Source organism: Manis pentadactyla, chromosome 4 (assembly GCF_030020395.1).
Source record: "Manis pentadactyla isolate mManPen7 chromosome 4, mManPen7.hap1, whole genome shotgun sequence".
NCBI classification, from domain to species: domain Eukaryota; kingdom Metazoa; phylum Chordata; class Mammalia; order Pholidota; family Manidae; genus Manis; species Manis pentadactyla.
The window spans coordinates 117982975-118117845 of NC_080022.1; the positions used below are offsets into that span (position 1 = coordinate 117982975).

Here is a 134871-nt window from a genome sequence, read left to right on the forward strand (position 1 = left end):
GTTCCACTGGGTCCATTGGAGAGGGTCTGGCTCTCCCTCTAAAAATTTGAAGTACAAGCTTCTAGCCTCTCTTCTAACATTTTTTGAGATTCTCTCAGTAATTCTTCTCTAGGTTTTTCATTCCATCCATCTAAATTCTGTAATTTCTTACATATATCTGGCCAATTTTTCGTTAAAAAATTGACTTTTAAAAGATCCTGTCCTACCTGAGCTTCTGGGTCAAGTTCTGAATATTTTCTCACTTGGTCCCTGAGTCTCTATGAAAATGCAGTTGGGGTCTCTTCCTTTTCCCATTGGACTTCAATCACCTTAGAAACATTTTGAGATCTAGGGGCCAATTTCCTAATTCCCTTTATAATTAGCCCTCGATCCTGCATTTTAATTCTGTCCCCTAAATTATTATTATCCCATCCAGGATCTACATTCGGAAACTTCTGTTCCGCTGACTGGACACCCTGGTCCAGTGGGTGTTTTTGTTCCCAAATGGACACAGCAGCTCTCCTGATCACCCCCCTCTCACCACCAGGGAATGGGATATTCATGATGGACATCAGTTCAACTGAAGTATATATATTAGGTCCCAGGAATTGACCTAGTGGGGCCACTTGGCCGAAGGGATCTTCTAGCAATGCTTAAAGTTTCTCACCTCAGTACCCATGAGGGGAGCATTAACAAATTTCCTGTTGTCCTAGTGGGACCTCTCTCCATGGAAGCATCTTGGGATTCCTGGTGGACTCCCCAAAAGGCAAGGGAAACTCTTAAGTCCTTCTTACATTGTTAAGTTCATGGAGAGGAAATCTTGGGGCAAAATACCTCTAAAAACTGAAATCAGTCAAAGGGAGAAATAAAGTTTAAAATCTATTTATTGCTCACAAGCTGTGGTCTGGGGCCGTTTCTCTCTTTCAGGCTCTAGCATCAGCCAAAAACCAGCCCTCCCCCTCACTTCTCAGGTACAGATAAGCCCTCTGTTGCCCAGGTAATTACCCATTGATATGGAGATGATTTCTCTCTCCTTGAGGAAGTTGCAAATGCACTAAAGCCATACTTCTTTCCACCTCTGAACACCTGTTGATATGAGATATGAGTGGGGTGGAAAGAGAAAAAGGCCAGGAAAGTCTACTAAAAAGATCCACAGTTAATAAATTAAAGCTCAAAAAGACAGGAGCAACTTGGCCTGGAATGTTTGATAAAGGAGAGGGTACCTCAGCATAGCCTGTCTTTATTATGTTAATCATACAGGCCCAGCCTCTTCTTTTCTTTTTTTATAACTTTACCTATATGCTATTTTTTTTTCTGACCCCAAATAGTCTGCAACCCAAGAAATCGACTTAGCATGCAGGTGCAGCTGTAAACAACATAGCAAAAGGCAGAAGGATTTCATACCAAAGATTGCATTTTAATACCCAGGAGGTCAAGAAGCAAGATTCTCAACTTACTCATTAGCAAGCAGACAATAACTCTGCCCCCACTTGGATGAAGGGCAGCCAGTCCTGATATGCTCCCAAAGCAGGAAGCTGCCATCCTGCGAGGGGACTAAAAGCAGTAAATTTCTTGTGTTAAGCTAATTTTGTAGAATTACTCAGAGGACTGATAAGAAATATAATGTCTCATTAAAGATACCTGAGACCACCCAACAAGTCTACACCTCCAGGTGCCGGCCACACTCCTAAAGAATCCTTAAAGAGAGAGCACCCAACCCCTGGGATGCTCCCTCTGAGGCCACCAACACCCTGAAAGTGTACAACCTTTTAACATAAAACTTTCTCTCTCCAACCTCCCAGGGCGCACCTCCCTGCCAAGGCCGCCTGCACTTTCTGTCCCCCAGTAACTCCAAACAAAACTCTCACTCCGCCACACCACTGTGTCCCCGCCTCTCAACTCTCCGCTGCGGCTGCGACGGGGAAAGGGACCAAGGATAACACACAACACTCTCCCAACACCAGGAATTGTCCTGGGAGGTCTCTTGTAGTTCCTCCTCCCTAGCTTTCCCTTCCCTGGTGTTGAGGGGTTATAGGGGAAGCGCCCTTGGTAACCAACAGATTCCTCAGGTGAACTGGAGGCTTTATTACCATCAAAAAATAACTCAAACCAGGCAAAGCCAGTTTTCATCTGATCTAACTTTAATCCAGACAAAACAGCAAAATTTGATCATCTTCTGTTTGTCCTTAACCCGGTACAGGAGGCATCCCCCCAGTACCGTAACCTTCACCCCAGCAGGCTATCTGGGGGGAATGCCAAGGGAGCTCATCTGGTTCCCTTTCTCTGCTTCCCTAGGCATGAATTTGTATTTCCCATCCTTCAAGAGGTCCCTTTGAGTTCCTGTGTACTCAACCCCCCATAATGGAAGTTTCTTCCACACACCCCGAGATTACATGTCTCAGCCACACATACTCGACCTCTAAAAAATGCCCAACCACCAAGGCAGTACTTATAGCCCAATTTTCCCACCTTGGCTCATGCATGAGGTTGCCTGGTTGCCGCAGTGCCTGTGTTTTCTCCCCTGCATTGGTCACGCTGTCTCCGCACAACAGTCTCGGGTCTCCCCTCGGCTTCTGTGCGAAGGTGAGATGCCCAGACACAGCGGGCCACCCAAAGCCAAGCAGGACTCATCTTCTCACTCCGCTTGGGCCCCCACCTCGCACAGGCAAGAGGATCCTGGACGTACCCCCAAATTGTGAGAAACACACTCACTGGTCCAAATTCAGTAAGTGGACACGGAGACAGAGAGAACAGCGGAGCGAGTCTTTAGCGACGGTCTAGCAAGATCGGGTGTCTGGTGGGCAGGCACACCTGGAGAGTTTGATGCTAATAATTTATCTCCTAGTACACGAGTCCCTCCCCTGCTTCCTCATTGGCTGAGTACTACAGGGTTCACATTCTTTCCGGGACGTCGCCTAAGCCAGTTATACCTTTCCTTTATATTTGTCTTAATATTATTGGTAGGTTTAAAAAACTCAAACAGGTATAGCCAGGCCCTTATCAATTCCACCACCCCCACTCTCAGCCTGAGCAGCTTCCAGCATGTGGCCCTTTGTTAATTAATACCTTACTGCTAAAATGTTTAAACATCCTAGTGGGAATAAATCACATTTAGGTTTTATACTCTTTCCTAACAAGCTTAAAACTGACACTAGCTGAGTAAAAGAGTTATTAAATAGGCTTGTAAATTTGCTAGCAACCTTCACTAGTCTGACAGTTTCTCATTAAACTGCTGTTCTCTCAGTAGGTCCTAACTGAAATTATAATAACAAAGATGCTCCGTGGGAAACTCTTCCTCCTGTGCATAAAGAATACTCCCATAACAGTTTACAACAGCTTATTATTGTGCTTAATGTCTTAGTAGTATATTTGCATACTCAAAAAGACAAAAATAATACTAAAGAGCTAAGTTTTCCCAACAATGTGACCTTCTATCTCTGCCTTTAAAATCTCTTATTGTCATTTTGGTTAAACAAATAACTAAATATTGTTTATTGGTTACTTACAATCTTATTTAAGCAAATGCCTTAAAAACTTTCTTTTGACAACTTCCCAAAACCAAATTCAAAAAGCCGCGTTTACCTCTGGTTAACTCTGATATTTTCCAGACGGCCCCTGGAACATGGCAGAGGAATTTTTCTCCTCATTGGGGAAAAATATTTGGCTAATTCAGCTTATTTATTTGATATATAATTACTTGGGAACTACTGTCGAATGATGCTAAACTTTAGATTATTAAACTGTTACACGTTACAGAAATAACCAAATTTTCTTGTCAATTGTGTTAATGATAAACTCTTATCACATCTTTAACCATTGCCATTTTTAAGGGGTTTTTTTTGTCATTTGTAGCTGTTTTATTAGAAAACTAGTGAAAAACCTAGATTCAAGCAAAGCAAGAATTAATTACCCAAGACTGAGTAAACTAAAGAACATGATTCTAATATTTATGACATTTTGTTTCAAATGTTGCTAATCTCTTAAACAGAAAAAGTGTCTTGTAACTCAGGGGAAAGGAAATTCTGAGCAAAATACCTCTAAAAACTAAAATCAGTCAAAGCGAGAAATAAAGTTTAAAACCCGTTTATTTCTCACAAACTACAGTCCCAGTCCATCTTTCTTCTCTGCTCCAGCAGCAACCACACCGCCCTCCCCAACCTCTCAGGTACAGATAAGCCCTCTGTTACCCGGGTAATGACCCATTGATATGGAGATGACCTCCACCCCTGAGGAAAGATGCAAATGAACAAAAGCCATACTTCTTTCCACCTCTGAACGCCTATTGATATGCAGATGTACTAAAGCCAGGAAAGATATTCTGGAAATGTTTCAATTTTACCCACATGTCTGTTTAAAAGTCTTTCTCTTAAGCTAGATTACAACAGTTCAGTAAACTGTACCTTAATAAGCAGAATTGAAACATTTACCTTTCTCTCTTTACCTGACCCCTCCAGAATTTAGAAACTGTCAGTGACTATTTTCATATTTTATGGCAGTAATTTTTTGGTATCGTTAATCTACAATTACATGAGGAACATTGAAGGGCCCCCACCCATAAGATGGCAAACCTCCTGCTTCTATTCCGAGTCCTCGGTTCCCGCCGGCGACACCTGAAGCCCAATCACCTCTCTTCCCCATCCCCATTCCCAGCACCTGGCCAATAGCCACCAGCCCCGTAGACGTGACACCTCAATCAGCTCATGCCCCTTCCTATATAACCCAACACCTTTCCCTAATAAAGCGGAATTCTCCGGTGAATTGCTGCTGTGTGTCGCTCCTTTCCTTTCATTGGTGCCAAAACCTGGGAGATGGGACACCCCAACTGGGCCCCGTCTTCCCCCCCGACACCAGCAGGAGCTTGACCTCGTCCTCTTTTTCCAGCGCTGGCTCCTCACACTCACCACTCCTCTTTGGCCTTTGGGTAAGTTTTCCCCCGGAGAGGGCCACTCTTCCCGAGCTATCGCAGCACTATTGACCATGATCGTCGGACCTTAAATGAGGTGACTCCTTTGCTCTCCCCGCCTCAGGCCTTCACAGCTGCAGCAGACCCTCAGGCCCCTCCTCCAACAGCCATAAACGAGGTGACTCCTTTGCGGATGAGAACACTCCCTTTTTCTCCCCCCCTCCTCCTTCCGTTCCTTCTGACGAAAATTCCTACTACTAGGTTCCTCATGACTCCGGCACTCTGCCTTCTTAGAGAAGTCTGGGTGACAACCCACACTTCCTAAGAAATTCCGACTCATATACGAGTTTCCGCAGACCACCAAGGATCATCGGGGACGCCCTTTGTCTCCTTGCGGTCTGCTCCCAGTCCGAGGGTCTCCGTTCGTCTTCCCCTGTTTGTCTCCTTCTCTGTCCTTTAGCCATGGGAGCCTCCTCATCCCTCCCTGAAAGTTCACCTCTTGAATGCCTGCTCAAGCATCTAACTACCCTCTCCCTGACACCTGATATAAAACCAAAACTTCTCCGCAAATACTGCTCCCAAGATTGGCCGACATACCCCCTAAACAATAACAACCAATGGCCCGCAGGGGGAACTCTTGATCCTAACATCACTCGCGATCTCTTTAACTACTGCCAGCGCCTGAAAAACGAAGGAGATTCCCTATACCGAAGCTTTCTGCCTCCTCCTCCCACCTCCCTCGCCGCCGCCGCCACCTCCTCCCCCTGCCTCCCCCCAAGTTCTCCTAGCCTGCAAGCCATCTCCCTCCCCTCCACACTCCCAGTTCCTCCTTGATTACCTTTGACCCAGCCGACAAACCTCCACCATACAGCTTTCCCCCTTCACCCCTCCCCCTCCTACAACCCCTCCGCCCTCTTGCCGCCACCTCCCCCTCCTCTCCTACAACAACCCTTCCCCCTTCCTCTACCACCATCTCCTCCCCCACCTCACCCCCCTTGCAGTTCAAGCCTGAGCCTTTCAGCCCCCAACTAAGTTCCAAGAGCCTCCTCTGTCTTTGCCCCCATCACCTGTTTGTCCCACACAGACTGAGCCAGAACCCTTCAGTCCTCCTCAGACTCGGTCCCAAGGGCCTCCCAAAATGATCGCCCCCCTCCGGGAGGTAGCAAGATCCAAACCATCGTGCACGTTCACGTCCCTTTCTCCTTAGGAGATTTAGCCCAACTTGAGAAACGCCTAGGTTCCTTTTCCACTGATCCCACGACATATATCAAGGAGTTTCAATGGACCCTCCAGTCATACAGCCTCACACATCATGACATTTTCATGCTCCTGGCCAATACCCTCCTTCCTGAAGAGCACAGCCAACGAAACCCACAGGACTAACCCCACCTATCCCCCTGGTCCCACCACTGTCCCCGAACAAGACCCACACTGGGATTATAACACCGCCGTGGGTCTATTTTTGCCTCCTGCTTAATAGCAGGTCTGAAAAAGGCAGCTCGTGAAGTAGTCAATTTTCAAAAGCTCCAAGACATAATTCAAAGGAGGGAGGAGACACCCTCTGAGTTCTTAGACAGACTCACTCAAGCCCTATTACAGGTATACCAGCCTAGACCCAGAAACGCCTGATGGGAGACATGTCCTTATGACATACTTCCTAGCTCAAAGCTACCCCGACATTAAAGCTAAACTCAAAAAGTTAGAACAGGGCCCTGCTACCCCACAGACTGAGATTCTAACAGTGGCCTTAAAAGTCTTCCATAACCGGGAGGAGGAGAAAGAATGCCGTAAACAAAAGGCTGATCAGGCCAATTTCCAAATGTTGGCCCAGCTGATAAAACCACAACCTGGGCACTCTTCTACAAACAAGCCCCCCAGAGGAGCTTGTTTCAAGTGAAGACAATTAGGACATTGGTCAAGGGCTACCATCCCATGCCCCAGATGCCACAAAAAGGGCCACTGGGGGTCTGATTGCCCAGCCACCAAAAGGGGAGGCTGGACCAACAACCCCCATCCTAAGCCCTCCGTAGTGGGGCTGGCAGAAGAAGATTGATGGGGCCCGGGGGTTTCTCGCCCGACCATTTCCATCACCAAACAGGAGCCCAGGGTTACTTTAATAGTAGATGGTCGCCCCATCTCCTTCCTCCTAGATACAGGAGCCACCTTCTCAGTCTTGCGGGAATACCGGGGCCCTACCATGCCTGCCATTACTCCAATAGTTGGGGTAGGAGGTAAACAGATTTTCCCATTAAAAACCCCCCCTTTTATGCACAATCCAGGACAATCCCATACCTTTCTCCCACTCCTTCCTGGTTATGCCCCAGTTTCCCATCCCCTTACTAGGACGGGACATCCTTTCTCTCCTCCATGTTTCCATAACTATATCCACTCCCACAGCCCCCAGTACTCCCTTTCTGATGGCCCTCATAGCTGACAACCCCCCTCTACCCAATGAAAGTTCCAGTTCCGCCCTCATACACTCTGTAAATCCCAAAGTTTGGGACATTATAAACCCCTCCATGGCTCTCTGCCCTCCTGCCTCTATCAAATTACATAACCCCTCTCAGTATATCTCTCAGGCCCAATACCCCCTAAACAATTCAGCCCTCATAGGCCTCCAACCCATCATTCAAAATCTTTTAAACAAAAATTACCTCAGACCCACTCACTCCCCATTTAATAACCCCATATTAGCTGTTAAAAAAAACCAACAGATCTTTCCACCTTGTCCAAGACCTTCGCCTCCTTAACATGGCCATAGTCCCTATCCATCCCTTACTCCCAAATCCATACACCCTTTTATCGCAGATCCCTGCCTCGGCCTCCCACTTCTCAGTCCTAGATCTCAAGGACGCATTTTTTTCTATCCCTCTGGACCCCTCCTCCCAAGATTTTTTCTCCTTCACCTGGACGGACCCATACACAAGACATTCTGAACAACTCACTTGGACAGTTCTGCCACAAGGCTTCCGAGTCCACCTTATTACAATACGTGGACGATCTTCTACTCTGCAGTCCTTCTCAACTTGACACTGCCTCCCTACTTAACCTTCTAGCTTCCAGAGGTTACTGGGTATCCCCTGTCAAAGCTCAAATCTCTTCCCCTTCTGTCACTTACCTCGGATTTCTTCTATCTCAACAAAGAAAGTCCATTACCTTAGACAGAAAATGGCTCCTCTCTGACCTGCCCATTCCCAAAACCAAGACAGAAATCCTTTCCTTTCTAAGCCTGGCTGGGTATTTTAGAGCGTGGATCCCTAACTTCTCCCTGTTGGCAAGACCCCTATACGACCTCAGCAAGGGCCCCCCTGAAGAACCATTATCCTCCTCACTCTGACACTCCTTCATTAAACTACATTGAGCCCTTGTGGAAGCCCCAGCTCTCCATCTTCCTGTTTTGTCAAAGCCCTTCTCATTATACATTCATGAGAGGTCCAGTCAAGCTCTAGGAGTCCTAAGTCAATATTATGGCCCATCCTTTGCCCCAGTAGCTTATCTTTCCAAGCAATTAGACCCCACAGTTCGGGGATGGGCCCCCTGCCTATGGGCATTAGCTGCTGGACAGCTCTTGCAGAAGGAAGTTCATAAACTGACATTCGGGGCACCCCTTACCATTCTGTCCCCACATCACCTAAAAGACCTCTTAACTTACAAAAGTTTACAGACTCTCCATCCCTTCAGACTCCTGACCTTACTGTCCTCTTTCCTCCAAAATCCAGACATTTCTTTCCTCTCCTGCCCACCCCTGAATCTGGCCACTCTTCTTCCTCTACCCTCCTCTCCTCATACTCCCTCACATGATTGCCTGGAAGCCCTTCACAACTTCCTTCTGTGCCACTCCACGATCTCTGAAGGAGCCCTCTCACACTCCGACCTCATCTGGTTTACTGATGGGTCCTCCTTTAAACATGAGGGCACCCATTACGCAGGATACACAGTAGTCTAACTCGAAGACATCATCAAGGCACGAGCCCTACCCCCCGGTACAACCAATCAACAGGCCGAACTCATTGCAGCCACCAGAGCTTGTACTCTGGCCCAGGACACGTCTCTCACACTGTACACTGACTCCAAATACGTATTCCACATTCTCTTGTCTCACGGGACAGTATGGAAAGAACGAGGCCTCCTCACCACAAAAGGAAATTCCATCACTAATTCAGCCTTAATCACTAAACTTCTAGAGGCTTCACAACTCCCACACCAACTGGGCATAGTCCACTGCAAATCACATCAAAAGGACGACTCCCCCATTACAAGAAGTTGAAACCAAACACTCAGGACCCACCTTCTCTGGACACACAAGACCCATCGGTCACAATCCAGAGTCCTTTGGATACAGCCCAAGATGCTATCTACTCTACCATGCCTCATCCCTCTGATCCCTTGAAACTCCGCATCTCCCGTTCACCCCCTTTGCCATCCATACCCGAATCATGACTTTTTCCTCCTTTACTGCCCTCTCGCTTTTTTTCCTCATTCCTATTGTCTTCCCTGCCATCCCAGCCTCCTTTGTACGGTGACTCAAAGTCAGACAGACTTACACACAAAAATTACTGCCCTCATTGCCACATCAGACTGCCCTCTGAAAGGCTGCTCCGAGCCTTTATACCTCCACTTTCCTCCCTCCACCGAAGTCTTCACTAGCAGCTACCTTTATTCTCCCTACCTCTGCTTCCTCTATAACCAAAAACAAGCCTGTTGCAGGCGATTACCAGACACCTACGAAGAATGTCCCTACAAGTCTTGCATCATTCACTACATGGGTAACTCCCGGTACCCACAGTATTACTCCTCCAACCCATTCTCTTCAATACTAACAAACCTCTTCCTTACCAGGCTTTAGCCCATTGCAGGCCATATAATAATCATTCTTCTCGCCTGTCTCTTCTTACCTTGTAAAGTAAAGTCTATCAAATCCCAAGTCGGTAAAATCTCTAATCAAACTTTCAACCAGCTTTTACTCAGGAACTACCAGCTTTTAGCCACAGAAGATCCCTCACCCTCGTGTAACCTCCTCACCACATGCTGAGATGGACCCGTCTCTCCGCTGGAAACTGTTCCTGGAAACAATGGCCACAGACGCCTGGCTTCTGGCACCCGTATCCTCTTGGCACCATTAGAATCAACAAGTCCTCAACCTATGGTTACAGGGAACCTTCATTGATTTCCAACCTGAAGAAGTCCACATCTACTCATCCTTACTGTGGGGAGTCCTATCAACCCTCTCCTCCCAGTCCTCAAGCCCTCACTCCCTTCTCCGCCCCCATTCAGCAGGAAGCAGTCAGAGAAAAAGCAACGTCCACAACTTCATAGAGGAGAAAGGGGGGGGATGAAGGGCCCCCACCCATAAGATGGCGAACCTCCTGCTTCTATTCCGAGTCCTCAGTTCCCACTGGTGCCACCTGAAACCCAATCACCTCTCTCCCCCCTCCCAATCCCAGCATCTGGCCAATAGCCACCAGCACCATAGAAGTGACACCTCAATCAGCTCATACCCCTTCCTATATAACACAACATCTTTCCCTAATAAAGCGGAATTCTCCGGTGAATTGCTGCTGTGTGTCGCTCCTTTCCTTTGAAACATTATGGTTACTAGACACCCCCCTTCACCAACTCCCCCCCCTCCTACCCCATTAGTCACTGTCCATCATCATAGTAAGATCCTGTAAAATCACTACTCGTCTTCTCTGTGTTGCACAGCCCTCCCTGTGCCCCTCCCCCCACATTATACATGTTAACTGTAATGCTCCCTTTCTTTTTCCCCACCCTTACCCCTCCCTTCCCACCCATCCTCCCTAGTCCCTTTCCCTTTGGTAACTGTTAGTCCATTCTTGGGTTCTGTGTTTCTGCTGCTTTTGTTCCTTCAGTTTTTCCTTTGTTCTTATACTCCGCATAGGAGTGAAATCATTTGGTACTTGTCTTTCTCTGCCTTGCTTATTTCACTGACCGTAATACCCTCTAGCTCCCTCCATGTTGTTGCAAATGGTAGGATTTGTTTTCTTCTTATGGCTGAATAATATTCCATTGTGTATATGTGATAGGGAAAATTTACAAGGACAGCAACCTAGCAGGTGGCTCCACTCTGTCTTGCACCCCTCCCTCCTCAACATAAATAACATGACTGTAAGATAAATTCTAGCTGAAATAAGCAGGCAAAGAGAGGCAACAAAGGGTCAGGTAATTTATTTAAATACCCCCGGGTGATGTTCTCGCTGCCTGGGTACTACAAGCAGGAGAAGTCACACCCGGTTTGGGAGGTGGGGGTGGGGCGCTTATAAGGGATTAGGAGGGGGAGGAGTGGGCAAGCTATCCTAAGGGGTGTTGAGAGGTATGATTGGCTAAAGATGACATAATAGTCAACTAGAAACTTTTTTCCTTCCAAGAGGGAGGAGGCTGACATCTGGGTCTTAGTTGGCATATCAGGATGGAATTCAGGGAGAGCTGTCCCCTTTCCATATACAGCACGGACTTTGGGGTCTGGTCTGTTCTCCCCCTATGGAATCTCTCTGTTCTGCTTGCATGTCCTTGTTTTTCCTTTCTCCAGCCTAAAAATGACAAGGACAGTAATTTATGAGGTGGCTCCCCTCTGCCTCACCCCCCTCCTCAACCCAAACAAAAAAAACACTCCCTTGGTTTCCCCATGCTGCCGAGCACCAGGTCCCAAGGTTCGCTCCCTAAACTCCCTCCCCCTTGCCTGCTCACTTGCTGTGCAAATAGGAATGTTACAGATAAGGAAGCAGAAAGATATAAATTGCTCCCTTTTTCTTTGTTCGGGGTTCAGACTTTTTGGGAAATCACTCCCCTCTGAGCCCGCCGATGTAAAATAAAGCCTCAACACTCCAAGACCTCCAAGTGCCGCTTGGTTTTATTCCATTGGTTATCCAGTCCAGGCTTTTTTTCCAGTATTTTCCATAACATTTGTTTCCCTGACAGGGAAACCCAACTGTGCTGGCCCTTTGTTGCCACCGGTTTGGGGCAATGGCGGGGCAGTGATGGAACAGGAGACTGCAACGGAGAAGGCACACCCTGCCTGACCTTTAGGCAGTCTCCCACCCGATCGCCCTGGGCCAGCCCCACTCCACTGTTCCCACTGGACTGGAGGCTTGGCATGTGAAGACCTGGTTCTGACGTCGAATCTGTTAAGGCCCCAGGGCACCTGACCTAGCCAGTCCCACCCATTGGGGTGGAAGGGAAGCCTGATCACCTCCCAGGAGGCTTATTCCCGGGGGGGGAATGTTTAAACTCTGGTCTGCCTGCGTGCGTGTGCGTGTGAGTGAGTGTTCAGGGCAGCTGAAGTCATTCAGTCTGCACTGAATCTATGTTCCACAGCCTGTGCTACGGAATCTGCATGGCCCTCATCCGCTTTTGCACTCAGCCATCGGGGAATATCAGTGATTCAGCTTTGGCTGACCTGGCCTGGGACTTATACAGGTGCACCTTAGCCAAGGCTGGCCAAAGGCCCCACGAGGAGCGCAAACGGACAGGCATCTGACTGGTCTCCTTGCTAGAGGAGGCACCGCTCCCTTGTCTGTTGTTGCAGCACCGTCCATAGATACATCATGGAGTCAGGGCATAGTAAACCCACAGTTCTCGACACTATGATCAAGAATTTCAGAAAACAACAGTGTAAAATTAACTCCTGGCAGGTTTAAAACCCTGTGTGAATCTGCATCACCAACCTTTAGTGTAGGGTGGACTCCAGACGGAACCCTAGATGTCCCAACAATCCACTGAGCCTGGTGGGTCATCCCTAGAGATACATAATAAATATGGGAACATCCAGCCCAGCCAGTCCATGTTTTACTATCAACCCTTCTCCACAACTGAAACCCTGTCAGAAAAGCCATAAGCCCTGGTTGATCTTATGTAACCCCTCTTCCAAATCAATCAGCCAACTTAAAACTGTCAACAGCTTCTCAGTATCCTGTTCACAATAGAAGAGAAGAGGCAGCTGGGGTCCTTGGTCAGGGTGCATAGGCTGAAATTCCTGTCCCCGAGAAGCACCCCAAGAGGGACTTCACCACCCCTGAGGGACAGTACCAGATCCACCGATATCAGGACGCCCTCCTCCAGGAGATCAAAGCTGGGTCCAAAAAGCCTATGAACATGACTAAAGTTTTTTCAGTCACTCAACAACCAGAAGAGTGTTCCAGAGACTATTATGAGAGACTGTGTGAAATTTATCACATCCACACCCCTTTCAACTCTGAGTCACCAAGGAGCCAGCAGATAGTAAACACCACATTCGTAGCCCAAGCTGTCCCAGACATCAGATGAAAGCTCCAAAAGCTTGAGTGCTTCACTGAGATGACTGAAATTGCCACACACAAAAAAAAACTAAACAGAGAAGTTCAGGCTGACAGAGAGGCAAAAAGAAAAAAAAAAGACAAGTCTCCTGGCAGCTGCCCTGAAAGAGACCGATGGGCAGAAGACAGAGAGAAGCCAGCCACCTAGAGGGGGGAAACCCAGGAACCCCCTAGCCAGACACCAGTGTGCTTACTGTAAAATAACGGGGGTGGTGGAGGCATTAGAAGGATGAATGCCCCAAACAAGGCAAAGCCCCAAAGCCCAGTTGCTGCTGGGAAGAACCCCGTGAAAGGCTCACTGGCCTGGCAGGAGCAGACTCAGACTAACAAGGACCAGGCTCTCTTGCACTCGGCCCCCGTGAGCCCACGGTCAGAATGAAAGTGGGGGGCCAAAACAAGACTTTTATAGTTAACACAGGGGCATAACACTCTGTGGTCACCCCCCCTGTAGCCCTCTTCAGTGAAAAAGACTGCAACTATTCTCAGTGAAAGAGTATCTCGCCGCGACCCTCCTTACCCAGGATGACTCAGGAGACACGGGCCCATGCAAGAGATTTTTGTACCTGAAAGAGAAAGTGGCTGCCCCAAAGAGAGAGAGAGCAGTGGATCAGAGAGACAGAATGTAGCAGCACAGTGCAGTGAGTTGTGCCTTTTATTGTGGTAGATTCCCTTGGCCTGTTGCCTTGGGGATGGTCGGGATGTTTAGAGGTAAGTTGGGGCAGGCCCAGGCATGATTCTCACCGGCTTATGTGCTTGCGACCATGGAGTAAATGGAAGGTAAATTACTATATTCTTACACTTGGAGCCACAAAGACAGCGGCAGTATCCCCTCTCACAAGAGGTGAGAGCAGGCATCCAGGAACGCCTGATCAAAATCAAGAGAGGCAGGCGCCAGTGCCCAAAGCGAAATCAAGGCAGAAAATTAATCTTTAATATTCAAGGAACCCTTGCCATCCTACTCCTGTTACTAACCCTCGGGCCCTGTATTATCAACAGGCTGGTCCAGTTTGTCAGAGACTGCGGGAGGCTGTCCAAATGATAGTCCTCCATGCTCAATACAAGCCTTTAGTAATACTGTTACTCCTGCTTACTTTTGGACCAGGTATCCTCAATAGACTGATGACTTTTGTCAAAGATAGAATTAATACAGTCCAGCTAATGGTGCTAAGACAACAGTATCAGCCTTTACCTCCTGACAACTGCGAGAGGTCCCAGGATCTCAGAGATCCCCTGGACCCCCAACCCAGAGGGCCCTGTGCTGGCTGGTGAGTGCACTCAGTTATCTGTCTTTCCCTGTCTGTGTCTCACCGTTTTTGTTCACGAACAAGCCTGAAGCCTGTATAAGCCTGTAGGAGCTCCAATCTGTATCAGGGTCAGCATTGACTTAGGTGGACACGCTGGTGGGTCATTGACTGGGGGACTTGGGAGACGCCCCTTGCCCTGGTCTGGAGGACAAAGTCCTCATCTGTGAGGAAAGTCGACTGCTACTGCAGTCTGACAGGCCCTCAACTTATTTGCCTCTGCGGCCATGGCAGATTCTTCTCTGTAGGTGCGTTTTTGTTGTTTGTCGTGTTTGTCTTAGTCTTGTTGACAGAAGAAATGAGACAGACACAGATGACCCCCTTGTCTCTCATGACAGACCATTTTCCAGATGTTAGGGAGAGAGCTCACAATCTGAGCACGGACATCAGGAAGAGAAAATTTCGTGTTTTCTGCACCTCCAAGTGGCCGTCCTTTAACGTTGGCTGGCCGCTGGAGGGAACATTTGATCTAACCACTCTTTTACAGGTTAAAGATATCAGGAGAAGAGCTAACAACCTCAGTGTGGAAGTCCAGAAGGGTCAGTAGCAGACTTTTTGTTCTAGCGAGTAGCCAGCTTTCAATGTTGAATGGCTGCCAGAGGGAACCTTATTATGTCTCGGTCTGTATGTTTGTGTGTCTAAGTGTGTAAATGAAAATATATTTCTACCTCCAGATGGTATTAATGAAATTTAAAGACAAGCACTTGTTAAAATTGGGCATTCTAAAACTCCCATAAAATTCTAATAGAAAATATTAAGCATTAATGCTAATTTAAGTTAAACTGAAACAGACATGTCCTTATAGTTATCAGCCACCTAAGTTTACCTAAAGTCATTTAAGTTGATGTTATCTGCTAAATCTTTCAAGAATAAAATGCTTAGAGGCTTGACTTTGTCTAATATTCAGTAAAGGTTTTTTAAGTAACCTATCATAGTTGTTAGGAATGAGTGAACTAAATAAGTGTGGCAAATGAACACTTTAATGATTGTGTTACAGCGTGTATACCTACCTACAGCCTGAGAATCTTTGTACCTACAGTCTGAGAATTTTAGTAACCTAAAACCTTAAAGTTTTGCTAAGTTATAAAGACATACTTTGTGCTTAGTGAGAAGTTGTGCTGTAAAGCTCATGGTTACAGAAATTATAAAATGTGTTCATAAATTTGTCAATGTAAAACATGTTGGCTTAACAGGTTACAATAGCCTACTTTTCAGTGTTCACTGAAATTTAAGTTTCCTAATGGTTTAAGTGCTAATTAAAACTACTTAAAGTAATAAGGAAAGCATTTCTCTATGCTAAAAAATGTATGTTTTAATGAGAAGGTATAAAGAATGGAAATTAGTTCTGCATGCTAAATAATGTGTCTTTTGATAAAAGTAACTTTGTTCTAAAGTACAGCTGTTTATTTAGAGGGAGAAATCTAAATGTAAAAAGAAAGTTGTAGAAAGTTTGAGAAGAATTTAATATAGTCATGCTATATAAAATTAAAGCAAATAAGTCTCAGTATCAAGTACACAGCAAAATTAAAATTTTCTTTTCAGTTAAAAAGACAATCTTCTTTACTGTTAGTCTGCTCTTAATATTAAAAGATTACAAAGAGTTCTCTAATTGTTTTATTAAAGCAGTTACTCATGCTTAAAGTCTCAGTGAGTTATCAGAGTATTTTTAAAAATGAGATCTTAATATTAAAAAGACTAAAAGTTAAAGTTTGCTAACAACTGTGTAACCACTAGTTACATAAGATTATGTAAACTAAAGATGATTTTGTGTCTGTCTCAAATGTTGATAGTGTTTTAAGCTTTTTCTCTTAAGCTGACACTTTAGTAAATGACGATCTTAATAAGCAGAATTGAAACATTTATCTTTCTCTCTACCTGATCCATCCAGAATTTAAAAACTTTCAGTGACTATTTTTATATTTCATGGCAGTATGTTGATTTGCACAAGTTCAGTAAGAATCTCCTTTCCTAGTAAGACCAATTAAAAACACTGGTTATACTACCAAGGCTTTGACTAGAATGTCATACCTGAGAAGCACATGCATAAACTCATATATGAACAGCTTTAAGTAACTAAGGTTGACTTTATGAAGTCAACAAAGTCCCTTAGAAGTACTGTCCTGGTACCTAGCTTACGGGGTTCCCAGCAGCCTTACCAGGTTAGTAAAGAAGGTCACTTCCTGGCAAGTGCAGGAAACTCAGGATGTCTTGGGGACCTCAAGAAGAGAAAAATTCACCCAAACCTACAGCTACTGCAGACACAACCTGATGGCAAGTCTGGCTTGGCTTTCTGGCCTCAGGAAGCCTTTAAAAGTTCAATCTGAAATTCCTTATAAAAAGTTACAGCAAAGCATATTTAAAAGAGCCTATGTAATCAATTGCTCTTCTTGCTTCATTTATGCAAATAATTAAGCCAAGTGTTATTTCCTTAACCTGGTTACTTCTAAAAAAATGAGGGTGATTTTAGAGAAAAATGTTGTTTCAATAATGTAGTCTTATCTATACTAAATCCTAATACTAGTCATTGAGATGTAAACTTGATCCAGAATTCTAGTTTCCCCATGATACCTGGCTATGATTCTCAATTAGACTCTTCATATTTCTAGTTCTCATATTCAGCCATGCATTCTTAATCTTATCAAGTTTGTCCTTCCAGAATAGAAAATCCAACTCCAGATGTTGCTACTTAACTTAGTAATATGATTTGTTCTATCTCGCCTATAAGTCACAAAACTGCAAATAGTAATAGAAATGAAACCCAGAATAGAAGCGCCAACCTTCTGAGGCCCTGTGAACTGACCAGTGATGAAGACCTAACTGCACCCTGTACTGTGCCCCTCTCAGCATGAAGCAGCCAGAGCGGTCATCACCCCCTTTCCCTAGCAGCAGCTAAGGTCTCTTAACTGTAGAGGGGAGAATGAGACAAGTACCATAAGCTTATAAAGAAGCACATCAGCAGGAGGCCCAGCCAAACCTCCAGATCCTCTCTGCCTCCAAGTCCAACGATTGCCGACTAAGACACCTGCTCGCCATACATCATGGCTCTCGTTGGAGTAGTGTCTTTTATCCTGGGCATTGGACCCTGTGCTGTTGCACCCCTGGACTGGACTATTCCTCAAAAAAAGTTGCCCTTTCTATTGTCTATTGAGTAATCATTAAATTGTTTTACTGTGCTTACCTGTCTCTCCTAGCTGGACCCAAGTCTCAGCCTGCATTTCCAAAGTACCTCTCTGTAATATTTAATTGTATAAAAGTTATAAAGTGCATAGTAGGCTAAAGGGAGCTACCTCCTTTTCCCCAGTGAGATTTCCTAGGCAGAACAAGCTGCCCCTTTACTGATCCCTGCTCTAGTTGGGCTCAGTAGAGCTAGATCAGCTGCAGTAGACACAGCAGCTCTAATAAAGAGACTTAGGGCTTGATGCCCTAATAGAGAAAGCTGATGAAGATTTAGAGCAGCTTGAAACCACCATGATTCAGCTGCAAGATCAGATTGATTCCCTGCCTGAAGCGGTGTTGCAAAATTGTAGAAGACTGGACCTCCTGTTCATGTCCCAGGGAGGCTTATGTGTAGCCCTTAAAGATTATTTTTATGAAAATAAGTCTGGCATAGTTAGGAGTAACCTAGCCAAAGTAAAAGAAAACATCCAGCATAGGAATAAAATGTTAGAAAATAAAAGGTCTTACTTCCAGAGATAGTTTGAATAGAATCCATGGCTAACAACTCTTCTAACTGGCCTTGCTGGGCCAGCAATTCTGCTGTTCCTTAAACTATTAGTGGAACCCTGCATATTTAACTGGTTCATTAACTTTATTGAGGAATGTGTTTCCTCCATACAGCTCATGTATATGCGGGGCCACTATGACCGTCATAAGCCAAGGAGATGCCTCCTAAAATGAAGTGTTTGAAGGGGCATGAGAGCAGGGAATGATAGGGAAAACTTACAAGGACAGCAACCTAGCGGGTGGCTCTACTCTTATTTCACACTCCTCCCTCCTCAACATAAACATGACAAGGACTGTAATTTATGAGGTGCCTCCCCTCTGCCTCGTTCCCCTCCTCAACCCAAACAAAAAACACTCCCTTGGTTTCCCGGAGCACCAGGTCCCAAGGTTCGCTCCCTAAACTCGCTCCCGTTTGCCCGCTCACTTGCTGTGCACGTAGAACTGTTACAGATAAGGAAGAATAAAGATATAAATTGCTCCCTTTTCCGTTGTTCGGGGCTCAGACGTTTTGGGAAATTACTCCCCTCTGAGCCCGCCAGTGTGAATAAAAGCCTCAACAATCCAACACCTCCAAGTGCTGCTTGGTTTTTTCTGTCACTGATCCAGTCCAGGCTTTTTTTTTTCAGTATTTTCTGTAACATATGTACCACATCTTCATTATCCATTCATCTACTGATGGACACTTAGGTTGCTTCCATTTCTTGGCTATTATAAATAGTGGTGTGATAAACATAGGGGTGCATCTCTCCTTTTCAAACTAGGCAGCTGCATTCTAAGGGTAAATTCGTACACGTGGGATTACTGGGTCAAATGGTATTTTGAGATTTTGAGGAACCTCCATACTGCTTTCCACAATGGATGAACTAATTTATATTCCCACCAGCAGTGCAGGAGGGTTCCCCTTTCTCCACAACCTCACCAACATTTGTTTTTGTTGTCTTTTGGATGGTGGCTATACTTCCTGCTGTGACGTGACAACTCATTTTGGTTCTAATTTACATTTCCATGATGACTAGCGATGTGGAACGTCTTTTGATGTGTCTGTTGGCCATCTGAATTTCTTCTTTGGAGAACTGTTCAGCTCCTCTGACCATTTTTGATTGGAATGTTTGCTTTTTGTTTGTTGAGGTGCATGAGCTCTTTATACATTTCATTTGTCAATCCTTTATCGGATCAGTCATTTATGAATATATTCTCCTATACTGTAGGATGCCTTTTTGTTCTATTGATGGTGTCCTTCGCGGAACAGAAGCTTTCAGCTTGATATAGTCCCACTTAATCATTTTTGCGTTTGTTTCCCTTGCCCGGGGAGATATGTTCATGAAGTCGCTCATGCTTATGTCCAAGAGATTTTTGCCTATGTTTTCTAAGAGTTTTTTGGTTTCATGACTTACATGCAGGTCTTTGATCCATTTCAAATTTACTTTTGTGTATGGAGTTAGGCAATGATCCAGTTTCATTTGCTTACATGTAGCTGTGCTGTTTTGCCAACAGCAGCTGTTGAAGAGGCTATTTCCCCAATGTATGTCCATGACTCCTTTATCATATATTAATTGACCATTAATGTTTGGGTTCGTGTTTGGAGACTCTATTCTGTTCCACTGGTCTGTGGCTCTGTTCTTGTGCCAGTACCAAATTGTCTTGATTACTGTGGCTTTGTACTAGAGCTTGAAGTTGGGGAGTGAGATCTCTCCCACTTTATTCTTCCTTCTCAGCATTGCTTTGGCTACTCAGGGTCTTTTGTGTTTTCATATGAATTTTACAACTCTCTTTTCCAGTTGGTTGAAGAATGCTGTTGGTAATTTGATGGGGACTGCATTGAATCTGTAGATTGCTTTGGGCAGGATGGCCATTTTGACAGTATTAATTCTTCCTAGCCAAGAGCATGGGATGAGTTTCCATTTTTTAGTGTCCTCTTAATTTCTCTTAATATCTTGTACTTTTCAGGGTATAGGTCTTTCACTTCCTTGGTTAGGTTTATTCCAAGGTATTTTATTATTTTTGATGGAATTCTGAATGAATTGTTTTCCTGACTTATCTGTTAGTTCATTGTTAGTGTATATGAAAGCCTCAGATTACTATTAATTTGTATCCTGCAACTTTGCTGTATTCTAATATTAGTTCTAGTAGTTTTGGAGTGGAGTTGTTAGGGTTTTTTATGTGCAATATCATGCCATCTGCAAATAGTAACCGTTTGACTTCTTTACTGATCAGGATTGTATTTCTTTGTCTAATTGCTGTGGCTAGGACCTCCAGTACTATGTTGAATAACTGGGGAGAGTGGGCATCCGTGTCTTCTATCCGATCTCAGAGAAAAAGCTTTCACCTTCTTGCTGTTCCATATGATGTAGACTGTGGGTTTTTCATATATGGCATTTATAATATTGAGGTACTTGCCCTCTATACCCATTTTGTTAAGAGTTTTTGTCATGAATGGATGTTGAATTTTGTCACATGCTTTTTCAGCATCTATGGATATGATCATGTGATTTTTGTCCTTTTTGTTGATGTGGTAGATGATGTTGATGGATTTTCAAATGTTGTACCATCCTTGCATCCCTGAGATGAATCCCACTTGGTCATGGTGTATGATCCTCTTGATGTATTTTTCAATATGGTTTGCTAATATTTTGTTGAGTATTTTTGCATCTATGTTCATTAGGGATAATGGCCTGTAATTTTCTTTTTTTGGTGGGGTCTTTGCCTGATTTTGGTATTAGAGTGATGCTGGCTTCATAGAATAAGTCAGGAAGTATTCCCTCCTCTTCAACATTTTGGAAAACTTTAAGGAGGATGGGCATTACATCTTCTCTGTATGTCTGATAAATCTCTGCATTACATCCATCTGGCCCAGGAGTTTTGCTCTTGGGTAGTTTTTGATTACCGCTTCAATTTCATTGCTGGTAATTGGTCTATTTAGATTTTCTTCTTCCTTGGTCAGTCTTGGAAGGTTGTATTTTTCTAGGAAGTTGTCCATTTCTTCTAGGTTTTCTAGCTTGTTAGCATATAGTTTTTGTAGTATTCGCTAATAATTCTTTGTATTTCTGTGGGGTCTGTCGTGATTTTTCCTTTCTTATTTCTGATTCAGTTGATGTGTGTAGATTCTCTTTTTCTCTTAAGTCTGATTAGAGACTTATCTATTTTGTTTATTTTCTCAAAGAACCAGCTCTTGGTTTCATTGAGTTTTTCTATTGTTTTATTCTCAATTTTATTTCTTCTGTGATCTTTATTATATCCCTCCTGCTGATGTTATGCATCATTTGTTCTTTTTCCAATTTCGATAATTGTGTCTTTAGACTTTTCATTTCGGATTGTTCTTCCTTCTTTAAATATGCCTGGATTGCTTTATACTTTCCTCTTAAAACTGCTTTCACTGCATCCCACAGAGGTTTGTGCTTTGTGTTGCTGTCATTTGTTTCCATATATTGCTTGACCTGTTTTGATTTGGTTGTTGATCCATTGATTATTTAGGATCATGTTTTTAAGCCTCCATGTGTTTGTGAACCTTTCTGCTTTCTTTGTAAAATTTTTTTCTAGATTTATACCTTTGTGGTCTGAGAAGGTGGTTATTAGAATTTCAATCTTTTTTAATTTACTGAGGCTCTTTTTGTGGCCTAGTATGTGGTCTATTCTGGAGAATGTTCCATGTGCACCTGAGAAGAATGTGTATCCTGTTGTTTCGGATGTAGAGTTCTATGGATGTCTATTATGTCCATCTGTTCTATTGTGTTCTTCAGTGCCTCTGTGCCTTACTTAATTTCTGTCTGGTGGATCTGTCCTTTGGAGTGAGTGGTGTGTTGAAGTGTCCTAGAATGAGTGCATTGCATTCTATTTCCTCCTTTAGTTCTGTATTTGTTTCACATATGCTGGTGCTCCTGTGTTGGGTGCATGTATGTTTATAATGGTTATATCCTCTTGGTCTGACCCCCTTATCATTATGTAATGTCCTTCTTTATCTCTTGTGAGTTTCTTTGTTTTGAAGTCTATTTTGTCTGATACTAGTACAACACCTGATTTTTTCTCCCTGTTTGCATGACATATCTTTTCCATACCTTGACTTCTAATCTGTGCATGTCTTTGGGTTTGAGGTGAGTCTCTTGTAAGCAGTATATGGATGGGTCTTGCTTTTTTATCCATTCTATTACTCTGTGTCTTTTGATTGGTCTGTTCAGTCCATTTACATTTAGGGTGATTATTGAAAGATATGTACTTATAGGCATTGCAGGCTTTAGGTTCGTGGTTACCAAAGGTTCAAGGTTAGCTTCTTTAGTATCTTACTAACCTAACTCACTTAATTGAGCTATTATAAACACAGTCTGATGATTATTTCTCTCCCTTCTTATTCCTCCTCCTCCATTCTTTATAATTGGGTGTTTTATTCTGTGCTATTTTGTGTTTCCTTTAACTGCTTCTGTGGGTAGTTGATTTTACTTTTTGCCTTTAGTTAGTATTTGATTGTTCTGCTTTCTTTGGTGTGATTTTATTTTCTCTGGTTACATATATTTGGCCTTAGGAATGCTTCCATCTAGAGCAGTCCCTCTAAAATACCCTGTAGAGGTGGTTTGTGTGAGGCAAATTCCCTCACCTTTTGCTTCTCTGGGAATTGTTTAATCCCTCTTTCATATTTAAATGATAATTGTGCTGGATACAGTATCCTTGGTTCAAGGTCCTTCTGTTTCATTGCATTAAATATGTCATGCCATTCTCTTCTGGCCTGTACGGTTTCTGTTGAGAAGTCTGATGATATCCTGATGGGTTTCCTTTCTAGGTGACCGTTTTTTCTCTCTGGCTGCCTTTACTACTATGTCCTTGTCCTTGATCTTTGCCATTTTAATTATTATGTGTCTTGGTGCTGTCCTCCTTGGGTCCATTGTGTTGGGAGTTCTGTGTGCTTCCGTGGTTTAAGCAACTATTTCCTCCCCCAGTTTGGGGACGTTTTCAGCAATTATTTCAAGTACACTTTATATCCCCTTTTCTCTCTCTTCTTCTTCTGGTACTCCAATAATTTGGATATTGTTCTGTTTGTATTGGTCACAGAATTCTCTTAATATTCTTTCATTCCTGGAGATCCTTGTATCTCTCTCTGCATCAGCTTCTCTGCATCTCCTGTTCTGATTTCCATGTCATTAATGGCCTCTTTCACCTCATTGATTCTGCTTTTAAGTCCTTCCAGAGATTGTTTTCTGTATTCTCCCTTCTTAGCTCCTGCATATTTCTCTGCAAGTCCATCAGCATGGTTATACCTTTATTTTTGAATTTTTTCAGGAAGACTGGTTAAGTCTATCTTCCCAGGTTTCTTCTCACAGGAGTATGTGTGTGATTCTGGTCTGGATCAAATTCTCCTGCCTTTTCATGGTGATAGAGGTAGTCGTGGACAGTTGAAGCATGTGGCAGCTGGGAGAACGAAGTCACTTCCCACTTCTTCACCTTCCTCCTGGGAGAATGGTGACTCCTAGTGGCTTGTGTTGGGCAGCTGCATGCAGATTCTTGCCCATGCTGCTATGGAGGCTCTGCACAGCTGCTGTGGGTGTGTCTGGTGTCATGTTGCTGCTCTGCTATGGCAGGGCTGTGCCAGAGGGGGAATGGGCTGGAGGCCTGTTTATCACCATGACAGGCCTCAAAGCTACACTGCCACCCAGGGGGTTAGGGCATGTGGAGTTTCCCGGGATTCCCGCTGCTGCATTGTGTGTGTTGGGATGTTTCCATCCAGTTGTGAGGATCCTGTCCCCTTAAGGCTTTCAAAAAAGCACTTGCTTTTCTTTTGTCCCAGGGGTGCCAGCTGTGGGGACCCACTCCCATGTTCTACTTTTCCATTTCCCTAGTATCCAGCACCCCACACACTGTGTGTCTGTGCTCTGGTGCAGATGGCTAGGACTGGGTATTTAGCAGTCTTGGGCTCCCTCTCCCTTCCCACTCTTGACTTCTCTCCTCCCACCAGGAAGTTAGGGTAGGGGTGGCGCTCAGGTTCTGCTGGGCCATGGCTTGTATCTTATCCCCTTCGTGAGGCACTGGGTTCTCACAGATGTAGATGTAGCCTGGCTGTTGTCCCAAATCTTCTGGTCTCTCTTTTAAGAATAGTTGTATTTGCTGTATTTTCAAAACTATATATGGTTTTGGGAGATTTCTGCTGCCCTACTCATGCTGCCATCTTGACTCTACCCTCATGGCAGTATTTTGATTTGCATAAGTTCAATAAGAATCTGCTCTTCTTGTAACAGGACACAATTGAAAGTACTGGTTATTTCCAAGGCTTTTACTGGATGTCATACCTGAGAGACATGTGTTTCAACTCAGATATGACCAGACAGCTTTAAGGAACTAAGGGTGACTTTATAAAGCCAACAAGGCCCAGGAAGAACTGGCCTGGTACCTTGCTTACAGGGTTCCCAGCAGCCTTATCCGGTGAGTAAGGAAGGTCACTTCCTGGCAGGGGCAGGAACCTCAGGGTGTCTTGGGGACCTCGAGAAGAGAGGAATTCACTCAAATCTACAGGTACTGCAGGCAAAACCTTATGGCAAGTCTGACTTGGCTTTCCTGGCTTCAAAAGGTCATTAAAAATTCAATCTGAAATTCCTTATGAAAAGTTCCAGCAAAGCACATTTAAAAGAGTCTATGTGATCAATTCTTCTTCTTTCTGTACTTATGTAAATAATCAAGCCAAATGTTGTAAAGCTAAACTTGTTTTCTTACTATGGTTACCTCTAAAAAAACTTAGGGTGACTTTAGAGGGAAAAGTGTTGTTTCAATAATAGAGCCTTATCTATACTAGATTCAAATACTAGTCATTGAGTCATAAACTAAACCCTAAATTCTAGGTTCCTCAAATACCTGACTCTCCAAATGTTTCCAATTTTCTCCCATCTCAATTAAAAATCTTACTCTTCCTAATCCTCATATTTAGCCATGCATTTTTAACCTCCTTGTCATGTTTATTCTTCCAGAATGGAAAATCATTAACTCCAGATATTGCTCAGACAAGGATTTCAACATCTGTCTCAGACAAGCAGTGAAGAAACTAGCTGATCAAATCTCCCATCATCAGAGGCTCTCAGAATCATAAGGAGTTCAATTCCACCTTCAGAACTGGGCATCCTGGCTACTACCTTTTGCTAAACGTCTACTAATGCTTTTGCTAGCCTCACTGTGTGACTAAATCTCTTAACTAAACTTATTTCTTCCAGACTATAGTCCCACAAGATTACAGTCCTGTTATCATGAAGGTTCAAGTGCTTACCAACTGATATGTCAGCCAACTTCCTGAGGCCAGTGCCTTATCAGAATATGCCACATCTATACATCAGTCCCAATTGGTTTTAAGAGAATTTGGGCTCATGCAGGCCACAGTCTCTGACCCATCAGAGAAGCAGCCTCTCTACAGCCCAGGGACCCAAGTCCTCATTGAAGTCTGGAAAGATGGGTCACCCCAATCTCAATTTCAGCCTATTTGGGAAGGACCCCACCCTGTCCTTATGTCTACCCCCTCAGCTGTCAAGGTCCCTGGAGTTGCCAGCTGGATCCACCATTCTTGTATAAAGCGTTGGAAAGACCCAGCAGTGCAGAGTCATGAGACCCAAGAGCCCAGCTACACCTCTGAGCCTGCAGAAGATCTAAAATTAACTCCAAGCAATAGCCACCTAAGATAAGTTTCCCATAACTCCAGTTCCCTAACTCTGGGCATTCTTGTAAGATTGGGACTTGATTTTCATTTCCTGTGCTATTGTGAAACCCCTTTCCTTTAGCCAGCAGTATTTCTGCTCCTGTTGTGTTTAAACACTAAAAAGAAATGGCCTTAAACATGCCATCATTACTATTACTAACCCTCACCTTATTAGTTCCTCTCCTGGCAGCCAAACACCCTCTAATGCTAATAATTAACAAAATTGCTAAAGTAACTAACTGAACCAGTTTCTGGATCTGCCCCCACTGAGATCACCTTGAAAATTATATAAATCTTCTTAGCGTCCCAATGTCACTAGAAGCTATTGCTAATACTACAGCACAATATTGGAGTTTTTCTTACACAAATCATGCTACCCTCAAAAACTATGGAGTTGGTGAAAGCTCCCAACCTCTCAATCCACAATGGGTCACTCCCACACCAGCTGAACAAGCAGGTAAAAGCCCTTTGTTTAGCTACAAAAGCCAGTCTTATGCTTTTCGAATTCCTGGTCACTGGAACCCTCTTGGGAATCCTCAACTACTCCTACTGTAATGCAACCTTTATGTATGATCACACCTTTCTCGAATGGAAATCATGAATCCAAAATGATTCCCCTAATAATGGAGAACAATTCAATACCTGTAGCCTTAACCACACAGGCACCAGAGAGCCATACTCCCAAGGTAACACTTCTGGCCTCTGGTTATGGTGGGGCAATAGTAAGGACAATGCCACCAAGTGTTATGTAGGTGAGTCCTGGGCCATAATCAGCAATTCACTGGGACAAGAAACTCTTGGCATTGGGATTGGTACAGGGACAGCCCTTAATATCTCCAATGTCACCAGTCCCCAGGCTTATCCTCCCTTTAAGCTCATTCAACTTATTTTCAGAAGCCTTCGCTGCCAGTCTCCTTATGCCCACATTGACTCACTCCTTTGAGGACTCCTCCCCCTTATGTGCAGATTATTGTTTCACAGGCATATAAAACTCTCCTTTTAACCCTTGGGGACCATGGGATCCCTCTACCTTAGCCAAAGAGCATAGCCTCCTAACTTCCCATGAAAATGCTAGGCAATGAGGTTGGTCCACTGTAGCCAGGCTGGCAGAAACAGGTCTATTCTTCCTTTGGGGAAAAAATGTGTGCTTAATTCTGCCTGCGGGATGGAAAGGGAGGTGCACAATCAGTGCAGCCATCCCTGATGTGTTAGTTTTTAACAGTACCTCCTCCCACTAGTTGGGAAGCCACCTACGTTAGGCTCCATCCTGGATGAGTCAATGCAGCATTGGCCCAAAAGAAGCCTAGTGCCCCAGCCTCCTAATTTCAATTGGTTGGGGTGGCTTTCATCCCTGCCCCCCCACATGGAGTAAAAGCCCTCGGATTTGGACTGTGCTTACTTAACATTCTAATCCAATTTGTGTCCCCTCACCTAGAAGCAATCAAACTGCAGACGGTAGTAAAACAAGGATTCCAACCCACACCCTCCGATGACCACACCTCCATCTTCATGGGACCACCTGATGGACACCCCTACAGTCTGGAGTCCTCCTTGTTTCCACAGACAACAAGCAACTAAAAGTCCTAGATGGACACCCTTATTGTCCTGATCCCCACCATCCAGACGAGCAAAAGTACCCAAATAACCATGTGGTTCTTCACAAGCAGGAAGCAGCCAGAGCCATCATCGCCCCTCACCCCAGTGATTGGGGTCCCAACTGCTGGAGGGGGAATGTTAGGCAGGAAAATATAGATGAGCTGGGTGGAAAGAGAATAAGGCCAGTAAGCCGACTAGAAGGGACTCAAAGAGTTAACCAGTCAAAAATAAAAAGCTTGAAGGAAAGGAGCAACTTGGCCTAGAAGTTTGAATACTCCCCAGATAAGGGAAAGTATCTCCGCATAGCCTATGATTCCATTGTGTCAATTAGCACAGACGATTCTAAGATTTACCTTAGCACCTGCTCAAAGGCCCAGCTTATTTGGGAAGAATTCTATCTTAAAGCTAAGATTGCACTTTAATCAAAGGGACAATGGCTCAGCCCACATTGGAGGCAAGGCAGACGGTCTTGATTGGTATGCTTCCAAACAGAAGCTGATATCCTGGAAAGGAATCAAGCAGTATATTTGTGTTAAAAATAAAAGAAACATAATGTCTTATCAAAGATGAATACTATGGGACAATTTGGGCACCTGGCCCTTTTGTCACTCTCTCGAAACTCCTCAACTGCCTATAAAACCCGACTCTAAACCTTTCAGGGTGCTCCTTTCTCTGAGATCACCCACGCTTTTTAAGTGCTTAACTTTAAAAATTTATCTCAGCCTCTCAGCATGCTTCTTCTCTGAGGCAGCTTAGCCCCCACTTCTCTCCAAGTGTGCACCTGCTCTTTTAAAAACCTTGAACCTGGAGATTTAAAATGTTGGTGTGAGAGGAGAGACAGAGGCTTCTTCTTAAAACTGTATACAATAACAAAATATAGTTGGTGCAACTAATCCTGAGAGAGCAACAGGAAAGAGGATGGCGCCACACTGCATACACCTGGACAAAAGAGCAGACCTCATGGAACAGGGTAACATACCAAAGCTGTGGCCAGGTGGGAACCAAGCCCTTCCTACACCCCAGCTCACCAGTGGGGGGAAGAGAAATGGAGCAGGGAGGGAGTGGAAGGCCTGGGACTGCTGAACTCTGGAGATCTGCTCTGGGCACACAAACCTACATTTCTTGGTACTTTCATGATACTCGCATGATTACCAGGATGGAAAGCCAATACAGACAGAATTCCTAGAGAGACTGATATTCCAGCTGCTTGTGGAAAGCAGGGATCCATATCCAGCTGTTCTGGGACAAATGCTTATACCTGTGTGCTCAGCCCACTGGTTCAGGCAGTGGAGACAGGCACAGCAGCCGGGAAGCAGGGAACAGCTCTTTCCTCCCCCCAGGGACCAATACCGCTCCCCTGTGACTCCGGACATTGCTTCAGGGGGTGAGCAGCTCCAGAAAGACCTTCTGGACACTAGAGGGCACCATATACAAATACAAAATGCCAAAGGAACCTGGTCCAGAGTAAAATTAATATAACTGGAGAAAGATTTAAATGATATGGACCTTATGACTCTTCCTGGAAGTAGTTCAAAATAAAAATCATCAACTTGCTAATGGAGGTACAGAAAGATATCTAAGAATTCAGGAATGAATTCAGGTCAGACATCCAATCACTGAAGAGCACAATGGAGGGTATTAAAAGCAGGTTGGATACAGTGGAGGACATGACAAATGAAACAGAAACTAGAAAAGAGGAATACAAAGAAACTGAGGCACAGAGAGAAAAAAGGATCTCTAAGAATGAAAGAATATTGAGAGAACTGTGTGACCAATCCAAGAGGAACAATATTCGCATTATAGGGATACCAGAAGAGGAAGAGAGAGAGAAAGGGATAGAAAGAGTCTTTGAGAAGGTAGTTGATGAAAACTTCCCCAGTCTGAGGAAGGAGATAGTCTCTCGGGCCATGGAGATCCACAGATCTCCCAACAAAAGGGACCCAAGGAAGACAACACCAAGACATATAGTAATAAAATTGGCAAAGATCAAGGATAAGGACAAACTACTAAAAGCAGCCAGAGAGACAAATAAGATCACATACAAAGGAAAGCCCATCAGGCTATCATCAGACTTCTAGCAGAAACTTTACAGGCCAGAAGGGAGTGGCATGTTGTGTTTAATGCAATGAAGCAGAAGGGCCTGGAACCAAGATTACTTTATCCAGCAAGATTATCATTTAAATTTGAAAGAGGGATTAAACAATTTCCAGAGAAGCAAAAGGTGAGAGAATTTACCTCCCACAAACTATCTCTACAGTCTATTTTGGAGGGACTACTATAGATGGAAGTGTTCCTAAGATTTAATAGCTGTCAACAGAGGAAATAAAACCACAGTAAGGAAAGTAGAAGAGCTAATTAATAAGCAAATGCAAAATTAAATTAACTATCCCCAAAGTCAATCAAGGGATAGACAAAGAATACAGAATGATACCTAATATACAAAGAATGGAGGAGGAAGAAAAAGGAGAAGAAAAACAAAAGAACCTTTAGATTGTGTTGTAACAGCATCTTAAGTGAGTTAAGTTAGACTCTTAGATAGTAAGAAAATTAACCTTGAACCTTTGGTAACTACAAATCTAAAACCTGCAATGGCAATAAGTACATACCTATTGATAATCACCCTAAATGTAAATGTACTGAATGCACCGATCAAAAGATATAGTCACTGAATGGATAAAAAAACAAGACACATCTATATGCTGCCTGCAAGAGACTCACTTTAAACCGAAAGACATACACAGACTAAAAGTGAAGGGATGGAAAAAGATATTTCATGCAACTAACAGAGAGAAAAAAGCAAGAGCTGCAGCACTTATATCAGACAAAATAGACTTCAAAACACAGAAAGTAACAAGAGACAAAGAAGGACATTACATAATGATAAAGGGGTCAATCCAACAAGAAGATATAACCATTATAAGTATCTATTCTCCCAACACAGGAGCACCCACATATGTGAAACAAATGCTAACAGAATTAAAAGGGGGAATAGAATGCAATGCATTCATTCTAGGAGACTTCAACACTCCACTCACTCCAAAGGACAGATCAACCAGACAGAAGATAAGTAAGGAGACAGAGGCACTGAACAACACAATAGAACCCATGGACCTAACAGACATCTAAGGAACTCTACATCCAAAAGCAGCAGAATACACATTCTTCTCAAGTGCACATGGAACATTTTCAAGAATACATCATATACTAGGCCACAAAAAGAGTTTCATAAATTCAAAAATATTGAAATTATACCAACCAATTTCTCAGATCACAAAGCTGTGAAACTAGAAATAAATTACAAAAAGAAAATGAAAAATCCAACAAACACATGGAGGCTTCACAACATGCTACTAAATAACCAATGGATCAATGACCAAATAAAAACAGTGATCAAGCAATATATGGAGACAAATAACAATAATTCAGCACTGCAAAATATGTGAGACACAGCCAAGGCCGTGCTAAGAGGAGAGTATATTGCAATACAGACCTACCTCAGGAAAGAACAATCCCATATAAGTAGTCTAAACTCACAATTAATGAAACTAGAAAAAGAAGAAAAATTGAGGTACAAGTCAGTAGAAGGCAGGACATAATATAAGATTAGAGCAGAAAGAAATAAAATTGAGAAGAATAAACCAAGAGAAAGAATCAATGAAAGCAAGAGCTGGTTCTTCAAGGAAGTAAACAAAATAGATAAACCCCTAGCCAGACTTATCAAGAAAAAAAGAAAGTCTACCCTGTAGGATAAATTCTAGCTGAAATAAGCAGGCAACAAGAGGTAACAAAGGGCAGTTTGAGCACATTCCGAGGCAAGGTTTGCCAGTCTGCCGGGATGCACGCTGGGAAAGTCATACCCAGGAGGGGAGGTGGGGAGTTTTTAAGAGAACAGGGGAGGGAGGGGGAAGTGGGCTGCACTAGGGGTATGTGGGGAATTTTTATTGGCTCAGGGTCAGGCGATGGACAGCCAGAGGTCTCCTTCTTCCGGATGGAGAGGGTCTGCATCCGGGGTTTGTCAACACGTCACGGGACTGGAATACAGGAAGAGCTGTTCGTTCCTTCCCCATATGGCACACAGCTACTTGGAGCTGTCTCTGCTCAGCTTGCATTGTCCTCACCCTTCTTCCTCTGGTACCTTCAGCCTTACATTCCAGCCTTTTCATCATAATGGGTGATGACTCAATCTGGCTACTTCTGGCTGACAAAGGGCATTGTGGAGGGGGGAGGTATTGAGGCTGGTATTAGGCCAAAGGAGAGGGTTTAGTGGGGAGTGGCGCATAACAATGGAGCAAAATCTGAGTAGTGGCAACCCGGGTCATCTCAGTTAGCTTCTGTTGGTGGAACTTGAAGACACAAGGAGCAATTAACAGTAAACCACAAACCATTATTACGGGGCCCAGAAGAGGCATTAGTCAGGCTATCATGGGGGACTGAAACCACCCACAAGGGCTGCCTTCAGGTATTCGTGTTTTGTGGAGGTCTTTTTGTAGTTCTTGTAATTTTCTAACACTTTGTTCTATGGTCCTGGATTCACTGATATAGTAACAGCATTCTTCTTGTAGGAAAATACAGGTTCCACCCTTTTCTGCGGTAAGCAGTTCTAAAGCCGCCTATTTTGAAAGGTGACTTGGGCAAGGGAAGTAAGCTGCCTCTGGAGGGAAATAAGAGACGTTGAGGTTCCTCCCAAGGGTCAGGCTCACTCTATCATCTAATGCTGCCAGTTGACTTGTGATACCTTGAGAGCTGAATAGGCTATGGCCTAACGCCCCTGCTCCTGTGCTGGCCGCAGCTACTGTGGTAACCAGACTTACTCCTACTAGTACGGGTAGGAAGACAGCCCTCTTTTGCCTAGCTCTCGGGTACATAGATGATCCATCTAGCACCTGTTTTACCTCAGGTTTGTTGTATAATGTCAATTGGGGAACTAGCATCACTGAAAAGCAGGGTCCTACCGTGGTGCGGCTGATGCACTGGGTAAGTGTGTTGTTGCACAAGAAAAACCCGCCCCCTTGAAGGGAAATTAGAGTGTCTATGGTCACCTGTCATCAGCATTGGCTTCTCATTGACAGTCCCGAGATGGTGGAATGCTGGGTCAGGTAGCAGGTCAGCAGAGACGATGATTCTTCAAGCCATTTTTTGGTGGCCCCAGGCTTATGTTGATCCCCAGGCTCAAGGCTCATGTTCCACATTGGTATCTCACTCAAAAGGAGGCCACAGTCCTTTTCAGAGGAGTTTACTGGTTGAGCCTGGAAGAAACTAATGGGAACCGCCACCACCGGGGGGCATTGGAGGGCGGCACAGAGGAAACAATCAGACACATTGCTGAGGATATGTGAAGCATTAAGAAACTGCACTGTTTCTCCAATGACTCTGGCCCAGGAAAGTTGTGCTCCTGCTGGTCATGGGGAGCAGAGGTAGGGGTCCAACTGAATCTTCTGTTTTACTGCCTGTTCTGTCTGTAGAATAGTACTTGATACCTGTACCTAGGTGGTTAGAACCTCCATAAGAGTGGGATTCACAGTGGTCCATTCCCTCTTGATGTATACTGTGCCCTGTGGCTGGGATTGGTAACTATCATATAGCTTGCCCTGTACTCCTTTCTCCCATCATTGATCCCATGGGTCACTAACGGTAATGTATAGCCTATCCTATATTCTGGCAAACATGTCAGAGACTCCTCTTGTTGTATCTCCTACTGCATGAACCCTACATGTGTCTAATTCAGGATGACATCCCCCATACATGTTGGACTGGAAAGTACATGTATGAGAGCTTTGGTCATATGGAAAGCACAGCATTGGGTTTCAGAAGGTGTTTAAGATGTCTGTGTGTACTGGTATTTGAACTGGTGTCCGACAACCTGCATGTGGGCAGTTTTGGGTGCCTACTTCTTGGGCTTCAGTTCAGTGAGGAAGAGCTAGTTAGAGCTTAAACTGCCATGCAGAGTAGTTCTGCCTGGAGACCACCGGGCTATTCATCTGGCTGGTTGCACTTGACATGACTAACCCGGAGCTTAAGAGGACCCACTTCACGAGACACCCAATCATCATGTCTGGGCGCCCATTTGAGCCTAGAAAGGTGATACCAGGAAGAATTCCCATGTAGTTTGACAGCTGAGAGCGTAGTGAGGATTACTGTATAAGGTCCTGTCCAGCAGGGTTGGAGGGATTTTGGCTGGAGTTATCTTAGAAGTACCTCATCCTCTGGCTGAAGGATTGCTGCATCTCCTGGGTTGTTGGATGACGTAGGTTGGGGTAGGAACTGGTCTGCATGTTCCCTGAGAAGATGTCTCAACGGTGAAAAGTAAGGAAGGTAGGAGGCCAAAGGAGGAGGGGTAGTTGGCAGGCCTGTGCTCAGTAAGAAGGGCCTGCCATTCATCAGCTCAAATGTGCTTAGTACAGCTGGTCCCCAGGGGGCAGCACAATGCTGAGTGAGAGTGATGGGGAGAAGATCAGGCCACGAGAGCTTTATCTCTAGAGACAGCTTAGTTAGTTGGTACTTTAGGAGACCGTTAGCCCTTTCGACCTTACCCGACGATTGGGAGTGATAGGGTATATGGAGGTTCCAGGTGATATTGAGAGCCTTGGCTGTTAGCTGAGTGACCCGGGACATGAAGGCAGGTCCATTATCAGATTGGAGTGAAGTGGCGAGCCCGAAATGAGGAACAATGTGTTCCACCAGCACCTGCGCCAGCACTGATGCAGTCTCTTGGTAGGTGGGGAAGGCCTTGATCCACCCTGAAAAGGTATCAACCAGAACTAGTAAATACCGGAGCTTTTTATGCTTAGGCATATGGGTGAAATTGACCTGCCAGTCCTGTCCAGGGATTGTTCCATTCATCTGGTGGAGGGCCATCCGGGTCGTCAGAGCACCTTGAGACAAGACACAATGACAAGTAGTGCAGGTCTGGTGCACTTTGCGGAGACCATAGGGGCAAATACGGGAGAGAGAAACCAGTGCGTGGCCTCTGGCCAATGTGTAGAAACTGATGAATTCTGGATATGGTATCTCTGCCTTGGGCTTGGGGGAGAGCAATTCGGCCACCGAGGTATATCCATCCCTGAACTCCCAATGTCCCCCCTTGATGTAGAAGCAGTCGCCATTTGTCATCAGGGTATTGGGGCAATAGAGAGGGGGAAAGAAACAGCACAGAGGGTTGCCTAGACCTGGATGTTAAGTGTCAGGCCATGGCATCTGCCAACACGTTACCCCTGGTTACTGGATCGTTTGCAGTCTGATGTCCCTTACAATGCATGATGGCCACCTCCTTGGGGTCCCGTAGGGCCTGTGACAGGTGGCTAATAGCCCTGCCATTGATGATCGGGGTTGCCTTCGTGGTAAGGAAGCCCCTTTCCTTCCAAATCGAAGCATGAGTGTGTGTAATTATGAAGGCATATTTAGAGTCAGTATAAATTGTGGCCCTCTTCCTCGCTGCCCGCTGTAATGCCCAGGTAAGAGCCACTAATTCAGCTTTCTAGGAAGTGGTCCCAGATGGGAGTAGGTTTGCTTCTATCACCTGCAATAGAGTCACTACTGCATAGGCTGCCCTTTGCACCCCATCACTCTTTCACCGAGCTTCCATCCACGAAAAAAAGTCAAGTCAGGGCCCTCAAGGGGCACATCTTGTAGGCCTTCTCTAGGTTTTCTAAGAGCTTCTACTATCTCTACTCGGGAATGAGTGGGCTTATCCACCTGATCACTGGCGGGAAGCAAGGAGGCTAGGTTAAGGGGTGGAGAGACTTGTAGGGTTACCTATGGATGTTTAATGAACAGAAGATGGAATTCCTGTACCCTTGAAGGACTCAAGGAGGCCAGGGATTTATGACTCAAAAGATCTTGCAACCAGTGTGGGGAATACACAGTAATGGGCTATTGGAAAGTTAATTTCAGGGCTTCTTGGGCCAGACTTCCCACAGCTGCCAGGGCCCCAAGGCAAGGCTGCCACCCCTGGCAGTGGTATCCGACTGTTTGGAGAGAAAGGCAATAGGATGGATGGTACCCCGGCCCCACTGGCTGTACCAGCACTCCAGTTACCACCCCTGCCTTCTCTGCCATATATAGTGTAAAGGGCTTAGTTAAGTTAGGGAGCAGCAATGGGGGGATGAGAGCAATGCATCCCACAACTGATTGAAAGCAGAAGCCACCTCAGTGGGTGACATTAGCGGCCCAGTAGGAGTCTCTTTGCCAGCCACATAAAGTGGTCTGGCCAGAAGGGCAAAGTTAGGCACCCAGTGTCTGAAAAACCCTACCAATCCTAGAAAGGATAGTATTTCAGCTCCTGAAGTAGGTGGCAAGAGAGCTTTAATCGCAGTCACTCAGTCCACTGTTAGGGCTTTAGTGGCAGCAGTTGGAGTTAGCCTGAGGTATGTAACTTGGGGTAGAGACAGCTATGCTTTGGCAGGGGATATCCTGTATCCCATGTCTGCTAGGAAATTAGGAAGGGATGTGGTGTCCAGAACCGAGGCCTCCTTTGAGGGGCTGGAAAGTAAAAGATCATCTATGTATTGGAGGAGGGTACTCTCGCCCATTGAATGTCACAAGAGGTCCTCCACCAGGGCCTGTCCAAAAAGATGGGGGCTATCTCTAAAACCCTGAGGTAGAACTGTCCAGGTCAATTGTCTAGATTGACAGGTGTCAGGGTCCTCATATGTGAAGGCAAATAGCGCCTGTGAGTCTAAGTGGAGAGGTATAGTGAAAAATGCATCTTTAAGGTCCAGTACAGTAAACTGAGAGGTACTGGAAGGGACCTGAGAAAGAAGAGTATATGGGTTAGGCAATACTGGGTGTAAGGTAATAACACCCTCATTAATTACTAGGAGGTCCTGAATGAGGCGATACGCTCCAGAAGACTTTTTTTTTTTTTTTGAGAGGGCATCTCTCATATTTATTGATCAAATGGTTGGTAACAACAATAAAACTCTGTATAGGGGAGTCAATGCTCAATGCACAATCATTAATCCACCCCAAGCCTAATTTTCGTCAGTCTCCAATCTTCCAGAAGACTTTTTTACCAGCAAGATGGGAGTATTGTATGGAGAGTTAACCGGCACTAAAAGCCTTTGGGAGAGCAGACAATTAACAAAAGGCTGTAGTTCCCTTCAGTGAGCCTTTGAAATAGAAAATTGAGGCCAAGAAGGGAAGCAAGATGGGTCTTTAAGGCCTACTAAAACCAGGGTGTGGATTGCCACCACAGGGGTGGAAATGTCCCACACGACCAGATTGACAGGAGTCCAGGGAGTTGGGACACTCAGGTCTTTGTCGCCCAACCCTCCTTCCCTGACTAAGGCAATGAGGGAACCTAAGTGTTCAAAAGGTGGGAAGGAAATAGAGGCTCCTAACTTATAGAGCAGATCCCGTCCTAACAGAGGGGTAGGGGGCAGGAAGGCATGACTAGAAAGGAATGGGTAAATGGGATGCCTTGAAAAGTGCAGGCCACCGGGCCCATCTCTAAAGGCTTTGAGAGGTTCCCATGACCCCAACTACAGAGACCCTGGCAGGGTATAAAAGCCCTTCAAAGGAGGGGAGAACAGAATAGGTAGCCCCTGTGTCCACCAAGAAGAAGATGGGCTTACCCGCTACCCACAGCTTGGCCCTGGGCTCGGCAAGGGTGATCAGGGTGATCAGGGTGTCCGAGTCCAGGCGTCTTCAATCTTCAAGGATGCCCAGCAAGTCTGAAGGGTAGTCTTTTTAGGGTGTCCGCCCCCTGCAGGGCTCTGCCGCCAGAGGATGACCACCATCTAATGGACAGTCTACTTTCCAATGACCTCACTTACCGCAGCTGGGGCACGGTCTGGTCGGTCTGTGTGGTTGGTTGGGTCACGCCTGTGCCCAGTGCCCTTCTTTGCCGCACCAAAAGCAAGGGCCCAGAGGCTCGAGTTGATCATCAGGGACACCCCAACGATCCCTACGAGCCGATCGCAGAGCACCTGTTATGGCGTGAATCTGCTCCGCCATTTGGGCAGCTGACCTCGCCTCGCTCTCATCCTCTTGGGCATGAAAACTTTAAATACCATATCTACCAGGTCTCCTAGAGGGGTCTGGGGACCATCTTTAGCCTTTTTATGCTTGCACCTGATGCCGGGAGCTGACTGAGTTATAAAATGTATGGCCAGGAGAGAGGAGCTCAATGCTGAGGTCAGGTCAACCTTAGTAAAAGCTCCTAAGGTTTCCTTGAGGTGCTTGAGGAATTCTGATGAGTTTTCATCAGGCCTCTGGGTAATTTCTCTAAGTTTATCATAATTGATGGCCTTTTGGGAGGTTGAGTTCATACCTACTTACAAGTAGCAAACCATGCGATCCCGGCACGCCTCACCCTCAGGAGAATTATAATCCCACAGGGGTTCCTGTAGAGGAACAGCCTCCCTGCCCATAGGTTCCCATTCATCTGTGGTGTGGGCCTCATTGGCACAATGCTGTGTCACTGCCATGACACGATCATATTCTTCCGGGGTTAGAGTGGATTGGAGGACTACATGCACATCATGCCAGATGAGCTTGTAAGCTCAAGTGAGATATTTAAACTGTTTAGCGAACATTACAAGGTTGAAGGAAAAGGACCCCAATCGCTGTTCCACTTGGGACAAGTCTGCCAGGGAAAAGGGAACATGAACATGCACTACCCTTCAGCCCCTGCCACCTCCCTCAGAGGAGCCATCTCATAAGCCTGAGACCACTGTGACTTAGAGCGGGTTATGGGAGGGCTAGACCATTTGGATGCTAGTCACTGTGAGTAGGATGGCAGTGGGTTTGAAGGAGGGACAGAGGAGGTGACACTGGCAATGGGGGATACAACCTGGGAGTTGATGCAGAACTTGAAGGCAGGAGACCAGAATATGGGGGAGTATTATCCATTTTTCCCAAAGTGGAGTTGGCACCTGTGGAGTAAGATGGCAGCACGACTGGAAGAGAAGGGGAACAAGTTGGTGGAGACAGAGAGAGAGAGGAGGGTGGGTGAGGACATGAACATTGAGGAAGGGAGCTGGCCCCCACAGTTGGCCTGGAGAAGCGGGAAGGGGTGTAGCCGAGATCCTCCACCAAGACCGTCATAGAAGAGCCTCCCAGTAATAGGAGTGGTAGAGATCGGCGGTCCTTGGTGGAGTCCTGGGCTAACAAAACTTTGGAAGAAGTACACTTAACACATAGATCTGGGCAGGCGCGCAAAGTCTAAAAAGCTTGTACATATGGGATTTCACCTCACTTTCTGCTCTGGTGGCAATAATTAGTCAAGTCAGTGAGGAGGCCAAAATCGAAAGTTCCCTCAGGGGGCCAGCGAGATTGGTTGTCCAAGGGATACTGAGGCCAGGCTTGAGAACAAAGGAAGACCAGCTTCCATTTATGAACTTACTAGGACAAATAGAGTAGCCAATTTAGAAATGAGACACCGCAACAGGGTCTGAGCCTCTGCTTTTGAGGGCTGGTTCTCCATGTCTGCGTCACCTCCCCAACTAATCCCACTGAGAGGAGCACCCAGTGTCCCCAGCATGCCAAGTCATGGGAAACATCCTAGGGCCTGGGTTAGGGACATCTCCCCCACCACAGGGCCAGAGGCAGGCCAGATGCCTTCAGAGGGTGGATCGGATGCCCAAGGGGCCAAATGCCCCAACCTGGAGATAGCTACGATTTTGAATGGACCAGGTGAAAATGGGTTAGGAAGGGAAACAGAACAGGGGAAACTGAGGGACTAACTGGAAAATAGTCCCCGCAGCAGAGAGCAGGCTGAGGTTCCAGATCAGGGAAAAAGGAGGCGGGTACATCGGTGGCCAGTTGGGGCCCCACGCTCATGCTCCTTCCCGAGTTTTTTCAGCACCAAATGTAAGATAAATTCTAACCAAAATAAGCAGGCAACAAAGGGCCAGGAGATTTATTTGAGTGCAATTCCCGGGCGAGGTTCACCAGTCTGCAGGGACACAGGCTGGGGAAGTCATGCCCAGGAGGGGAGGCAGGGAGTTTTTAAGAGAACAGGGAAGGGAGGGGGAAGTGAGCTGCACTAGGAGTATGTGGGGAATTTTTATTGGCTCAGGGTCGGGTGATGGACAGCCAGAGGTCTCCTCCTTCTGGATGGAGGGGGTCTGCATCTGGGGTTTGTCAGCACATTACGGGACTAGAATCCAGGAAGAGCTGTTCATGTCTTTCCCATACAGCACAGAGCTACTTGGTGCTGTCTCTGCTCTGCCTGCATTGTCCTCGCCCTTCTCCCTCTGGTACTTCCAGCCTTACATACACACATAAACAGAATCAAAAATGAGAAAGGAAAAATCATTATGGACACCACAGAAATACAAAGAATTATTAGAGAATACTATGAAAAATTATATGCTAACAAACTGGATAACCTAGAAGAAATGGACAACTTTCTAGAAAAATACAACCTTCCAAGGCTGACCAAGGAAGAAACAGAAAATCTGAGCAGACCATTTACCAGGAGTGAAATTGAACTGGCAATCAAAAACCTACTTAACAACAAAACTCCTAGACCAGATGGCTTCACTGCTGAATTTTGTCAAACATTTAGTGAAGACCTAATACCCATTCTCCCTAAAGTTTAAAAAAAAAATAGAAGAGGAGCAAATAAGTCCAAACTCATTCTATGAGACCAGCATCACTCAAATATCAAAACCAGACAAAGACACCATAAAGAAAGAAAATTACAGACCAATATCGCTGATGAACACAGATGCAAAAATACTCAACAAAGTATTAGCAAACTGAATTCAAAAATACATCAAAAAGATCATGCACCATGGTCAAGTAGGATTTATTCCAGGGATGCAAGGATGGTACAACATTTGAAAATCCATCAACATCATCCACCACAACAAAAAGGACAAAAACCACATGATCATCTCCATAGACGCTGAAAAAGCATTCAACAAAATTCAACATCCATTCATGATAAAAACTCTCAACAAAATGGGTATAGAGAGCAAGTACCTCAACATTATAAAGGCCATGTATGACAAACCCACAGCCAACATTATACTTAACAGTGAGAAGCTGAAAGCTTTTCCTTTAAGATCAGGAACAAGACAGAGATGCCCACTCTCCCCACTTCTATTCAACATAGTACTGGAGGTCCTAGCCACGGCAATCGGACAACACAAAGAAATAAAAAGCATCCAAATTGGCAATGAAGAAGTTAAACTGCCCCTGTTTGCAGATGACATGATATTGTACATAAAAAACCCTAAAGAATCCACTCCAAAACTACTAGATCTACTATCTGAATTCAGCAAAGTTGCAGGACACAAAATTAATACACAGAAATCTGTGGCATTCCTATACACTAACAATGAACTAGCAGTAAGTAAAATCAGGAAAACAATTGCATTCACAATTGCATCAAAAAGAATAAAATACCTAGGAATAAACCTAACCAAGGACGTGAAAGACCTATACTCTGAAAACTACAAGACACTCATGAGAGAAATTAAACATGATACCAATGAATGGAAACACATCCCATGCTCATGGATAGGAAGAATTAATATTGTCAAAATGGCCATCCTGCCTAAAGCAATCTATAGATTCAATGCAATTCCTATCAAAATCCAAACAGCATTCTTCAATGAACTAGAGAAAATCGTCCTAAAATTCATATGGAACCACAAAAGACCTCAAATAGCCAAAGCAATCCTGAGGAGGAAGAATAATGCAGGGGCAATTATGCTCCCCAACTTCAAGCTCTACTACAAAGCCGCAGTAATCAAGAAAATTTGGTACTGGCACAAGAACAGACCCATAGACCAATGGAACAGACTAGAGAGCCCTGATATAAACCCAACCATATATGGTCAATTAATATATGATAAAGGAGCCATGGACATACAATGGGGAAATGACATCCTCTTCAACAGCTGGTGTTGGCAAAACTGGACAGCTACATGTAAGAGAATGAAACTGGATCATTGTCTAAACCCATACACAAAAGTAAACTCGAAATAGATTAAAGACTTGAATGTAAGTCATGAAACCATATAACTCTTATGCAAGTAAGAGAATGTGCATATGAAGACAACATATGCAAACATCTCCTGAATATAAGCATGAGCAATTTTTTCCTGAACCCTTCTACTCGAGAAGGGGAAACAAAAGCAAAAGTGAACTCATGGGACTACATCAAACTAAAAAGCTTTTGTACGGCAAAGGACATCATCAACAAAACAAAAAGGCATCCTACAGTATGGGAGAATATATTGGTAAATGACATATCCGACAAGGAGTTAACATCCAAAATATATAAAGAACTTACACACCTCAGCACCCAAAAAACAAATAACCCAATTAACAAATGGGCAGAGGATATGAAGAGACGGTTCTCCAAAGAAGAAATTCAGATGGCCAACAGGCACATGAAAAGATGCTCTACATCACTAATCATCAGAGAAGTGCAAATTAAAACCACAATGAGATATCACCTCCCACCAGTAAGGATGGCCAGCATCAAAAAGCCTAAAAACAACAAATGTTGGCAGGGATGCAGAGAAAGGGGAACCTTCCTACACTGCTGCTGGGAATTTAAGCTAGTTCAACCATTGTGGAAAGCAATATGGGGGTTCCTCAAAAAACTAAAAATAGAAATATTTTACCCCAGAATCCCACTCCTTGGAATATACCCAAAGAATACAACTTCTCAGATTCAAAAAGACATATGCACCCCTATGTTCATCGCAGCACTTTTTACAATAGCCAAGATACAGAAGCAACCTAAGTGTCCATCTGTAGATGAATGGATAAGGAAGATGTGGTACATATATACAATGGAATACTATTCAGCCATAAGAAAGAAACAAATCCTACCATTGGCAACAACATGGATGGAGCTGGAGGATATTATGCTCAGTGAAATAAGCCAGGCAGAGAAAGACAAATGCCAAATGATTTCCCCCATTTGTGGAGTCTAATAATGAGGCAAAGCTGAAGGAACAAAATGGCAATATACTCAGAGACTCCAAGAATGAACTAGTGGTTACCAGAGGGGAGAGGTGTGGGAGGGTGGGTGGGGAGGGAGGGAGAAGGGGATTGAGGGGTATTGTGTTTAGTACACATGGTGTGGGGGGGTCACGGGGAGAACAGTGTATCACAGAGAAGGGACATAGTGAATCTCTGGCAACTTGCTGCACTAATGGACACTGACTGCATTGGGGGATGGGTGGGGACTTGATAATAAGGGTAAATGTAGTGACCACATTGTTTTTTCATGTGAAACCTTCATAAGAGTGTATATCAATCATACCTTAATAATAAGAAAAAGAGAGAGAAAAAAAGAGATATAGAAGAAAAGAAAGAAAGAAAGAAGAGAGAAAGAAAGAAAAGAGAGAGAGAAGAAAAGAAAGAAAGGAGAGAAAGAAAAAGAAAGAGAGAAAGAGACAGAGAGGGAGGGAGGAAGGGAGGAAGAAAGGAGAAAGAAAGAAAAGGAAGGAAGGAAGGAAGAGAAAGAAAAGAAAGAAAGAAAGAGAGAGAGAAAGAAAGAAGGAAGGAAAGAAGAGAGAAAGAAAGAAAGAAGGAAGGAAGGAAAGAAGAGAGAAGGAAAAGAGAGAAAGAAAGAAAAAGAAAGAAAGAAAGAAGAGAGAAAGAAAGAAAGGAGAGAAAGAAAAAGAAAGAGAGAGAGACAGAGAGGGAGGGAGGGAGGAAGAAAGGAGAAAGAGAAAGAGAAAGGAGAAAGAGAAAGAGAAAGAGAAAGAAAGGCTTTCAGGGCACCTCTCCTCCCTGAGGTCATCCACACTTTTTCTCTCTTTAGGTAACTTTAAATAAAACTTTTACTCTGCTTCGTTACTGTGTCTCTGCCCTTTGATTCTTTGTTGCAGCGGGGACAAGAACTGGGGAGAATACACAACGCTCCCCCAACAGCAGCTGCTAAAGAGAAAAAAAATTCAAGTACTTTGAAACACTGTTTTCTCTATGTATAAAGCAAACAAATTTTTGGAACAAGGAATTATATTGGCTTTCTTCAGTGGCAGATTAGAACTACAGCCCAGTTCCTGTTGTATACCCTTTGATTATTTTATGTTTAGTTTACTTGTAATTACTAAGGCAGGTTATAAATATTGTGTAAAATGCTGTACAACTGAGATACTAAAATAACTTACCAACTACATGAAATTTAGGAGTCATATTTTATCTTACTTTCATTGCCAAAAAAAATTTAATTATTTGTATATTTCTTTATAATACATATACATATACGTATATTCCTTTCTTTCTAGTGTCCTAATTATTTTAGCTTTTACTACTATGGCTCTTGTACCTTACTACATAAAACATTTTTGTTTTAGCTAGTTAGTTTTCATATTATACGTTGAAATCTTAAATTTTATACACATTTTCTTCACAAAATTATAGGTGAGATTTACATTCATGAAACTGTCATTTTACTCTTCCTGCCTGCTTGGAATTTAGGCCTATTTTTCTTATCAGTAAATTAGGGTTACAAATTCTGCTGCTCTTTCATGTTCCTATCCCTTAGTTTGTTTGTTTTAGTAAAAGAGCAACCTCCTAGGTTGTTAGATCTTCCTGTGGCTAAATTAGGACTTATGGCATTTTTGAAGTTAATAATGTGGAATTGTGAATATTGAGAACTTTTAGAAATGAATAGTGTTACAGGGATGTGATGTAGTGACATATACTTTGTTATACAGAGAGTAGAAAAGGTTTCCGTACTTTTTTTTAACTGAAGCAGATATTTTTTTTTAAGTTTCACATGAGCAACATTGTGGTTACTACATTCACCCACCTTATCAAGTAGCCCACACACACCCCACCACAGTCACTCTCCATCAGTGTAGTAAGATTCCATAGTCACTACTTGTCTTCTCTGTGCTACACTGTCTTCCCCGTGACCCACACACACACACCATGTGTACCAATCATAATACCCCTAAATCCCCTTCTCCCTCCCTCCCTACCCACCCTCCCCAACCCCTTCCCTTTGGTAAATGCTAGTCCCTTCTTGGAGTCTGTGAGTCTGCTGCTGTTTTGTTCCTTCAGTTATGCTTTGCAGTTATACTCCACAAATGAGGGAAATCATTTGACACTTGTCTTTCTCTGCCTGGTTTATTTCACTGAGCATAATGTCCTCCAGCTCCACCCATCTTGCTGCAAATGGTAGGATTTCTTTCTTTCTTATGGCTGAATAGTATTCCATTGTGCATATGCACCACAACTTCTTTATCCATTCATCTACTGATGGACACTTAGGTTGCTTCCATGTCTTGGCTATTGTAAATAATGCTGCGATAAACATAGGGGTATATATATCTTTTTAAATCTGGGATCTTGTTTTCTTTAGGTAAATTCCTAGGGGTGGGATTCTTGGGTCAAATGGTATGTCTATTCTTAGATTTTTTAGAAACCTCCATATTGTTTTCCACAATGGTTGAACTAATGTACATTCCCACCAGCAGTGTAGGAGAGTTCCCCTTTCTCCACATCCTCACCAGCATTTATTGTTTGTCTTTTGGATGTTGGCCATCCTAACTGGTGTGAAATGATATCTTATTGTAATTTTAATTTGCATTTCCCTGATAATTAGTGGTGTGGAGCATCTTTTCATGTGCCTGTTGACCACTGAATTTCTTGTTTGAAGAAGTGTCTGTTCAGATCCTCCACCCATTTTTAATCAGGTTATTTGCTTTTTGGGTGTTGAGGCATATGAGTTCTTTGTATATTTTGAATGTTAACCCCTTATAAGATATGTCATTTACAAATATATTCTCCCATACTGTAGGATGCCTTTTTGTTTTGCTGATGATGTCCTTTGCCATACAAAAGCTTTTTAGTTTGATGTAGTCCCATTTGTCCATTTTTGCTTTTGTTTCCCTTTCCTAAGATGTGTTCAGAAAATGTTCCTCATGTTTATATTCAAGAGATTTTTGCCTATGGCTTCGTCTAAGAGTTTTATGGTTTTATGAGTTACATTCAGGTCTTTGATTCATTTTGAGTTTAATTTTGTGCATGGAGTCAGACAGTAATACAGTTTCATTGTCTTACATGTAGGTGTCTGGTTTTGCCAACACCAGCTGTTGAAGAGGCTGTCATTTCCCCATTGTATATCCATGGCTCCTTTATCGTATATTAATTGATCATATATGCTTAAGTTTATATCTGGGCTCTCTATACTGCTCCACTGGTCTGTGGGTCTGTTCTTGTGCCAGTACCAAATTGTCTTGATTACTGTGGCTTTGTAGTAGAGCTTGAAGTCAGGGAGTATAATTCCCCCTGCTTTACTCTTCCTTCTCAGGATTGCTTTGGCTATTCGGGGTCTTTTGTGGTTCCATATGAATTTTAGAACTATTTGTTCCAGTTCGTTGAAGAATGCTCTTGGTATTTTGATAGAGACTGCATTGAATCTGGAGATTTCTTTAGGCAGGAGGATGGCCATTTTGACAGTATTAACTCTTCCTCTCCACAAGCACAGGATGTATTTCCATTTATTGGTATCTTCTTTAATTTCTCTCATGAGTTTCTCATCATTTTCAGGGTATAGGTCTTTCACCTCCTTGGTTAGTTTTATTCCAAGGCATTTTATTCTTTTTGATGCGATTCTGAATGGAATTGTTTTCCTGATTTCCCTTTCTGCTAGTTTATCATTAGTGTATAGGAATGCAACAGATTTCTGTGTTTTAAAATTTTGTATCCTGAAACTTTGCTGAATTCAGTTATTAGTTCTCGTTGTTTTGGGGTGGATTCTTTAGGGTTTTTATGTACAATATCATGTCATCTCAAAGGTCTTATTTTAAGAAATGAAACAATTTGCCCTGGAAGACACATCATTCTCTTCTTCCCACTACATGCTTTGGGAATGCACAAAATAAAGATTCTGGTAAAAAGAAATGATAGGCCTAAAGTGGAGTCACTTGTCCAAATCCACCAATCCTTAACATTTAACATAATTTCAGTTTCAACCTTCTCCAGGAATGTAATCTTAGCTGATAAGTCTGAGATTTTCTGGTAAGTACCAATGAGGTAATCTGCCATATAGGATCTTTCCATCCCCCAAATGAAAATGAGATAATCCCCCTAATAGACCCCTTTGTCCCCCAAAGGAAGGTGACCTCACCTGAAGCATCCTTTTTCATTTATGGCTTCCTTGTCTTGCTTTTAGAAGCTTTTCCCTTTCTGTAGCCCTTCAGAGGTAGAAGCAAGGCTGCCTGACTCATGAATTGTTCAATAAAGCCACTTAGATCTTTAAAATTGACTTGGTTGACTGTTGATTCTGTAGCAGTTTTAATACCTCTCATTAAACCACAATACATGAGGGAAGTTCTGCTACCTCCCTACATTTTCCCATTTTAAATGGACCCAGCCTATTTACCTTTGTATTAAGAAAATTAAAAGAGTCAAAGATGGTTTTCTGAAATATAAGCATCTTGCTTTCTTCTCTCATTTGTTCCAAGGAAATTTAAAGATAAATCTTATCATCAAATAAGAGATTTCAGAAATTTATTTTCTGAGGTGTCTATGATTTAAAAACCACATGAAAAATTAAAAACCTATGCATAGCGGTGCTGAAGAGGTGGCAGTTGTGGCAGACGCAGCTGAGTGCCTCTTGATACCTGGATGTGAGTCAATCTGCGGGCTCATGGTGGACTCTTGATGAGGAGTGAGGAAGATTCACTTTTTTGGTAACAGCTTTATGGTGATATAATCTACCCTTAAAAAATACAACGCATTGCATGGAACCAAGATGGCGGTGTCGGTAGAGCAGCAGAAATCTCCTCCCTAAAGCATATATATTTTTGAAAATACAACAAATACAACTATTCTGTAAAAAGAGACCAGAAGATACAGGACAACAGCCAGACTACATCTACACCTGTGAGAACCCAGCGCCTCACAAAGGGGGTAAGATACAAGCTGCAGCCCAGCAGGACCTGAGCACCACTCACCCCAGCTTCTGGCGGGAGGAGAGGAGTCAGAGCGGGGAGGGAGAGGGAGGCCAGGACTGCTAAATACCCAGCCCTAGCCATCCGCACTGGACTACAGACACACAGTGCATGGGGTGCTGGATACCAGGGGAAAGGGGCAGTAAAATCCGTGAGCAGGTCCCCGCGGCCAGCACCCCAGGGACAAAGAAAAGCAAGTGCCCTCTGAAAGTATTAAAGGGACAGGGAACGCACAGCTGGATGGGGGCATCCTGGCACAATCAGCTCAGCAGCTGGGAACCCGAGAAACTCTAAGCGCCCTAAACCCCTATGTGGCAGCACAGCTCTGAGGCCCCTCACAGTGATAAACAGCCTCCCACCCGTTCCCACTCTGGCATGACCTCACCATAGAGAAGCAGCAGTCTAAGGCTGGCCACACCCACGGCAACCACCTGCTGAGCTTCCTTCACAGCAGCTGGGCAAGAATTAGAGAACCCATCTGCATGGTGCTGCCCAGCACAAGCCGCTAGAGGTAGCCATTCTCCCAGAAGAGCACAAACTAGCAAGAAGGGATGTTCTCCAGGCTGACAGGTGCCAACTACCCACAACTATCTCTATCACCATGAAAAGGCAGAAGAATTTGATAGAGACCAGATTAACCCAGACAGGCTCCCCTGAAAAGGAATCTGGGGAGATAGACCTAACCAATCGTCCTGAAAAAGAATTTAAAAGTAAGGTCATAACCATGCTGATAGACTTGCAGAGAAATATGCAAGAGCTAAGGAGGGAGAATATAGAAATAAAACAATCTCTGGAAGGATTTAAAAGCAGAATGGATGAGATGCAAGAGGCCATTGATAGATTAGAAACCAGAGAACAGGAACGCATAGAAGCTGCCACAGAGAGAGATAAAAGGATCTCCAGGCTTGAAACAACATTAAGAGAACTGTGTGACCAATCCAAAAGGAACAATATCCACATTATATGAGTACCAGAAGAAGAAGAGAGAAAAAAAGGATAGAAAGTGTATTTGAAGAAATAATTGCTGAAAACTTCCCCAAACTGGGGGAGGAAATAGTCACTTAGACCATAGAAATACACAGAACCCCCAACAGAATGGATCCAAAGAGGACAACACCAAGACACATAATAATGAAAATGGCAAAGCTCAAGGACAAGGGCAAAGTATTAAAGGCAGCCAGAGAGAATAAAAAGTCACATATGAAGGAAAACCCATCAGGCTATCATCAGACTCCTCAACAGAAACATTACAGGCCAGAAGAGAATGGCATGATATATTTGATGCAATGAAACAGAAGGGCCTTGAACCAGGAACACTGTATCCAGCACGATTATCATTTAAATATGAAAGAGGGATTAAACAATTCCCAGAGAACCAAAAGGTGAGGGAATTTGCCTCCACAAACCACCTCTACAGGGTATGTTAGAGGGACTGCTCTAGATGGGACTACTCCTAAGGCTAAATAGATGTAACCAGAGAAAATAAAATCACAGCAAAGAAAGCAGACCAACCAAAAACTAAGTAAAAGCAAAAAATAAAATCAACTACCCACAAAAGCAGTCAAAGAAAACACAAAAGAGCACAGAATAAAACACCCAACATATAAAGAATGGAGGAGGAGGCATAAGAAGGGAGAGAAATAAAGAATCATCAGACAGTGTTTATAAACGCTCAATAAGTGAGATAAATTAGACAAGAAGATAGTAAAGAAGCTAACCTTGAACCTTTGGTAACCACGAATCTAAAGCCTGCAATGGCAATAAGTACTTATCTTTCAATAATCACCCTAAATGTAAATGGACTAAATGCACCAATCAAAAGACACAGAATAATAGAATGGATAAAAAAGCAAGACCCATCCATATGCTGCTTACAAGAGACTCACCTCAAACCCAAAGACATGCACAGACTAAAAATAAAGGGATGGAAAAGATATTTCATGCAAACAACAGGGAGAAAAAAGCAGGTGTTGCAGTACTAGTATCAGACAAAATGGACTTCAAAACAAAGAAAGTCACAAGAGATAAAGAAGGACATTACATAATGATAAGGGGGTCAGACCAACAAGAGGATATAACCATTATAAATATATATGCACCCAACAAAGGAACCCCAGCATATGTGAAACAAATAGTAACAGAACTAAAGGAGGAAATCGAATGCAATGCACTCATTTTAGGAGACTGCAACACACCAATCACTCCAAAGGACAGATCCACCAGATAGAAAATAAGTAAGGACACAGAGGCACTGAACAGCACACTAGAACAGATGGACCTAATAGAAATCTACAGAACTCTACATCCAAAAGCAACAGGATACACATTCTTCTCAAGTGCACATTGAACATTCTCCAGAATAGACCACATACTGGGCCACAAAAAGAGCCTCAGGAAATTCAAAGACTGAAATTCTACCAACCAACTTACCAGACCACAAAGGTATAAAACTAGAAATAAATTGTACAAAGAAAGCAAAAAGGCTCACAAACACATGGAGGCTTAACAACATGGTCCTAAATAATCAATGGATCAATGACCAAATTAGGATAGAGATCAAGCAATATATGGAAACAAATAACAACAACAACACAAAGCCCCAACTTCTGTGGGATGCAGCAAAAGCAGTCTTAAGAGGAAAGTATATAGCAATCCAGGCATATTTAAAGAAGGGAGAACAATCCCAAATGAAAAGTCTAATGTCACAATTATCGAAATTGGAAAAAGAAGAACAAGTGAGGCCTAAAGTCAGCAGAAGGAGAGACATAATAAAGATCAGTGAAGAAATAAATAAAATTGAGAAGAATAAAACATTAGAAAAAAATTAATGAATCCAAGAGCTGGTTCTTTGAGAAAATAAACAAAGATAAGCCTCTTGAAAGACTTATTAAGAGAATCAACACACACCAACAGAATCAGAAACGAGAAAGGAAAAATCACGACAGACCCCACAGAAATACAAATAATTATTAGAGAATACTATGAAAACCTATATGCTAACAAGCTGGAAAAACTGAAAGAAATGGACAACTTCCTAGAAAAATACAACCTTCCAAAACTGACCAAGGAAGAAACAGAAAATCTAAACAAACCAATTACCAGCAAAGAAATTGACTCGGTAATCAAAAAACTACCCAAGAACAAAACCCCTGGACCAGATGGATTTACCTCAGAATTTTATCAGACATACAGAGAAGATATAATACCTATTCTTCTTGAAGTTTTCCAAAAAATAGAACAGGAGGGAATACTCCCAAACTCATTCTATGAAGCCAACATCACCCTAATACCAAAACCAGGTTAAAGAACCCACCAAAAAAGAAAATTACAGACCAATATCCCTGATGAACATAGATGTAAAAATACTCAACAAAATATTAACAAACCAAATTCAAAAATACATCATAAGGATCATATAATATGACCAAGTGGGATTCATCCCAGAGATGCAAGGATGGTACAACATTTGAAAATCCATCAACATCATCCACCACTTAAACAAAAAGAAAGACAAAAACCACATGATCATCTCCATAGATGCTGAAAAAGCATTTGACAAAATTCAACATCCATTCATGATAAAAGCTCTCAACAAAATGAGCACAGAGTGCAAGTACCTCAACATAATAAAGGCCATATATGACAAACCCACAGCCAACATCATACTGAATAGCAAGAAGCTGAAAGCTTTTCCTCTGAGATCGGATACAAGACAGGGATGCCCACTCTCCCCACTGTTATTCACCATAGTACTGGAGGTCCTGGCCATGGCAATTAGACAAAACAAAGGAATACAAGGAATCCAGATTGGTAAAGAAGAAGTTAAACTGTCATTATTTGCAGCTAACATGATATTGTACATAAAAAACCCTAAAGACTCCACTCCAAAACTACTAGAACTAATATTGGAATTCAACAAAATTGCAGGATACAAAATTAACACACAGAAATCTGTGGCTTTTCTATACACTAACAATAAACCAATAGAAAGAGAAATCAGGAAAACAATTCCATTCACAATTGCATCAAAAGAATAAAATACCTAGGAATAAACCTAACCAAGGAAGTGAAAGACCTATACCCTGAAAACTGTAAGACACTGAAGAGAAATTAAAGAGGACACTAACAAATGGAAACTCATCCCATACTCCTGGCTAGGAAGAATTAATATCGGCAAAATCACCATGCTGCCCAAAGCAATATACAGATTCGATGCAATCCCTATCAAATTACCAACAGCATTCTTCAACTAACTGGAATAAATAGTTCAAAAATTCATATGGAAACACAAAAGACCCCAAATATAGCCAAAGCAATCCTGAGAAGGAAGAATAAAGTGGGAGGGATGTTGCTCCCCAACTTCAAGCTCTACTACAAAGCCACAGTAATCAAGACAATTTGGTACTGGCACAAGAACAGTCACAGACCAGTGGAACAGAATAGAGACTCCAGACATTAACCCAAACATATATGGTCAATTAATATTCGATAAAGGAGCCATGGACATACAATGGGGAAATGACAGTCTCTTCAACAGATGGTGCTGGCAAAACTGGAAAGCTACATGTAAGAGAATGAAACTGGATCACTGTCTAACCCCATACACAAAAATTAGAAATGGATCAAACACCTGAATGTAAGTCATGAAACCATAAAACTCTTAGAATAAAACATAGGCAAAAATCTCTTAGACATAAACATGAGCAACTTCTTCATGAACATATCTCCCTGGGCAAGGGAAACAAAAGCAAAAATGAACAAGTGGGACTATATCAAGCTGAAAAACTTCTGTAGAGCAAAGGACACCACCAATAGAACAAAAAGCTATCCTACAGTATGGGAGAATATATTCATAAATGACAGATACGATGAAGGGCTGTCACCCAAAATATATAAAGAACTCATGCACCTCAACAAACAAAAAGCAAATAATCCAATTTTTAAAATGGGCAGAGGAGCTGAATACAAAGTTCTCTAAAGAAGAAATTCAGATGGCCAACGGAGACATGAAAAGATGCTCCATGTCACTAATCATTAGAGAAATGCAAATTAAAACCACAATGAGATATCACCTCACACCAGTAAGGATCACCACCATCCAAAAGACAAACAACAACAAATGTTGGTGAGGTTGTGGAGAAAAGGGAATCTCCTACACTGCTGGTGGGAATGTAAATTAGTTCAACCATTATGGAAAGCAGTATGGAGATTCCTCAAAATGCTCAAAATAGAAATACCATTTGACCCAGGAATCCCACTTCTAGGAATTTACCCTAAGAATGCCCAGTTTGAAAAAGACACATGCACCCCTATGTTTATAGCAGCACTATTTACAATAGCCAAGAAATGGAAGCAACCTAAGTGTCCATCAGTAGTTAAATGGATAAAGAAGATGTGGTACATAAACACAATGAAATATTACTCAGCCATAAGAAGAAAACAAATCCTACCACTTGCAACAACATGGATGGAGCTAGAGGGTATTATGCTCAGTGAAATAAGCCAGGCAGAGACAGACAAGTCCCAAATGATTTCACTCATATGTGGAGTATAGGAGCAAAGAAAAACTGAAGGGAGAAAACAGCAGCACAATCACAGAACCCAAGAATGGACTAACAGTTACCAAAGGGAAAGGGACTGGGGATGATGTGTGGGATGGTAGGGATAAGGGTGGGGAAAAGAAAAGGGGCATTATGATTAGCATGTGTAATGTCGGGGGGGGGGAGCACGAGGAGGGTTGTGCAACACAGAGAAGACGAGTAGGGTTTCTGTAGCATCTTACTACACTGATAGACAGTAACTAATGGGGTTTGTGGGGGAGACTTGGTGAAGGGGGGAGCCTAGTAAATATAATGTTCTTCATGTAATTGTAGATTAATGATACCAAAAGAAAAAAAGAAAAGAAAGAAAACCTATGCATAACTGGGGCTAAAATGACAATATTTCCAGAATCTCTCACCTGGCTTTAGTACATCTCCATATCAGTAGGTGTTTCCATGGGGTGGAGAGAAGTAGTTCATCTCCTTATCAATAGGCAAGGTGAGTGAGAGCTTATCTGGACCAGAGCGGTGGGTGGGGCCTCTTCTTCTGCAGCTGTGTTGAGATGCAGGCCTACTTGAAAGAAATAAATGGGTTTCTCCCACTTTATTTCTCCCTTTGACTTATTTCAGTTTCAAATGTATTTTGCCTTGGGATTTTTCCCCCCAAACTTACAGTAATCTAATTTTTCATAAAAAGAAAGTACTAAAAAGGGTATCAGAGATATCTTTTAAAAGTTTTAAGAAATTTTAAATCAGGAAGTTTCATAGGATAAGATTTTTCTATTTAATATTATACAACTTCTCTAGTATCCTCTTCCCTACAAAATTTCAATATTTGGGGAGAATTCATTGCTTTTTTTACTTAGCTGTTCAATTGTTAAATTTCCTAAGCAACATATGCAATAGGAAATTTTCATGGAGTAAAACACCCAGACAGTGAAGACAATATTTAAACTACTATTGTCTGCACATCTGTTTTTTTATTTTTTTTAGTAAATGATCACCAGGAATCATCAATATTGATATTGTACTTATGTTACAGTATGTTTTAAACATGTTATGAAAAAATTGAAAACTTAGGAAAAATATAATTGAATTTACCTATTGATCTTGTCTTCCACATTCTTTAGGTTATTTTTCTCTGTTTCTGTGATATTATTGTTGCAGAAAACCGGAAAACCCGGACTGGATCGCTGATGAAAGAACCAAGTGACACTCAGAGGTCTTGTAGGGTGGAGGTTTATTTCACACTGGCCAGCCCAGAGGAGAGTGATCTCCAAATGTCTGAGCCCCAAGTACAGCAGGGCCATGCCTTTTATATATTTCCTACAAAGCTAAGGGGGCATCAGCAGCCTGGAACCATTGCAGTGGGAGCTAATAGGTCACTATAGGTGTATTCAGGATGCTAGTTATAGAAATCCTGTTTCCTTGGCTTTCTTGGCTTTTCACCACACCTGCCAGGAGGGGGAGGGATTTGAGAACTTTCTGAGTATTTCCTCATCATTATGATTTATGAGAACTATTGTAACTCTGGGGGGAAATCCCAGGGCAAAATACCGTTAAAACCGAAATTAGTTAAGGGAGAAATAAAGTTAAGAAACCAGTTTCTTACAAGCCTTCATCCTGTCTCTCTCTTGACCGGGCTGCAGAAGAGGAGAGCTCCACCCAACCTCTCTGGTCTAGATAAACCCTCACTTGCCCTTGTAATTACTTATTGATATGGAGATGATACTTTTCTGGACCCCTTGGAAACACCTATTGATATGCAGATTCACTAAGGCCAGGCGAGAGATTCTGGAAATACTGCAATTTTACCCACAAGTACATATTTGGTCATCATCCCTGTTTCTGGCACAGAGCTCCAAAAACGTAGACAGTGGTGAGAGTGATAAAGGTGTCTTGTTATATCACTGGGGTGTTTTGGACGCCCAAGAATAGCGCCGATTGGCCATGCAAATTACCTTGTGATCAGAGGTGGGACCTTGCAGTCCTCCCAACCTGGCCTCCAGGAGGAAGGCTGGAGAGTGAGTTCAATCACCGATTTTCTCATAAAATTGTAGATTTCTAAACCACACTTTGATTTTAGAGACTCTGTTTTATTCAAACTAGTAAAAAGTATGGGTATTTTGTTTTTTATTTTTCAGATTTTCATGTTTTGGAATTACAAGGGTTCTGCCCCCCAAATCCCCCACACCACCAATTCTCTGATACCAGCTGGGTGTCTTACAATTTAACTCAATTATAACACTATCTATCTGGAAACCTCCTGAGAGGGCTCTGTCCCACAAGACCACACCCCTGACCCCATACCCACCCACCCCAACACATTTCAGCCACCAGTCACAAATCCAGGTTATTACCTATGCTTCTGACTGACAAGGCTACCAGATCATAGGTTCCAACCCCTCCTTGTTGCATTAACTTGCTAGAACAGTTCGCATAACTCTGAGAAATATTTACTCACTAGATTACTGGTTTATTACAAAGGATATAACTCAGGACTGGGTGGGTGGGAGGGACACATGGGGCAAGGGATGGGGAAGGGGCAGGACTCCTATGCCCTCTGCAGGGGCTGCTCTCCCCACACCTCCACGTGTTTGCAATGGAGCCGCTCTCCAAACCCCATCCCTCCTCCAAGAGCCAGAACAAGGATATGTCCCTGAGGACAGGTGTGGACAGTAATCCTTAGTAACACAAAAATACTAAGGTGAATGAGTCCCTTAATTTAAAAAACATACAAAACAATTGTCAGTTTCCATTAAGCAACTTCGAGTGTTCTCTTCAGTTTGCCCCCATGAACTGAAATTATTAAAAACCAAAGGTAAAAATGTGAATATATAACAGTATCTTCAATAAGTTGAATATTGACTCCTGTGTGCTACAGTCAGAGGACAAAATAGAGCCTGACAACCAGGAACGCAATGAGAAAGCAAAAGCGAGAGAATGTGATTTGACTGCAGCACGACAGGTTCAAAGCGACCGCTCAGAGGCCTGGCTGGTTCTCACGCCAGGACAACACAGCTGTGGAAAGAGCCCCAGGCACGAGCCCCAGAGGCCTCAGGGTGTGAGAAACACACTCACTGGTCCAAATTCAGTAAGTGGACACGGAGACAAAGAGAACAGTGGAGTGAGGCTTTAATGACAGTCTTGCAAGATCGGGTGTCTGATGAGCAGGCACACCTGGAGAGTTTGGTGCCAATAATTTATCTCCTAGTGCGTGAGTCCCTCCCCTGGTTCCTCATTGGCTGAGTACTACAGGGTTCACGTTCTTTCCAGGACGTCGCCGAAGCCAGTTATATCTTTCCTTTACATTTGTCTTATTATTGGTAGGTTTAAAAAACTCAAACAGGTATAGCCAGGCCCTTATCAATTCCCCCACCCCCACTCTCAGCCCGAGTAGCTTCCACCACGTGGCCCTTTGTTAATACCTTACTGCTAAAATGTTTAAGCATCCTAGTGGGAATAAATCACATTTAGGTTTTATACTCTTTCCTAACAGTTCCCCCTCTTTTTATTTAAGAATTTCTGATTTTATTCCCAGTAATGTATTTTAATTTATGCTTGGTCCTTTCTCAAATTTCTCTAAATAGCTTTTTACTCTCTTCCTTGTAGTTAAAATTTTCTTCTAATAAGATTATTTTGGGTGTAGGTCATAGGTATTTGCTTGTTTATGGCTGCCTTTATAAGCTTTTGAGTCAAGCCTCTCACACAAGGGATGATACAGAAGTTAAAAGTCTCGCAAATATAACAAAGGATGTTAAAAACAGAGGCAACTATACCTTTCTATTTTCCAAACCATCTTTCCAACCAGTCTTTCAGTTAATAATGCCAGTTTTCAGCTAATTCATTAGCTAAAGTTCTGCCTTGTAATGATCTACAACTTCTATGAAAAAAAAATTTTCATTGTGTGTGGAGAAAAATGCCAGGGTAAATGGAATGGCCAATTGGACTAAAGCACAAGTCCTAGTCCAGGTGGGTGTCAACAAGTAGCGCAGGTTCCCCTTTCCACAATCCCACTTGGGGGATGGGTAATTTCGAGAAGTTGCCCTCTTTAGAGACATTTAGGACATGGGTACAAGTCAGTAAGTTCCCCACAGGAGTTCTGAAACCTGCCCCTTGCCTAGAGAGGCATGAAGTTATTCATCTTCTCTATGGAAAAAGAGGGGATTGCCCTTGGGTCTGACTTCTTTAGTGCATGAAAGAGTAAAGACATCCCTTGCAAGTCTCATTTCCCCAAGTGTCCTTGTCCTGGTACAGGGCCAACATGCAGTTCATCCCAGTGGGGTCTGTGTCCCAGCAGAGAGGGAACAGGACCACCTGTGCCTGTGACCGTCTAGCAGCACATACGTAACAATCACTTTTATTCAAAGGGAGTACTGAAAATTTAACCCACTCTACCCAGGCATTGGTGTCTCCATAACCTATCTCTATTTCAAGAGTCTGTTTTAGATATTTTATCGCTCTTACAGTAACTAGTCTAGGGTCATTATGGGGAAGCTCTGGCTTGTTATTTCTCTCAGGATTGGGGGTGGCCACTATGGGTAAAGTCTTGCCTTCAATTAAATTAAGACTAAACCTTCCCATGGGATCTACTCCAATGACATCTGCACCGAGTCCGTAAACATGAGGGGCAATTACAGGGTCTGAGTCTAAGTCTTCAGATTTATGTATACTTAATAAAAGGGGGTTACACTGTCCTGGCAATTGTCAGGAGGAATTCCTTTAGCTAAGTGGAGCTTTCTTTTTAAAGATTTTTCTGCTGCATGAGGAACCGTCTGCCCTTGAAACTGGGTAGTCCACCAAACACTGCTCCACCTGGGAAATGGGGGCCTACTTGCCTTTTTATTCTATTAAGATTTGTCCATTCAGGACAAAGATACTTATTATCATCAGAAAGCTGCTTTTGGTCATTTAGGTCACCACAAGAGAGAACCTGACAAGCATCAAACCTAATGGTTTGGGGGCTTGATGTTTTAGTAATATTGGTTACCAGTTTGACAGGATAACCAGGAGTTCCTTCCCATCTTAGGGCTCTCTGCAACTTGCCAATTCTGTTTTGTTCCAGATCCCCCAGTCAGTTCCTTTACTCTGGTGTAATGAGTCCAACCCTTTTCAGCCATCCTCACTGCAGTCTCCATGATCAGGAGCACTTGGTAGGGGCCTTCCCAGCTGGCTGGAGTCCATCTTTCTAGGATTTTACTAACACCAGGTCTCTAGGCTGGAAGGAGTGAGTGAAGAACTCAAGTGGGGGAGTCTGGGTGAGGAGTCCTTTCAGCTTGAGAGAAGATAAGTTAGAAGACACGGCCAGTATATATTCTCTTAAAAATTGATCTTTTGTTTCCATAGTGGGCAAGTCTGTTGCCCTTCCCAGATATGGTAGCTCATATAATAATCATTATTCCCTGTAGTACTTTTGAAGTAAAATGACTCCTGTTATCTGAATCAACATTTTCTATTAACTCAAACCTAGGAATAACTTGCTCTAAAAGTACCTTTATCTCTGATCCTGCCATTGCAGTTGTTAATGAGTGAGCCTCAACCAATCCAGTGAGATAGTCAACAATCACTACTAAATACTTAAGCTTTCCCACTTTCAGCATCTCAGTAAAGTCAATCTGAATACTTTGGAATGGTCTTATTCCTGGGAGTCTCTCTCCAGATACTGGCTTTCTCATACACTTCTTAGTAATTCTTTGGTACATTATGCAGCTCTCACAAACCTGTTTAGCAATGGTGTAAATGCTAATACACCCATAAACCTTTAGCAAAGCATCACACATCGCCCAAGGACCCCAATGGCTCCCTCTATGTAACATGCTCATCAACTCTCTCATAATAGGCTGGCCGATCATTTCTCTCCCATCTGGTAAAGTCCACCGCCCTTTCTCATCTCGAGATGCCCCCACCTCCTGTAGCTTCTTAATCTCCTTCTTGGAAAACTTTGGGATCAATGAGATTTTAGGGATATTTGGGGTGAGGTTCAAAAATCTAATTTCATCCTCAGGTGCAGCCTCTTTAGCAGCTACAGACCTTCAGCCTCCCCTGCCCATAGGAAGCTGGTCGAATTGAGACTGTGGTTAAGATCAGGTCATATTTTTTCAAGTAAACTTGCTTCATATTTTAAAATTTGAGAATCTATTAGCCAGTGCCCAGCCCACTGATTAAGTAAGCATGACCGGAACCTGGTGAGGAGTACTGACCATGAGGATTCCTCCGAGTTTATTTCCTGTTTAGACATAAAGGCTACTGGTTGTTTCTTTCCTTCCCAGCCTTGGGTCAAAACCCCTACAGGGAACCTTGTTCAACAGTAACAAACCAGTGAAATGGCTTCTCTAAAGATGGGAGTGCCAGGACTGGAGTGGTGAATAAAGATTGCTTTCAATTCCCCTAGAATTTGCAGTTCTCCTGGGGTCCATTGGAGAGGGTCTGGCTCTCCCTCGAACAATTTGAAATACAAGCTTCTAGCCTCTCTTCTAACACTTTTTGAGATTCTCTCAGTAATTCTTCTCTAGGTTTTTCATTCCATCCATCTAAATTCTGTAATTTCTTAAGATATATCTGGCCAATTTTTTGTTACAAAATTGACTTTTAAAAGATCCTGTCCTACCTGAGCTTCTGGGTCAAATCCTGAATACTTTCTCATCTGGTCCCTGAGTCTCCATGAAAATGCAGTTGGGGTCTCTTCCTTTTCCCATTGGACTTCAATCACCTTAGAAACATTTTAAGATCTTGGGGCCAATTCCCTAATTCCCTTTATAATTAGCCCTCGAAGACCTCACATTTTAATTCTATCCCCTAGATTATTATTATCCCATCTAGGATCTACATTTGGGAACTTTTGTTCCACTGACTGGACACCCTGGCCCAGTGGGTGTTTTTGTTCCCAAATGGACACAGCAGCTCTCCTGATCACCCCCCTCTCACCACCAGGGAATGGGATATTCATGATGGACATCAGTTCAACCCAAATATGTATATTAGGTCCCAGGAATTGATCTAGTGGGGCCACTTGGCCAAAGGGATCTTCTAGCAATGCTTAAAGTTTCTCACCTCAGTACCCATGAGCGGAGCATTAACAAATTTCCCCTTGTCCTAGTGGGACCTCTCTCCATGGAAACATCTTGGAATTCCTGGTGGACTCCCCAGAAGGAAGGGGGAAACTCTAAGTCCTTCTTACATTGTTAAGTCTAGGGAGAGGAAATCCTGGGGCAAAATACCTCTAAAAACTGAAATCAAAGAGAGAAATAAAGTTTAAAATCTATTTACTACTCACAACCTGCAGCCTGGGGCCATTTCTCTTTCAGGCTCTAGCATCAGCCAAAAACCAGCCCTCTCCCTCACCTCTCAGGTACAGATAAGCCCTCTGTTGCCCAGGTAATTACCTATTGATATGGAGATGAATTTCTCTCCACCACTGAGGAAAGATGCAAATGCACTAAAGCCATACTTCTTTACACGTCTGAACATCTGTTGATAAGAGATATGAGTGGGGGTGGAAAGAGAAAAAGGCCAGGAAAGTCTACTAAAAAGACCCAGAGTTAATTAATTAAAGCTCAAAAAGACAGGAGCAACTTGGCCTGGAATGTTTGAATATTCCTCAGATAAAGGAAAGGGTACCTCAGCATAGCCTGTCTTTATTATGTTAATCAAACAGGCCCAGCCTCTTCTTTTCTTTTTTCTTTTTTAACTTTACCTATATGCTATTTTTTTTCCTTTCTGACCCCAAATAGTCTGCAACCCAGGCAATCAATTCAGCATGCAGGCGCAGCCATAAACATAGGAAAAGGCAGAAAGGATTCCACCCCAAAGATTACATTTTAATACCCAGGAGGTCAAGAAGCAAGACACTCAACTTACTCATTAGCAAACAGACAATAACTCTGCCTCCCTTGGATGAAGGGCAGCCAGTCCTGATATGCTCCCAAACCAGGAAGCTGCCATCCTGCGAGGGGACTAAAAGCAGTAAATTTCTTGTGTTAAGCTAATTTTGCAGAATTACCCAGAGGACTGATAAGAAATATAATGTCTCATCAAAGATACCTGAGACCACCTGACAAGTCTACACCTCCAGGTGCCGGCCACACTCCTAAAGAATCCTTAAAGAGGGAACCCCCAAACCCTGGGGCACTCCTCTCTCTGAGGCCACCAGCACCCTGAAAGTGCACAACCTTTTAACTTAAAACTTTCTCCAACCTCCCAGGGTGCACCTCCCTGCCAAGGCCACCTGCACTTTCTGTCCCCAAGTAACTCCAAACAAAACTCTCACTCCGCCTCACTGCCATGTCCCCGCCCCTCAACTCTCCACTGTGGCTGCAGCGGGGAAAGGGACCGAGGAAAACACACAACGCTCTCCCAACACCAGGTTTGTCCTGGAAAGTCTCTTGTTATTTCCTCCTCCCTAGCTTTCCCTTCCCTGGTGTTGAGGGGAAATAGGGGAAGCTCCCTTGGTAACCAACAGATTCCTCAGGTGAGCTGGAGACTTTATTACCATCAAAATATAACTCAAACCTGGCAAAGCCAGTTTTTTCTGATCTAACTTTAACCCAGACAAAACAGCAAAATTTGATCATCTTCTGTTTGTCCTTAACCCGGTACAGGAGGCGTCCCCCCAGTACCATAACCTTCACCCCAGCAGGTTATCTGGGGGGGGGTTCCAAGGGAGCTCATTTGGTTCCCTTTCTCTGCTTCCCTAGGCCTAGAATTTGTATTTCCCATCCTTCAAGAGGTCCCTGTGTCTGAGATCCCTGTGTACTCAACCCCCCATAATGGAAGTTTCTTCCACACACCCCAAGATTACACATCTCAGCCACACACACTCAACCTCTGAAAAATGCCCAACCACCAAGGCAGTACTTATAGCCCAATTTTCCCACCTTGGCTCATGCACGAGGTTGCCTGGTTGCCGTGGTGTCTGCGTTTTCTCCCCTGCATTGGTCACGCTGTCTCCGCACAACAGTCTCGGGTCTCCCCTTGGCTTCCGTGCGAAGGTGAGATGCCCAGACTGAGCGGGTCATCCAAAGCCGGGTGGGACACGTCTTCCCACTCCGCTTGGGCTCCCACCTCGCACAGGCAAGAGGATCCCGAACGAGCCCCCAAATTGTGAGAAACACACTCACTGGTCCAAATTCAGTAAGTGGACATGGAGACAGAACAGTGGAGTGAGGCTTTAATGACGGTCTTGCAAGATCAGGTGTCTGGTGGGCAGGCACACCTGGGGAGTTTGGCACCAATAATTTATCTCCTAGTGTGCGAGTCCCTCCCCTGGTTCCTCATTGGCTGAGTACTACAGGGTTCACAGTCTTACCCGGAGGTCGCCTAAGCCCATTACATCTTTCCTTTACATTTGTTTTATTCTTACTGGTAGGTTTAAAAAACTCAAACAGGTATAGCCAGGCCCTTATCAATTCCCCCACCCCCACTCTCAGCCCGAGCAGCTTCCACCACGTGGCCCTTTGTTAATACCTTACTGTTAAAATGTTTAAACATCCTAGTGGGAATAAATCACATTTAGGTTTTATACTCTTTCCTAACAAGGTTTTCTTGGAGAGCATGGAGTCTGTTGGTACAAACTGTCCCCTATCTCTTGGATCGGTCTCTTAGGCGGCGTGAGATGGGCAGGGCGTCCCAGCCACGCACGGAGCCACCTTGCTGATGGGGCTGCAGTCCAGGGTCTCCTCTCCTGCAGGAGCCCTTGGCGTGGCGCTGGCCTCTCTGGCAGGCGGCGGCAGACTGGGCAGGCAGGGGATGGGCTTCCAGGGCTTCACTTACTTCATGGGTCTCCCTTGAGCCTGCTCTAGATGGCACTGCTGGGGGTGGTGTCTTCCCAGGATCATGGGGAGCCCAGAAACTTCACATTAGCCCAGGGCATGTGTATTGCAACCACTTTTCTCGCTTAGAGCCGTGCTTGGTACACAAATACAACAGATACAGAGTTGAACTTACCTGATTGAAAAAAGGTGGGGCTTAGACCCTAGCCTACTGACTTTTGAGACTACTCCAAGGCCCCCAAATTGAATTTCTGACAATATATAGAGCTCAGTTTGAAAACATCTGATTGTAGCCAATCACGTATCTCTTCTCTCCATTTTCTTGATGTGATTACTTGTATCACTAAATTTTTTATTTTTTTAACTTTGTACTGGATCATTCATTGGTAAATCCTGTATCCAGTTAGGGTCTAATAAAATTCTCACTGTTGTAGAAAACCGTGAAGAAAGTGCATAGAATCTTTGCAAACTCGTAAACTTGACGGAAAAGGCCAGGAATAAAAAAGCACCTAAGGTATGTTTGCATCTATTGAAGGTTCAGAAACCAGGAAAAAAAAAAAAACGGTGGTGTTAGAAAATACAAGTCACTAGCTTCAGGACAGGGTGCTCATTAAGAGAGCACAGGGGAGCCTTCCTTTTCCCCAAGGTCCTATTTTCTGCACATTGTTCCAGCTTTGATCCCTCCTGTTTGTTCTGTAACTCTTGGCATTCATTAGTAATCCAACACAATAGCAAATAAGTAGGTGGAAACAGACATGATTGCCTCTTAGCTAATTTTAAAGGGAATCCCTCTGTTTTGTAACTTCCCTGTTTAACGAGAACCATGCTTAATTTTATTCCTATGGATCAGTCAATTCCTTATTCTGGAGTCTTAAAAATTTTAAGATGCATTTATAATTATCTCAAATTATATTTGAGATGCCATCTTAATTTTTTCATGTTAAACACTGGTGGACAGATGTCAGATTGCTGTCGGCAGATAAGTGAGGCACTGTTACTGGCGGCACACAGTCAACTGTTGTTTAGGCTCAGTTGGATCATTCACCTCATATATGTCATTCTCTGAACAGCCAATGTATTTCTGTATATGCAGAATTTAGTAAATGGTGCAATTTAAAGGAAAAAGAATAAACTCTCCATTGGTGATCTTAGTAACATATTCATTCTGTGTTGCTATTTCTACTATTCAATCGACTCCATTGGACAGCCTATAAAATTAATTTTGCATGGATTTTTGTTTTTCACCTGGTTTGAGTAACTTAGCTATGTTCTCTGATAGCTCATTGCTGAGAAATATCAGAAAGTCTGAGTGCTGGTGAAAACAGAAGGCTTGGAGTGTTCATTAAGAATGTATGGACCTGCTACAGGTCCCGCAGTTACATTAATTATCCAAATGTGTAAGAACCTGGACTTTGCCTCCTTACTGACCCCAGACCAAGAGTATCCAGGGACTAATGTTTTTCTGCCCCCTGCTAGTTCCAGTTGGAATCTCTTGTTTAGACATAGTCCAAGACAAAGGCATCGGGGTAGAATTGTTATGGAAGGTCCCCTTAAATACAAAACAAGCAAAAATAAATAAAAACATGAAACACTTGATATGTACACATAGTCAAATAGTCAAAAAGCAGAAAGTGTTCTGACCCTGTATAAGATTTCAGATCTACATTGTTTTGCCCATTATGTCATTTGAACATCATGAAAACTCAGCAGTATTTCACCCAGAATGTAAGATCCTCAAATGTTAAAGTCCAATCCTGACCCTTGTGTGGGAGTGGCCACCCCCGTGGCTGGTCACTGAGCAGCCACAGCCGCAGGTCCTAACAGAGTACCGCTCAAAAGGCAGAAAAATCCAACACACAGCCCAACCAAACGGAAGCAAGCTGACAAAGGTTTAATATTCCATGGTCTTTTCATATAATCTTGTCCATGTAGGCACTGGGATTTTCCCTGCTGGCACCAAGGAACTCTCACCTGGTTCAGGCAAAAACACACACATACAGGGGAACTCACGCAAGAACATACACACACACACACACACACACACAGGCTTGCACAGAAGGCTTCTGGACCAGGGAGCCCAGACACACCTGGGATTCAGTGCAGGGCCTAAACAGAGTCACTCTTTTCCACATGAACAAAATGGCACGGACTCTGAGCTCCCCTCTCTCCAGCCCCTTCTTGCCTACGCTGGGCATCTCTCGCAGGTTGGGGCAGCCATAAGCAGACATGCTAGTCATGGGGCCTCAGATCCACCGCTCGCCTTCATCTTCCAGGCACAGCCAAGGCAGTGTGTGCAGATAACAGGCCCTTGCAGGGCGAGGGGCGAGGTGGAGACAGAGGTGAAGAGAGCTGCCACCGCCCATGACTCATGCTGTGATTTTGTTTAAATGCACATCCCTGCTTCTCTTCTGTAAGAGGGCACCCAGCTCTTTACTGGGCCATCTGGCCTAAGCCCTTGAGCATCAACACGGGGGTTTGTCACTCTGGGTTGGTCAGTCTGGGGCCTGTCACTCAGTTCCGGGAACTGGGCAGGCAGCGGCTGGCAGGAGAGGAGTTACTACTACTGACAAGTCCACTTTATCTAACCTAGGGGTAAAGTTGAATACTCAGAAATCAAAATGTTTCTGAAGTCAGAAGTTACTGTCAGTTAAAATGTTCTTCAATAATTAATTGTGCATTTTAATGAAAATATAGCCAATATGAGCCCTTAATTCATAAACTACACACATTTTTCCCCTCCTCCCAGGCTTGAAATTCACTCTACTTTTCTGTGATCTCCCACTCCACTTCCACATATTCACAGCTACTCCAGAGAAAAATTGCAAACGGGACTGGAAAATCTCCTCTATCAAATATTACCATTTGCACAACATGGATGAACCTAGAAGGTATTATGTGCAGTGAAATAAGCCAGGCAGAGAGAGACAAATGCCATATGATTTCACTAATATGTGGAACCTAAAAAGCAAAACAAAACAAAACACATGAACAAAACAGAAATAGACCCATAGACTCTGAGAAGTGACTGGTGGTCACCACGGGGGAGGGGCTGGGGCTGGTGGTGAAACAGGTGAGGGGGATAAAGAGGTACAACATCTCAGTCATAATATAAATCAGTCACAAGGATGAAGGTACAGCTTAGAGAAGAGAGTCAGCAGTTCTGTGACTTCTATGTTGACAGTTGGTAACTGCACTAATTGGGGTGAGCATTTAATGTAGATAACTGTTGAACTATGTTGCATACTTGAGACCAATATAATATTGTATACCAACTATACTTCAGTTTTTAAAAATCTCTGTATTCACATGCACCCACCCCCTGGGGAGGGCCCTTTCTCCAGCTCGGGGAGAGCAAGCTACAGGCCCTCTGGTTGGGACCCCTCCAAGGCAGTAGGTGCACTGGCCACCCTGTTCACTGGATCCATCGAACAGAGTCGGCCGCTGCTGGCATGGCTGAAGGTCAGTGTGGAGCAGGGTATTGAATTAGAGTGTCCTCATACCAAGAGGGGTAGGAACCCAGACAGGCTGGATTAGAGTAGATCTTACTCTCTATGTACCTCTACCTGTCTGTCTACAGAGCTCTATGACTCCCCATCTGTCTTGTCATCTGTCTATCTCTCTGGTTTTCTGTCTGTGGATCTATTTGTCTTTCTGTCAGTCTGCCTTTCTGTCTGTAGGGCTATATGCCTGGCTCTCTCCCTCTGTCTCAATAGAGACATAGGCAGGCATCTGTCTCTGTCCACATGGCTGTGCGTGTGTCTCTCTATTCTTTGCCTGTCTGTATGATTCTATGTATACGTGTTTGCATCCTACCTATCTGCTTTACTATGTCTGTGTGTCTGTCTCCATAGTTGTCTGTTAATCTACATGTATCTCTTTATTCTTTTTCTTGCCTGTCTTTCTATGTATTGTCCATCTGTCTTTCTGTCTATCTGTTAATGTGTCTGTATTCTATGTGTCTCTGTTGTACAGTTGGGCCACCAAGGCTGGGCCAGAGCCCCAAACTGAGGAGATAAGACCCTCCTCTCCCTGTGTGCTCATGTCCAGTCCCCTGGGGGTGGCCCATGCCCCCTGCAGGGATGTGTGCAGGAGGAGGGGTGAGGCTAAGGAGACCCACCCTGCCTGGGCAGCCTTTGCATGGAATCCTACCCTGCATGGGATCTAGCTGTCTGCCCAGGACTGTCCTTTTTTCACTCCTATGTTCCCATGTAGTTGTTACTGATCGTGCCTCCCCCTTCCATTTGCAAAAGGGTCCTGGCTTGGAGAATAACTTATAGGACACCCTTGGCTTTTAGATGCTTTGAAGTATCCTGGGGTGCTCTGGGGGTGTCTGAAGGGTCCTGGCCCCAGCTGAGGTTACTGGGACCCATTTGCCCCTGAAGTACACTCTCAAGAGTCATGGGAAGAGACTGGTCTCCTCACTTTGGGGTGCCACAGAGAGAGCTTTGTTCTTGTTCCTGCTCTGCAGGAGCCCCAGCCATTGTCTGCCCTCCCACCCTCCCACTCCATCTGCTGCACCATCAGGGCCACTAACACATCGAGGCCACTCAACGTCACTGGCACCTGGAGGCTTCCCAGTCCCCACCCAGTGACCAGACACGCGGATGCCTCTCTGTGTGAGTTTTGTCAGCAGCTGCTTCCTCTTTCCCTTTATGTTTTTTAAATAAGGTATAAGCCTGCATTCATCCTTTGTTGTGGGTCTCCACGAAATGCAAGCTGTCATTATGACCTGGATCTAGAATGTCTCAGCGCCCCTCTGAAGTCGCCCCCCCCAGCCCCCAGCCACCACTGACGGGCCCTCTATCCCTGTAGTTCGGGCTTTTCCCAACGCATAAGTGGCGCCCTTCTGAGTCTGGCTTCTTCCCCTTGGGGTCACACCTTTGGGAGGTCTTGTGTTGTGGCACACTGATCAATACCTATTGCTTCTTGTTCAGGAGGATTCCTCTGTGGGGACAGGCCACAAGGTGGTCACCCACTTACATGTGAGGGACACTTGGGTCTCTTCCTGGTTTGGGCAATTACAAATAAAGCTTTTATTAATATCCACTTACAGATTTTGTATGAAAATGAGTTTTCATTTCTCCTGATCAGTATGTAGGAGTAGAATGAATGGCTGGATCTTACAGCAAGAGTATGTTTCATTATAAGAAACTGCCAAACTGGCTTCCAAAGTGGCTACAATGTTTATTAGCACCTTCATGTCCAGAGGTGCCATCCCTCTCACCCAAGCCTGCTCCTCTCCATCCACCCAGCGACCCACGCCAAAACGAGCAGAGTCAGCTGAGATGCCTCAGTGGCCCCAGGGAAGCCCTGGGGCCGGCTGCACATGCAGCCTCCTAAACCTGGCCCACTGAAACCTCCCCCACACACACCCTCCTCCCAGCCACTGCACTTTGGTCAGAAGTCCCTGGGCTTTAGCCTTGTGGCTACTTGGAGCACTTGTCTTAGGGCTGGGACCCAGGGGCCCCTTCCCAGGAGGAGCTGGGCTCGCTGATGGTCCCCGAACAAAACAGGGCTGTTCAGCTGTGTTCAAGAACGAGCCTTCAGGTGGCCTCTTGTTTGGACCCCGCAGCTGAGCCCAGCTGCTCTTCTGCAGGGACAGGGCAGGTGGGGCCTGTTCTGAGGGGCTGGGGTTGGGTGGGGGCACCTGTTTGTGCTGAGGGGCTCCTGGGAGCGGCAAACAGCATCGGCAGTGTTCCGGAACAGCAAGGGTCTTCAATGTGACATGCCCCTTGCCTGCCACTTGCCTCGGTGAGGGCCCCAGCACATACCACGTCACCCCGACTCACCCCCCTGATCACCAGCTTTCCTCCCTCCTCCCCAGTCAGCCCAACCCACCCTGTACACCAGCCTCTCTCCTCTCTGCCTGCCTCTCAGAGGCTCCATCCCTAGGGTGACTGCCAAGTAAATCCCTCACCTGCAAACTTCAGCTGGGAAACCCACTCTCTGCTGGGCAGGACCAGTGAACCTGGGCCTCCCCCTGTCAGGCCCTCCCTCGGGATCCAGCCACTGCCTGTTCTTGGAGTCCAGGCCCAGCTCCCTACTCTGACAGGGAAGCTCTGTCCACCAAGCTTCGGTCACTGGCCCAGCTGCCCCACCATAGATTGCTGTCTGTTCTACAACCTCATATGGGATTAAGTGACATGCACCCTTTCGTGTCTGATTTGTCAACACTGTGGCCTACAGTGGGAGGGCTTCTTGTTCACAGCTGTCATGTTCCACACTGTGTGTGTGTGTTTGTGTGCATTTTAGGCATGTGTACTTGGGTTTTTGTATGTGTTGGTAGGAGGTTGCGCTACTTTCAAACACTGTCTAGCTAGTCAATGGGTTCACAAAGAAGTTGGTGTCTGTAGAGGCAGCCTACATCTGGGCCCCACCCCTGCCACCCTGTGCTTCGTGTCCCACACATGCCCATGGGCAGCTCCTCTCTGGAGGCCACAGGCAGGGAAGAGAGACAAGGGGCATCCGAGGTTGCCACTGCTGTGTGTGGCTGTATAAGTTGTAAATGGCATCTTTGGGGTTGTGCAGTGCTGTACTGCTCCACAGTCTGGCCTGGGGCCCTGCCTTGCCCAAAGCTGTGGTAGGTTCCAGAGACCCAGCTCAGCCTCTGTGCTATACCTCAGTAGGGAGTAAGAACAATCCCAGGATCCAGCACTGATCAGGAAGGGAAAGGGAAAGATTTCTAACAGCTGGGCCTGCAGAGCCTGGCCCAGCTCAGGGCACTCAGAGAGCACCATTCCCCAGGTGTCAGAGTGTGTACAGGGAGAGTGAGGCCCAGGGAGAGGCTTCAGCTGACAGTCAGGGAAGATGGAACCAGGCGCCAGGTCACTGTTCACTCCTTTCTGTCCAAGGCCTCTGCCTGCAGGAGCAGCCTCTGTGCGGTGCCTCAGCCAACCCACCGGGGCCAGGGAGCCAGGGCTCCCCAAGGCCCATAGTCTGGAGACTCTGAACATCAGGGTGGGCTCTGAAATCACTTTCAGGTGAAGGGACAATGGGCCTGGGGGCCAGACAAGAGGTACCTGCAGTCGTCCAAGTGAGCAGTGCCAGTGGCCTGGGCTGGGCAGTGGTGACGGGACAGAGAAATAAAGTCAGGCTCCAAACAGATTCTGGGGACTACAAAGGGCAGGGTGCTGCCCCAGAGTGGGGAGTGAGGGAGAAGGAAAGGGCATCAAAAACAAGGCAGAGAGCTCTGGCTTAACCAGCAGGGCAAGATGCCGGCCCTTCCCTCTGCTGCATGAGCCTCAGCTTCCTCCCCTGCACAGTGCTGTCGCAATGCCCTGCAAGCACCCTCCTGAGGCCACGGCACTGGCCCTCCTGCATGTGCTCCGTGCATGGGTCAGTGAGCTCCTGGCTGCCTTCCTCTGCTTAATCTGTCTCTTGTCAGCCTAATTTGCAGGCACCAGGTAGAGAACCTAAGAGGACAGGGGAAGGAGAATTTTTCCTCTCCTCCCTCACAGAGGGGCTACTGCAGCTTGGCACCTCTGAGGGGATGCCAGGCCACCTAACCTTCCACGTGAGGGAGAAGTGAGAGCCAAGACTGGGGTCTTCACCCCCAAACTCAGGAGCTCCGTCCTCCTCCACGTTACACTCTCCCTAGACAAAAAGCAGCAGCTCTCAAAGGGGACCCCCACCACAGAGCAGCATTCCCTGGGGACTTGTTAGATGAGTTTCGGGCCTGCTCTGGGCCTGCTGAGTTAGAGAGGCCCAGCAATGGGGGTCTGAAGGAGGCCTCTGCGTGTCTCTAATGCAGCCCACAGCCCACTGACTGTGTTTGGCCCTCCAGGTAAGACTGTTTTTTGCATTTGTAATGATAAGGGTGGAAATTAAAACAAGAGTAATATTTCATGCCATGTGAAAGTTATATGAAATTCAAATTTCAGGACCCATAAATGAGGTTTTATCTGAACTCAATACCTGATAGCTAACGGGTTTTACTGGAAGCCATCAGCATATGTCCTGCCTACATCTGCTTTCACACTTCAAGGACATTGTCAGCAGCTTCCACAGAGACCTCACAGCATGCAGAGACTGAAATATTTGCTATGGGCCCTTTGCAGACAAAGATCACCTGCCTGCCTCACAGCAGCCAGCCAGTCTTCCTGTGACTAGACCTGCAGGATCCCAAGCCCAGCCACACCTCTCAAGGGCCCAGAGATGAAGTGTGGGGCCTCTGCACTTGGATGAGAAGCCTTTACATCTCTGTGTTGCCTCACCTCAAACAGAAGCTCAGCCTTCCCTGCCTTCACTGACGGAGGCCCTGTGCCCGTGACTCTGCCACCCGCAGGATGGGAGGCATTTCCCCCACTCAACTCTGCGGGATCCCCTCGGCTGGCAGCAAGGTGAAGCTCTTCACTGGGAGACAGCAGCCGCAAGCCACCGCAGGGGTCTTGCTTGCCAGTGGTTAGTAAAGAAACGCAGTAAATAAACAAATTTATTTGTTCATATTTTGATAACTGCATTTCAGTAAAATGGGTTTCCTTTGCGACCCTATGTAGTTTATGTTGTGCATTTCAAAATGTTCTGAGAAGGGAACCACAGTGCAGAACACATTAAGAGCCCCTGGGTAGCAGCTCCCTGATGCGATGCTGGGGCTGGCTGTGCAGCCCTCTCCCCAGAACCCCTGCACTGGCTCCCTGGACAGAGGCTCCCTGGCCCCCGCCACGAGGTTCACTCTCACCCCGTGCCCACGGGTCCTACTGGAGGCCCCAGGCCCTCCCAGGACAGGCCCATAACTCTCCTGACCTCTTACTTCCACAGTTCCTTTATATCCCGGAGGAGCAACTGAAGACTGAGCACCTGCCAGGTGCCAACCGCTTGCAGTTCTGGTTGCTGGGACACAGCCACAAACGAGAGAAAATAAATATCCCCCTTCTGGAGAGGCCAATGTTCTGGGTGGGTGACGAAGCAAGGCCAAGAGGCCTGGGAGAGCCTGAGTGCTGGGTGGGGGCCAGGCCCTGCGTGGGGCCCAGTGTGGTCTCTCCTGCCCCGACCAGACAGCTCCCTTTTGCTTCCTGCTGTGCTCTTGCCTGCTTGGGGCCTTTGCTTGTGCCCACCCCTCTCCCTGAGAAGCTCCTCCCCACGTACCCGGCCAACACTTGCCCATCTCTCAGGAAATGTCACTTCCTTGAGGGACACACCTTGGTGCCTCCGAACAGTCCTCCCTTTGTCAACCCCCCCACCATGGCACCCTGCGTGTGTCCCACTATCAGGGATCCAGCTGGATCCGTGGGATGAGGAAGTGGGGGCTGTGGGTTGGTGAGGCTTGCAGACCCCTTTCTGGTTGGAAGCCCCAGGACCCACCCTCTGCCTGCCCCTCCATCCACATGAAGCACATACTGCCCCCTGCACCAGGCATCCAGCAGTGAAGGGGAGGTGACAGTGTCTCCCCACATGGAGCTCTCTTTCACTGGGTCACGGAAGGCCTAGACTGGAAAGATGAGGAGGCACATCTGAGGGGAAAGTGCTCCAGGCAGAGGGAACAGTTCGTGCAAAGCTCCTGGGGTGGGTAAGGGACTGGGTACTCTCAAGGCCCTCAGAGGCAGGGTGCCTGCAGCAGAGGGGCAGGAGGTGGGGAGGGCGAGCATGAGTGGCTGGCGAGGAGGGTGGGGGGCGACTGAGGGCCAGAGGAGCGGCTGGGATTTCACTTGAGTGTGTCAGGAGCCTGGGGGTTTGGAGCCTGGAGAGGCAAGGCCTGATTCTGACATCAAGACCACTCTGCTGCGGAGTGGGTGGCAGCCAGTAGCAGGACAAGGGGTGGCCTTTAAGGCCCCTCCCACCTCTGGGGAGCAAACAGGTGGCTCTGATCTCAGTCCAGCCACTGCGCACTGACAAGGCCCATTTGTGATTCTCTCCCAGGTCACTGGGGCCCTCCACTGAAGGAGATGGAGTTTTGGGAGAATAAACTGGGGGTGAGTCCAGGGCAGGCCCCCAAGGCCAAGAATCTAGCCCCAGCCCTGGCCATTGACATGCAGAGCAGAGGCCCTGAGCCATCTGCAGCCTGGGGGTCAGTGGTGGTGTCTGGGTGTTAGGATCCCAGCTCAGATAACCAACTCCCTGTGCCCTTGCAAGCCCTTGAATGTCCCTGAGCAGACTCCACTAAAACGGGTAAACCCAGTGCCTCACAGACCTCGCAGGCTGTGAGCAGGTGCTAAACAAGTTCTCATACTGAATCCTCCACCCCACCTAGCTTCTGCCTGTTTTAAAGCACATGCAGACTTGGATGCGCCCCATCCTTGGGGAGGCAGGAAAGTGCAGGGAAAGGCAGGGAGCTGTCCTGGCCACCTTGGGCCAGTCCTGTCCTCCTCCACGTGCCCTGCCTGGCCTCCTGGCCTTGTGGAGAGAACACAAAGCATTTGCTAGGTAAAGATTCTCTCTCTCCTGCTCCTTTAAACAAGTCTGCAAGTGGCCATTATTAGGAACACCCCCTTTTCATGGCCAGGGAGGCAGAGACCAGAGGGGAAAAGGAATTCAATATAGGTCACCGAGCAAGGGAGTGGCCCAGGGTCTGACCCAGGGTCACAGCCAAGACAGGGAGGATCTGTCTTGGTCAAGAGCCCTGAGCTCTGTGCTGCAAGGTTTGAGTGACATGTATTCATCAAGCACCAGTGGGGCCCCAAACCTGCCTGTGGGACTGGCTCTTGGGGCCCTGGGTTAGGCCTCAGCGCTCTGGCCCTGTCTGGCTTAGATTCTGGTACAGGGGTCCCAGGGAGGGCTCCAGGACCAGGGGAGGGTCCTCCCTCCAGAGTCCTTCCTCTCTCCAGGTACAGCTCCGGGGAACATCCTCCAAGAAGCCTTTAAGACCTGCCGCCAGCTCCTCCCGGCCTCCTGCACTTCCATTCATCACTGGTCGCCACTGTGCAGGTGTCTGGAGTCACCATCTGATCCCATAGGAATGTGCATCCCTGGGTGCTTTCCGGATGCAGAATTCTCCACTCACAAGTAGTAGTTTAGGCAAAGGAAAGAATTCTCTACCTGTGGGCCTTTGTTCAGGGGCCACTGAAATCCCAGAGCTCTGGGTACAGGTGAAACCCTTTTCCCCAGAATGGCCCATGCCTGGTTTCCTCCCTACACATGCCACCCCCCTGCCACAGCCTTCCTGAGCCTGCATGGGGAGGTAAAGATTCTCTCTCTCCTGTTTCTTTAAACAAGTCCGCAAGCGGCCATTCCTTCCCCTAGGCCCCTGCCTCATGGGGAGGGCACCCCACCAGTGCTTCCCTGTCCCAGGCCAGGCTGCAGTAGGGGTCCTGGCTCCTACCCCATTCCCGCGTCCTCTCCCATCAGGGCATATGAGAGCCAGGTTCGGCTGTGGGAGGTCAGGAGGGGGCCTTTCCCATCTGAGTCTCATGTGCTCAGCACATGCCTCTACCTGAATGTGCTCATGAGATCTTAGCAGAAAGTTGGAGGGTTGGGAAGGTGTGGGTCCAGGGAGCTCAAGCAGTGGCCCGAGGTCACATGGCTGGGAGTTGTGACATCTGGTCTGGGTGGGTGGTCTGGCACACTCAGAGGCCATGTGCAGAGGTGTACAGTCCCAGGGAAATGAGGGCATGTGTGCCGGCTGCCAGGAGGCTGTTCTGTTCCCTCTCCCAGAGCTGCTGCCCTTCCCCCAAACCCCCCAAGACCCCAGGGAGCCCATCACCCCAGAACGAAGAGGGCTGAGGGAGCACATAAGCACCAGTGTGCACTGGGCCAGACAGGGCTTTCAAACACACACCTCCAAACGCAGCCTTCAAAGAGATCAAATGCATTTAATGTGGTCTAGTCTCTTGGCCTATGTCTTCAGATATCACTATGTATTGAAAATAACATGAAAATTCTCCAGTTTCACCATTTAAAATAGATTTGACATTCTATGACGTCACGCAGGGCAGACACCCCTGTGTACGGCCTTCATCCCAGCAGGCCCCCCACTCCCTGCAGCCCTGCTCGGACCCTCGGCAGGGAGAGGCTGGGCCGCACAGCACCAGTGGGGCACGGGAGTCAGGGGCTGCCACCATGTTCTAAGTGGCACACACAGGCAGGCACTGCTCACAGCACCTGGCACAGCTGCTGCTCAAACGCTCATGCATGCTCATGCTCATGGGGACAAACACACACAATCCATGCGCACACACTTACGTTGGATCGGTGAACTCACTCACACATGAAGACATCACCTCCAGCTCAGATAGTGCCCATCCACAGATGGTCCCACCCACAGAATGCCCACAAGGCCATGGAGCAGAGGCCAGTGGGCTCAGCTGTCCCTGTGTCCACAGCCAGTGCCCACCTGAGTGGTGTATGCCCAGGCTTACAATCTGGTAAACATTTAAACCAATGCCCACATATAAAACACACACACACAGATATACCCAGGGTAAATGTACACACAACTATGTGTGTGTGTATGTACACATGTACATATCATGTGTAGGTGTTCTCAGCCCAGAGTCACACACATACAGAGGTCATCGTGTGCACACATCTGTACAACACCCCCATATGCAATGAATCCATGTACTCATGCACTTACAAAGACATTGCATACGTTTGACTCACACCGGATGAGACGATTCCACTTGTGAACACACACACTTGGTGCGCACATGCTTACACTCACACACACACTTCTGCCAGCACAGCCCCTTTCCCATGTAAGCACCTCAGTGTCTCAGGGTGGAGGGCACCAGAGGCCATGTCCTTGGCCAACTCCAACCTCCACACCTGTTCAGGCTGTGGAGACACTTCTTGGAAACCCCACTGCCTGGGGAGGCCAGGGTGGGAGCAGGTTGGCACGCACCTGCACAGCACATACACAACATGCCATGTACACACAAATGCACAAGTGCTCCCCACTCACCTGTGCTCAGCGCATGCACTGCACATGGCACATAGCACACTCCATGGCTTCACATGCTCTCCACGCACATGCACACACAGGCATACATAGCCCTTCCCAGCACGCACACCTAGGGGCCATGCAACCTTGCTCCACACACACACTTCTCCTCCACACACATCCACCCTCCTGTTTCAAGTGCACTAAAAAGGGAGACTATTTTGGTCTTTAGCACAAGCAATAAATAAATAAATAAATAAAGGGGAGGAAAAAAGAGGGCAGAGAGATTGAAATCACAGCATCCACCTTTGGCAAGAGATGAAAGGGAGCTCGGCTGCTCTCCCGCAGGGCCTGTGGGCTGAACCATCCCGTGTGGGCCTGGCGGAGGTGCGCCAGGGTCCCAGGCTCTGCTCTGGATAGGGTGAGTGCAGTGCTGGCCCACAGAACCCTAGAAGGACCTCTGGCTGTTGGGCAGAGTGAAGCATGGGCCCCTATGCCAGCCCCAGTGACCAGGGCAACCTCATCCTTCCCTGGCTCAGCTTGACAATGTGGGTGAGGATGAGTGGGTAAGTGTCCCCCTATCGACTAAGGCTGAGGAAGCCCTGGCCATGAAGGACCTGAGGTCCTGAGAGGGAAGAGTCCCCTCCACTGCTTTGGGCTGAGTCTTGTTGGCCAGAAATTAGGAGGGGGGTCTGAGGTTAGGGTAAGGGGCCAGGAGTCAGGCCACCTCGGGGCACAGCCCAGGGGTCTCTGGGGGAAACTGAGAGCTCATGCCCAGAACCTCCATGGCCCCAAACCTCCAGTCGGGTCTCAGCTGAGGGGCTGAGGAGGAGGGAAGATGCAAGAGCCCCTGCCTCGGGCCCCAGCCCCTCCCTGCCTCCCAAGTCCCACTCTCTCACAGGCCAGCTTTGTGCTCTGCTTGTTTCCCAACTTGGGCCAGAGTCCCTAGTGCCTTCAGGCTGTGAGCTGTTTTGCAGGGCACAGGTTGGGGTGGCCTGTGCAGGCAGGCTAAGGACACAGAGACTTTCTGATTACAGATCTCCCTATGGGCCTGGTCATTTGGAGGACGACATTCTTAGCAGTCCTCGGAAGGACTGTAGCTCCATCCAAGGGTCCAGCCCATCTCTTCTGCCAAGAACAAGCCCAAGTTGGGCAGCTTCTGGTGCACAGGGCTGCTTCTGGGTCAGCAGAGCAAAGCCTCAAGCCTCTCCCTGACTAGGGTGCCTGGATATGTGTAATACTCCCAGTCATCTCAGATGGCAATTCCATGCCTTTCCAAGATCATTCCTCTGTCATTCAGCAGCAGGGCACAGCCTGACTGTGACCCACCTGGACTCACCTGGGCTGCCCCAGGTGCAGGGGTACCCTAGGGTCAGCCCAGCCCCTGCAGACAGAGGGACCGGCAGGGGGAGTCGGAGACATCAGGACAGGCAAGACCCACAGAAACATCTGGAGCCAGACTACCCGGGGTCTCTAAGGCACAACTCATGCTGGGGTTCCCCAGGGATGGCTGATCCTCTTCTTCACAGTCTGGGAACCTGGCCTACTTTCCCATGGAGCCATCACTCCTACATTTGCTAACTTTCCCTCACTGTGGAAGGCCTGGAGGCCACTGGGCGGAAAAGAGAGAGAAGGAAAACAGAATCTGGTGGGTGAGGGAGCAGACCCCGGGCAGGCAGGTCCTACATCCGGCCCTGAGACGCACCTCTAAGGTACAAAGTCAAACTCAAGAAGCTCAAACTCGTTTTTTCCCTGGCCCCTACCCTACCTCTGTGACACTGGAAAGCTTTCAGTATGATCATTGACATGGTCTTGGTTTTTCTATCACAAATGTAATCTGCTCTAGCCATGAGCCAGCACACACTGAGCCTTCCTGGAGGAGAGGCCCATCCACCTCAGGGAACCTTCTGGGGCCTCCATCCAGCTGCCTGCATCTCAGCAGACCAATGGAATTCTAATTGTCCTTTTTTTAACCCCATGAATTAAAAAACATTTTTTTCAATCACTTAAATCTTGTTTTTTGTGTTATTTTGGTAAACAGTCTTACTCAAGCTAAGATTGAGAAAGCCAAACCCAGTGTTTCTCCCCAAGTTAAAAACCAGCGAGGTACACTGTGACCTGCCAGCCTTTGCCCACAAGGCTGGGTGGCTGCCGTGCTGTTCCCACGCAGACTGCAGCTCTATCCTGGCCCCCAGAAGGCCACCTCTGTGCACCTGCTCCAGCCTCGGAGGCTGGGGGCGGCCCACTCCAGCCCCCAGTCTCTGGCCAACTTTCTGACACCATTCTGAAGAAACACAAAACATCTAAAATGCTACTGAGTCTGTGACCCGGGCGCCTGGCCCGCTCTGCTGAATTGGGGCCCCTTCAGGACACCGGGCCTCGCCCTGGCAGGGTGGATGCTGCACCTTGGCTGACGGTGGCTCAGATCTCTGACTCCCGTCTATAGGGCCGCTGCTCCAGGCCTCCACTGCTGCTGGCCTGGGGCCTGTCAAAGTCATGCCTGGCCTGGGGGCTGCAGCTATCCTGGTCTCCGTCCACCTCGTCCTCCTCGTCGCGGCTCAGAAAGGCCAGCTCATTCTCATAGCAGAAGGAGTTGGCGCTGGGCAGCAGGAACTTGTTCTCCACCAGTTCCTTGGCGCTGCAGCGGGGCGTGGACGGTACCTCGTAGGTCTTGTGGAAGTGCGAGTAGTCAATTTTGTACTGGTTCTTCTCCTCAAAGAGGACAGGCTCGAAGCGGTGGCCCCACAGAATCTCGTTGGCCAGGTAGGAGCTGCGGGCCTGGGTGGTCATGGCTGTGGCCTCCACCATGCCCTCCAGGATGACCACGATCTCAAAGTCGTCTGTCTCCAGGTCCTGCCGGCTGATGCCGAAGAGCGGGCTGGCCTCATCGATCTCGTGCAGGATGGTGATGGGCGACACCAGGAAGATGCGGTCGAGACCCTTGTCAAAGCCGACGTCGATGTCGATCTGGTCCAGCGGGATGTACTCACCCTCCTCTGTGACCCTCGGCTTGATGAGCTGAGCCCGCACGTGGGCTTCCACGATGTGGCTCTTGCGCAGGTTGCCCACGCGCCACATGAGGCAGAGCTTGCCATCGCGCAGAGCCACCACAGCATTATGGCTGAACAGCAGTGTCTGCGCCCGCTTCTTGGGCCGGGCCATCTTGGCCATGATGGCACCGATCATGAAGGAGTCGATGATGCAGCCCACGATGGACTGTGCCACCACCATGAACACGGCCACAGGGCACTCCTCCGTCACACAGCGCAGCCCGTAGCCAATGGTGGTCTGCGTCTCGATGGAGAAGAGGAAGGCAGCCATGAAGCCGTGCACCTGCATGACACAGGGCGTGCGGCCCCGGCCCTCGGCTGGCTCCAGGTCTCCATGGGCCACGGCGATGACCCAGAAGATGACACCGAACAGTAGCCAGGAGGCCAGGAAGGCCAGTGAAAAGAGCAGCAGCATGTAGCGCCAGCGGATGTCCACGCAGGTGGTGAACATGTCAGCCAGGTAGCGCTGCGACTTCTCGTCCATGTTGGCAAACTCGATGTTACACTGGCCGTTCTTCTTCACAAAGCGGTTCCGACACCTGCGCCGTGTGTGCACCTTCCCGTTACCAAAGCCGTTGGCACCCGACATGGTGACCAGATGCAGCCCGTCCTCTTCCGACGACACGATGCTGTAGGGGTTGGCCCGGCTGGCTGTGGTCATCCCGGGGACAGGGGGGCCCTGGCTCGTCCCCAGGCCAGCTCCGGAAGGGGCAGCCCCTGGAACAGAGCACAGACGGGCTGGGGGATGGTCTGCAGGGCCCCGCCTCTGCCCCGTCCACGGCCGGTGGACAGGCAGGGACCTGCCTTACCCACAGGCCCCTGAGCTTCCTTCCCACTGAAGGCTTCCCACCCTCCCTCTCAGCCTGGAACACTGACACTCCATCCTACCAGCAGCTATGGCCGAAAACCTTGGATTCTTCCTCAACTCCTAATACTCTCACACCAAGAGCTCTGCTTTCAAAACATATTTAGGACGCAAGCCCTTCTCCCACCCTCACAGCCTGAGTGCCTGTCATCACCCACCTGGACCGGCATGGCAGCCATCTCGCCAGCCTGCCCGCTCCCACCCCAGCCCGGGTCCAGCAGCAGCCAGGGGAAGCCATCTGGCCACCCTCAATGCCAGAGTCCCTACTGCACTGGCAGGGCCCATGTGGGCAGAGCCCAGGCCCAAATACCCCAGCAGGTCCCCACTGCACCCCCACAGCACCAACCTCTGACCTAGTAGTGGGAGAAGTGACAGCAGTGATGCCACGCTCTGGGCTGCCCTTGCCCCCTGTCCCTAACTCAAGACCAGGGCCTGAGCACAGGGAGTTTGCTGTTTTGCCCACCACTGTCTTACAAGCAGTGCCTGGCCTTGCAGAGCAGCCAGCTGGCCCCACCACTGTCCTGACGCTCACACATTCTGCCCCAAGCCGCCCACACTCAGCACCGGTCACCCTGTCCTTTGCCTCGCCAGCAGTAGCTAGGAGGAAGTCCCTGAATTGGCACACAGAGGGGTCATTGGCTGGCTGGCCTCCTCCCAGAGGCCTCCCCTGCCCCTGCCTCCTCAACTCTAAACAAGAGCACATGGGCAGCACCCAGAAGGGTCACAGTCTTCTGCCCACCAGGGGAGCACCTGGCCAGCCTGCTATCTGTCTGTCTACACACCGATGCACTGGTGCGCTATGGCAAGGCCAAACGGCTTTCAGAGTCAGCAGACAACACCCAGGACCCAGACATGCAGGCCGGCAGCTGTGCCTCCCATGCCCTGAGGGCTCTGGACCAGCCTGCTAGTGCCAGGCTGAGGAATCTGTAAGCTGGGGGTCATGGCACCGCCTGGCACCAGGGGCACTGAGGCCATCTGGCCATTAGCATGTGGGTGCTCAGGACCTCAGCCTGGCTCAGCAGGGCTGGACAGGAAGGAGGGGAGATCCCTCAGCCAGCTGGCCTTGCCAGGGCGTTGAGGAGTTGGGCCTGTTCCTCCCCACCATTGGAGACCTCACGCACCCCCAACCCCCACCTGACCATACAAGGTCAGAGCTAGACAAGGCAGAGAGCCCTCAAGTGCCTGGATGACAAGGAGGCCTCAGGTGAGCAGATCCCAGGGTGGCTAGGCCAGGAGCAGAGAAGCAGGTGGTTGGGTACCCACTGGAGGCTCAAAAACCAGAAACAACATAGGCAGGAGGGGGCAACTATGGGATTCGGTCTTGATTTATATGACCAGGTGCATCCAGAGCGTTGGAGGGGCATGATCCCTGACCTCTGCTCCAAATACCTAGGAGACAGGTCAGGGTAAAGCCCCATGACCAGCCAGGCTGCAAACCCCTCCTGGGTTCTCCCTCAGTCATGCGTGAGTTAGATCCCCAGAGCTGACACACAGTGGCTCTTACTGCCCAAGAGAACCAGCTCCTCAAACAGCAGCAGGCCAGGCCAGATGCATCAGCAAATGCCCTTAGTGTGTCCTCGCCACAGCCCAAGGAGGGGCCAACAGAGGTTCAGCGTGGGGAAGTGACATCCCCAAGGCCACCAAGCCAACAAGCAGAGAGCTGAGATCCAGACTCCTTTTGCCTGATGTGAGGTCTCTGGGCATAGGGACCCTAGGCCCTGCAGGGCCACCCTCCCTGTACAGCTGCTCTAGCTGACCACCTCACTATGGGTCTGAGATGCTGGGGCCGGAGGCCATAGTGGCAGGTGCTGCTTCTGCCTGGGCCAGGAGTCAGGGAGCCGGCGGTGGAGGGGACCTCAGGCACTGTGCCAGGAAGATGGCACAGTCCCAGATTCCTGGGCCGTCCATGGGGAGGTGGCCAGGGTTAGGGTATTAAGATGCTGGCAGGAGGCCACCAGATTGCAGGGGGCAGGTTTGTGTGGCCCGGAGGCCTTGAGGGATGTCCAGTGGGTCATGGCTGCTCCAGCTGGGCTCCAAGCAGCTCGAGGCCTGCAGGGACAGAATTGCAAGAATCAAAGTCCAGAGAGCCCAGCCTGGCATGCTGCTTCCGGCAGCTGGACAGCCTCACACCCAGCCAGCTCCCAGGCAGGTAGGGGTGCTGTGGTGACTCCTGGCATCTCTGCCAGGCTGGGCACGTGGGACCCACCCAGACTGTGTCACACAGTCCTGGGAACACCCTCTTCTGTTGATGCTCCTTCTAAACCACACAGAGAAAATCAACAAGATCACGTTCACACCCTCCTTCCCCATTTCTCAGAGCTGAAACTGAGACTTAGAGCAAAGTTGCTTGTCCAGAGTCACCCAGGAACTAGGAAACAGAGGTACAGACGGAGCCCTGGATATCGTACCCTACTCTGCTGTGCGTGCGTGCATGTGTGTGTGTGTGCACTTGTGCATGTGGCACTAGGGTCACAGGGCCCTGATAGGCTCTCGGTGAACACAGCACCACAACGGAAGACCCAGGAAGGGACCCAGGAGTAGAAACCCCAGCACCACAAGCTTGCCAAACATCCCGAGGTTACCCCATGCACACAAACACAGGCGTGGCAAGGTTACCAGCTCTGGGGTCTTTAAAAACTATGGACAGTATCTTCAGTCGGGGACAGGCAGGCCTGTCTCTAGACTCTTGCTCAGTGGGCACATATGGTCAGTCATGTAAGAGATGGATTAGATTTGCTTGCTGGAAGAAGCCTTAGCAAGCGAGGAGTCTGGCTCCCTGTTTCATAGATGGGGAACTGGGCTGAGGCTTGTCCCAGGTCATGAAGGAACTGGTGGGCTGGGATGAGATGGAAAGATAACAGTTAGGATCATTGTTGGAGTTGCCCAGGTTGGCCAAGGGGGCTCCCAGGCACTGCTGGCCGGGGAACGGGAGAGGGGCGCTGGAGCACATACTACCTGAGCCACACAGGCGACTACAGCGGTGGAGATGGAGCAAGGCAAGCCCAGCAGGCAGAGAGCAGGCAGTGAAGAGTGCAGACCAGGGGCCCCTGAGATATGGAGAAGCTGCCCCAAGCCCTGCCGGCCACAGACTCCTGGCATCCAGCATGCTCGGAGCGCTGGCAGGGCCTGGGCTGGGAGCTTTTAGACAGGCAGCCACCACATGACCTGAGGGTGGGGTGTCAGCATGAGGTGCCTCCAGATGGGGTAAGACATCCCATGCCCAGTCCCCTGAGGCTCTGGGCACCTCAGGTTTCAGTGACATCCGAGGGAAACCAGGGCAGGGCCTGGGCCAACATTCTCAGATGTCAAGGAAGCACTGAGTGGAAGGGCCGACAGGGGGCTTGTTGGGGGGGGACTCAAGGTCCCCTGCACTCAGGGGCCTTTCAACTGGCAGGGACCCCTTCACAGGTATACGCATAGTAATCAATATTTATCGGGAGCTTATCACCTGCCAGGCACTGTTTTAGTAGCTCTAATTATCTCACTTAATCCCACAACAGCATTATGGCTATTAGCCCCATTTTCCAGATGAGTAAACTGAAGCTCAGAAAGATTGAGTCACTTGTATAGCGTCACACAGCCTTTAAGGAGTGACTTCCCAAGAAATAACAAGTGTTGGTGAGGATGTGGAGAAAAGAGAGCCCTTGTATATTGCTGGTGGGACTGTGAACTGGCATAGCCACTGTGGAAAGCAGTATGGAAGTTTCTCAAAGAACTAAAATTAGAAATACCATACAACCCAGCAATTCCACTTCTGGGAATTCACCCAAAGAAACCTAAATCACTAATTCAAAAAAATATATGCACCCTTATGTTTATTGCCTCATTATTTACAATAGCTAAGATACGGAAGCAGCCCAAGTGTCCCTCAATAGATGAATGGATAAAGAAGAGGTGGTACATTTACACAATGGAATATTATTCAGCCATGAAAAAGAAAGAAATCCTGCCATTTGTGACAGCATGGAGGGACCTAGAGGGTATTATGCTCAGTGAAATAAACCAGGCAGAAAAAGACAAATACTGTATGGTTTCACTTACATGTGGAATCAAAAAAACAAAACAAATGAAAAAACAAACAAAACTGAAATTGACTGAGACACAGAGAACAGACTAGCAGTTGCCATAGTGGGGGTACTGGGGGATGGTGAAATAGATGAAGGGGGAGAATCGTGAGGTGATATCTCAATCTGGGTGATGGCTACATGAGTGTATACACACGTCAGAATCCATTAGGCTGAACACTAGGATATGTTCATTCAATTGTATGTACCTCACTTTTTTTTAATTTAAAAATAAATAAATTTGACAGGCACACTAAAAAAATTTCATTGTAATTTTCAAAGCTTATGGGGCATAATAAACATAATCCCAACTCATATTTTTTAAGGACTAGTTCCAGCCACACTTGTGCTGATGAACAAGGAGTTCCCAGTCTAGAAGGTAGGAGAAATCAACCCCCAGTGCCCCGAGGCCCCAAGGACAGAGGGCAGGCATGACACTGCATTCTGCCATCAGTCCTTAATGTCCTGGCAACCCACACAGTGGAAAGGCATACCAATACCCCTGAATCTCAGCCCTCAAAAGCAGAGGAAAATGCACACCAGCATCCCAACCCATGGCCAGCCAGCCCCTGGTTGGACTGTCCAGGGACAGGGCACTCAGTGTACCTCATGGTCAAGCCACACAATTGGAAGGATTCTTAGGAACCACTTGGTTCAGGGAAAGCCCATGTGCAGCCTATATGCACCTTCTCCCCAGGGTGTGCCTGCGGCAGACATCATTAATCTATCCTAAAATTTTTATTCACTGCATCCTGGGACAGCCTCAGAATCTTTCCTGTCCAGTCCCTGTCCATCAGACTTTGCACAAGAGCTTGAAGACTCCAATCCTTAATTTGCAGCCAGGGAGACTGAGGCTCCGAGACAGTCTCCCTTGCTCAGTCACACAGGGGGTGAGAGCAGGATAACTGGCTTCGGGACAGCCAAGAGTTGGCATGGAAAGGAGACAGAAGGCTGGGAGGGGGGACCATTTCCTATCTCACAGTGGTGGAAAAGACCTCACGTGCAGAAGTTTCCAGGCCAACCCCCTCCCCCAGTGCACAGACAGCAGCTGACCTCAGTGCACACCCATGGTCTGCAAACATCTGGGATCGACACAGCGCCGGCTTTCTGTGCCAGCCTGTGGCAGACCCGAGAAGAGAGAACACAACCACATGCTAGAATGTGCCAGGGAGGGGTGTTGGCACTCCTCCTGCCCCCCATATTTCAGGGCCCACCTGCCCAATTTCCAATCACCCACCCCAGTCTTTCTGCCTGAAAGCTTCTTGGCCCCTGGGGCCCAGGTAGCAGGCAGGCAGGGGAATTAATGCTCCAGGAGCAGCATAGGTCAGCAGGAGCTCTGGATGGTCTGGGGTCACCATGCTGCCTCCCACAATTCTCAGCTACAGGTGTCCTGCCAGCAGTGACTTTGAACAACACACCCAGAAGGGCTGGTCCCCTTCCTGGTTTCACTACCTCACTCTCCTCTAGTTATTCCCAGGATGACTCCCCACTAATACCTGCATAGGAACTGTGTCTCCTGGGCCCTTCTCTCCACCTCCTCTCCTCCTCCCTCCCCTCCCTGGGCTCCTCCTCACTTCTCTCTGCGCCCTTCCTCCTTGCCCTCCTCATGGAGTCAGTTCACAGCCTGACTGCTTCCCCCACTCACCTGAGCCAGAAGCCTGGCCTCTCCCTCACCCTCGGCCCCACACCCCATCCCTTACCAGTCCTGTGTATTTTACCTTCTGAATTCTCAAAACCACCCACTTCCTCACCCACAGTCAACCCTCCCGTCCTGTCAGGCACAGCAACAGGCCCTGGTTGGCTTCACTGTGGTGACCCTCCACCCCGTGTGGTATAAACCCCGAATCACAGCACAGGGAATGTGCACAGTCCTCCTGCCTGTCAGCCATCAGCTGGTAGTCGCCACCTCCACGAAGCCCTTTTGGACTGTCTGGCCCTGGGCTTCTCTTGTTAAGGCCAGAAGCTACCTTCTACCTTGTGTGAGAGCCGGCTTTGCCCAGGACCCACCTCTGGGGCCCCGGGAGGCTGGTGAAGGCCTGGCACAGGGGGCACCTGGGAAGTTCCCGCTGACCAGACAGAAGTATGAGGAACAAAGCAGCTGAAAAGATGGTGGGTCGGTGAGTGAGGACTTGGATGTACATACCAGCGGGTAGTTGAGCATATAGATGAGTAAACAAGACTGAAAGATGGGTAGGGGGATGGATGGGTTAGGTGGGGAGGAAATGATCAGATGACCTACATGGGTAGATTACAGAGTGGATGGATAGATGGATGGGTGAGTGGGTGGGCAGATGGACAGAGAGATGAGGAGGTTGGTGGGTACATACACAAGTGTTCAGTTTGGTGAATAACTAGATGAACAGGAGCATATCAGTGGCCTTGATCTCACCTCTTGAATCCTGTCTTCTAAGTAACGGTGCTGGGCGGGCACGTGGTCCTCAAGGCTGCATTAGCAGCAGCTGCCATTTCTCACGCACCAGCTGAAGAGGGACCAGTCACCAGAAGGCCCTAAAGTTAACAAAACAAAGTGAAATTGCTGTAGATGCTGCTGCTCTCCCCAGAGGGGCACTCAGAGGTCAGAAATTTCCACATGAACCCACATCTGCTTGCCTCCCCAAGCTCTGCTCCATGGGAGGCAGAGGGGACCTCAAGCCCACACCTCTGGTGTCTCACATCTTCTCAGCACACAGGCCCGTCTGTAAGCACCTCTCGGAACTAGGGAGGGGCAGAGCAAGATGAGGCCCCAGAGAAAATAGCAGCTGGTAAGTATTACGTGCCCACAGCACACCAGACACCATGGTAGGTGTCAGCTCATGCAGTCCTCACGAAAACGCCACAAGGTTGGAATTGTAACTGTTCCCGTTCTGGAGAAGAAGGTAATGTGGGAATTTCTAAAGGTCACAGAGGAACTCAAGCCCCTAGCCTGTGTTCTTAGCCACCACCTGCAGAGCCTTCCCAGTGCCAACCACAGGGCCCAGCTGTGGACAGATGGATGGATTATGGATGGGTAGGTGGGGATGTGGATGGATGGATGATGGATGATCGATGGACAACGGATGGATAGGTGGGTGAATGGATGATGGATGGGTGGGTAGGTAGATGGATGAGTGGGTGGGTAGATGCATAGGTGAATGGATGGATGAATGAGGTAGGTGGGTGGGTAGTATAGACTAACAGATAGATGAGTGGGTGGGGGTATAGGTGACTATATGGGTAGATGCACATCAGTAACCTGTCAGAGTATACTTTGGGCATACACACATCCTAAGTGGTCCCTGCAATTCCTAAGCCTTAGTTTCCCCATCTGTCAAAGGGGTTCCTGCTTTCTTCTCCAGTATCCTGTGAGGATAGGGGGAGTGTGGTGGGAAGAGGCTTCTTTCTCTGGCAAGCTGACTCGCTGCCCTACCCACCTTCCCCCACCTCCCAGTTGTGGAGCCCAAGGAACCCCACCTTTTCACAGACAAGCTGGCTGTGAGCCACTGTCATACTGGCTTTTCTGGCTTGGATTAAGGGAACTGTGGGTGAGTCACCCCCACATCATGGGCAAACTACAGCCATAGGTTTAGGGGCACACAGACCTGGATTCAAGTCCCAGTTCTGTCCCTCACTGTGTGACCTTGGGTGAGTCACTTCCCCTCTCTGGACTTCCTCTCTAAAGGACTAGTCTGGCTAGTACCCTCACCCTCCAGGCTCAGCCCCCTGCTTCCCCATCTTCACCATTCCTGAGCAACTGCCATGGGCCCTGCCCTTCACCTCTCTCAGCCCTTTCACTCTCAAGGCTGGTAGAGGCCTCACTCTGACCACTGCGGACCACACCTGGGGGTCTGCAAGGCAAGGATGTATGCCGGGTCTCACTGCATGCGCCTCCCCTTGAGTGGGCCTGCACTGCGCCAGCCCTGTGTGCTCAGATACCGCTTCAGTTGAGGGGGACATGATCCTCCCACTGGACAGATGGGGGAATGAGGCTAAGAGACGCTAAGTCACCTGCCCCTGTCCCCTTGAGCTGGAGTGCTGAGCAGGGGGGAATGTTCAAGGGCAACAGGGAGCCAGAGAAGGTTCAGGAGAAGGGGAGAGGGGGAGAGGTGTGGCCAGCCCGCCCCTCCCCACTTCCTGTTGGCCACTTGGCCAGCTCCAGGGCCTCTCCATCTCAGTCCTGACTCCCTACCTCCTGGAAGGGGCTTTCTTCAGGCCCACAAATCTAGTGAAATGTGTTCTCACCTGTGAGAAAGAAAAGATTAGCTCCATTCTACAGGGAAGCCAAGGCTCAGAGCAGGAAAGTGACTTGCCCAAGGTCACAGAGCCACTGAGTGCAGCCTGGGGACGAGAACCCAGGTCTGGATGGCCTGTCCAGTGCTCCCCTGCCACCCCACAGGGGCTGCAGCAGACATCAGCTCAACCATCTTAAGTTCAACCAGATGCTTTCCTGGGTCATGGTCACAGTCCTTGATGGGGTAGGCTGGGTAGGAAGGGTCGGACTGGCCCTCAGTCTCCCAGCAACCGAGGGCACAGCCTGGACCCGACACTGGAGCGTCCCTCCTCCCCCCACCCCACCCCTTGCCAACCTGTCAGCCAAGGCTAGGCTGAAACTGCCCTGGAGACAAGGCACGGCCCCTTCCTGAGGCCCAGCTTCCTCCTCTGCAAAATGAGCTGATGGTGCCTGCCTGACCTCCAGTGCGTGTGCCAGGAAATGCAATGTGCCGGAGGGGTTTCACTCTAGACACAGGGCCTGGAGCTGCGAGGCTCCGGAAGGGGGTAGTCAGCCCTCCCTGGAGGCAAGGGCCCCTCAGGGCCTGGCCACCTCCCAGCTGAGGGCCCTTCCCTGGGGCTCAGCCTCCTCATCTGCAAAATGGGTAGGCTCCACCCACCCCAGGACACTAAGGGAGTAAATGAGACCTGTCTCAATGAGTGGCCCTTTCTCCCTGGAGATTCTCCTGCTCTGAACACCCACAGGGGCAGCTGAGAGCAGAAATGGGAATTCCTGACCCTCCCACACCGCCCCCTGCGATGCAGAGCACGCCCCAGGCAGTGAGGCGGGTGAGCTCTGGGCTAGGCCTGGCTGCCCTGCTGCTCTGTGCGTGGGCTGGAACCGGCAGCAGATGGCGCTCGTGAGTGCTGGCTGCGGCAGCCATGCATGACTATGGCCCTCGGGCCCCCACATCCTGTGGGGGCCTGGACACACTGACCCCAGGGGTAGGCTGCACCAAGGGGCTAGGGGCCATTTCAGCCTCAAGGTGAAGCCAGGGCAGGAGGTTCTGGCCCCCAGGATGGTCAATGGGTCATGCCAGAACCAAGGAATGTGTCCGGGGGTATTTTTATCTTGAGAACATCCTTTTACAGGGGGCAGGGCAGGAGGGAGACAGGGTGTTCTTGGCCCCAGGCCCCTGGAAGCAGCAGAAGACAGCAGCTCCCGGGCTCTTTCTACCACAGCAGCCATCACAGACACTGCCCCATCCCTGGGCTCCATGGAGTCCCAGGAGGGGGTTTCGTGGGGCTCCTAGCTCTGTTCCAACCCACTCTGTGACCGGGACAGGTCTCTGTCCCTCTCTGGGCCTCCCTCTTGCACTCAGCTTCTCCTGAGGGCCTGCTCACACTGGGACTCAGCTGAGGACTAGGGACCTGGAGACGGACCAGCAAGTGCCCGCCTGAGTGGGGGTCCCCGCCGAGCACAGGGGAGGCGGCAGTAAAGTAGCCATCACAGCCAGGCTGGATCAGAGTCCCGGTCAAAGCCCTCAGGGCTCAGGGGAGGCGTCTAACCCAGTCCGGGGCAGAGGGATTCTGGAGGGAGCAGACAGAGCGAGAGCCCAGGCCAGCGCACGCAAGGGCACTCCCAGTCCCCTGGGTCGGGGCGCATGCCCAGCCCCACTCCCTACGCTAGGCCTTGGGCTGGGCTCTCCCCACCCCTGAGCTTCCCTGTTCCTATCTGCAAGTGAGGAGCTGGCCCTGTCAAACCCGAAACTCCAGGATCCTAAAGGATTTGGGGCTGAGGAGGTTGCAGAGAGACAGGAGGGGCACACCTTGTCACCCTAATAACAGGAAAGAACATGCATTGAGTGCCTATTTGCATAGGTGCTGGATCTGAAGAAACTGAGGCTCTGAGAGGCCCTGAATGTCCTATTAATGAGCTTGGATATGATCCCGAGGGCAATGGGGTACCAGAGGAGAATCTGGTATGAGCTCTGGGCAGTGTGGCTCAGGTTCAAATCCTGCCTCTGTCCCTTCCTGTGTGATTTTGGGCAAGTCATATAACCTTTAAGACCCAGTTTTCTCAGCTGCAAAATGGGATTAATAATGATATCTATCTCATGTAGTGATGACAGAGTTTCAGCAAGCAAGTTAATATATGGAGGTCACCCAGCTGGAGACTTCCTGCCCTGACCTGCTCCCATCACCACACCTCTGACTGAGTCCCTGACTCACTCCAGGAAGGGGTCACAGGCCCCTAGGGGGCCTCAGTGGACCTCACTCCAGCAGGAAGGGATGTGCATGTGGCCTGGGTGAGAAGGAAGCCCAGGTGGAGGGGCCAGTGAGCAACAGCACCTTGGCTTTGCTTTTTTTACAGTTGTAATTGTTCAAGCTTAAACTTAATTCAAGTCTCAGCCATCTCCTGAGCACTCAGCATGTGTACAGGAAAGCAAAGACCTGAGATAAAGTGATAAGAAACAGCCTGGGACAGGAAAGACCATGAAAGAAAAGGCTGAAAAATTTGCCAACATAAAAATATTTATGATGTTGTTCATCAAAACACATCATAAGCAAAATAAAAGGTTAATGATAACTGTTTGTTATAAAAAGATGTATTTAATATATAAAGAGCTCCTATAAATCAACGAGAAAAGGATACAGTAAGAATGGGCAGAGGTCTAGGGTTGGGATCCCCACTAAGGACCATGTTATCCTCAGTGTGTAATGTCCTGGTAATGTCAGCGCCTCGGAGCCTCAGTGTGAGCTGACCCCTCACTGTGGGATGCCTTTGCTCTGCCTTCAGACTCAAAGGATGCCTCCGCTATAAAGCCTTCCAAGTTTCCCCCTGGGTCCCCTGCTGTTCCTCGATGAGTATCCACATGTTTCCTGGGCCCCTGGAACCAAGTCCTGACTTCATTTGGGTGCTGGGCATCTCATCAGTGTTCCAGGTGAGATGGCCCAAGCATCTATGATAGAGGAGGAAATAAGGTGCAGACAGGAACACTGCCTTGTGCAAGGCTTCCAGTCTGTGGGCCACAGGGCTGAGCTAGCACCCAGGCACCCTGCCTCTGGTCTCTCTAGGTGCTCTAGCCACCTCCTGTCTAATGAGCCCTCCAGGCCACCTTGCACCCTGCAGGGATAAGGCCCCATCTTAGGGCTGCATTTTTTCCTTACGTGCAAGCCCGTGAGGTCTGTCTAGGTGAAGGCCGACCAGGATCAGGGCTTGAGTCCCGGCCACAGTCCCCCGGTGACCCAGACTCCCTGTTGGAGGAAACATGGGGACAGTTGTTTCCTCAGCTTCCCTTTTTCTCTCCTCATTTTGTAAATGTGGCATTATTTGGGGAGCAGAAAGTTCACTAGAAGGTCCCAGCAGACTTCTGAGGGCCCTGGGGTTCCCCTTGGCATGGGCAGGAGGTGGAGCTCTGACATCAGGAGTCTAGGAAAATAGGGCGGTCTTTCCAGAGGGCCCATCACTCTACCCTAGGCCCCCCAACACAGCCCAGGTCCAGAAGCGCTGCCAAGGCCTGGACTCTGCCTGCTCATCAGAATCACACTCAGCTTCTGCTCACTCACTCAGCAGATGTCTACTGAGCCTCTATCATGTGTGGACATGGTGCTTGCCAACACATAAGTGGGTCAAGACACACAAATATCTGTTGGGGAGGAAAGAACCCAGGTAATTCTGGAGTCAGAGTGGGCACTATTCTAGAGGTCAGGGAGGATCTTTCTGAGGAGGTGACATTTGACTGAGACCTGAACAAAGCGAGAATGTGAGAACAGTGCTCCTTCTGGTAGGAATAGCAGGGACAAAGGCCCTGAGGCTGGAATGTTGCCTCAGGTATAGGGGGAACTGGAAGGAGGGCAATGGGCCTCAGCCAAATGTGCCAGGGGCAGCACAGAGAGATGATATGGCTGGGGACCCATAGCCAGAAGGGCAGACAGGGACACCTGGGTCTCCCCTTCCTCATTTGCCGTGGCAGTAATGAGCCATGTCCTGGAAATGAGCTCAGAGGAAGTGCTGCCCACCTCCTTGCCTTGCCATGTGCCAGACCCTCTGCCCAATGCCCTTTCTTCCTCATTCTCTCTCTTCAAACTACTACACATCCTTCGACACTCACTTCCAAGCCCCCAGCCCTGTGCTTCCCTCTGTCTGTGACCAGACCATGCTGGGTGGCAATTACCTATCCCTCTCAGCCTGGAGGGATTCTGGAGTGCCCTGTGAGGCCAGGGTGTGGGTCTGACCGCCCTGAGTGTGGGCCAGTTTCCAGGAGGAGGCTAAGGAGGCCCCTCATGACTCTGCCCCGTGGCCCACGGGCGCTCAGCTTGTCACCTCAGCCTGCCCGGGGCCTTCACTTCCATCTGTCAAATGAGAGGCTCCTCTTGGTCCTGTTCATTTTGTTGCAGGGAAAGGCTGTGGCCTAGGGGACATGGACTCTCTACCTCCTTCCCTTACTAACTGCCCACAGCAGGGCAGGCCTGCAGGGAGCGGACTTGGCTGTCATCCCCAGAGCCCCCTCTGAGCTCTGGGTAAGCCCACAGGGCAAAAAATGTCAGCTTTCTGCCAGTCCACCAGGGAGGCTCCAGGCCAAGCCTTGGGGTGCTGTGGGTGGGGTGGGGGCGGGGATCCTCCCATCCCTAATAGGACCCTGCTGGGAAACATCACAATGCCTTCCTACGGCATTTCACAGGGAACAGCCAGGTGGGTGGGCCTGGGGGAACAACTAACTGACCAGTTTTCCCTGCCAAGGCCAGGAAATGAACCACAGCTCGGGATGCCTGTTCTGGGCCCCAGGCCCCTGTGAGGGCTACCCAAGGACATGGGCAGAGTGCAGAAGCCCCGGCGAGAGCGTTGGAGGGCTCTGGTGGGCTGCGCAGGCAGGGCTAGGGCTGTGCGGTCCCTGCTGCAACTCAGCACTCTCCCGGAGGAGCCACCACCCCCAGGGCCCGAGGGAACCCAGGAATCCGCTAACCTGGTGAGAGGCACTCTGCAAAGCGGGCTCCCTCTGCGGGGGGCCGAGGCAGCGCGGCCGCAGCGGGGCTCCGCCCACGTCGATGCGGAAGGCGTTATTTAGGCAATAGCATGCCGATCGCTGTATCACACGCTCTAAAGTAATGATTTGATAAGTGTTTCATGGTTCTGGTTTCCTCTGTGATCCTATGTGGGATCTCTCAGGCATTCAACTGGTACCGTGAGCAAAAGGACAGCAGAGGCAGCCAGCCAGCCGAGCCGGGGCCTCAGGGCAGGGGCGGCGGGAACGGGCGCGGAGCCCCGCCCGCCGGGGTTCCTGCGCGGCAGCAGGGGAGACGGCGTTTCGGGAGGAAATGAATATATGAAGAAGGTTTGGGCCGCAGGAGGTGCAGTATAAGGTGTGTCTGGCCAGCGGGGAGGAAGCCCGGCTGGGCACAGGGAACTGGCTCTGCGGGAGGACCACAAATGCAAAGGCCGCCCTCCAGGCAAGGCGCAGTCGGCAGAACTAGGGCCAGCAAGTGGGGAGGGCGGGAGATGAGGGCTGAGAGGGCATGGTCGGGGCCTCGGCCTGGGACGCGCCAGCGAGGTCCCCCGTCAACCCCGAAGTCACCTGGGTGTCCAGGCCATAAACCTGAGGAATTTTTTGGAACACAGGAAAGGGGCTGACAAGCATCACTGTTGCTTGTACTACCTTGACTAGTCCTGGTGAGGTGCGCGTGCGCTCTTGTGGGCTCAGTTTCACGAGGAAGAGACTGAAGCTCCGTGTGGGAAGGCACTCACAGCTAGAAGCGACTGACCGTCTGACCCCACAGCCACCTCACCCCACCACGCACGCTCTTCCAGCCCCAACAAACGAGAGCTGTGCACCCCATGCATCAGGCGCGCCAGAACCTGTGACCCATGCTACTGCAGTTCATGCCATCGGTCCTTTTGACGGACGCAGGAGCTTGAAGCTCACAGAGCCTTGCCAGGTCAACAGCCGGTCCTCAGCAGAGCTGGGATGGGAATCCAGGACTTCCGGGGCATGGGAACAGAGACCCTGGACTTGACCACACATGCCTGGCCCTAATATCTCTCCAGGTGTCTGAGTTCTGTGCATATATACACATGTGCACACGGCGTGGCACACACATGCATGAATGCCAGGCAAGGTGCATGCACCCCACCACAGTTCCTCGCCCAACCCTGGCAGTGGCCATGGAGGAGCAGATGATCATCTTGGCAGTGGGGCAGGAGCTGGCTAAGCTGGGACAGCCTTGGCTGAAAAGCAAAAAACGAAACCCAAACCACTGAACACACAGCCTAGGGCAGGGGAGAGCTGGAGGGCTGGAGGCGGTGAGGCTCGCTCACAGTGCCCCACCCTGACTGGGGCCAGCCCCACCCCTGCCCCAGCTGACAAACACAGGCCCAAGGCCCCCCTGTAACAGGCTCAGCTGGCTGACAACCCTGTGCAGGATCTCTTCAGGATCCTGGGGAGCCGCCTCAGAGGACAGCAAACAGGGACAAGGTGGGCCACCCAGCCCCCAAACGCAAGCTCAGGAAAGGTCCACTCCAGATTCACCGAACCCCAGAAGAGGGCGCCCCAGACACCATGCACTTTGCAACCCAGAGACACTGGCCAGCCCACACAGTCACCCTCTCTGGACAATTAGTGCATTAACTGCACACTGCCCCATGGCCAGTCCATTAGGCCAGATCATGCTATGATTTATTCACGAGCTCCTCTCTCCTCATCCCCACTGCCAGCTCATCAGCCTTGCTGCCTCTGCTGGGAGGGCCGACCCATAGACGCTTCCCTACTCTCGCTCAAAAACACTGCACGCTATTTATATCTCATCAGACAGAGTGCACAGGAATGAAACTGCTGGTGACCCACTCAGCACCGGCAGCCGGGAGCTGAGCCCCACATGGCTGGCGTCTGGGAAGCAGACTTCAGCTTTCAGGCAAAAGCAGCCTGGGGCTTCTGGCACCCTCTCAGCATGGCCCTTGTCTGAGCCTGTGGTAGAACCTCTGCTCACATTTTCAGGGACTTTACCTTGACAACAGGAAATAGGCTGCTGTTATCCTCATTTGACAGGTGAGGAAACAGGTTCAGAAAGGTGCAGTGACTTACCCAAGGCCACACAGCCTGGAAGAGGCAGAACTGGGGGCTAGACCCAGAGCTGGTGCCCTTACTGCACGGCATTTGGCCTCCCTGAGTCCCAGAGCAGCCCTGTGAGGTGAGCACTGCTATGACCCCTGTTTTATGAATAAGGAAACCAAGGCTCAGCGAAGTAAAATGATTTGCCCAAGGTCACACAGCCAAGAATGGGAATGCGCTCCTATCTGTACCGAAGATGACTCTGATGTGTCCAGGGAGCAACCCCAGGAGAATGAGAATGGCTCAGTGCTGTCAGCCCCCACTGCTACCTAAAGCTGCAGCCACTTGGGGTCCCCTCACCTGACAAGGGGTGGCCCTGCCTCAATGCCCAGCCCCACCTCCAGATGCCAAGTGGAGGCCCAGGTTGGCCAGCTCTGGTAGCTCCAAGGACCCAGCTGTCAGCACAGTGACAAGTATGAAGGGCCCTCAGTCACAGAGCAGTCCTCTCATTGTCACCCTCACAGAGAAGAGGCCCCTTGCCCAGCCAGCAGGCCAGGCCTCATTAATACTGGGCTGGGGAGTTCTAGGAACCCCCTGCCCACCCCCAGGGCATCCCATAATCCCTGGCTTCTTCTGAGACCCCTGGGAAAGAGCTGGCTAGAATCCCAAATCCTGCCAGACAGGTGGGCCCCCTCCTGCGGCCTCAGTAAGAGGGTGCTGTAAGATGAGTGCTGACAGCCCCTCCGGGGACATGGTGGCCAACACGGGGTGGTCCTGGCGAGTGGCCCCTGTGGCAGCACGCACACTGTCTGCAGAGCCTGGGGCTGTGCAACTGCTTGAACCCAGGCTGCTGTGCTCTGCAGTTAGCGGGTTCTGGGTTCAAATTCTGCCTCTGTGACTGTGTGTGTGTCCTGGGCACCCAGGTGCCCCTCTCTGAGCCTCAGTTTCCCTGCCTGTCAGCTGAGGACATCGTTCCTACCCCACAGGGCTGTGGGAACAAAGCAAGTCCAGGTGTATGCAGCACCCACCTACCTCCCAGGAAGCACCTGAGAGCTGACCAGCCCCTCACCCCAACTCTGCCTCCATGGCCAGGGTCGCTAGCACCTCTGAGTGACCCCCAGGCCAGTCTCTGTCTGCCAGGAACCCTGAGTGGCCACTGGGCCAGGACTGGCAGAAACCCAGGGACAGCAGGACTGCAGCCCAGCAGCCCAGAGAGGACCAGCTGTGCTTGAGTCCGGCAGGGCAGCGTGGGCCCCCCCAGAACAGAGCTGTCCACTCACCCTGCCTCAGCTGAAGCCAGAGCAGCCCGCCCCCTCCCCAGGCCAGACTATTGCCCTGCCTGAGTGCCAACCATGTCCAAAGTATGGTTCTGCCACTCAGATGTGCTGAGACCTTGGGCAGGTCCCCTCACCACCCTGGGCCTCAGTCTCCCCATCTGTAATATGGGGGTAATAAGATATGATTGTTGAGAGGACTCATGAGCTCAGACCTGTGCCCAGCGCAGAGAAATGTTACTATTGCCACCACCATGATCAGCAGCAGCATTTCTGGGCCAGACACTGGGGTTTGGCAGGAAGTGACCCAGGGGCCCAGCACTGACCACACTGTGCATTGGTGGTCTGTGATGAGGCCTGCCAGCCTCAAGGGTCCTCAAGCACTTCCAGCCACCCCGTTTCTGTGGCCCCAGCAGGGCCTGGAAAGAGCTTCTGGGAGGAAAATGAGGTGATATTTGCTGACGGTTTACCTCTGCAGCACTGACTCCCAGCCATTCCCACCTCTGTGCCTTTACCAGGCTGCACCCCCCATCTTCCCAGCATGCCCAGCTCCTGACTAACCTCTGCTTGTCCTTCAGGCCCCAGGCTAGGTTTGGGGCCTCCCCCAACCCTCTGAAGCCCCTGGGTTTCTCTCTGTCACAGTTCTGACCACACTAGGCATGCCCCCACTCCAAGCCTCAAGTTGAGTTTCTTGTCCTGATCTGTTTCTGAAATCACCCAGCACAGGGTCAGGCAGAGAACAAGGGCTCCATGTCTCTGTTCAGAACAACAACAGTCTATGAGAACTTATGGTCACTGAGCATGTACTGTATGCCAGCCTTTGTTCCCAAGTACTTTGTCTGGATTCTCTCATTTAAGCCTCACAAGAGTCCTTTGAGAAAGAAGTTATAATTTTACAGAGGAGGAAACTGAGGCACAGGGAGATGAACTGAGGGCACCAGAGACTCAGAGACTTCATGTGGGCTGAAGCTCAGTCCCAGATGCCCCTGAGCTTTCAGAACAGCCCAAATAAAGGACCCTCTGTGCTCAGTGTGGGGGCGGGACAGAGGATGAATGGGAGCACGTGGTCTGCTTCACACATGTGGGCCACTATGGCCTTGTCTGTAAAGGGGTCACTGAGACATGCCTGGTGCCCAGCTCAGGGTGGGTGCCCAGCGATCAGTGTGGAAGGAAGGGTGGAAGGGCCTTCACAGACCATGGCCACTGGCCTCCCTCTGCTCAGGCCTCAACCCATGGTGGCAGGTTGGCCCAGACAGGTGTCCAAGGTCCCTAAAGGGGCATTAAAGGCCCTGGTACCAGATCCAAGGCCCACAGAAAACTTGGCCCTGTGAGCAAGAAAGAAAAGGCATCTGAGGCTCTGAGCAAAGGGCAGGAGCTGCTCAGGCTCCAGGCACACAGGGAAGGGCAGTGTGGGGCAGGGTGAGTGGGGCCAGCTAGGTGCAACCAGTGACACAAGGACACACTGGGCCCTGAAGCTGGACTTCTGAGGACTGCCTGGTCAGCCAGAACCCGACCCTAGACTGGGGCTCAGAGGAGCACCCCAGGCCCCAGCCAATCCCAAGAATATCTCTGGGCCTCACATCCTCATCTGTAAATGGGGATAATGAGAGCAAAGTTCCTTCCAGCATTATCATGAGAAGGCAGCTGTCAAGACCCGTAACACTCTGAAGCAGCAGGAGCTTCCAGGACATGTCCTTTCCCAAAGTCAGAAACTGCACTCTCCCTTGGGCTGAGGGCAACCTGGGAGCTGGGGTGGGGTGCAGGCAGCCTGGTAGAGCAGGGAGCGGTGGCAGAGTGATGGCACAGGAGACAGAGAAAGACACCAAGACTTAAAACTCCAGCCCAGGCCTGCAAGCGCCTCAACCCCTCCCCAGGAGTGGTGAACTGGGCAGGAGGCACCAGAAGTCACCAAGGGTCAGAGCATAGGGGAGGGGGCCCAGTGCATACACGCCATCCACACAGACCCGCCTCTGCCACCAGGTCACACCCGTTCCACAGGTCACAGCACACACACCCCTCACAACTGCCTGCAAAGCTAAACATGTGCCCTCTACACAGTACAAGGCCACAGCACACACAGCCAGGGCGCCCCCATTCCCAGTGCCCACACCTACCTCCAGGCCGTCCACCTGCCCCACAACCCACTTCTGCCTACACTACCCAAAGCCATACCCTCACTGTGGGCCACAACCCATCCGTGCCATCTGCCATCCCCAGCTACAAGGCTGGTCCCAGGCCCCACCCTCTGAACCCACTTACCTGGGCCCCCTCCTGAGGATGCTGGACTGTGAGGAGGAGGAACAGAGGAGGGTGGGGCCCATGAAGCCTCCCATCCTAACAGCACCAGCACCCCCAGGCCAAGGGCAGCCAGGTGGCCTGGACCCCCTCCAAATCTTGCCTGGTGGGGGTTTCCTGCCAGCTCCTCAGTGCTGACAGGCTGATTAAGGGGTGGGGAGCAGCTGGGCCCAAGCCACCAGCCTCGAGCAGCTGCAGGCTGGGGGGAAGGAGAGGCAGTGGGAGGGGGCCCTGTTGGGAGGGGGTGTCTGTCCCCTGCCTGCCTTTCCATGCCCACTGTGGCAGGCAGACCTGCCTTTTCCTGGGAAGCCCCACCCACTGCACAGGGCACTGCTGAGCACACACACATCCATGCCACAACCCTTAAGTGGGCACATGTGGAATGTCTGCTGTGTGCCAGGCCTGTGGGACCCTGGACACCTGGCCCTGCTAGGACCTCTGTTGGGCAGCTTATTATTCCCATTTTGCACCTGGAGAAGCTGAAGCTCAGAAGGGACTGCTTCCTGCAGAAGGGAGGGGAAAAGACACCCTTCACGGAGCCCCACACAGGCCACACATGTGGCACTCTACACAATCACCTTGGTTCCCAGCAGCCTCAGTCCAAGGAGGTGGAAATGAGGACCCACGCCTGCTGCCTGCGGGGAGTCAGACCCCTGTGGAGAAGCCAGGAAGTGGCCCTGGCAGGCAGACCCCACAGATAGGCACCCTGCAGGCCAGCCCCTGGCTGGGAAGGTTATTCTAAGCATTCCATGGGGGTCCTTCCCAGCAGGAACAGCCCCACCTTCCCTTGGGGAGAGGCAGAGAGGATACAGAGGCCCCAGGGAAGGCAGGAGCTCAGTTCTGACCATGGAGAGTCTGAGGTACCCACAAACGCCCTGGGGAGATGCCCTGTGGGAAGGGATCTGCTGAACCGGGAGGTGGAAGACAGGTCTGTACTAAAGATGGAAATGGTGTGGGGGAGGGGAAGGGCTGAGGCCTGTGGGCATGGAGAAGACACCCAGCAAGCGGACCTGGAGGAGGCGCCGGATGCACAGCAAGGCCAGGCCGGCGGCCGGCAGGGCAAAGATGGGGCAACCATGGAGGGAGGGCACAGGTGGCCCTGCCCTGAGCAGCTTCAGTGGCATCCTAGGGGCGAAGTCCAAGAGGAGAAATTGGGGAGCGCAAGGGGGATGCCTGTGAGGAATTGAGTGGTTGTTAAGAGCAGGGAAATGGGCAGAGGCTGGGAGGGGGTCAAGAGAGAGTGTTGTTAACGTTGAAGAAACCTTTCAAAGTTAATAGATCCCCAACAATCCAAACAGTCACCGCACGACCCAGCAAGGCTCTCCTGGGATCTGCACCCAGGAGAACTGCAAACTGGAGTTCAAACAAAACCAGGTGACAGACATTTGAGGCGGCACTATTCTCAACAGCCCAGGGTGGGAAGAGCCCAAATATGTGAAGAGGCGTGATGTGGTCCTCCCGCCCAGGAAGCATCCCTCGGTCGCAGGGAGGAGGCCGGTCAAGGCGCAGGGCACTGAGCGGGCGCTTTCCCACATGCTCCGCCGGGCGGGAAGCCCGGGCCCCAAGACCGCGTGTGCGCCCGACGGGTGGCCGGGGCGGCGAGCCCGCGGGGACAGGGTCCAGGGCCAGGCGCTGGGGAGTGACTGCTTCTGGGTGTAGGCTTCGTCCTGGACGTCGGACGTGTTTGGGAACTAGAACGCACACCTGAATGCACTGAATGCCAGCGTGGCTCACTTTTAAGTGGTTCATTTTATATTACGTGAATTTCAACTCAAAAAACAGCTTTTTTTGAGGGGACACATGAAAGAGATTTGAACCCAAAGCAACCAGAGATCCAAGCCCAACTCCCTGTCCCCACCCAGCGGAGCCACAGGCACCGAGCAAGGAGTCGGGGGGATATGCTTATCGCTGTAAGAGACCGCCACCATCAGAAGACTCGCCGCCAAACCGTGTGCGAGGCCACCTCCCTGCTCCGAGCTCCGCCGCCATCCGTACCCTGCTCTGGTCCTGCTTTCCCCGCCCCTTCCCTCAGAGGTTCTCCTGGCCCCTCCCCAGTCCCATGAAGGTCTCTGCTCCGGTGTCGCTCCCCTCTCACAAGTTCTATGGCCACTTATTCAGGAGTCTGTGCTCAACCACCCACTGACATGTGAGGGCAGGAATTTGAGTTTTTCCCCAAGACTGTCTTTTAGAAAACTCTATGATAGTATCATACAGAATGGCTTTGTTATGCTAAAAATCCTCTGCGCTCTGCCTGTTCATCTCCCCTTCTTCACCACTGGCAACTACTCATCTTTTTATTGTCCCCGTGGTATTGGCTTCTCCAGAATGTCACAGAGGTGGAATCACACAGTGTGTGACCTTTGCAGACTGCCTTCTCTCACTTAGCATCTGCACTTAAGGTCTCTGAAGTCTTTTCATGGCTTAATGGCTCATGTCTTTCTGGCCCTGGATAACCACAGTTTATCTGTTCACCTTTTGAAGAACATCTTGGTTGCTTCCAAGTTTTGGTAATCATGAATAAAGCTGCTATAAACATACATGTGCAGGACTTTATGTAGATGTTAGTTTTCAACTTCCTTGGGTAAACACCAGGAAGTATGATTGCTGGGTCGTATGGTGAGAGTATGTTTAGTTTTGTAAAAAGCCACCAAGCTGTCTCCCCAAGTGGCTGCACCATCTTGCACCGCCACCAGCAGTGAATGAGAGCTCCTGTTGTTCTCCATTCTCACCAGCATTAGGTGATGTCAGTGCCCTGGATACTGTCATTCTAATAGGGGTATAGTGGTACCTTATTCTTTTATTTTGCAATCCCTGATGACATATGATGTGGTGTATCTTTTCATCTGTTTACTTGCTATCAATACATCTTCCTTCCTGAGGTATGTCCAGGTCTTTGGCCCATTTTTAAATTAGGTTGTTTGTTTTCTTATTGTTAAGTTTTAAGAGTTCTTTGTGTATTTTAGGTAATAGCCCTTTATCACATGTCTTTTGCACATATTTTCTTCTAATTCTCTTGATGTTGTTTTCTTGACAGAGCAGAAATTTTTGATTTTAATAAACTCCAGCTTGACAATTATTTCCTCCATGGATTGTGTCTTTGGTGTAACTAAAAAGTCATAACCAGTACATTTAAAGGATCAGCCATCATGAACAAGTGGAATTTATTCCAGGGATGCAAGGATGGTATGATATTTGTAAATCAATCAACATCACACGTCATATCAACAAAAAGAGATGCTGAAGAAGCATTTGACAAAATTCAACATCCATTCATGATCAAAACTCTCAACCAAATGGGTATAGAGGGAACATAACTCAACATAATAAAGGCCACATATGACAAACCCATAGATGACATCAGACTCAATGGCAAAAAGCTGAAAACTTACCTTCTAAGATCGGGAACAAGACAAGGATGCTCACTCTCACCACTTTTACTCAACATAGGACTAGAAGTCCTAGCCACGACAATCAGAAGAGATAAAGAGATAAAAGGCATCCAAATTGGTAAGGAAGAAGTTTAACTATCATTATTTGCAGATGACATTAGTACACATAGAAAACTTTAAAGATGCCACAAAAAAATCTACTAGAACTAATAAATGGATTCAGCAAAGTTGCAGGATATGAAATAAATACACAGAAATCTGTTGTGATATACTAACAATGAACTAGCAGAAAGAGAAATCAAGAAAACAATTCCATTTACAACTGCATCAAAAATAAAATACCTAGAAATAAACCTAACCAAGGAGGTAAAAGACCTGTAGTCTGAAAACTGTAAGACACTCATGAGAGAAATTAAAGAAGACACAAATAAATGGAAATATATCCCATGCTCATGGATAGGAAGAACTAATATTGTCAAAATGGCCATCCTACCCAAAGAAATGTACAGATTCAATGCAATCTTTATCAAAATACCAATGGCGTTTTTCAATGAACTAGAGCAAAGAATTATAAAATTCATATGGAACCACAAAAGACCCCAAAGAGCCAAAGCAATCCTGAGAAAGAAGAACAAAGCTTGGGGGATTATGCTCCCCAACTTCAAGCCCTGCTACAAAGCCACAGTAATCAAAACAATTTGGTACTGGCACAAGAACAGACTCATAGATCAATGGAACAGAAATAGATAGCCCAGATACAAACCCATGCATATATGGCCAATTAACATATGATAAAGAAGCCATGAATATACAGTGGGGAAAATACAGTCTTTCCAACAACTTATGTTGGGAAAACTGAGCAGTAACAAGCAAAAGAATGAAACTAGATTACCATCTAACTCCATACACAAAAGTAGAGTTGAAATGGATTAAAGACCTAAATGTAAGACATGAAACCATAAAACTCTTTGCCTAAGAAAACATAGGCAAAAATCTCTTGAATATAAGCATGAGCAATTTTTTCCTGGACACATCTCCTTGGGCAAGGGAAACAAAATAAAAAGTGAACAAGTGAGACTACATCAAACTAAAAAGCTTCTGTACAGCAAAGCACACCATCAACAGCACAAAAAGGCATCCTACAGTATAGAAGAACATATTTGTAAACAATAAAGAACTCACATGCCTCAACACCAAAAAACCAAATAACTCATTAAAAAATGGGTGGAGGACCTGAACAGACATTTCTCCAAAGAAGAAATACAGATGGCCAACAGAAACATGAAAAGATGCTCCACATCATTAATAACCAGGGAAATGCAAATCAAAACCACAATGAGATATCACCTCACACCAGTTGGAATGGCCACTATCTAAAAGACAAGAAATGACAAGTGTTGGTAAGGATGTAGAGAAAAGGGGAACCCTCCTGCCTGGTTGGTGGGAATGTAACCTGTGCAACCACTGCAGAAAGCAGTATGGAGTTTCCTCAAAAAAATAAAAATAGAAATATCATTCAACCCAGTAATTCTACTTCTAAGAATTTACCCAAAGAAAACAAAATCCTTGATTCAAAATGATATGTGCACCCTTATGTTTATTGCCACATTATTTACAACAGCCAAGATATGGAAGCAACCTAAGTGTCCATCAGTAGATGAATGGATAAAGAAGATGTGGTATATATGCACAATGGAATATTACTCAGTCATAAAAAAGAAAGAAATCCTGCCATTTACGACAACCTGGATGGACCTGGAGGGTATTATGCTCAGTGAAATAAACCAGGCGGAGAAAGACAAACATCATATGATTTCACTTATTTGTGGAATATAAAAACAAAACAAAAGGAACAAAACAGCAGTAAACTCAGACACTAAGAAGTGACTGGTAGTTACCATGGGGGAGGGTTGGGGTGGGCAGATGAAAGTTTGAGTGGGATAAAGGGGCACAAAAATTTTCAATCACAATATCAGTCAGTCATGGGGCAGGGAGCACAGCATGGAGAATATACCCAGTGACTGTGGAGCATCTTCCTGTGTTGACAGATAGCAACTGCAACAGTGGGGGGTGAGGATTTAATAACTGTTGGAACCACTGTGTTGTATACTTGAAACCAATATAAGATTGTGTATCAGTGATGCCTCAGTTTTAAAAAATTCACTGTATAAATTAGGCACAGTAAGAAAATAACTAACAATAAAGTAGAACAATTGTAACCATATAGTGTAATAAAAGAATTCACTAATGGAATGAAAAAGGCATAACCAGACCCAAGGTCATCCTATTTTATCTACCAGAAATTTAAGTTTCACATTTTACACTTAGGTCTATGACCCAATTTAATTTTTGTGAGGGTATAAAGCCCATGTCTAGATCATGGGTGGGTTGGCTTGTTCACAGGTGGACGTCCAGTTCCTCCAGGTGTTGGAAAGACTGTCTCTGCACCATTGCATAGTTTCTGCTCCTGTGTCAAAGACTGGTTGACTGCGTTGGTTGACTGCATTTATGTGAGTCTATTTCTGGGCTCTCTATTCTATTCTGTTGACCTGTTTGTCTGATGTTTTGCCCATACCTCTCTTTACAGTAAGTAAATTGATTCTCTGTAGTTTTACAGTAAGTCTGAAGATAAGTACTGTCAGTCCTCCAACTTTTTTTCCTTCAATATTGTATTGGATGTTCTGGGTCTCTTGCCTCTCTAGATAAACTATAAGTCAGTTTATCCATAAAATAACTTAGTATTTTGATTGAACCTATAGATCAAGTTGGGAAGAACTGACATCTTGACAATACTGAGTCTTCTTGTCCATGAACATGGAACAGCTCTCCAGTTATTTAAATTTCCTTCATCAGAGTGTTTAAATTTTCCTCTTAGAGATCTTGTTATATATGTTGTTAGACTTTTACCTAAGTATTTTTGGAGGTGCTAATATAAATGGTATTATGTTTTTAAGCCCAATTTCCACCTTCATTGCAGGACAGCAACTGACTCATATTAACTTTGTACCCTGCAATGTTAAGATCACTTATTGTCTCTGGTTTTTTTGTTGATTCTTTTGGATTTTCTATGCAGACCATTGTGTCATCTGTGAACAAAAACAGTTTTATGTCCTCCTTCCCAATCTGTGTACCATTCTTTCCTTTCTTGCCCAACTGCCTCAGGAAGGCCTTCCAGCATGATGAAAAGCAGTGGGGCAAGACCTCTTTGCCTGTTCCTACCTTCACGGGAGAGCTTAGTCTCTCAGCAGTAAATATGCTGTCAGCTGCAGGTTTTCTGCAGACAGCCTTTACCAAGTTGAGAAAGTAGCCCTCTCCTCCTAGTTTACTAAGAGTTTTTATCATGAATGGGGTTGTCAGGGCATTGGAGTATCCATTGGAGTATCCACTGTCAGTCCACTGGAGTATCCTGGTGCTTAGGGAAAGTGCTGGCCCACAATTTCTTTGGAAGAAAGCTACAGGGTATAGAAAAGGATCTGATGGAAAGGGAGCCACCCCAGTGACGGCCAAGAGGCTGGGAGGATCACAATCCACCCACAGCAGCGGGGGGAAGGCGCGGTGAGAGGTGCAGGGGCTGGGACAGGGGTAGATGTCCTTTGATTGAGTGAAAGTTCTCTCTGATTTTTTCTCAGTGCAAGAAGAACTATCAGCTGAGAATCAAGGATCTTGGAGTGGAAGGCAGGGCCCTAGAACCAAGGGGACATGTTCTGGAATGGGGAGAAAGTGGGTGGGCCTGGGACCAGCACCCCAAGCTCAGAGGCAGGACCTGGCGTGACAGGCGCCCATGAGACCAGTTGGCCACCCTGAGCAGCAGAGGGCTGCAGGGGGACTCAGGAGTTCATGTCCTTTAAATCTTTCTCCCTGCATGTCTGGAAGGGCCAGGGTCAGCCCAGGAGGCAGGTGGCAGGGGACCTTTCTGTCCTGGTCCCTGCACAGGGCCCTGGGGTGGCCCTGAAGCACTCTCTAAGGTCTCTGCTGGATGGGCACTCACCCTGGAAGGCACTGGTGCCATGGTGGCCTCCCATGGGGACAGGGACCAGGAGCCCTTCCCTGGGGCATGGTCTCTGCTCTGCAACCTTGGCATCCCCACCCCCTGCAGACTTCTGCTCAGGTGACATGGATTCATTTAACTTTAAGTCCCAAATTAAATGAGTGAGTGAATGAGTAGGTGGCCAACAGCTGCACCGTGACCCTGGGCACTGAATTGCCCACACGCCCACCCTCCGCATCCACGGAAGCCTGGAAACCAGCCATGGGGGGGTGGGGGCTCCCCATGGGGTGGGGGGACCACAGGGCTTATGGAAAGACCCAAGCCCCATCTGTACCTGAGAAATGGACAAAGCGTGTGGGACCCCCACCTGAGAGCCCAGGCTTCCCCTGCACGAGCCTGCAGCACACAGTAGGTGCTTACCCAGTGACTTTTCTGTCCTAGTCTTGTGGGGTGAGAATAAGGGAGATTAGCCCAGTAGCATGTTCTGTGGTTGAGGTCACAGGGGATGGAGGGCCACAGATCAGTTAGTGTTGGAACCAGCTCTGCCAGCTCCCCTTCTTGGGGCCTCAGTTTCTCCACCTGTAAAATGTAAAACTTGGAGGGCCCTCCATCATCCAGAATTCTGAATAGTTCTAACACTTGGCACACACAACCACAGTTTAAACAGGGTGGACATAGCCCCATTCTCAGGCTCAGAGAGGTGAAGCCACTTGCCTCAAGTCACACAGCCAGTAGAGGAGGGCCGCTCATTTAAGTCCAGGCCAACCCGGCCTGTGCTCAGTGCTGTGCTGCACCTCCCAGATGCTCGGCCCAGGACATCTCCGATTCCCCTCAAGAGAGAATGTGGGAGGACCTGTGGCATTCTTAAAGGATTTTATGGTTTTAGAGAGAAACTGAGGCTGACTCATGGGGCTTCTCAGTCTGGGTTCAAATGTGGTCTGGCCACCTGCCTCCATTGGTGGTCTTACCTCTCAAGCTCTGCTCCATGCCTGGCCAGGACATTTTGAAAATTAAATGAGATAATGTTTGGGAAAGCACTGAGTGCCTGACACTAGAAAGCACTGGGTAAACAGTCATTTTCATTATTATTTTTGGGTGCCATATCTCAGCAAAACATTATGCCACTTCCTAAAAAATAAAGGTACCCAGGAACACAATGGCTGCTGAATTCAGCACCAAGGCATGCATTTTGCTAAAGCCCCCCAAATATCCTAATGGCCACCAGGAGCCAAGGGAGGGGCTGAGGACACCCAGGCTCCCCAGGCCACATGGCATCAGGTCAGGGTACGGCAGGTTCATCCGTGCACCAGCCACCTCCAGAGGGACATTGCCTGATGGCCCAGGGAGGGGGCCAGGGCAGCGGGGCTGGCAGGAATGAAACCCAGCCCCTTCCCTCTAGGGACAGCAAGCTTTCAGGGAAGCCCAGACACCTGGGAGCCAGGATGGAATGGCTGTGCGGCCTCTCTGAGCCTCAGTTTGGGTGTCTCTGAAATGGGACCGCTGCTCTCTGTCCCTGGGGTTGATCCACTAGCATGAAGATCCACTAGGATGAGAAAGGCTCTGCACATGGCAGGGGCATCACGTCTGATTCCCAGACGCCTCAGCCTGGGGGAAAGATGCAGGCCAGAGTAATAACCTCCTTGCAGGAGCTGGCAGCTGCCAGAGAAGGAACTGCAGAAAGGTGCTTGGGTGAAAAGCTGCTGTTCCTCGCTCTTAAACAAGAAAAATGAAAATAAAGCAACTGAAGTGGAGGTGCCACTCTTCACAGCCATATCAGGTAGGGTCTGGGTGATGGGTGACATCGTTGGCCACTGGGGGGCCAGGCACACTGAACTCTGCAGAAGTGTGGGGACACAGTGATGACCCAGGAGAGGGCATAACAGTGACACCTTTCAAAGTCACAAAGGCACAGGCCCTCTGACCCAGCAGAACCACTTCCAGAACTTTCTGCTTGGACAGCCCAGGCACAAGGACCTACATGTCCAAGTATTTGCAGTGTTATGTGCACTAATGGCCAGGGCTGGACAGACACCTAGGAGCATATCAGAATGAGGCCGCCTAACTAAAAATACCATTCATTATTAATGTACTTAACAAAAGGTGTTGTCTATCATACCCTCCCCACCCCAGGGCTGCGTGTTACCTCTGATTGCTCCCTACAGCCGATGGGGGAAGGACCATTAGCAACTCCATTTGCAGATGAGCTAAGACACAGAATAGTCAAGTGATTTGCCCAAGAACACACAGCTAGAAGGTAGCAGAGACCAAACATGTAATTCCAATGCTATATGTCTCCACAAAAAGTTGCTAAAAAGATTTTTTTTTAAAAAAGGTCAAGATACAGAGCAGCACATGCAGGCTGACCATGCACGGTGGGTTGAATGATGTCCCCCCAAAAGATATGTCCATCCAGACCCATGAACGTGATCTTATTTAAAGAGTCTTTGCAGATGTAACTAAATTAAGGGTCTGGAGATGAAATCTCCAGATTAGGAGATGGGTCCTAAATCCAATGACAAGTGTCCTTACAAGAGGCGAGGAGAAGCTAGAGGGAGAAGCAGCCTTCATGCAGACGGAGTCGTGTCTACACACACCAGGTGGGATGCCAAGCTTGGCCAGCAGCCGCAGAAGCCAACAGAGGCATGGAACAGTTCCCCCTCAGAGCCTCAGGGAGGAAGCAACCTTACCAACATCTCGATTTCAGACTTCTGGCCTCAAGAATTGGGAGACAATGAATCTGTGTTGCTGTAAGTCACTCAGTCTGTTGTAAGTTGCTGTGGCTGCCATGGGAAACTGACACAGGGTCCGGTTTGCTCCCCACTGTCCCTGCCTCCGTCGTCTTCTCTGGGCCTGGCTGACTGTCCCCCTGGAATGCTGCCCTAGGGCTCCCTCCACACCCCAGACATGATTCCTTTGCTCATGTTCCCATTTCAAAGACGGGCAAACTGAGGCCATGGGCTCAGGTCACAGTTCCCAAGGGTGCTGCTCCTCATCTGCTCCCCATCTACCTGTGCTTGGTCTGGGGCAGAGTGAGTAGAGGGTCCCTGGGCCCACCCAGCCTGAGAACAGCTGGGTCAGGATGAGGCCTGGAGCCTGGGCCCCTGGCATCTGCTGTGGTTCAGAGCCAGGCCTCACGGGCACCTCTCAGGGCAAAAGGAAAAGGACAGCCAGGGTCTCCCCAGCTACGCAGTCCCTGGGAGGGGCTGGGTCGCTCCGGCTGCCCCACGATGTCCAGTGGTCCTGAAGCCTCCCAGGGCCTGGGTGGGTAAATCTGGCTGCCCCAGCCAGGCAGGTGCTGCCGACAGCTTGAGGCCCAGCAGGCCAAGGTGACGGGCTGGCTGAGCCTCCGGCCCACATGGCTGAGAGCAGGGGAGCAGGGAGAGAGGAAGCTTCCCTGCCCTGCGCGCAGAGCCGAGGCAGGGAGAGGACAGCAAAACCGATGCCTACCTGGGGGCCTGGTGTCCCACCCATTTCACAAATGAGGAAACTGATGGCCAGGGAAGAGCACCAGAGTAATTAACACCTCTCTCAGACTTGGTCTATCAGGTCCTCCCCAACAGGGGCTCCCTGTGGGGGGTGGAGGGGCAAGGTGGGGACTGTCCTTGTGATTCGGTGCAAACCAGGTGACAAGAATGACAGGGCTGGCCAAGCAGGTGGTGGACACCTGAGATGGGGAAGCACAGTGGCGAATCAGGAGTGACAATTCCCCACACAGAGGCCCGGCCCCATCTGAGGACAGGGAAGGAGCAAGCAGTTGGGGAGGACACCTTCCCCACAGTGTCCGAGCTGAGCACTATCCGTGGAGGCTGTGCTGAGTGGGAGCCGGGCTGGCCCGGGGGGTCCCAGAGGCCAGAGAGGGCGGGGCCAGTCCCAGGGTTCCAGGGCTGACTCCCCCACGGGGGCCAGGCTGGGCATGCTCTGCTGCGGAGATTGAACAGTGCAAGTTCCCAGGCTCTACCCACCCCAGACCCTCCGAACCAGAATTTCTGGGAATGGAGCCAGGAAATCTGGATTCTCCAAGTGCTCCCAAAGGGTCTGAGGAAGGAGGGACCCCAGCCAGGATTCAGGACCCCACCTGGGGCTAAGATGTGCCAATTCTACAATTCCAGTTCTTAGTCTCAAAGAATCCCGACCCAGGCACTCAGGTGGCCCAGCCCATCCCAAGCCTGCACAGCTGAGAGTTCGTGACTCTCACCCTGTGGCTTGGCCCTCGGCCCAAAGCCCAGCCAAGAGGAAAGGATGGTGTCCCTGGGCCCGGTGCGCTGTAGCACCACACATGGGAGGCCCCCATGGGAAATGAAAACAAAAGAGAAAAGAGAGGAGAAATGGAACAATAGATGTCAGCATGTTCATATACCTCCACTCACATGTTTGCATAAGCTCTCAGACAATCCAGAAAATTCTTATGATGGTCACCTCAAGAACACAGAGCGTTGGGATGGGGCGAGAAGACAGTCTGAGAAGGGAAATTCCTTTTATGCCCTTCTGATCGTTTACCACTTTGCTGTGAGCATGTGACATTCCTGTGATTAAAACCTGTAATGATAACAAGACTGTGGCAGGCCTGTGTCTCCTGCATGTTTGTCCACTTGCTTGTTTGACTCCCCTACCCCGCGCATCAGCCCCAAGCCCTGATAACAGGGCAAAGTGCATGGTGCCTGCCCAAGAGCTCATTGTTGAGAGGTGAATGATCCTAACATTTTGACATCCTCAGAGCCAGTGTCACTAATATTTCACGAACAAGACTCCAGAAAGGAAGGGAGGGGCCAGCAAGATGAGATGGCAGTAGAGGGTCCCCAGGCCCTGTCCCCCCGCTGCTCCCAGAAGGTCATAGCCAAAGCCTCCAGGAAGCCCTATTTCTGAGCCCCCACTGGCCCCAGCACCCTAGCACCCTGCAGAGTCCCAGGAGCCCATCCACCTCTGCCCTCCGTGTGACCCAGCCAGGCCCCTGTTCACCGGGCAAGGCCAAGTCCTCATCTCATGAAGGGATAGACTAACTCCCCTTGGCCTTCCCCAGTGGGCCCCTCAGGCCTGGAACCAGGAGCCCAGAGGCATGGGGTCGGGGCAGGGGCAGTGCGGCTGCTACCACCCAGAACACCAGCTGCTGGCAGTGATTTATTTTTGTTTTAAGTGCGGGAGAATTGCAGGGCTGCAGCCGACAGCTCAGGGGGATCAGGCTGCAGCTGGAAGAAGAGGGAGGTGGCAGGGGCTAGGGCCGCATGGCCCCCTCTGACCTCTCTTGTCCTCAGCCTTTCTTTCAGCCTCCCCATTACATGCCCCTTGCACATGGCCCCCATCTCCACATGCGCCCTCTTCCCTGCCCCAGCTCTCCTAAATTTCTGAAGAGCTTTGAGGCTTCAGAGACAGAGGGTCTTGACTCCTGCCACTGCACCTTGCTTTGAAGGGGCTAGGCTTGCTTAGAATGGCCCTCCCACACTGGGGCATCATGCTGTGCCCTCCCCCAAGACACCCCCTCATAAGGCAGGGGAGGTCAGAGGCCCAGGACAGCCACAGGCAAGCTGGAGACGCCTGGTTCTCATTGAGGCTTGGTCCCTTCTCTGCCCAGGAGTGAGCCTCTGGGGATGTGCCCTGCCCTGGGCACATCGGGCAAGGGGCCCTGGCCGAGGCCCCAGCCCTGGAACCCATCTGCTGGCAATGGAAGGCCAACAGCAAATTCAAGGGCTGCACTTCACCAACCAGAAGCACATAGGTCTTTTTATATGGCTGAGGAGCTGTTAAAGCTGATGGTGGCAAATTTTTAAAAATAAAAAAAAAGTTTAACCTGTGTGTCGTGTTCAAAAAGGAGACTGGGCAGGGAAGGCAAAACACTCTGACACAAAACACCAAAGGCCAGTGGGCAGTTGAAAATGCTTAACAGGGCAAGAAATGGAGACACTGACCCCTCGGCTGCCCCAGCCCGCAGCTGCCCACACACCTTCTGAAGGAGGCACAGAGATCGCACCTGGGCAGCCTATCCCTGCACCTCAGGTCTCAGATCTGCAGTGGGAAAGGCTGCTGTCCCTCCCAGGGCTGGGGTGGGCACATCCTAAGCTGGAAGCAGGCTCAGCGCCAGGGACACAGCAAAGCTCGGAGCTTGAAGCAGGTGAGGTCACAGATAGAAAGAGCTCAATGCAGAGTAAAGGCCTGAAATAAATGCCAACTCCTTCCCCCTCACACAGAGAGATGGTAAGCCAAGGGTTCAGAGGCAAGGTCTGGATGCCAGCTCTGCCCCTGACAAGCTCCATGAGTCTGGGGAAGTGATGACACCTCTCTGAGCCTCAGTTCTGTCATCTGCAGAAGGGGACAGTTGTGGCTCACCACTGCTACTGAGTACTATGGGTCAGGGACCATGCATGGAAGAACCAAGCCATTCATTCCCCATGTGTTTACTGAGAACCTACTATACACTGAGTACAGTTGTGGCCACCCAGGACGAGCTGTGAATGAACCAGCCCCAAACCCTTACACTCAAGGAGCTTATATTCAGGGGTGGGGGATGGGGCAGGTGATAAACAAGATGAGCAAATAAGGCAGAAAGTGGCAGATGGCATTAAGTTCTACAGAGTAGCAGGCAGGAAATGCAGAGAAAGAGGAGAAAGTGTCATCCAGGAGAGGCCTCAGGGAGGAGGGAGCATTCGGCAAGCCTGACGGTGCTGAGGGAGGAGACTGTGGAGATCTGGGAAGAGGGTCCTGGCAGGGGAAGCAGCAGGTGTAAAGGCCCTGGAGCAGGACTGGGCCTGCTGTGCTGGAGGCACAATAAGGAGGGAGGAGGCAGGTGGTTCGATGGGGTGGGGCGGGGGAGTGAGGGCCGTGATGAGAATCAGACAGGGCAGCGCCTTGTAGAGCGTGGTAGGAAGTGTGGCGTTTATTCTGAGTGAGGGGGAACCCATGGGAGGGTCCTGAGCCCAGGACAGTCCCTTAATTAAAGTACCCAGAGCATGCCAAGTATACAGTAGACGCTTGTGGCCAGGGGTGGCCCTGGAAAAATTCCCCACTCCGGAGGCTTCTCTTTTGTTCCCTGGCCCCTCTACAAGCCTGAGTCCTCTAGCGAGGGGGAGATAGGAGGGGGAGGCTTCACTGCCCTTAGACCCTGGGAGAAGGTGGCCCGGCCTGGCCAGGGGCCATGTGCTGCAGGATCCAGAAGGCTGCTCCCACTGACTCTGGGGAGGCATTAATGCACAGCCAGGGCAGGCCTCCTCTTAGGGGCTACTGAGAAAGGGGCTCCTGCTCTGATCTGGCTGTGCAAACAGAATGTGTCTGCGTTTACAGAGCTTAAGGACAATCAGGGTGCTGGGCCAAGGGTCCCAAGGCCACTGCAGTCTCGTGCTGCAGCTGCAGCAGCTGGCAGGAGGACCCGAACTGTGGGACATCACTGGGGGTAGACGGGGAGAGAGCTGGGAAGGGGGCACAGGGACAAAGCTGGAGCCAGAGTCCTCCACTTACCCACCCTGGACTCAGCTTCTCCACATGTCCAAAGGCAGGCAGGACTGGAATGACAGAATCCTAAGGCTCTGGCCACACAAATGCTCACATCCCCATCCTTCAGGGAGCCCCCTTTCCGCATCCCCACTTCTGCTGAAACCTCCCCCAACCCAGAGGCACACACAGAGGTTTACATTTCCACTCTCCCATCCAGGTGTTCTCAGGAGCCTCCCCAGCTGAGGCTCTGATCTCACTTCACAGATGATAAACTGAGGCCCCAAGAGAAGTGACTAAGCCAGGATACTACAGGTCTTACTCACCCTAGCTGTGTGCCTTGAAGTCTCCTCCCAGACATGAGATTCCCCGAGGGTAGAGGCCAGCCCTCCATTTATTCAACACCAGTTTATTAAGCACTTCTGTATGCCAGACACTGCACTGGGCCACAGCTAAGTAGAGGGTGCCAGGGCCTCCATGAGATAGGAGGGAATGTCATGTCATTCTGGTGGTCCATGTAGCCAGCCTGGCATACAAATGCACCTGGTGGGGTGTCTGTGGAATGAGGGAAGGTGCATCTCTGTCCCTGGCAGGGCACCAGGGCTCTGGGTCCAAGGGGCACAAGTTGCAATCTCTCTCAGTGCTTCCTTGGCCTCAAATCTCCTATCTGTACAATGGAACTAATGCCACCCTCTGCACTCCAGACCATTAGGAAATTAAATCGGCTGGCAGAGCACTGGGCTCTCAGCCAGTGCCCAGCAAGGGCTCTAATCCTGCCCACAGCTCCACTTCTCTGCAAAGCCTGCCTGCCTCAGCCCAGCACCTCCACCCGCCCCCAGGCTCCTCTGCAGCCTCCTGCCTTCCTGCCCTGCCTGCGGCCCAGTTTCAGACTGGCTTTCTTTCATCTTCGGCCCTTGCTGTCTCCCAGTCACGCTGCCAGTCCCCTGGTGCAGCTGTCCTGTGGGATGGAGCCCACACCCACCACACCTTCTGAGCAGCCAGCCCAGCCTCCACCCCTCTTGCTGCCCACGAGCTGCCTCCCTCCGTGCCAGCCTATGGCAGGGCCCCAGTCGCAGGCCCCAGGGGAGAGGCAGGTGTGCCCATGTGCCACTCACAGCAAAGCCCTGGCAGGAGGAGCTCAGCTCAGCAGCAGACACCAGCTGCACCTGTCAGAGGATGGCCCAGCCCAGAGCCAGGCCTGGGAGCAGCAGGACAGAGGGTGGGCTTCAGGTGGCTCTGAGGGTCACCAGCCGCCGTGGGCCTACAGGGGTTGCTGGGAGTGATGACGCACTTGCTTCCAGCGCAGGTGCATATAAGGCTTCCAGGTGCTCCTGTGGCCCATGGCAAGGAAGCCTGGGTGAGGGGAAACTGCCCACAGGTGGGACCAGTACCAGTGCTGAAGGGCACTGCTTTTGCCATTACTGTTATTACTGTTTTCAATGCCATCATTATTATTTCATTGCGGCAAGGCCCCAGTGTTACTTTGTCCTGCTTTAGGCAGACTTGAGGGTAGAGACACCAAAGTCTGGGACAGGAAGCCTGGCAGACACCCTCCAGCCTGCGGAGAACTATGTGGAGGCTTCTACTCAAACCTCTCACTGGCTGAGTGGCTTTGAAGAAGACCCTGCCCCTCTCTGGGCACCTCTTCCTCCCAGCACAGCACAGCTCAGCGAACATCCCTCTGGAGAGGTCCCCTTCTGAACAGCCTGGGGGCCCTATGGGGGGCTGACACAGCAGTTAGAGATGGAGAAGTCCCAGGCTCTGCTCCCTTCCCCAAGAGAAGGGCTCTGTTTGGGTCCTCACCTGGAAAGGGGTGTATGGAGAAGGGGCTAGGGACTTGGAGTTCGTGTCTGCCAGGTCTGTGCCAACACGGACATTTGCAGAGGGCCCACTCTATGTGCCCGCAGTGCACCAACGGAAAAGGCGGAATCTTCCCTGGTGGCCAGCACACTGGGGCCCCCTTTCTGGTTCCCAAGGGCGCTCAAGAAGGCCCCTCCCTCTCTGGCCCCTGCTCTCCCTCAGGCTCTCCGCCCCACCTGATGGGAGGACCCCGCTCCCGGCTGCCGACCTCCAGGTCTGCCGGCTGGAGGGGAGGGGCCACCAGAAAGCTGAGAGACAGACCTGCTGCGGCGCCTCTTCGGGGTCCCAGCACAGGCGGGGGTGCTCGTCTCAGAACGGAGGAGGGCGCACTCCACAAGGAGCCCATAAGCCTGCTCCCTGAGCCTCCCTGGCCACATGGCAGCGGTCGGGGGCAGAGACCCGCGAATGAGGTGCAGCGAAGGAGCAACCTAGCACAAGGTGAGGCAGTCAGGCGGAGTAGCAGCCTGGGGCTGGCCTTCCTCTACACCTCACTGAGGGTGTGTGGGGTAGGCCGGAGGCTAACGCCGCCTGGATTCCACCTAAGAGGAGGCGGCAGCTGATTTCAGCGGCGTGTGGGCGCCTCCGCGGTCCCCGGAGACAGAGCCTGCGAACCCAATTTCTGCCCTATGGAGGACAGAAGGTCCCCAGCACTTAATTCCTGGCTCCAGCCTGGGCACAGGGAGCAAGGAGAAGCAGAAATGGTCACAGGCAGCACAGCCCTCCCAGATGGGTACGCCCCTAGGAAACGGGGAGCAGGGTGGTCTCCCAGGTGTCAGTGAGTCCAGGCTATGCAGAGAGACAGAAGAACCTCCCAGAACAGAAAACCGTCTCTAGAGAAACACTTTCCTGTGACCTCCTGTTCTGCACAAAGGTTTTAAAATATTCACATGGTCCGTGCACACTCCATCAGAACAGGCAGCAAACACACACTTGGGCCTCACCTCCCATCTAAATCCCGCCCAAGGAGCTCCCCATCCCAGTTCACTCCAGGGAGCCCCCTGGCTCCCAACTCCGCTTCCCCACAGGACAGAGCAGACGGTGAGCACAGAGGGAGAACCCCGGCCCAGAGACCCATGGGGCTCCTCGTGTGAGGGGCTAGCCCCTCTGCGATCAGGCCGACTTCTAAAAGCAAGAAGGTGCGGCCGGAGTTGCCCGCCCGCTGCCAGGCGGAGAGCACCCTTTCCAGGTTTTTGCTCCATTAGAGCCCAGGAGCTGGATTTGAGAAACGACTCCAGGGATCCGCAGATCGGGCCTGGGGCATTTTCAGGGCTTCGTAGACTGCGCACCCCTCTGTGCGCACACCCTGATCCCGGGGTCTCCGGGAAGGTCACGCGGAGGACTGACACTGCCCGCCAAAGTGCCTCCCATTCTCCCTCCCGTGCCCCCTCGTACACGTCGGCCAGAGGGGCACCAAGGGTGCCTCAAAGTTTCCCGAGCGCCCCCAGGAAGGTTAGCGAGGAGCAAAGTTCCCCGGTGGCGGTAGCGGGAGGCATGGCAGGAGAAGAAAGCTCGCAGTCAGCATTCCCTCCGATGGCTCACCAAGGGAGGAGGAAAAAAACAGAAAACCAGAGGAAGAAAAAACGCTCCCGCCCCACCTTCCCTGTTGCAGCACCACCTCGTGTTCGCTCCGGGCCGGGGAGGGGCCTTCCCGGAGCTGGCCGCGGGTCCCCGGGGGGCCGTGCGCCAGGCGGCCGCGCACTTACCTCGGTCGGTGCCCGGGAGCGGCGCGCACCGCGTTCTCCGAGCGGCCGTTCCTGGCTTCGGCAGCCGCCGCTCTAGCTGCATCGCCGCCGCTGCCGCCTCAGGGCAGCCCCCGAGGACGCTCCATGCCGAGGCACGCGCGGGTGCCGGACGCCGATGGCCCCAGCCCAGCCACGGGTCGGGGGCGCGCGCCTGGACGGCGCCCCCGGCCGCGGGGCGCTCACTCGGGCCGGCCGGGCTGGCGTCACGCCCTCGGTCCGGCTGGGAGCGCGGACGGCCCGCCCCCTCCCCCGCCCGCTGTTATCTGATCCCAGGCTGGGCCGGGCGCGCTCCCCAACGTCCCTGCGCCCCGCGCCTCCCAGCCCTCTCGGGCCGCGCGAGCCCCTCGCCCCCGGCTACCGTTCCTAGGGAGGCGATGGCAGCGCCGAGGCCCGGGAAAGGCGGGGAGAGAGGAATGGAGAGCGAGGAGGCGGAGGGAGGCTGAGGCTCGGCGCGCACCCAGCTCTGAGCCCCGCTACCACCAGAACCGAGCTCGGCAACTCCTCTAACTCTCTGCCGAGAGCACGCCCGCCCCGAGCCGCGCCGCCGCTGCCCCCGCCCACCCGAGCCCGCTCTGGCCCGGCGCACCCCCAGCCCCGGGCCGCCCCCAGCGCACACACCGCCAGCCACTAGCGCAATGGGGCGCGCGCGCGCGCGCACGCACACACACGAGGCATGTCCTCCAGGGACACGCACACACAGGTGCATGGCGAGCGCACACACAGCCAAGGGAACCTTGCACACATGCCTGTACACAGTCGGGTACACAAGCTCAGGTGTCCACATCTACACATGCAAAACGCACGCTCTGACACGCATGCTAGTTGCAGGTGCACAGGTGCATACCCACTCACATGTGCACACACAAGGTGGTAGCTGTGCGTGTGCACACGTGCACACAGATTCTGGCTTGTACCTTACCACAGAAGGCTTTCTCCTTGCACACCAGGCATGCACACTCGTATACACACATCACTTCCCCTCTTTAATAGTGGATCTCTCCTCCCCATTTTGTGCTGTTTGGCTTCTCCCACCTCCTTCATTCTCCTCTGTGCTCCTCCCCCTGAGCTCTCTCTCTCTCTCTCTCTCTCTCTCTTGCTACCTGACTCCCGTGTGACCCTCTCTTGCCACCCCTGCCTCTGGAGGCTCAGGCTTTCTTCCCAGACCATCCCCACTCACCCTGCCCTCGCAGCCTCCTGGGGCCTATTGTCTGGGCCTCAGATCTCTCAGCCTCCCACAGGACCCAGGCCTTTCATCCTGGCAGACAGACCTGCTTGGCTGGGCCTTGGCCCAGGGAGACCCCATTTTATCACCAGTCTGACCCTTGTGTAGCCTTGGGGCCAAGGAACCAGGTCTCTGCCCAGAGCACAAGCCTCAGGGCTTTCTGGCCCCCTTGGCCTCCAGCTTCCCCTTTAATGTGAAATATAATTATGTGTCAGCACAGCAGGGAGACTGGCTGCAGGATTCTAACCAAGGAGGATGGCTCTCTGGCCACTGCCCAGATTGCTGGTGGCTCAGACAGAGCGGTCCGCAAGCCCCACCAACCACAGGCTCACGGCTCCCAGCCCCGCCCAGGCTCCTGGCATCGGTAGGTGCTGTCACCGAACTCAGGCTTTTCTGAGCAGCTGTGGAGGCAGGTCCCTTCACCTCAAGCCTCACCTTCCACATCCTCAAATGGGAATAGTGAGCATTCCTACCTTCTGGAGCCGGACTCAACAGCATGTGATCAGAAAGGCTTCTGGCTGGGTCACAGCTGACCCTGACGGAGCACTCAGTGCCAGTGAGCCCTGTGCTAAGGACCTGGCTACAATTGTTTTGCTCCCACTATGACAATGGGGTGAATTCGCTCCCTGGTCCTATTTTACAGGTGCAGTTGCCAAAGCACAGAGAGAGGTCACTTCTCTGTCACCGGGCTGCTGCAGATGAGCGCCCTTGCCCCCTTGCCTTGACAGCTGCTGAGGGCTGCAGGGGAAAGAAGGGGTGCCCAGGAGGTCCCATCTCACCCCTCACTGAACATGTTGTCCTGGTTTTTCCCCTCATGGGAGTCCAGCCCCCCATGGGACCAAAAGTTCTCAGGAAACTTTCCCTCCTTCTCCCTCTCAAAGTGGCTGAGGAGGGAAGTGATTCAGCTCCCCACACTCTCCTGCTCCATTTCCTGGAAGACAGAAGCCACAGTTCCACCCCAGGATGAATAGGCTCCGAGACACAGCCCTCCTGTGAGGCCCCACTGTGGGTCTCCAGAGGAGCCAGGGTGCCTGTCAGCTGGGAGACGGTTCCAGCAAATGGTCTTGGCTGGCCAATGGACAGGAACACCTTGGGGCACCTTTCGTCCAGGCTTCTAACAACTCCTGGGACAAGGGGATACAGCTAGGGCATCTTCAATTCTAGAACCCCCCCCACAGAGCCTCCCCTCCCCCAGCTGCTCACCAAGAGAGCCAGTGTAAGGCAAGCCAGGTCTTCTCCCTGGGCTCCAGGCCCCCCGAGAGCCATTGTCAGACTCATTCCACAGAGACAGCAAGTGTCTTACCCAAGGTCACCCAGCAAAGAATATCCTGGCAGAGGTGAATGCTGACCTCCACAAGCCACTGCTCTTTAGGCTCCACATCCTACCCTCCTGACCTACTTCCTGGGTCAGAATTCAGTTGTTAATCACATCTCATGAGCAACTATTATGGGCTCTGGACACACAATTCTTTGCTGGACAGCATGAAGCACCAGTTTCCCTCCGGGGAGCACACCCATGTTTGAGGTGGGGAGTGAGGCCCAGAGGGGCAGAGCCATGTGTGGGTCTCTAACCAGTTCCTGCACCTGCCCCAGGGGTTCCTGTCTGAAGGCAGATTAGCTCACAGCCCTGCCAGGGCACTGCCCACAGCCAAAGAGAGGAGGTGAGAACATTATGCCTCCCTCTAGTGTTGAGGAGGGCTGAGCAGGGCCAGGTAGGGAGCTTTGGACATATCCCTTGCTGATGTCCCCTTTCTTTCTTTGTAGGATAAACACCTCTTTGAATGGCCATGGGAGAAGCCAGTGAGATGAATGGGAGTTAGGTGGCCTGTGCACAGCAGTTCTAGCAACATATTTATCTTCCCTACGCACTTCTAGTGGCTCAGCTTTCCCTTAATTTGAAACGCTCTCCTTCTCCTCTAGAGTGGGGCCCAGTCCCTCCTGGCCCTGGGCGTGGGACATAGTAGCTGTTCAGAAAATATTTGCTGATCTGGGCATCCTCAGAGCCATAGGCGAGGAGACCAAAGAGCCCCTTAGCCAATTTGAAATCACCCCTTCATGTGAGGACAGTGAGTCCCAGAGATGGAAAGTTGCTTCCATGGCCACAAAGCCACGGGGGTGGTGGGGGAGCAAGGGGTCCCCTGAAGGCTGGGGTTTGCTGGTTTTAGTGGGCAGTTCTTGTAATATTCATGTTTTAATATAACAACACTGATGCATCTGTTCAGCATAATTAACCTTTGGTTGAGATGTGAAAAACAGTCCCTCCCCAGGTCTCTGCCTGGCCCACAGGCAGCTGCACCAGTGCTTCCTGGAATCCTCCCAGCTCCACAGCCCTTCCGAGGGCTGCCTCCCAGGAGCCCACCAGGCTTCCCCTGCCACCGTAGACCCCAGCCCAGTCCTGGTGCCTGAGTCAAGAGACCATTGAAACACATAAAGGGCTCAGGTGGGGTCCAGAGTGAACCCTCCCAGGGCAGGCAGGAGAACCAAAGCCCCGAAGTCCCAAGATGTACCCATCCTCATCTTGCCCACTCTTCTTGGCCTCCCTGTCCCGGACATACTGGTCCGCCATCCAGACCCTCGATGCTACCAGCTTAATTTGGTCTCGCTGGGTTTCCTCCCCAAACTGCTCTTCCTTTAGGTGCAGCTTGAGCAGGTACCCTGGCCCACCCCCCACTCACTACCAAGCCCCATTTTACTTTCTGCCTTCGCTGGCTGCTCTGAGACATGTCACTGCTTACTATTGGTCTCCTCTAAGGGCTGTCAGCTCCGTGAGGGCAGGGACAACACCTGCCTGCATGTTCACAGTCAGGACCCAGGACACTGGCTGTGCAGGAAATGTCTACAGAGTGAGAACAAATTGACACCGGATGGAGCACCCCAGGAGAGCACAGGTGGACTCTCGGTAGAAGCCTTGCCTCCTCCTCCAGGCAAGTGCCAGTGTCCAGGGCTTCCCCTGCCTCTTACTCCCACCATCCAGAAGGGAGAGACGTGGGAGCCTGGACAGTCCAGGCTCGGCATTTCTGGTGGGATGCGTGAAGTCCTGGCCAGCGGTAAAAGGCACAAGACTACCTTCCACGAGGATGGAGGGGGAAGGAGAGGCTCCTGACCAGTAGGAGAGTGAGCAGCACAGCTGAGTCCTGCCTGGAGGTTCCATCCTCAGCCTAGCCCATTCCCTCAGTGCAATTTTCCCCAAGGCATCATGATAATAATAAGAACAACGATGATAACAGTGGCAGCATGCCTGTGTCACGCGTGAGTTAAATGCCCACCTGCATGACCTTATTGTGAAGGACGATGTTATCACCCCAGTTGATAGGCAAATAGATGCTACCCAGTTGGTAGATGAGGAAACGATCCCAGACAGGTCAGAGGAAGGGATTGGAAGGGACTGCCTGGGGAGGAGGTGAGAGCTACCCCCACTGTGCGCAGGCCAAGGCCCTCTGCGAGGGGCACTTTGCCGGGGTGATGGCGCTCGAGAGGCCAGGAAGTGACTGCCGGTGCGCCCGCGGCCACACACGCTGCCCAGTCTCAGGCGCCCGCAGGCCCTGGGCTGACCCTGCGGCCTTGTTGTGAGACAGAACTTCAGGAATAGATGGCAGCCTGGAAACAGGACACTGAGTCCCTCCCACCCCATCAGGAGGGAGCATCGATCCACTCAGCCTGGCTGACTTATTCCGCGGCGCACAAGCTCTGACACTCACTGCCAACCCTCGCCCCTCCTCCCGGCCTGCCTGCGAGCCGAGGGTGCTGGGAGGAAGGCCTATGGAGCCAGGGGGCAGCGCCTCTGAAGGCCGAGGCTTCGAGGGCTCCCCTCCTCCTCTCCCAGGCAGTGGGCGGGCGCTTTCTGTCCTGGCAGCAGGCCTTGAGCGGCATCTGTGGTCCACGGCTTGCTACCGTTTAGACCCCTTTTCCGGGAACTTTGCTCTTCAGCACCCACCCACCCACGCCCCATACTCTCTACCATGTCCTTCCTGGAGGGCTGGAACCATCTCTAGAGCCCAGGGTGGGCTAGTGGCCCAGGCCCTGACCTGGCTGTGAGCTTTACTGTGATTGGTTGAGGGATGGACATGGGCTGAAAGCCAACCAATGAGAACCAGCCCTAGGACTTTGACTGGATCATCTGGAAAGGAAGGACTGTTTCCCACGGGCGGCCAGGGACTCCTTCGCTCCTGGTGGGTGAGGCCACCTGCAAGGGGGCCCGCAGAGGAGAGCTGTGCTGAGGTGTGGAGAGCAACGAGATTTCAGACATGCTCCGCTGGGGCCCTTAGATCCTGCCTTGGACTTCTGAATTGTTATTGAAACAATCTCATCTCTAACGTGAGAGATTTTTTTACATGGATTAAAATTTCTGAGCTGGAGGAGGCAGTGGATACAAAAAGGCCAGCAAGGCCTCCAGAATGTCCCTCAAGCTTTCTGAACCTCTTCCCTCCTGATCTGGTGTCCATCGGAGCCTCCTGGCAGAGCTGTGGGGGCATGAATGCCGCGGTGCAGGCCCAGGGCATTCCATCCCTCCCTTCCTCTCCCCTTCCACGTCTCCCTTCCTCTAAAGGGACAGAGCTGCCAGGAAGGTGGGCAAGGCCTGCAGGCCCCAGGATGGCAGGAATAAAGGGCAACAAAGGGAGGAGGAGAAGTCGCATCAGCCTCTCAGAGTTAAAAATAGCTTCCCCCAAGGAGGCCTCCCTGCTGGGTGATCTGGCGGATTCCTGCATCCCCTCCACCCCGGTGGGCACAGCCTGCCTCCTCCCTGAAGGCCACCCCCATTTCAGTCTCCACGTGGGGCTGTGACACTGCACAGTGGGGCCTCTGCCCAGGACCAGCCCCCTCCCCCTCAGCCTCAGGCTCCTCTTCTCCCAGGAGGACCTGACTCTGAAGCAGGAGGAGGTACATCTGAAGGCCCCACAATGGTGTGTAAATTAGCCAGGACACGCTGTCTCCCCTCTTCCGAACACCCGCGAAAAGACTCAAGAGTCAGAATACAGTCTGTTACATGATCCTATTTATGTTAAGAAAAACTATAGATATCTTTGCATTAGCAAAGCAAAAAATCCGGAAGTTTGGAGATGAAACCCCGATGCTGTGTACTCCTGGGAGAGACCTTTTCCCTCATTCACTGTTGTGTAGGGGCAAACTTCTACACCTGCTGTCTGAATGCCCCGAACTCAGACGACCTCTGCCTCAGGCCACCCCTGCACCTAAGCAGGAGCTCACTTCCATTATGAGGAATGAGAACAGCCCACGCTTCTACACAAGTGGGCTCATCCTCCGACTCCAGGGCTGTTTTGTTTGAATTTTGTACAGACAGCATTTATTGCTGCAGCAATTTTTTTGTCAAATTATCTTATCAATTTAATACAGCCTGATGGCCCAGAGACAGGGTGGACAAGGCTCCCTGTCCTGAGGTCCAGTCACAGGAATCAGTCAGACAGAAGCTATTTAAAAAGCACACACAGCCTGGGCTGTTCACAAAGACAGGGGCAAGGAGGAAGGGGACTGGGTTATTGGAGTCTCTCTCTAAGCTCGTTTCTTCAGCTGTAGAATGGGCACACTGCTCCCCAGGACAGTGCCTGGTGCTCAGAGGTCCTCAGGTTACTCACTGAGTAAGTGAACAGGTGATGCAGACCATGGAAAGGGCCCAGCACAGTGACAGACGCACAAGTGCTCAGTAAAAAGACCTCCCTGGACGTCCCAACCCCCTGGCTAGGCCCAACGCCTCCTCTGGGTGCCCACAGCCTCCTGGACTTCCCACCACAGCTCTTGGGGTCATTGTCCCTCTCCATTCCTGCCTCTCCCTCACACTTGGGCTCCTTGAGGGCAGAGGGGCCTTCTCCTCTCCCTCCTCAAGCACGACCCACCTCTGGTCCATATCTCCCTCTCCACCCACCTGTGGAGTACCACCTCCCATCTGGGACTAAACACCAACATTTTAACCACAACCTGGTGACAGCTGGCCAAGTTATGAAGACACACCTCTTTACCCCAGGAATTCCACATCTAGGAATTCATCCTGCTGACACTCTTGCACACCAGCCCCAGATGTGTCACTTTGTCGCAGCAACAGCCTTCACTGTTACAGGGAAGGGCCACCTAGCATGGCACATTGTGTGGCAGATCCATGCCCCGCTGTGGAGCAGCAAGGACCCGGACTCCAAGAGGTCAAGGGCTGGCTTATTTGGCCACGTGAGAGCACTTAGTAGGTGCTCAACAAGTATCTGTTGAATGAGTCTAGTGGGGAAAGTTCTTTAAGACAATGAAAAACAAGTGCAGAAGAGAAGGGACTGGATGCCATCACCAGGACATTTTTTAATGTGGTATACATGTACACACACACACACACACACACACACACACGTGTGTGTGTTTGGTAGAATGTTCTGGAAAGAGGCGCCAGAAACTGGCTACCAAGAGAACTGGGAGGTTCGAGGTTGTGGGAGGGAGACAGAGAGAACAGTAAGCCTGTTGTATCTTTATACCATGTCCAAGGGTTCCCTGTGCCCCCAACACAAATGGCCCAAAGCGAAGGGAAGAGTGAGCCTTCATCCTTCAGGCCTCCAATGCCCTGAGAGGCTGGTACAGAAAGCTGTCCCCTCCCTTTATTCCTTCCCCTGCAGCTCCTTCCTGCTCTGGACTCCCCATGGAGCTGCCCAGCCCTATCCTGTCTGTGGTGATTAATGAACACTCTGTGATGACCTAAATCTCACAGAAGCTCCTCAGGGACAGCCTCGCCTTGTGCCCATGGGCCAGCAGGACTTCCTGGTGTGAGGGACATGTATAGTCCCTTGGCCGGTGCTGTTGCCCTAGCCTGGTGTGAACGCCCCACTTGCCCCTTGGCCTATTTATATCCTCACCATAGATTTGTGCTGGTCTGTTAAGGAATTTGGTCCCACCTCTGAGGGAAGCTCTCCCCCAGGCTGGCCTGTCCATAGCACAGGGGCAATTGTTATTGACTCCATTTAAAATCCATCAACTCACCTAGGGATAAGATGGTAAATATAGAATCAATTTTAAATCCAGGGAGTGCCCTCCGTGAACACAGAGGATTCAGCAACAACCCTTTAAATCAGCCAGAAATCTGTGAAAACCCACTTGCGTGCCAAGCATTCTACTGGGGCCGCGGATACCAGTACAGACAGAAGTCAGACAGACTTGGATTGCAATCCTGACACCAACACACGAGCCATGTGACCTTGGGCAAGTTGCTTACCTTCTCTGTGCCTCAGTTCATCCCTCTACCCAGTGGGGAGCACACCAGTGCCTGTAGGGCAGGGCTGCAGTGAGAATCAGTTGCAGGGAAAGCATTCACCCAGTACTGGTCCAGTGCAAGACCTCCACACAGCCCAGCTGTCATCACGGGCCGCTGTTACCCACTGAATGTGGTACTGTGGCCACTGCTGCTCTTGCTCTTCCTGGAGGAGTGAGAGGGCAGGTGACATGTTGAGGAGGCTGCTCAGGGTCCACATATTTGAATGGGGAAAATAGCACTATTTTTACCAACCCCCAGCTGACATTTGTCTTTACTTTGACTGTGAACTGAGGTGTCAAACTCTGGTAATCCACAACACTTGGGACTTTGTCACCAAGAAAAGTCACAGATGTGTTCCTATCCCACTTCCAGGTTGCAGATCTTTCCAAATGTCATCTACGCTCATCTCTGGCCCAGAATTACAGTTTGGATTAAACTATTCATTCAATCTTATTCTCAATGCATTCATAAAGAAGCACATGTTTTACAATATCACAAATGTGTTTAAACTACTGTGATAACTGGCTTCTTTGGAATCCTGTGTGCATGTAAGACTAAGATTCTGAAGAGGGGTCTGAGGCACAGGAAAGGTCCAGAAGCCCCCAGAGGGGTGACACCACAGTGGACCCACTGACCTATAGCCCCTGCTGCCCAGACACCACAGCTCAGTCCTGGACCTATCCCCACTTGCTGCAGGTTCCCATGCCAGCCAGCCCCCACTCTAGGCTTTGCACATCTATCTGCACAAGCTTCCGTGTGTCTATGGCCCTGCAGGGATCAGACTGAGAAGGGGTGCCTGAGCCCTGATTGCGGTTGGACGCTGTGGTTGGGGTGCCCTGGGAGGCCTCTTGAACTCAGCCCTGGAACCTTCACGGCCAGGCCTCCTGCCCCGAGAGCCTTCTCATCACTGGTTGCAGGTCTCAGCGCCCCCCAACCCCACCCCACCAACAGCATCCTGGACAAGTCTTCAAAGGCCTTTGGCCACTCCAGAGGCCCCTGCAAGTCCTCCATCCCTGCTCCTCAAACTGGCACTCCGAGATGGGGCATGGATGGCAAGAGGAGCAGGGTGGAGTGAGCCCCCTTCCAACAGGAGGCTGGGGTGCAGGCGGTGGAAGGTGAGGTGCAGGAGCTACTCACAATAAGTACCTCTCAAATGAGGGATGTGGACTGCATGTAAAAAGCAGCCCCTCCTCCCATCCCCAAAGCTGGCAACACCACTGAGCAAGGGGGTCCAGAACCCCCTGCCTCCTGGGGGCACTGAAGACCTCAGGATGTTTCAGCTCATCCCTGGGACCAACACACTGAATTCCCCAGGAAGCCTCTCCACTCACATCTCCATTGTCCCATTTGGAGCATTTTTGCCATTTCACAGATGAAGGAAAACTGAGGCAGAGAGCCAGGAAGTCCATGACCGCAGGGCCATGATGCAGCGGCTCTGGACTGGATGTTTATCTCCTCTGCACTGCACACCCTTCACGGAGGAAAGTGTTTCCCGGGGTCAAGTTCCTCCAGTTCTCTGGTGCCTAAAGGTCCAGCAGGGAGGGTGTTCAGGCAGAGAGAACAGGACAGAGGGCTGGTGGGGGAACCAGGGGTGCATGTGGCTAGTGGAACCAGGGCCTCCTGGAGGCCAAAGCTCTGCCTCTTCCTGCACTGTTGTCTGAGAAAACCTTTCCTACCATCCTAACAGCTCAAAGCCAGACACAGATGAGCGCCACATCACAAGAGGTGTGCAAGTAGCCAGGACTCTTCTGTCTCTGGGCGGCAGGCCTGGGATGCCTGGGCAGGGGCTCTGGTCAGTTTGCCTTTTGCAGGGTGGGTAGGGGCCCCATGTGCCCAGATCAGCCCATCCAGGCATGGCCACGAGGTCAGTGCCCAGCGCTGGGGCACCATTGTCCCAGGATCCCTCCTGGGCCCTCGGCAGAGCTAGGGCTTAGGTGCAGAATGGGTGCAATGAGGGAAGCAAGATGGGGAATTTGGGGCTTTGTGTCAGCACATAGCTCACAGGGATGAGTCAGGCATTGCCTCTCCCACCCAGGTCCCCAGCCAGGGCAGGGCCCCCCCTCAGCCTCTGGGCTCAGGGGCTCTGAAGGCTGGACACACCCCATCCAGGCATCATGTGGGGAGGGCAGTGGGAGGGAGAGAAAGGATTTTTGTTTTTGAAACAATTTCATGTCACATTGGGCTGTGCCATGCATGTCCTCAGGGGTTTCAGCCTCAGGGAAAGCTTGGACCACACACTGCTTCAAAACAGAAAATGGAGTTTCCAAAGGTGACATTGGCTGTGATGGGGCCCAGCACTGAGTTGCACAGCCACCTCGCAAACACCTTCATGCCCATCCAGTCTCCTTCCTGCATTTGGAGCTGGGAGCCCAGGTTTGGGGTCTCAGGTCCCAGGTAGGAGGCTGCTGGAGGAGCTGTCTCCCAACCTGGGCCTGACATGCTCCTGGGCTCCTGGGCTCCTAATGGCAGCCCTTGCCTGGAACAGCCGCCAGCTCCCTGCAGCCTCCACAGGGCCGACCAGGGGTAGGATGGAGCCGAGTCTGGGGGAAGGAGTCTGGGTCCCTAAAGAGCCCAGGAGAGGGGCTGCTCCCCTGGGAAGGAACAGTCCCCTCCTGGCATATCACAGTTGGGGAGCCTGTTCAAAACCCTTTACTCCAAACTCTCCCCACCTGCCCACTCAGCCACAGCCTCAAGGGCCCCATCAGCATCTGATCTTATCTCCTACCTCTCCTTTCTCACACCTCCTTACTGACCTCAGACACACCAGGTCCTGCCCACCCCAGGGCATTTGCCCGTGCTACCCCTCTGCAGGAATGCCTCCCCTCTCCACCTCTGGAGGCTCACCTTCTCACCAGCCTCTCTATTCAAACGTCTCTTCTCAGGGTCATGCCTTACTGGAAACCTTGTTTAAAATTGTACCTCCATCCATTCCATTGTCCTTTTCCCAGTTTTATTTCTTTCTATATCGGTTTCCCACTTAATCTGTGTGTAATTTACTTGCTATGTTAATGGTCTCTCCCCCAGGACAGGAGTGTTTGTGTTTTATCCACTGTTATATCTCTAGCGCCTACAAGGTGCCTGGAAAAACAAATCTTTGCTTAAAGTATGGAATCTTCTTAACAAAGCTGTGAGGTAGGCCTCCACGTCCCCATTTTAAAGAGAAGGGGACTGAGGCTAGGAGAGAAGTGAGGTGCTCAGGGCCCCCTCAAGCACACGGCAGTGCTGGTTGGAATCATTATCAATAGCAGCTGAGTGCCTACTGTGTGTCAAGCTGTTAGGCAGGAAAATAGATATGAGTGGAGTAGAAAGAGAAAAGGCCAAAAAGTCCACTAAAAAGACCCAAAATTAATCAGGTAGATTCTCAAAAAGCCAAGAGCAACTTGGCCTGGAATGTTTGAATATTCCCCAGATAAAGGAAGGCACCTCAGCACAGCCCATGTCTTTACTGTGTTAATCATGGAGGCCCAGCTTACTTTCTTTACCTTTACCTATATGCTGTTTTTTTCTCCTTCCAGCATTAATTAAGTAGTTTGTAACCTAGGCAACTAATTTAGCATGCAGGCCCAGCCCTAAACAATATAGTAAAAGGCAGGAAAGATTCCATCTTAAAGATTGTATTTTAATACCTAGGAAGTTAAAAATATAAGATTCTAAACTTACTCTTTAGCAAACAGGTATTAACTCAGCCCACCTTGGGGCTGGGCAGGCAGCCTGTTTGATTTGCGCCCAGACCAGGACCCAGGGATCCCAGGGAGAAATCAGAGCAGGAACTTCCTTGTGTTAAGTTAATTCTAAGTATTCAAAGTCCATTTAACAAGTCTGCACCCCCAACCCTTAGTCACATTCCTAAAGAATCTTAAAAGGGGGAAAACCCAACCTTTTGAGGCGCTCCTCTCTCTGAGGTCACCCACACTTTCTAAGTGTGCAACCTTTTAATCTTGAACTTTCTCTTTCCAAACCTTTCAGGGCGCCTCTCCTTGCTGAGGTTGTCTGCTGCACTTCTCTAAGTTACTTTAAATAAAACTTTTACTCTGCCTCACTACTGTGTCTCTGCCCTTCAATTCTTTGTCTCGGCAGGGACAAGAATGGAGGAAAATACACAACGCTCCCCCAACAAAGCCCTTTACATTCATCATCTCACTGTATGTCCCCAGTATCCCCCACAAGCAAGCTGGGGGTTAGGACACACCCAGTTGTACTCATAGGCACCAAGGCTCAGAGCAGTGAGGCCTGGGTGTGCAGGGCTGGCTGGAGCACAGGCCCTGGGAATCGTGGGCCAGCCAAAATGGGCTCCTTTGTCTGCAATGAATCATGCCAGCCCGCCTCCCACCTACATGCCCTGCCCCAGAGGGGGGCTGCAGGGTGCCAGTGTAGTGTGGAAGACCGCAGGAAGCTGCTCTTGCTGTCTCACTCCTCTGAGGCCAAATGTAGCTGTAAACATCAAGTTGGAGCCAATAGATCTATAGAGAGACCTCCTCCCCCAGAGGCCAGCTGGGAGCTTCAGAGATGTCCAGGTGGGTTGCCTGCCCCCAGGGGTTGCCATTCATATGCTGGGCACCCTGTCCTGCACAGCAAGGCAGCCCTGAAGGCTAATCTGACCAGGGTAAAAATCTGGCCTCAACCTTTCCTCAGTTGTGAGGCCCTGGGAAATCATGTTGTGTCTCTGAGACTCAATTTTTCCATCTGTAAAATGAAGGCATAATTGCCTCCCTCATAAGGCTGCAAAAGGAATTAAATGAGGCTGATCATGTGGTATGTAGGTGGGGCATGTGAGGACACTCAGTAAATAGAGTTGTTTATCATCATCATTGTCCCAGCCATCTGCCCACCCACCCAACCACCCATCCCTCAACTCATTTGTCCCTCTACTCATCTATCAGTCTATCCATTTACCTACTTATCCATTCTTCTCTTCATCCATCCACTCACTCACCCACCCACCTATTGATCCATCCATCCATTCATTCATCTATTCACCCATCTGTCCATCTATCCTTTTTTATCCATCCATCAATCCATCAATCCATCCATCTGCCATTCATGCATCTATGCATCCCTCATCCTTGCATCCTCTACCCCCTCATTCACCTATTTATCCAAATGTTTCCTTTCTTCATCATTTATAGCATCAACTTTCTCTCTCATCTCTTACCTCTGGAGATTCTTCTGGCATATGACCCCAACCTTCCCATAAAAATCTTTCTGCCTCCCACAGAGTCTACCAACTCCAAACTTAGCTGGGCTTTCCCTCTTTACAGGAAGCCCAGAGGAGGTGTTATGGCTCACCTGACAGAAGAGGAGGCAGAGGAGGAGGGAGGGCAGCCACCCACCCTCAGCCTTTCATTCTCGTCCCCAGCCAAGCCCAGACTGGTGACCTTGGAGCAGGCAAGGTGCCCTAAAGCAACCAGTCAATCATTCATTCATTCAAGTAATATTTGTTGTTGGGCATGCACTGTCTGCAGGCACTGTACCAGCTGCCAGGGAAAGAGGAATCCCTGCCCTTGTGCAGCTGGAGCTCTAAGGCAGGAGGCAGGGTATAAACACGCTGAGTGAGGAATTAGAAAGTTAGATAGATATTATGGAAAAAAATAAAACAGAATGTGTGTGTGTACAATTTTATGATAGGCCACAGAAGTTTTCACTGACAAACACCTGAGGGAGACAAGGGAGGAGCCATGAGGATATCTGGAGACAAAGTGATCCAGGCAGAAAGAACAGCATGTGCAAAGGCCCTGAGGTGGACTTTGTCTAGTAAGCAGCAGGAAAAACGCACATGACTGAACAGAGGGAGCATGGGCAGGAGGTTACATGGAAGCTTGAGGCCTCAGGAAGCCTTTGCGCCTGTCTCCTGGAGAGGAAAGAGCCCTGGGAAGGTTTTGAGTAGAGGGGTGATGTGAACTGACTTAGCTTTCACAAGGGAGGCAGGAGAGACATGTGGAGCAAGTAAGTGATCCTGACCTCAAGGCTTCCTTGGTGGCTCCCTGGAGACCCTCAGGGTGGCTGGCCACTGTAACTGTGGGTTCTTCGCTCCCAGGAGCTTCTGCCTCTCTGATCTGACTGGAGGGACCTAGGGCAGAACCTGAGTCTGTCCCCTTGTCCCTCACACTCAGCATGAGGTCTGACACAGAGCAGGAACTGGGGACACATTTGCTGAAATGAGGAAAGAGGGAGGTGGAAGGGTATGTGAACTTGGGAGCAAATAAACAAAGTAATGAGTGAGCAAGTGAGTGAATGAGGACAGGAGCTGCAGTTTCTATTCCTCCTCCTTCCTTCCCTGACCTCAGAGGCCCCCACTGCCCATCTGTAAAATGGGACAATGCCCCAGCCAGGACCACAGGCTGCAGGGACCTCGTGGACCACAAGTGCTGCCCTCCTCCACACTCCTTCCCCTCCCCTGAAGTGCGGATGTGAGACAGGGACTGTGGGTGTAGTCAGAGTAGGGTGAAGGCCTCCGGAGAAAAAGCAGAGCAAGATAATGACCGTCAGAACATTGTAACAATGTGCAAAGAAGTCCCTATTGAAACTCTGTGATAAGCATTAAGCAAAGTCAGAGTCACTAATTCTCTAGGGTAAAGATAACAGACTAGAAATAGTCAGTGAGATCAGTTAAAACTCAAAAGGCTAGAAGCAACTTGGCCTGGAATGCTTGAGTGTTCTGCAGATAAAGAAAAGTGTCTTAGCATAACCTGTGATTTCACTGTATCAATTAGATCATGACACTGTAAAATTCACCTTAGCTTGCTGAAAGGCCCGGCTTATTTTAACCGTACCTATGTGCTGTATTTCCTTCTCTGATTCTAACCAAGTAAACTGCAACCTAGGAAAAAGACTAATTTAGTAAGCAAGCCCAGCCATAAACAGCCCAAGAAGTTAAGAAGGAAGATTCGTAACTTACTTCAGCAAAACAGGCAACAACCCAACCCACCTTGGGGGCAGGGTAGGCGGTCTTAATTGACATGATCCCAGAGGGAAACTGCTATCCCGAGAAAGAACGAGAGCAGAAAATTTCTTCTGTTACTCATCAAGAATGGGCATTCTGGGATCACTCAACAAGTCTGCACCCCTAACCCTTTATCCTCATTCCTGAAAAATCCTCAACCGCACATAAAACCCCTAGACAATGAGCCAACCACGGACTCTTGTCCCCTCCTGGCGTGAGCCGGGAGCTCTGTCCTTTCACTTTATCTCTAAATAAAAGCCTGTACCTTGAGTGTTTGTGAAGCTCATTCTTCGGCTTCGTGAACAAGAACCCCAGCATCAGAGGGACTCCCAGGAGACCACCCTTGCCTCAGACATGCCAGGCTGTCCTCACACACACAGCCACTCTCCTACTCTGGGCCTCTCTGCATGGAGCTCAGCTCCCTGGAGGCCATGGGACAGTCAGTGTGGCCATTTCACAGGTGGGCAAGTGGAGGTCTGGGGCCAGCTCCTGAGAGCCCCAGTAATGATTCTACACTGGGTTCCTGTTTCCCAGCCTCTGCTCCATTCCCACACATACTTTTGAAGGTAAACCGTGCTTTTAAAAAGTTAGTTTGTAATTTAAATTTTTTTAATGTAAACATTTTATAAAATAAAACATTTTATAAAAAATAACATCTGCTTTGCCTCACTCACCCTGGCCACATGCCAAGGGCCAGGCCCCATCAGGGCAGAGCCCATGGTGGGGTGTCTGATCATTGGCCCCCTGCTGTGGGAACCTTCGGGACCTGTGGCTCCTTTCTTGGTGCTGGAGATCCTGGTCTCCACAGCTTGGGTGTTTCAGAATTCTGAAATTTCAGTCCGATCCCACTGAGGCCCTGGCAGTGGCCAATATACCCAAGGACTTACTGGGGCCTGCCTGCCAGCAGGAAAGACACACAGGGTGGTTTACTGAGGAGCAACAGCCTTGCAAGATGACCTGAGCTTTTCAGATATGAACAAAATGAGGATGATGGTCCAGGCAGCAGCAGCAGCCTGGTTAGAATGGAGTGGCTCAGAGGCCATGGGGAGGGCCACTGAGGGTCAGCAGGGCAGACCCGGGATGCTCCTCTACCCCTGGTGGCAAGAGCCAAGCCCCTGTGTCCATGCCCCCTCCCCACCAAGCAGTGGCAGGCAGAGAGGTCTGTCAGCTCCCGGATCCTGACCAAAATGTCCCCACAGTGCCTGAGGTTCATGCGAAAGCTCCTCTGGGCAGAGGGATCTGTGTGGCAGGAAGGTGCTGGGCCAGCGCTTGCTACTGCCACCGCTGGGAGAGAGGAGCCCCCACCACCACCCTGCATCACTCACTGCAGCTTTGCGAATGTTTGCGGCTCCCTCCTCCTGCTGGCGGGCTCATTATAAAGTAATTGAGCACTTGTAACAGTTTTTCTCCTCGAGTATCCCAATTAAGACATCACTTTACACTCTTCCTCCCTGGAGGACCGCCTTTAAGTCCCCTGCCATCGCAAAGGAGCCAGGCAGCAGCTAAAAATACTGTGTCAGGCACCGCTGTTCCGCCCCATCTACCCACCGTTCCCTGCAGCCCAAAGCCGGGCCCTGAGGGGAGGCAAGCTCCATCTCTCATTGAGCCTCAGTTTCTCCCTCTGCGAATGAAGGCAAGTGTCTCATCAGGTCCTCATGAGGGGCAAATAAAGTAATGCTGTGAAGCACTTAGCATGGGACAGGATGCCAGGGGTCCTGGGGATGCGGTCGCATGCACCTCAGCTGGCCCTTTATGGCCACCAGTACATCTGGGGCAGGAGAGCTATAGTGTTGGGGCAGCTCAGCTCAGCTTGTCAAAGATAGTGGGGGAGGGGCGGGCTCAGGCAGAGGCTGGGGTGGGGCCTGGGGCCCCACGAGAGGGACCAGGTCCCTCTGAGCTTCCTGCCAGCTTCCAATGCCAAGATTCTATGAGGCTTCTAATTCCAGTGCTAATTAGGAGTGTAATTCTAAGATTCATGAGGATTCTAATTCCTAGTGACTCACACTGCGTGCCATCCTCATCCATCCCTCCTCTGATTCTCCCAGCTCACCAGGACCCAGGGAGTAGCCACTCCTTGGGCCTTCCGCTCCTCCCTGGCAGCCCCACTCACAGCTACAAGCAGCCTGGGAAATGTGAGCCAGATCCCATCCCTGGTCGCCCGAAGCCGCTGTGCCTCCCTAGCCACGGCCTCCTCTGCCTCCCCACCTCACAGAAGCCTGTGCACCCAGGGCTGTGTTGCCCGGAGCATCCTTCCCCATCCTCACTCACCATCCAGGGCTCAACCCAGATTGCTTCCAGCAGTCCTCAGACTCCAGCGGCCTGCCCTCCTTTCCTCATGTGGCACCTTGTTCCATCTCCTGAGTGGCACCTTCCTTCAGAAATTGCCCTGGTTGTCTCTTCACATGTCATTTTACACCTCCAGGGCTGGGGTATCTCTTTCACAGCATGTGCCAGGGCCTGGCATACACTGGGTGCTCACTAAATATTTGTTGGTGGGTGAATGTATTCCACAATTAGGAGAGTCTGAGCCTTTGCCCTCCTGCACAAGTTCTGATGCCTTGTTAACTCGATGGATGTTTGTTGATTGACTGACTGCCTGACAAAGTTCCTCCTGGGTCAAAAGCACTTCAGTATGCTCTGGAGCTGGGCAGGGCTGGGCAGGGGCAGGCAGGGGGAGCAAAAAACAGCATACAACTCCTATTTGGCAAAGGGACAGAAGGGACTTGGTGCTAAGCTGCCAGCATCCCTGGGAGAGAGGACCCCACCCGTGCCACCTGCTCAGGGGTTCTCACGTCTGCCAGGCTCTCCTCTCACTTGCCTTTGTCCTCC

The 134871-nt window shown here is 49.4% G+C and overlaps 1 protein-coding gene across 5 annotated transcripts; it reads right to left on the reverse strand.

Moving 5' to 3' along the window:
* Positions 1–77418: 77418 nt before the first annotated feature.
* On the reverse strand, positions 77419–117190 carry KCNJ12 (potassium inwardly rectifying channel subfamily J member 12). 5 transcript variants are annotated; one of them, XM_036888163.2, is made up of 3 exons: positions 116605–116719; positions 85838–85956; positions 77419–79236 (listed from the first exon to the last, which is right to left on the reverse strand). In XM_036888163.2, exon 3 carries the CDS (start codon positions 79178–79180, stop codon positions 77891–77893), a length of 1290 nt encoding a protein of 429 aa, XP_036744058.2. In that variant the 5' UTR covers positions 79181–79236; positions 85838–85956; positions 116605–116719; the 3' UTR covers positions 77419–77890. The 5 variants fall into 5 exon arrangements, with proteins under 5 accessions (XP_036744058.2, XP_036744060.2, XP_036744061.2 ...); XM_036888165.2 differs by lacking the exon at positions 116605–116719 and adding an exon at positions 93291–93880; XM_036888166.2 differs by lacking the exon at positions 85838–85956 and having other exon boundaries at positions 116605–117190.
* Positions 117191–134871: the final 17681 nt, after the last annotated feature.

What these genes read in the sequence shown, in the direction of transcription:
- KCNJ12 (XM_036888166.2), bottom strand. Translation starts at nt 116,686, where the DNA reads ATGCAGCTAGAGCGGCGGCTGCCGAAGCCAGGAACGGCCGCTCGGAGA. An exon ending in GCTCCCGGGCACCGACCGAG is followed by an intron (nt 79,237 to 116,604) that starts GTAAGTGCGCGG and finishes GCTCTGTTCCAG; the next exon opens with GGGCTGCCCCTTCCGGAGCT.